The following is a 144,179-nucleotide window of genomic DNA, read 5'->3' as shown; positions in this document are numbered from 1 at the left end:
GCTGTTTTGTTTGACTTCAGCCTGGCTTTTCACATTATCGATCATAGTCTACTGCTGGAAAATGTGTTATGGTTTTACATCACCTGCTATATTGTGGATAAAGAGATACCTGTTTAACAGAAGACAGAGGGTGTTCTATAATGGAATCCTCTCCAACATAATCCAGTTAGAATCAGGAATACCCCCGGGCAGCTGTCTTGGCCCTTTACTTTTTCAATATTTACTAAATGTCCGGTCCTCTGGCAGTCTCTATGGGGGTACCACAGGGTTAAATTCTCGGGCCGACTCTTTTCTCTGTATATATCAATGATGTTGCTCTTGCTGGGGGCGATTCCCTGATCCACCTCTACGCAGACGACACCATTCTGTATACTTCTGGCCCTTCCTTGGAAACTGTGCTATCTAACCTCCAAACGAGCGTCAATGCCATACAACACTCCTTCCGTGGCCTCCAACTGCTCTTAAACGCTAGTAAAACCAAATGCATGCTTTTCAACTGTTCTCTGCCTGCACCCGCACGCCCGACTAGCATCACCACCCTGGATGGTTCCGACCTAGAATATGTGGACATCTATAAGTACCTAGGTGTCTGGCTAGACTGCAAACTCTCCTTCCAGACTCATATCAAACATCTCCAATCCAAAATCAAATCTACAGTCGGCTTTCTATTTCGCAATAAAGCCTCCTTCACTCACGCCGCAAAACTTACCCTAGTAAAACTGACTATCCTACCGATCCTCGACTTCGGCGATGTCATCTACAAAATAGCTTCCAATACTCTACTCAGCAAACTGGATGCAGTTTATCACAGTGCCATCCGTTTTGTTACTAAAGCACCTTATACCACCCACCACTGCGACCTGTATGCTCTAGTCGGCTGGCCCTCACTACATGTTCGTCGCCAGACCCACTGGCTCCAGGTCATCTACAAGTCTATGCTAGGTAAAGCTCCGCCTTATCTCAGTTCACTGGTCACGATGGCAACACCCACCCATAGCACGCGCTCCAGCAGGTGTATCTCACTGATCATCCCTAAAGCCAAAACCTCATTTTGCCGCCTTTCCTTCCAGTTCTCTGCTGCCTACGACTGGAACGAATTGCAAAAATCTGAAGTTGGAGACTTTTATCTCCCTCACCAACTTTAAACATCTGCTATCTGAGCAGCTAACCGATCGCTGCAGCTGTACATAGTCCATCGGTATATAGCCCACCAAATTTACCTCTCTCATCCCCATACTGTTTTTATTTTATTTACTTTTCTGCTCTTTTGCACACCAGTATCTCTACCTGCACATGTTCATCTGATCATTTATCACTCCAGTGTTAATCTGCTAAATTGTAATTATTCACTCCTATGGCCTATTTATTGCCTACCTCCTCATGCCTTTTGCACACAATGTATATAGATTCTTTTTTTTCTACTATGTTATTGACTTGTTTATTGTTTACTCCATGTGTAACTCTGTTGTTGTCTGTTCACACTGCTATGCTTTATCTTGGCCAGGTCACAGTTGCAAATGAGAACTTGTTCTCAACTAGCCTACCTGGTTAAATAAAGGTGAAATCAAATAAAAAAAATCAAATAAAACTAATGAGTAAAGCCAGTTATAAAGCATAAAGGTTTCCAAAATATTTAGTACAGCCCCTTAAATCATCCATCTCTTCCCTTAATAAATAATGTTCCACGTTGACAGCGAGCAGAGATCCTCATTTCTGTCTTAATTGGTTATCTGACAAGTCAGCCCAGTCCATTTCTAAATGGCCAAATAGAAGAAATTAACTGCTTGATTGATGCGCAACTCTGGCCCAGGAGTAACTCTGACCTAAACTTTTTAGGAAAAACTCTGGGCCTTAATGATAGTTAATGCCAGTCAGAGAGAGAGAACAAGGTGTGGCCTTCCCCGCTCGCCCTGTTCTACCCTCCTCTCCTTCAGACTCCAATGTCTCCCAGCACTCCACTCGTTGAAATGACAAACACATGAGCCCAGTCATCAATAACAGCTTACCGCTCCCTCAACAGCACTCTAGAAGCACTGTTAGACTGCCTGCAATCCTGCCATGCCACTGCAGGGTTTACACACATACTTTATGACTCCAAAGCAGAGGGATGGAGGGATGTAAGTAATGGATAGAGCGGAACTCAATCTCTCCCTCCAGCTCAATAGCACACACGCACGCACAGACAGCCTCCACCAGCCGTGCCTAAACACCCAACCCCAAAACAAGTAAGTATGCATCCACACGACAGACTGTGAGCACATCTGTGGAGTTGTGGTACATTACAGAAATCTTGGTTACCGTGGGGACTCAAAGCAGGGGCTTTGCAAAAATTATGCTGTAGTTACACTGAACAAAAATATGAACGTAACATGTAAAGTGTTGGTCCCATGTTTCATGAGCTGAAATAGAATATCCCAGAAAATGTCCATACGAACAAAAAAGCCAAGTTTGTGCACAAACTTGTTTACATCTCTGTTAATGAGCATTTCTCCTTCACCAAAATAACCCATCCACCTGACAGGTGTGGCATATCAAGAAGCGGATTAACAGCATGATCATTACCCAGGTGCAGCTTGTGCTGGGATAATAAAAGGCCACTCTAAAATGTGCAGTTGTGTCACACAACACAATTCCACAGATGTCTCAAGTTGAGGGAGTGTGCAATTAGCATGCTTACTGCAGGAATGTCCACCAGAGCTGTTGCCATAGAATTTAATGCTACCATAAGACGCTTCAAACGTTGTTTTAGAGAATTTGGCAGTACGACCAACAGGCCTCACAACCGCAGACCACCCGTAACCACACAAGCCTAGAACCTCCATATTCATCTTTTTCACGTGGGATCGTCTGAGACCAGCCACCCGGACAGCTGACGTAACTGTGGGTTTCCACAACCAAAGACTTTCTGCACAAACTGTCAGAAACCGTCTTGGTAAAGCTCACCTGCATGCTCGTCGTCCTCAACATGGTCTTGACCTGACTAAAGTTTGGCGTTGTAACTGACTTCAGTCAGCAAATGCTCAAATTCGAAGGCCACTGGCACGCTGGCGAAGTGTGACCTTCACAGATGTATCCAGGTTCCAAATGTACCGGGCAGATGGCAGACAGTGTGTATGGCGTCATGTGGGTGAGTGGTTTGCTGGTATCAACTTTGTGAACAGAGTACCCCATGGTGGCGGTGGGGTTATGTTATGGGCAGGCATAAGCTACGGACAATGAACACAATACCATTTTATCAATGGCAATTTATATGTCACCCATTGTTTGGGATGCTCTGGATTGACGTGTACAACAGCGTGTTCCAGGTCCCGCCAATATCCAGCAACTTCACACAGCCATTAAAGAGGAGTAATACCACAGGCAACAATCAACAGCCTGATCAACTCTATGCAAAGGAGATGTGTCACACTGCATGAGGCAGGCAGAATGGTGGTCACACCAGATACCGACTGGTTTTCTGATCCACGACCCTGCTTCTTTTTTTTTAAAGGTATGTGCTCAATAGATGCATATTTAAATTCTCAGTTGTGAAATCCATAGATTAGGACCTAATTAATTTATTTCAATTGAATAAAATAAATTATTTCAGGAACATCTTTGAAATTGCTGCATACATTGCATTCAGAAAGTATTCAGGCCCGTTGACTTTTTCCACATTTTGTTCCCCACCAATCAATCTACACACAATACCCCATAATGACAAAGCAAAAACTGGATTTTAGAAACTGAAATATGACATTTACATAATTATTCAGACATTTTACTCAGTACTTGGTTGAAGCACCTTTGGTAGTGATTACAGCCTTGAGTCTTCTTGGGTGTGACGCTGCAAGCTCAGCACACCTGTATTTGGGGAGTTTCTCACATTCTTCTCTGCAGATCCTCTCAAGCTCTTTCAGGTTGGAACGGGGAATGTCACTGCACAGCTATTTTCAGGTCTCTCCAGAGATGTTTGATGGAGTTCAAGTCCGGGCTTTGGCTGGGCCACTCAAGGACCTTCAGAGACTTGTCCCGAAGCCACTCCTGCATTTGTCTTGGCTGTGTGCTTAGGGTCGTTGCCCTGTTGGAAGGTGAACCTGAATGCCAGTCTGAGGTCCTGAGCCCTCTGGAAAAGGTTTTCAGCAAGGATCTCTATACTTTGCTCCGTTCATCTTTCCCTCGATCCTGACTAGTCTCCCAGTCCCTGCCACTAAAAAACATCACCACCATGCTTCACCGTAGGGATGGTGCCAGGTTTCCTCCAGACGTGACGCTTGGCATTCAGGCCAAAGAGTTCAATCTTGGTTTCATCAGACCAGAGAATATCGTTTCTCATGATCTGAGAGTATTTTAGTTGCCTTTTGGCAAACTCCAAGTGGGCTGTCATGTGCCTTTTACTGAGGAGTGGCTTCCCTCTGGACACTACCACAAAGGCCTGATTGGTGGAGTGCTGCAGAGATGGTTGTTCTTCTGGAAGGTTCTACCACAGAGGAACTGTGGAGCTCCGTCAGAGTGACCATGGGGTTCTTGGTCACCTCCCTGACATCAAATCAAATGTATTTATATAGCCCTTCGTACATCAGCTGATATCTCAAAGTGCTGTACAGAAACCCAGCCTAAAACCCCAAACAGCAAGCAATGCAGGTGTAGAAGCACGGCATTGGCCCTTCTCCCCCGATTGCTCAGTTTGGCCTGGGGGCCAGCTCTAGGAAGGCTCTTGATGGTTCCAAACTTCTTCTATTTAAGAATTATGGAGGCAACTGTGTTCCTGGGGACTTTCAATGCTGCAGAAATATTTTGGTACCCTTCCCCAGATCTGTGCCTCGACAAAATCCTGTCTCGGAGCTCTAAGGACAATTCCTTCGACCTAATGGCTTGGTTCTTGCTCTGACATGCAACTGTGGGACCTTATAGGTGTGTGCCTTTCCAAATCATGTCCAATAAATTGAATTTACCCCAGGTGGACTCCAATCAAGTTGTAGAAACATCTCAAGAATGATCAATAGAAACAGGATGCAACTGAGCTCAATTTCGAGTCTCATAGCAAAGGGTCTGAATACTTATGTATTCATTAGGTATCTGTTTAAATTTTTTTTTTTGCAAACACTTCAAAAAAACTGTTTTTGCTTTGTCATTATGGGGTAGTGTGTAGGTTGCTGATTTTTTTTAATCGATTTTTTTCGTTTTAGATGACTGTAATGTAATAAAATGTGGAAAAAGTCAAGGGGTCTGAATACTTTCCAAATGCACTGTATAATGTTTCAATTTTTGTTCAGTGTAGTTTAATTGGTAAAGAGCTTTGATGTTAATTAAAAAGTGTAAAAACATCTAATAATTAACATGATCCAATCTCGTCCATGCACCTCTACCAAGATCTATGACATCCTGGCTTTTATCGCTACCATGAAACTTAGTTTATAAACACTCCTGAAAAGCCTTGGAATCTCTCTGTGTGTCACGCCCTGGTCTAAGTATTTTGTGTTTTTCTTCATGTATTGGGTCAGGCCAGGGTGTGACATGGAGTTTTTGTATTGTGGTGTGTTTTGTCTTGGGGTTTTGGTGTGTATGTATTTGGGATTGTAGCTAGTGGGGTTATCTAGCAAAGTCTATGGCTGTCTGGAGTGGTTCTCAATCAGAGGCAGGTGCTTATCGCTGTCTCTGATTGGGAACCATATTTAGGCAGCCATATTCTTTGAGTTTGTTGTGGGTGATTGTCCTTAGTGTCCTTCCTATCTTTGTTAGTTTTCACAAGTATAGGCTGTTTCGGTTTTCGTTTCGTTATTTACATTCTTTGTTTTGTAGTGTTTGTGTTACTTCGTGTTTACGTTATTCATTAAACATGGATCGCAATCTACACGCTGCATTTTGGTCCGACTCTCCTTCACCACACTTAGAAAACCGTTACACTGTGCTTGTGCAGTGATGAAAACCACAAGGGGCCACAGCGGCAGACACATTCCAATGACAGAGACATAGAGGGAGTGTGAACCAAAAGTCTATGGTGTGAGCCATGGGGTTTGTGGGCCAGACAGTTCTCAGAGACATGCTCTTCTTGAGTGACAGATTCTAGGCTTTTTTCAGATGTCTAAGAAGTCTGTTCTTTCCTTTCCTTTCCTCAGCTCCTCTCGTTTCCTTCATTTTACTAATCTGGAAGGACTGACCAACCACTAATGGGAAACATCTGCTATATTGCCTTCACCTGTCAAGTCTTTTTCAATCAGTACAGATGAAGGGGAGACAAGGAGAGTATGGATTTTAAAGTAATACAGATAGAGCCTGGCCTAGATTGTTCAAAGGACCAGAGACAAAACACAGGCGAGAACAGCCATCTGTTACCTCAGCCTGCTTACCTCGCCTTACCTGTCATGGGAAAACAACAAATTGGACGTGGTGACCCTGCTGAGGACACATAATGGAGGGCACTTAGGGGAGGATAAATTGTTGGTGCTTTGTGAACGTTCATGCATTAGAAATGAGTGTCAGAACATTTAGTGAAAGCCTGAACTGAACAATCTCATACTTCAAAAGGACAGTTGTGGGTCTTTATTAAGTTGTATCTATCAGGGCACAAGGTGTGACCCAGATGCAGACATAGGAGGCAGATGGTTGGAGTCCTAGATGTTTATTAATCCAAAAAGGGGTAGGCAAGAGAATGGTCATGGACAGGCAAAAGGTCAAAACCAGTTCAGAGTCCAAAGAGGTAGAGTGGCAGGCAGGCTCGAGGTCAAAACCGGGAGGATTAGCAAAAAGAATGGAAAAGGCAGGAGCACAGGAAAAACATGCTGGTTGACTTGGACATACAAGATGAACTGGCACAGAGAGTCAGGAAACAGGGATAAATACACTAGAGAAAACAAGCGACACCTGGAGTGGGTAGAGACAATCACAAGGACAGGTGAAACTGATCAGGGTGTGACAGTATCCTTCAGGGAATTGTCTTGTGCTCATTGGCGTCTGCCTATCACTTAACCTGTTCTGGGCAGCACTTCAGAAGTGTGTTTGTAGTTCTCCCTAGTCCCAATCATTAGCAGGCAGCCAACGCTCGTCTCCTCCTAACATTGGGAAAACACTACCGGACCAATAAAAGGAGCAGACAAGTGCTTATTATGTCAGGGTCTGTTTGACAAATGCCCTGCAAACATTGACACAAATTAAGTTATGAGTGTTGGGGTTTTAAAGTGCTATCTTTATCAGTTTAAGTGGTTCCAAGGGCAGATAATGTTTCAGAGAAATAAAAGGGCATGGCACTCATAGAGAACAACCAGTCAAACAAAGAGAGAAATAGTAGTGTGCTCCAAAGTTGAACTTCCTTCCCTTTAAATTGGTCTTGCAACAACCACACTCTGTTTCCCCTATACTAATTTAGCAGTGCCGGGCCGCTGCTGCTAAATCGTTGCTGCCAAACCCAAAAATATTATCAAAATATGTATTTATTTTGTGTTTGTGTGTGGGGGGGGGGGGGGTAATTTTCATGGTGGTAAAACTTTCCAGTGTAAACTTAAATGACTAAAACCAGATATAATGTATTTTAAAAATATATATATAATGGAGCTATATATTTGAGAACTAACAACCACCAAAATAAAATAAAACTAGACAGTCAGGGAGATTTTTTTTTTTTTAAATGGCATGGCATGGGGTCCCCATTGATTTTGTTATAATGTTTGAGTCACTCAGATAGCATAAGAACACAGCATAAGGCACGGCAAAATGAGTAGATTTGCTTCAAAACTGATTTTTTTCTCTGAGCCCCATGACAAAATGTGTAGAACTGCAGGAAATTGACTTTAAAAGAGCAACAACTTAAAAAAAGGAGGGTCTCTAACATGTTCCGTTGTAGACCACGCCATTGGCCTGACTGCCTACCCGCCTGTGATGGTGGTGGAGGTGTAAACTAATAAATACTCGATTTACCTGAACAGACCTGGAAGCAGGTTACACATGTGCACATCACACACACACACACACACACACGCATAATCTATGGGTACAGAGAGCGAGAGCTGGAGCCAGAGACGGTGCACAACGGGAAGAGGCTCTGTGGGAAACAGATTGGAACACAGGCTGATCAGATCAGGGCTTTTAAAGAGGCTCACAGAACACCACACACAGGGCTTAAACAGAAAGACTAACCATACAGATAACACATACACAGGAATACAATTACATTAAATATACAGACACACACACACACACACACAGGAGAGAGGGAGTGAGTGACCAAACTTTGATCAGGGTCTATAGGGTACTATGTAGGGAATAGGGTGCCATTTGTGACACATCCTAGGAGACCATCAGGGGGTAGAGCTTATTGAGTAAATTCATTAGTTTGCCCTCTGACACTCTTGCTGTACCGGGCTGGCATCGCCCTGGCCTGTTTGTTACAGTGCCTTAATTACACATTTATACACATGCAGGCAGCCAGACACACAAACATGCATGCATGCACACACAAATTGGACATAATCAAACAAGTATACTATTATTTGTGTGTAAATGTACCGTAACTGAATTCACATCAAATACATTTTCCAAAAGCCTGAGTAGTTTATACAGTATACTGTGATGAAGTTGACTTTGTGGGTAGGTCGTTCACCTTATACGACAGATAGACAGGCAGAAACACAAAAAATATCACTCCAAGCAGTTGCTCTGTTGTTGCTACATAAACACACCTTTACTTCCAGGAATCCTGGCTGTGTCTGTTATTGAAACATGGCCGCTTTTTTCTATGAACATCAAGCAACAACATGAAAGACTGAGTACATAGTGCTAAAAATCCAATATGGATTTTAAAAGGCTATTTGTGTATTGCAACGCTGCACTGGGCCTTTCAATCAAACATAAAGGGTAGGTCACCCTAGGAAAGTCTGGGTAAGTCCCAAATGGCACCCTTTTCCCTTTTATAGTGCACTACTTTGACCAAATGTAGAGCAATATATAAGGAATAAGGTGCCACTTGGGAAGCAGAGACAGTTTAGCTGGACAGTTTGGCTGGATAGATGTCATTTATAATGGAAAACAATCTGTTCGATTTAATTGTGATTTGTTGTTGCAAACATATTGCTCACAGTATTCCTGCTGCAGAGAGACGACAGAGAGTATGTGTAAATGATTTTTGATCAGTCATGGAAATAAAAGTGCTGAAAACACTTGGCTACCTATTTAAAAAGAAGATGGAGAACAAGCTATAGGATGAAATGTTTTGGTGCAGATACAGCAGACTAGCACTAGCTAACACTTCCTGTAGCAAATATTATTTAGAGTCAACAATATAACATTATCCAAAATAATATTGCAATATGTAACTGTATAGATTTCCCCCCCATCACTACAGTTCATATGCCTACAGCTCTGCACCAAACGTAGGCCAAAGGATGGCAGATGGCGATATTGGGTAGTTTCATCTTACCGTCCAAAGGGAATGCATGCAGCCGGCTATACACACGTATCCCCCGTGGACCAGTTTGTACATAAAACCTTTTCCATTCAGGCTGCAAAGGTATTGATTTCCTCCTTAACTCAGTTTAATGCAGAGAAGCCGAAAAGAAAGGGGGAAAATAAGTGTACTTTCTTTATGAAACACCATTTTCCACCACCATGCTAAAGTAACTAATGCCTAGCAATGCTAGTCCCGGATATTTTCCCTGTTTTTTTCTGCCTAAATCGAGTTATGGAGGAAATCGACAACTTTGCAGCCTGAATGGAGATTGTTTCATATACAAACCGGTCCACGGGGATACAAGTGTATAGTCGGCTGTATGCATTCCCTTTGGACCGTTAAAATAAAACAACTCAATTTTGCCTTCTCCCGGCCTTTGGGCTACACCAAATAGTGCCCTTCGATATGACTAAATTCATGATGATATCAGTACATCTAACTCTATATGCTTTATTCAATCCTAATTGTGTGAAATAGATCCTTATTTTAATCCAACTTGACAACCATAATTTGCAGCAACAAGGCACACAAAACAAAACCCAAAAGTACAAGAGCACTTGAACAATTGAAAAAAAGGGGATAACGTTCAGTATTGTCAAGCTATCAGTTCTGACACGGGTAAGGAAACAGATAGGAGAAGCAACAGTCTCAAACTAACTCATCATCATGGCTGAAACCAATGATGTGAGGTTGCTACTGAGGAAAAGAGGGCGTAGGGAGTGGAAAACCCTTCTGTCAATGTTACAAGCACTGAGGGAAATACCTCCACCACCTACAGTAGCCGTCATGGTCATGCAGTTTGTTGCTAGCCTGAGCTCAGCCTGTTGGCCCCTCCCTGGCTGCAAATCCCCTGGTCAATACTGTCATGTTAAACATATCTGTCCACTAAACAGCAGGGATATCACCATACATCTGACAGACAGTACATGCCTTTAACTACCAGTCAAACGTTTGGACACATCTACTTAAAAAAACAACTGGGAATAGATGTTTTGGAAGCAAGACTGACACACACACACCCCCTTCCCTCTGTTTTCCACAAAGGCCCAAAGAGCTGTTGATACTGTATGGTTTCCCCTCAGCAGCTTGCTCTTTGCATATGTGATCATCCAGTGTTAAAGTAGTTCTACAGCAGCCTGGGGGCTCCCAAGTGGTGCAGCGGTCTAAGGCACTGCATATCAGTGCTAGAGTCATCACTACAAACCCTGGTTCGATTCCAGGCTGTATCACAACCAGCCGTGATTGGGAGTCCCATAGGGTGGAGCACAACTGGCCCAGCGTCGTTAGGGTTTGTCCGGGGTAGGCAGTCATTGTAAATAAAAATGAGTTCTTAACTGACTTGCCTAGTTAAATAAAGGTTAAATAAAACAAATATTTAACAAATCCTGCCTATTGTATCTACACACTCAGCACTACAGGAAGTAAATATAAACGTAGAGAAACAAGTGATGCTTGTGTTGCAAACACACAGGCACTAAAGCAAACATGTTGCAGCTTCCTGAAATACACACCAATGAACACAAACCATTCATTTGGAAATGAGGATCTCAGTGGCCAATGCTACCAATACAGAACAGAGGCCTACAGATGCCAGAACTAAATTTGATCATCCTGTTATTGCTGCACAGCAGGAAATGCAAACTTGTAGTGTATTTGAGGTTTAAAAGCTTATAAAGTTTGTCATTTCCACTTTAAAATGTCAGACTTTATTTGCCCTAACAAAAAATGTATCAACCCCTATAAAAAAATGGCCATTCTTTACAATCCACATTCTCTGTTGCTGCAGGATAATTTTCCTGCTGTAGCAAACTGCCTCAAATTAAGATCCTACATACTGAGAGAGCGAGAGAAAGAGTGAGAGTTCAATAACAGACTTATACATTCAAAATGTCATGCAAATTACAGGGTGCATTTGAGATTTGAATAAGGCAAGCTAACAAACTGACTCTGCTGTGTGTGTACCGTTGTTGTTAAACCCCCCACAGAACCTGTAGTGCTACTGCTGCCTACACCTCACATCTCCCACTCAGCCAACACAAACCAAATCAGACACAAACACACACACACACACTGTGATGACAGTGAATGTAATGAGCTGTATCAGACACTCCTCTCCCGGCAGATCAATCATAGGCTATATTGGTAATAAGGCCTAATGAGCAGCAGCACAGTAGTTACGATTTGATGTGTTGTTGTGTTGTGGTGGGTAGGACTAGTAAACAATGCCTGTATATTGGTCAATTATGGACTCATTGATTGATAATCTAGTGCACAGCCTTATATAGAATTATATAGCCAGAAATTTATTTTGCTGTTGTATTGTGGGTAGTATACAACGACTGTATCAAAGACTCAAAAACGTAATAAATTACTGTTTTGCTGATGAATACCCTGCTAAGTGCCCAGCCACTCGTGTAATGTGGAAATATGGCCTTGTGGGAACCCTAAACCTATAAAGTTGTGTAGTAATTATTTGAGTATTATTATTATTTCTTGCTGATATGAAATATACTTTTCTTATGTTTCCAAAACCGTGTCGCAAGCCATGCATTTTAATGTTTAGAGCAGGGGTGTCAAACTAATTTTGCCCTGAGGTCCACATTCTGGAGGTCTGGATGGACGCACTGAAAATTGGTTATACTTCCTTACTGTCAAAATTTGCTACAAAATTATTTCTTTTCGATTCTACCTGACTGTCTAGCTTTCATGTCGGTGATTATTAGCAAGCTGGACACAGTCAATAAACTATATGAATGTAGGTCCTACACCCCTAGTTTAGAGCAAGCATCAGAGCGCTTAACAAAATCCCCAGCCAGAAGATATGATCATCAATAAGCGCTACGGTAGTTAGCGTATATGAATGGGCTAGGACATTGACAGAAAATGCATAGGAAGGACACATGATTCCTTTTTTGGGGTGGGGCTTGCCTGTTTGGCATGTTATTTTGGCATTAATACATGTCACGTATCAGTTTGCAAACAATGTATATAAAAAATATATATATATATCACCAAGTTAATAAAGCCACATGTAAGCATGGTTTCCTTTTTGTTTTCTTGAGTAACGCAGCTCCAACATGCAGGTGTTTCAGCCTAGCTCAGAGCTTTCTGTGGTGGTGGGGCAAGCCAGCAGAAAAAAGTTGTGCCGTGATTGGCCCAGTGTTCTGTCACTCATGGGGACACTATGTCACTGCCAAGTCTAAGGGCAGAGCAAATACATTCTAGCCCCTTGGGTGCTGCCATAGAGTTACATTAGAAGTTCCCATCTAAGAAGGCATTTTGAACGGTCATCCAACTCGGAATTGTAAATCCAGCCTGTTTTCTAGCTATGACCTAAAGATCAATGACGTCATCATGATTCGATCATGTTTTTTCCCGAGTTTCCAGTTGTTTTGAAAGCACAATAAATCCAGAGAATATCAGACTTTGATGACAAAATTTGCCCACAAAGGACGCCACCTTCCTGTCAAGTGAGCACAGCACAACAAGGTGACTCCAAAAATGTAGTGTATGATGCTGCATAAATTATGTAATATGCCAGGGAGTTATGTATACTGTAGCTAAGAAAGTAATACTGTATGTTATGTAGTAAGATGTTAGTAGCCCATGTACCTCACCCTAATAATTTGGTCTATTTAACCCTCTTAATTTCACCTACTGTTCTGACATGGTGGTGCGCATGTAGCCTATAATCCGTTTTAGAGAAATGTAATCATTGAATATTGTAAGAGTTCTCATTGTTTGCTTATATGCCCCTTGTATTTATCCTACAGTTCTGACTTGGTGTACAGGGAGAACACTGTAAGAACGGACCATGTTCGGAATTCTGTCGCTGTACATTTGAAAAGTGCTAAACACATATTATATTGCCTCTTATCCGCTTGTCGTCCCCTTATGCCATAGCTTGTACATCTCAATTGTCATTAGAAACCACATTTGTTTAAGCAAGTCAGCCACATCAGCTATGTTTTCTTTAAAGGCTATGATACTAAATTAATTGTTTTGCTGCCATACAATGCTCTGCTGATAGTCAGGTGTAGCAGTGGTAAGATGTCAGGACTGCTGTTGGGACAGCTTTACGTAGGCCGTTTGTGGGCACCATTTGTCACCGTTATAGTGCAATTCATGTATTGTTTAGTGTTGTGTAGTGGCTTTGATGGCATGCTTCCCACTTGTTTTTTTGTGGTTGTTGCCCCACCAAGATTTACATGCTAAAATCGCCACCGGGAAGGACAGTATGCTGCTTTAGCATTCAGAACATTCTATATTACCTTGATATGCCAAAATTGTGAGTGCACAAATGGCTTTATCTATTGCAATAATCGTAGCTCGTAACATACAAATCAATTGAATGTCAAGACGCTACTACATTGTAACAAATTGTCATTGTAACATGACGTTCGTCCGCATGTAAACTTGTCTTGACATTTCAGACAGAGAGAGAATAAAAGTGTGAAGAACAGACTACAGTATAGGCAACATGTACAGTGCATGCGAACATAGGTATACAGTAGGTAGCCTAATGCATGAATCCAGGTTCTTTTGTTCCAAATGCTGCAATAGCCTACACAATTGACCATACTCTAAGCCCGTACAAGAGTAGGAAAGCTATGACAGGCTTATGACATTGTGGGGTAAACAAATGTGTCCAATGGTATTTCAAAAAGTTTCACTCACCGAAACAATCACCGGAATAAGCAGTACGCCTGGACCTATATGTTTTGGAGAGCCCTCGAGCACAAGATTGATGTCCCAGCTGGAACCGTCGGTATTGTGACAGTGACACAGCGTTCAATCACTAACATAAAAGCCAAATAATATTGGCTACAACTGAAAATTACTTTATGTCGGACAACCGCTTTTATAAATCCAACATGAAACACGCCCGTATCATTCCACACACACGCGTTGTCCCCTATATTGTGCGCTGAAATTTGTCCCATCGTTCACACCCAATGATCTATATATACACCAGTTGAATCTCAGGGGGCGCGGTTTTGAACCCACCGCGCCCACATCTTGGCACTCCCACACCTTGCAAAGAAATGCATTTATTCAAGTATATATTTTTTTGCCACGATTATTCTATTGTAGATACCATAATTCATACGTTTGAATTACATTAAGTGAGATAACCATAAAACAATGTATGCAAACATTGTCCTTAAAGTATACTTTTTAGAAAGTTATAATGTTACTGTCCACACTACAACAACAAAATACTTAAATACATGTAATTTTGTCCTTGAAAAATGTTTTATTGAAATACTGTAGAATTCCATTAATTCCAATAGAGGACTGCTTCTGCTGGGGAGTTTCAATATGGCCGATTGGTGCATCTCACTGTCCAATGCATAGCATTAGAGATCCAGGGTTTATGTACATTGTTGCTCACACACTCTCTTCCGCAATTAACCTAACACAACAAGCGTAAAATAAACGCCTGAAACTACACTGAACAAGAATATAAAAGCAACATGTAAAGTGCTGGTCCCATGTTTCATGAGCTGAAATACAATATTTTTCATATGCACATAAAATGGTTATTTCTCTCAAATATTGTGCACAAATTTGTTCCTTTGTCAAGATAATCCATCCACCTGAAAGGTGTGGCATATTAAGAAACAGGTGCACCTTGTGCTGGGGACAAATAAAGGTAACTCTAAAATGTGCAGTTGTGTTACACAACACAATGCCACAGATGTCTCAATTTTTGATGGAACATGCAATTGGCATGCTGACTGCAGGAATGTCCACCAGAGCTGTTGCCAGAGAATTGAATGTTAATTTCTCTGTCATAAACTGTCATAAACCTCCAACGTCGTTTTAGAGAATTTGGCAGTGCATCCAACCAGCCTCACAACTGCAGCCCAGGACCTCCACATCAGGGAGGAGTGATTGGCTGGGCTGGCTCCCAAGTCCGTGGACCTACATGTATGATCTCCCAAGCTGCAACCCAGTCATGTGAACTCCATATATTCAATTGACCGATTTCCTAATATGAACTGTAATTCAGCTAAATCTTTCAAATTGTTGCATGATGCGTTCATGTTTTTGTTCAGCATATATCCCCTACATACTGGTTTTACTGAGTAGAAAGAAAACGGTTATCTTCGGCACTGTTCAACCAATCCCTTAAATGTGGATTGGATGACCGGTTAACATGGGACACTCTTTTCACGCCACTTCGATACGAAGTGATTTTCCTAGCAGATTAGGAGAGCATTTTCGCTAACTATTTTCCTTAACCCCCGTTTCCAAACCTGCTACGTTAATTATCCTAACCTGCTGCATAAATGATCCTAGCCAGTCAGAGCTGCCAACTCTCACGTATTGGCCGTGAGACACACGCATTTGAAGCTTTTCTCACGTTCGGCACGTCTCATATATAACGCATTGGAAAGTACTGCTTTTATCTTTCGAATAGTTCCATTGTAGTCAGTGCGTGAACCTTTCAACTGTGCTCCAAATCGTTTTGAAATCGGAGCATCTGAGCGTGCAATTTAACATCACGAGCGGAACCTCTAGCATTGTCCTGTCTTGCCAGAACAATGTGAACCGTACATTTAAGCATATGATTAGTCTAGTTATGTAAGGGATCAAGGGAATTGGGTGCATGTTTTAAAGAAACGCACCTCAAGATTAGATTGGAGCTGAATTGAGAGATAGAACGTTCTCCGCTAAATTGATTAAACTGTAAAAAGAGCCGCACGATAGCGTTGTTTTATGTATAACGTTTCTCCCGTCCCTGTTATTGCAGAATGCAGCCTTTTGACAGCATGCACTAAAGTCGATTTAATCCACACTTGCCGTAGTCCTCTCGTTTGGTGATTAGCATTTAGGCTGTAACAACCGTATGTTTTAGCGGGAAAATTGGTAGGGTGACCTTATTTGTAACTGTCAATTATTTGTCAAACAGATTGTGAACAGAAAAGTGTCATTTTGATTCTAGAGAGGGGGACAATTAATAAAATAATAATTTGGTTAGGGTGTAGGGGCAGATTTTGTCATCTTATTTTATATATTTACTTTATTTAGTCTAATCAGTGGAACAATTATCATTCTTAAAAATTGGCTAAAATATAGGGTAATTACTATGCTTTATTGTTATTCCCCACACGTATTTTATTATTCCACTTCTTCCCAATATTTCCAGTGTAATCACATATTTGAAATAGGTATGCCTACTTGTGTCTTTGAAAATGTATTATATGCATTATTGCAGCCATTCATGGACAGTAAAGTCATACAAATAAGCATTGGATACTCCAGGAATCAAATATATTTTTGGACATTTAAGGATTGTGCACATACTAGGCAGAGATGATAGGGGGACTCACAACTCATACACACATGATATTTTGTCTATGGAGAATAAGATTATGGTAAGTATCTTCAACTAGTAGGCATAAAGCACCTGGATATTGATATTCATTAGATTTTTCTTGAAGGTTGGGTGATTGAGAAATTATTGGAAACATAGATCTAGTGCGGCCAACCCTCCTGGAGAGCAAGCAGGATTTCCTTCCATCCCTATTTTAAGGAGAGAATTCTCCCAAATTACAAAATACAAGATGTTTGTATCCTTACCTTGAAAGCAGTCTATGGACAAGGATATTGCAATCTAGAATTTGGTTACCCACTACCATCAACCATTAATATAAAATGTTCCTGTGCAGCACCTTGGTGTAGTGGTAACACTCCCTGGCACGTGTTGCTTACAACTTTCCACCTGAGAACAGGGATCAATCCCTGCTTCCAACCTTGCCACTGTTTCTAGCATTTGCCTGTCTCCCTATCTCATGTCATTACTGTCTGAATAAAGTATCAAACCACAATTTAAAATATATATATATACTAGCATAGTTTCAATTTCATCGTCACAAAGTTGTTGAATTTTGAGTGTTAATTTAATGTTCAAAGCATCCTGAATACACCTGACCTGTGGTTTTAATTTTTGTAAATGTTACCCTGGTCATAGGCCTAAGCCATGTCAAAATGCTAGAATTACAGGAAAGGAGCTTAAAAACAGTCCAATTTTCCTGTCCCCTTGGGAGTTTCACTTGTTAACACCGTGGGTGCATTCGAGCTGATCACTTTTGTCAAGTTGGTGACCATCATTGGCCTTTAATACTGTGTAGCATTATGGTTTTAAAAATGGTCAGAGTTGAGCCTACCTTTGGCCGCTTTTCCTTCCCGTTTTCTGCTGCCAATGACTGGAACAAATTGCAAAAATCACTGAAGCTGGAGACTTATATCTCCCTCTCTAACTTTAAGCATCAGCTGTCAGAGCAGCATGCCGATCACTGTATCTATAAACAGCCAATACCTCTTCCCCCATATTGTTATTTATCTTCTTGCTCTTTTGCACCCCAGTATCTCTACTTGCACATCATCCTCTCCACATCTATCACTCCAGTGTCAATGTTAAATTGTAATTATTTTGCCTCTATGGCCTACTTATTACCTTACCTCCCTTATCTTCTACATTTGCACACACTGTACATAGATGTTTCTATTGTGTTATTGACTGTACGTTTATTTATGTATAACTCTGTGTTGTTAATTTTGTGTACTGCTTTGCTTTATCTTGGCCAGGTCGTAGTTGTAAATGAGAACTTGTTCCCAACTGGCCTACCTGGTTAAATAAGGTGAAATAAAAATAAAATGGCAGCATCATGCTGTGGGGATGTTTTTCAGTGGCAGGGACTGGTAGACTAGTCAGAATCGAGGGAAAGATGATCGGAGCAAAGTACAGAGAGATCCTTGATGAAAACCTGCTCCAGAGTGCTCAGGACCTCAGACTGGGGCGAAGGTTCACCTTCCAACAGGGCAACGACCCTAAGAACACAGTCAAGACAATGCATGGGTGGCTTCAGGACAAGTCTCTGAATGTCCTTGAGTGGCCCTGCCAGAGCCCAAACTTGAACCCCATCGAACATCTCTGGAAAGACCTGAAAGTAGTTGTGCAGCAACGCTCCCCATCCAACCAGACAGATCTTGAGAGGATCTGCAGAGAAGAATGGGAGAAACTCCCCAAATACAGGTGTGCCAACCTTGTAGCGTGAACATTTATAAAAACCTGTTTTTTCTTTGTCATTATGGGGTATTGTGTGTATATTGATGAGGGGGAAAAAACAATTGAATCATTTTTAGAATAAGGCTGTAACATAAAGTGTAAAAAGTCAAGGGGTCTGAATACTTTCAGAATGCCCTGTATAAAACAATAATCAACCAGAGGAAAGGAACATACAGTGTAAGTACAAACATGTTTTCTAAACCACAATCCAACATTTGAACATTTACTGTAAGTTGCCACGTGTGATAGCAGCATCCTGGAATGAAACTCAAGCAGCTGGTGTGAGGAAGTAGTCCTGTAGTCCTGTACAGCAACCCTGTCTGCCTACATGTTTCTTGGGTCTAGGAAGTTGGTGTCCACTTGTACCACCTGTCTCCATTCTCCTGGACAGAGGTCCCCAGTGGGTGTGGCGTGGGTGTACCGTGTTGATGACTCTGTGTTGTTAGTCTCTGTAGTGCAAAGATAGTTGTGGAGGACCACACAGCCCTTAACAATGCTCTCAGCTTTTCTGGGGCAAATTCAAAAGGCACGTCCCAGGATCCTCCATCTTACAGCAAGGATCCCAAAGCAGTTCTTGGAAATTATTCTGGCTCTTGAGTAGCCATAGTTCTTGGCAACATCAAGACTATAAGAACATTTTAATAAAAATAAGCATATCTATTAGTATTGAACAGGAACATGAAGGCTATCAAATGTGTTTTGCAACAACTGTGTAGCCTATGCTTTATACATGTCCCCCATCCAGAACGCCAGATCACTTTTATGTGAGGCCTAAAATCACATTGTCTGTATTGGTATAATTTTCACAGTAAGGGCTTCATTTTAACAAACCTAATACAGTGTCAAGAAAAAGTATGTGAACCCTTTGGAAATACCTGGATTTCTGCATAAATTGGTCATAAAATCAGTCACAACAATAGACAAACACAGTCTGCTTAAACTAATAACACACAAACAATTATATGTTTTCATGTCTTTATTGAACACACCATGTTAACATTCACAGTGCAGGGTGGAAAATGTCTGAACCCTTGGATTTAATAACTGGTTGACCCTTGTTTAGCAGCAATAACCTCAACCAAATGTTTTCTGTAGTTGTGGATCAGACATTCACAATGGTCAGGAGGAGTTCTGGACATTCCTCTTTACAAAACTGTTTCAGTTCAGCAATGCTCTTGGGATATCTGGTGTGAACTGCTCTCGAGGTCATGCCACAGCATCTCAATTGGGTTGAGGCCAGAACGTTGACTGTGCCACTCCAGAAGGCATATTTTCTTCTGTTGAATCCATTCTGTTTTGGATTTACTTCAGTGTTTTGGGTTGTTGTCCTGTTGCGTCACCCAACTTCTGTTGAACTTCAATTGACGGACAGATAACCTAATATTCTCCTGCAAAAAGGCTTGATAAACTTAAGAATTCATTTTTCCGCCGATGATAGTAAGCTGTCCAGGCCCTGAGGCAGCAAAGCAGCCCCAAACCATGATGCTCCCGCCACCATACTTTACAGTTGGGATGAGGTTTTAATTTTGGTGTGCTTTGCCTTTTTTTTCTCCACACATAGTGTTGTGTGCTCCTTCCAAACAACTCAACTTTAGTTTCATCTGTCCACAGAATATTTTGCCAGTAGCGCTGTGGAACATTGTAGACTCGACAATAGAGATGTTAGCATGTTCCAGAGATTTCTGTAAGTCTTTAGCTGACACTAGGATTCTTCTTAACCTCAATGAGCATTCTGCACTGTGCTCTTGCAGTCATCTTTGCAGGACAGCCACTCCTAGGGAGAGTAGCAACAGTGCTGAACTTTCTCCATTTATAGACAATTTATCTTACCGTGGACTGATGATCAAGGCTTTTAGAGATACTTTTTAAACACTTTTGTAACCCTTTTGTAAATCAACCATTCTTAATCTTAATTCTTAATCTTCTGCAATCTCTTTTGTTTGAGGCATGGTTCAAATCAGGCAATGCTTCTTGTGAATAGCAAACTCAAATTCTATGAGTGTTTTTTATAGGGCAAGGCAGCTCTAACCAACATCTCCAATCTCGTCTCATTGATTGGACTCATTGATTGGACTAGCTTTTGGAGAAGTCATTAGCCTAGTGGTTCACATACTTTTTCCAACCTACACTGTGAATGTTTAAATGATGTATTCAATATAGACAAAATAAATACAATAATTTGTGTGTTATTAGTTTAAGCACACTATGTTTGTCTATTGTTGTGATTTAGATGAAGATCAGATCAAATTGCTTGACCAATTTATGCAGAAATCCAGGTAATTCCAAAGGGTTCACATACTTTTTCCCCCTACTGTACAATGGTAAATCTAAGCACAGGTGGTAGCATTATTATATGCAGGCCTGTGTCAGAAATATTTTAGCTATTTTCACTATCACAATTACTTGCTGTCATTGGCGCAAAAGGGCTGCGTTTGAATTAATAAACTTGTTGTGGGTGTGTCAAGGCTTGGCCCCTCACTGGCTAATCAGAACGTGCTCCATGGCGAAATATGTGGTTGCTTCAAGTTGTGTACTTACGGTCCTTTATGCGTTGCCTTGGAATCAACTCCAATTCCAATGTTAGCCCGTTATGGTTTGCTAAATGGCTTAAAGAAATGAAATAACAAATGTAGACATACTGTATCTTTGCTGAACCCATTTTCCATCCACATTGTTCTAAGTAATAGCATGGCTTCAATAGCATTCACACTGATATACTGTAGGGGCTAGGCCTACTTTACATTGCATTATGGCTGAGCATGGACTTGCCAAACATTGTCAATGAGCAAGATTAAATTCGTTATTGATACGGCCTATAAAGAGAAAGGGAGAATGTCCACTCACCGTTATACGGCTCCCAAATCAGCCTATATTTTATGAATATAATCGAAACCATCTTACAGATCAGGTCGCATTCACTTATCTCCAGAAGTACCATTGCAAGCGTCTGTCCGCTGTGGCGGCTCTGGCGCGGGAAATGGACCCCACTTCACCATAGTTGTTTTGCGCCTCTTAGCCCGCCTCCGTGGCCTCTTTAGAGCAGCGATCCTCGCCACCGACCTTGGACTGGGTACCCACGCCACGGGTCCCAAATGGACGGGAGATTCCGGCAGCGCCGGACAGGTGGGAGACTCCGGCAGCGCCGGACAGGCGGGAGCACCTGTAGGGAGAAGACGGAGAGACAGCCTGGTGCGGGGGGCTTCCACCGGAGGGTTGGTACATGGAGGTGGCACCGGACAGAACGGACCGTGAAGGTGCACTGATGCTCTTGAGCACCGAGCCTGCCCAACCTTACCTGGTTGAATGCTCCCAGTAGCCAGACCAGTGCGGCGAGGTGGAATAGTCCGCACTGGGCTGTGCTGGCGAACCGGGGACACCATGCGTAAGGCTGGTGCCATGTACAACGGCCCGAGGAGACGCACTGGAGACCAGATGCGGCACCGCACCGGGCTATGTACACGCACCGGAGACACCGTGCGCTCCACCACATAACCGTGCGCTCCACCACATAACACGGTGCCTGCCCGGTCCCTCTCTCTCTCCGGTAAGCACGGAAAGTTGGTGCAGGTTTCCTACCTGACTTCGCCACACTCCCCGTGTGCCCCCCCCAATACATTTTTGGGGCTTCCTTCCGCGCCGCCGTGCTGACTCCATTCGCCGGTATCCCTCCTCACACTGCTCCAGAGAATCCCAGACGGGCCCCGGCACTCTCCCTGGGTCGACCGACCACCTGTCTATCTCCTCCCAAGTAGTGACAGTCCAGATCTCGCTCCCATGTCCAGGAGTCCTGCGAGTGCTGCTGCTGCCCGTTACCACGCTGCTTGGTCCTTTTGTGGTGGGTGTTTCTGTAACGGATGTCGTCTGGAGAAAGAGAGGAGGACCAAGGTGCAGCGTGGTAAGTGTTCATGTCTTTTTAATAAACAAACTGAACACTGGAACAAAACAATAAACGACGTGAACAAAACGAAACAGTACCGTGTGGGCCAAAAAACAACAGGACTGACAGACTTTGTACTTTATCTCCATTCACCCAGCGGGTCAGACACCGGGCACCAACCACACCAGGAATTATCTTCAGGGATTCAACCTGAACATCAATCATCACCACTGAGATGACACCTTTGTCAGCGCGCTCTGAAGTTCAAAACACAAAACTTCTGTTGTCCGGATTCTTTTAAGGCTCCCTGCAATCTTACTCTGTTCTTCAAAAATACAATTAATCAAAATAAGACCACTCCTTGTCACAGTCACGCCCTGACCATAGAGAGCCTTTTATTCTCTATGTTGGTTAGGTCGGGGTGTGACTAGGGTGTGTTATCTAGGTTATTATATGTCTATGTTGGCCTGGTATGGTTCCTAATCAGAGGCAGCTGTTTATCGTTGTCTCTGATTGGGGATCATATTTAGACAGCCTTTTCCCACTGGGTTTTTGTGGGATCTTGTTTGTTTGTGTGTAGTTGCCAGTGAGCACTGCATTGGACTTCACATTTCGTTTTGGTTCTGTATTGTTTTGGTGAGTTTCTTTGATTAAACATGTGGAACTCTATGCACGCTGTCCATTAATTCCACAAACGACCGTGACAGTCGCTCTTGACAGACTCCACTTTTCCCAGCGCATACTTCACCATTCAACACCTAAAACGAGTCTCCCATATATGCATCCTTCCTCAACACATCCCAACAAGATTTAATTCATTATCATGCATACACATATCCTCCACTCCAATGTCAGACAATTTCCTTTTTGTTCCAGTTTTCGAAACTACTGTTGTCCTTTCAGAACAGTCCCCTTCACCAACTTTGCTCGATGTGCTGCTTGATTCGAACTCATCATCCACTTACACCATCTTTCTCAGGCTTTCTCCAAAAACCCAGATCCATAAATGGCAATGGTGAATTTGCATATAGGCCTACTGCAGCTCTGATTGGTTATGGCACACAGGTCTGTGTAAAGTATGGGCTGACTCGTGCACAATAGAATCCTACTCCAATGCCTTCTGCCTACAACAAAATCTCTTGCATAGTTCGTTTTGTTGTGGTATGTTGCATTGAAAGTGGCTAATATTGCCACAGTAAAGGGAAACGTTTATAGTGCTTCTCTCCATGGGCTGAAATTCTTATGCAATCTGCACACTGCCTTGTGGCAGTCTCAGGGCTATTAAGCGCCCACTCACATGCGCAGTTTAGAGGGAACAGTGCTTACCACTCAAACCCGCCCAGAGTTTCTAAACCCAGAAGCACAACATCAGCGAGACTTCTGGGAATGCTTGTGAAACAGACCAAGCAGACCAGGCTTGGGTTTGGGATTTGGAGAAGTAAAAAATGTCTTCCTTAGTTGTTAATATTCTAAAAATCTAAAGGCACTACCAATATTTGAGCCAATGTCTTAAGTAGTTGAATATGTTATTACTCCAAGCTTGTGAAAGTGACAAACTGACACATTTTAATTTTAGTCAAAAACAACTTAATATCGAAGAAGTGCCTTTGATTTGACGGCCTGCACATGCGCAGTTCCACGTGAAATGACCGTTAGACCCGATGAACTGTTTCTGCACATGAGCTTAGCTAGACAATGTCGCCATGACATCATTTACAAGAGTGATCGGGGATTTCTATTAGAGAAGCAGTTTCTGCTTATCTTCATACTTCACTGTCTTTCACACTGTACCATGTTTTGTCTTTGATGCTGTCTTGGTTTTTAACGTCCAAAAGCGGAAGTTGCCTCATAGGCTCTCTGTCCATTTCCCTTGAAAACTGGAACATGTGGTTGTTTGCGACTTGGCATAGGCTTTTCGCAAAAGTAGACTACACATGGGCTAAAGTGTTTCCACTCGCTTTCACTTTTAAGTCCCACTGACTGTACAAATAGCCTACAGGATCCTGCAGTAGAATGGATAGACAATGTGAAGCGCAGTTTTTAGAACAAAGGAAAATTCATACGCGGTTCGCATGTTGACAGTAGCCTAGACATAGGCATAATACACCAAGCTTTCAAAGTTCGTCAAACATAGGCTATTGTCACGTTGGGTACTAAGATCCATTCCATAACTGGGGTTTGGGATTACAAAAATGGTAACTGTAATTTGTTACATTACCAGCAAAATATTGTAATCAGATTACAGAAACTTTTGAAAAGCTAGATGATTACTTCGAGGATTACTTTTACATTCAGAAAGAATTTTGTAAATGACATTCAAATCTGCATTGAAAAGGGAGCAAGTTTAAATTTGTTTCACCTGAGTGTGTCTGACCACAAGTCAGAGACCACTATGATGACACACCAAATGTGTTTGATGGATCGGGCAAAAGAGCAGGAATTTGTAGGCTACAGTCCAAGCGTTGTCTTCCAATGGTGCGACTGCTGTCGGCATCCAAAGATTATCCAACTTGAATAAAGGTCAGAATGTCAGCAATGGTGTAGTTTTCGGTGATACGGGTATAACTTGGTATTGATAGCTACATAGCGCATTGATGTGAATCACAGTGCTGCTCTCTCATTTAGCTATTTGCGCCTTACGGATTGTGGTTGTTGTGGATGGCTGTTTACAAATCAGCCATGTATTTGAACCCAGCAATTATTGCCTATCAATCATTGTTTTTGAAATCAATGGACAGCCAGTGAAAAATGTGCTCTTGCAACAGCTGCACAGTGCGGATCCCAGCCTATGGAATAAAAGTGAGGCTTTATCTAATTCATGCTGATAAAAATAAAATCTATTGGCCTAATGGACACATGCTCAAAGTCTGCCCCTTTAAGTGTTCAAACTGTTCAAACTGTGTTCAACTGTTCTGCCTGCGGCTATGGAATCCTGACCTGTTCACCGGACGTGCTACCAGTCCAGGACCTATTATTTGACCATGCTGTTCATTTATGAACATTTGAACATCTTGGCCATGTTCTGTTATAATCTCCACCCGGCACAGCCGGAAGAGGACTGGCCACCCCCCATAGCCTGGTTCCTCTCTAGGTTTCTTCCTAGGCCTTTCTAGGGAGTTTTTCCTAGCCAACGTGCTTCAACACCTGCATTGCTTGCTGTTTGGGGTTTTAGGATGGGTTTCTGTACAGCACTTTAAGATATCAACTGATGTACGAAGGGCTATATAAATACATTTGATTTGATTTAAGTCTATCAAAATTGTCAATCTGTAGATGCTACATACATTTTTGGACATAAATTATATATATATATATATATATATATATATACACATACACACACATTACCAGTCAAAAGTTTTAGAACGCCTACTCATTCAAGGGTTTTTCTTAATCTGACTATTTTCTACATCGCAGAGTAATAGTAAAGACATCAACACTATGAAATAACACATGGAATTATGTAGTAACCCATTTTTTAAAAAACAAATCCAAATATATTTTATATTTGAGATTCTTGAAATAGCCACCCTTTGCCTTGATGACAGCTTTGCACATTCTTGGCATTCTCTCAACCAGCTTCATGAGGTAGTCACCTGGAATGCATTTCATGTAACAGGTGTGCCTTGTTAAAAGTACATTTGTGGAATTTCTTTCCTTCTTAATGCATTTGAGCCAATCAGTTATGTTATGACAAGGTAGGGGTGGTATACAGAAGATAGCCCTATTTGGTAAAATAACAAGTCTAAATGATTGCAAGAAGAGCTCAAATAAGCAAAGAGAAACGACAGTCTATCATTAATTTAAGACATAAAGATCAGTCAACACGGAACATTTCAAGAACTTTTAAAGTTTCTTCAAGTGCAATTGCAAAAACCATCAAGCGCTAATAGAAATTGGCACTCGTGAGGACCGCCACAGGAATGGAAGACCCAGAGTTACCTCTGCTGCAGAGGATAAGTTCATTAGAGTTACCAGCCTCAGAAAAGGCAGCCCAAATAAATGTTTCACAGAGTTCCAGTAACACACATCTCAGCATCAACTGTTCAGAGGAGACTGTGTGAAATCAGGCCTTCATGGTCAAATTGCTGAAAAGAAACCACTACTAAAGGAGACCAATAAGAAGAAGAGACTTGTTTGGGTCAAGAAATATGAGCAAGGGACATTAGACTGGTGGAGACCGCCGTGTCTTTGTGAGACGCGGTGTTGGTGAACGGATGATCTCTGCATGTGTATTTCCCACAATAAAGCATGGAGGAGGAGGTGTTATGGTGTGGGGGTGCTTTACTGGTGACACTGTCTATGATTTATTTAGAATTCAAGGCACACTTACCAAAAAATTTTTGGTTACTTAATGATTCCACATGTATTATTTCATAATTTTGATGTCTTCACTATTATTCTACAATGTAGAAAACAATAAAAAATTAAGAAAAAACTTTTGACCAGTAATGTATATCCATTGATTCTTGAAGAATATAACTTATAAATGCCTCATGAGCCTAGTTCAACTGTCACACTCAATGAGAACCCAACATACAAGCTTGTGTTTCTGCAATATTTGTAAACATTGTAAATGTAAAAAAACACTGCATAGCCTCATAACATGGTTAAAACAATAATTTTGATATCATAGATGGTCATTCCTTGCCTCCATAGCTCTGTCTATTAATCTGAGAGTGGTTACATTTCTCATCCCACAGCTTTTTACCGAAACAGAGGCGGGTTAACTGTTTTGTTATTGTCTCATCTGTGGATATGCCCTTTAAACAGAGACGTCATTGTGTATTTATTCCTTGTACCATTATTTTTCTATTTCTCAATATTTCTCACTGCATTCATTTCACTCTTAGTCTTCACCTGTTGTTTACGAAGCATGTGACAAATACATTTTAATTTAATTGATTTGAAGAAGAAGAAAAACATTACGTCTGAGTGGAGTCCCCAAATCTGCTTTTCAGGGGAAACGAAAGTTGTTGAAAATACTGTTTTCCTGAAAACAGGAAACATTAGCTTTTTGCCGTCTCCACGGAGAGTACTGTGGACTTGTAAACTGGCCTCCACATACAGGCCCAAGCCCTGCACAGTGGGCCTAGAAATGGCTTGTTAATTCATATCAGTCATCATATGAATCATTTACTTCAAAGCTTCCACTCTGCTGCCCAAAGAAGTAAGGGCCTCTGCAAGAGACTGGCATAATCAACTGTAGCCAACTCTACACCTTACTTTTTAAATTTTTTAAGAGTCAGGTTGAGGGAGGAGAGACCGATTTTGAAAGCAGTGGGAAAATGCCTGAGGGTACATAGTGATATGACCAGGGAAAATACCTCAATCTTGGCAGCCCCGCATGAGGCTGCTATCAACCTGGCACTAGACTAGTGCTGCACCATCCTAAACATCTGCAATGCAGATAGGGGCAGAACACAGGACAGAATACCTTTTGATCCAAATGAGTGGGTAAGTCCTTTGCATCTAAAAAAAACAGGATAGCATCTAAAAAAAAACAGGACAGCAAGGAAAAAGAGGAGGGAGAGAGAGAGAAAATGAAGGAGAGAGTCTAGAGGGAGAGAGACAGAAAAACAGAGATTGTGAGAAACAGAGAAAGAGAGAAAGAAAAGGCAATTATTTACGAGTGACTCATAAGTTTTATGCTGCTATCCAGGGCTTCTGTTCTGTGTGAGCCCCAGACCCAGGAGGACAAACAGGCTGCTGTCTCTCTCATGCAGGCCTGGGGCAGTCTGGAGTCCACTGGAGCCCTGGAGTGGAACAAACTACCTCACACTGATCCTAACAAGGATGGTACCCACATCTTCCCTCATCGAACTCCCCAGGACCAGTGATGCCGCCTGGGCTCTGGGATGGAATAGTAATACCCTTGGGTGTTGGTGTGTGCCGCATGCAGGCAAGCACACACAAACAGTAATTTTCCACCAAATATGATAGCACAGAGCAGGGACGTTGCTAGGCCTTTAGGGGGGCTAATGAATATTATTATATTATAAATCAATTTATCAGTCAACATATTTTCTCTGATTTCTTTTTTTTCTTCCGTCAACTTTTCCATCGCATCTTAAACTTCTTACTGGGCAGGCACTAGGACCTGGGGGAGGCTGCTGCTGCAGCGGTTGCTGCACATGCTAGTGACTGTTAGGCCTACCTGTAGCTAACATTTTGGTTAACGTTAGCTACTTCTGTGGCTTGAGACTGCTAGCTAACAGTAAACGGACAGGAAAAGGCTCTGACAGGACAGATTCATGCAGATAGGCTACGATGTGAATTTGTGGTAAGTTAGAACAGAGAGAGAGAGAGAGAATTCACTACTATAGACTTTGATCATAATCAAAGCTTTGTTAACCAACATGTTTTTATGTGAGGCTGCCTCTTTTAAATTCGACATAAGTTATGTGGTGATGATATCTAATTAACTTGCATTTAATGTAGTTTTGCCAGGCTATAAATGAGACGGATGATGCAACACCATGCACATATATTTTCAATTGTTTTAATTGTTTTCTTTACTAAAGTAGAGGTTTATTATTATTATTGCTAAAGGTACTGCTAGGTGTAAACATACATTTTTTGCAAGAGAGCACTTGTATAGCCTAAGAAAGTAGCAGAAATTTGCAAAAAGTAGTTTTGAATGCATTTTATTGAAGGGAAACAATAACAGTCTAACTTTTTTGGCAACATAGTGATATATTCTTATATACTGTACAATGAGGAATTCAACTACAAAATACTAGTCTTCTCCCATTTTTTAACCATTGCCCCACCCACAAGGTGTATAAACAACAACAATAAATATGAATGAAATAAGATCGATACAAAACAAAAAATATGTGATGAACATAAATCAAACAACTCTAATTACCACATGTAAGGCAGTATGCAAGTGTGTGTGCATGGACTTTGCAGATGTATTTCTCACATGTGCAGCACATAGCATTTGTTTTACAGTCCTTCTTTTGGGGGCAGAATTGGCATCTCCTCCTCTTGCCTGCTCCAGCTGCAGCTTCAGGTGGATCAGGACAAGATTCAGCCCCCTGAACAGCTTTCACAAGCGCTGCAGCGGCTACTGTGTGGGGTAGGCTCTCCCTTCTTGAATATGTGGGGTTACCAGTTCCTTTCCCAGCTGCTCCAGGAACACTCCCCTCTTGTTCTGGTTATCAGGCATCCAGGTAGGGCTGATCTTGTTCCATATCACAAAGGCATTGTATGAGGACACATCAATGATGTTATGGAAGATGACCAGGGGCCAGCGGGCAGTCATCCTCCTGCAGCTCTGTTCCAATTACCTTGTCCAGGTTGTCCACAGCTCCTTTGTCATGGTTGTAGTCCAGGATGAGGGCTGGCTTCCTGTCCTCACAATCAATGATCTCAGCCATCTTGTGCAGTGTGCTCAGGAGGACCACATTCTTGTTCTTCTTTGGGAGGTAAAGAAACTAGAGTGGTGGTGGGGGTGAAGGCAAACTTTTATGAGAAGGCCCAGGCTTGTTCTTTCTAACTTTGCCAACCATGGTGATCTTCCCCTTCAGGAGCTGCTGGCTGAGTTCAGTCAGTAGCTCACAATCTCAATTTCTCATTGTGTGTGTGTGTGTGTGTGTGTGTGTGTGTGTGTGTGTGTGTGTCTGTCTGTCTGTCTTTGTGGTGTGTAAATTATTTTATAAGTGCCAGGTCAAAGCTCACCCTAAGGCAATCTTTTTCCCTGGTTGTGTACAGCTTTCATGGAAATATGAACAAAGTCAATGTTTCACTTTTCTAATGTTGGGGCCACTCTAGGAAAAGTCATCAAATTTTATGTTGAAAAAATATAATTTAGGGGGTTTTCTCTGCTGTTAAACATAGTGGTGGGTTTTACCTTTAAGACAACACAAGGATTAACTGAGTTTGCCAAGCACTACGGTATTGATGTTAAGACAGAAGTGATGTTGGTGGCCAGAAACTTTCTTGCCCAGAAAAGAGAGTCCAGATGTCCTCCCAAAAATACTTGCTGTACATAACCTCCTGGATAATGATATGTTAACTTCTCTGAAGGAAATCATTCAGGTTGCCCTCACAATTCCTGTGAGCAACTGCTCCTGTGAAAATCATTTAGTGCACTACGCTGGCTGCACTCCTGGTTGCGTAAGACAATGGGTCCTAATGAATTGTAAGTCTTGCAGCTATGTCTATTGAGGGTGATGTGCTTGGGCCAATAAGCCACAATAATGTCATTGACCACTTTGCCACCTTTAAAAATAGAAGGTACACTTTGATGCGTCCACCCTCAAAATAAGCATCAAAAGAGAAAAGCAGGGGGATCAATTATGTAATTTTGGTTGTAATATTTGTTTGGGATCTTACTTTATCAGATTTTATTCCTAATTATTTTCCAGTGTTTTAAATGTTATTTAACTCATTAGTTGAATATAGTTTTGCCCCATTGTTGATTATACTGTTTAAGATGTTCCATGTGTCTGAATTATTGGGTTAATTTTGAGCAACAATTATCAAAAGGGTGAAACTTAAATCAAATAAAAATTCTAATGGAATAACCTGTTTGTCTTCTTATTTCTCTCTCTCTCATACTCCTGGGGGAGTATGCCCAAAAACCCCACCCTCCCCAAAAAAGAGGCTTAGCCCCTGTATCCATGAATCTCTAGTGACGTCCCTAGCACAGAGTAAACATAAAAGACAATTGAAACCATAAGCATAAATGTACAGCATCAAATCCCTCATTTTAATTAAGCAGCATTTAAAGTCTTGGGAACTGCAGCAGGCATGGTGTAGATGGAAAAACAAATATATATATATATATATATATATATATATATATATATATACATACACACACACACAAATATCCATCAGTCCTTCAACTTGGGAGTGTTTGTAACACTGAGGGGAAGACACGTTGCCATGGGGAGGGAGTCTCAAACATATTACATGCGAATAATTGGATCAAGAGAGTAGAGTTCACAAACAGTGATGAGAGAGGATTCACAACAATAAAAAACCTGGCCACCAATAACCTAGAGAGAAACAGCTCCATCTTCTTCTATACAATATCAAGCCTCAGATGCATTTTCAGTTGAAGTGTGTGTGACTGAAAAAAGGGCTAGAGCAAAAAACTAAATGTGCACCCAGGGGGTGCCCCAGGACTGAGTTTGGAAAACCCAGATCTAAGGGTTGGTCCAACTCAAGGTGTCACATGGAAAAATGCACCCCCCCCCCCTCCCCTTGTATTGTAAAATGAATTGCACACCCTCCCCCTAATAGAATTAAATTAAAATAATGTTTCTGACCACAAATAACAATTATCTGTATCGACCCTGTTTTCATAAACATGGATATAGACTTTGCCACTTCAGCATGCTTTTCTGGCACATTCGATGCCACGCAGGGTTACATCCCTCACTTACCTTGTATGCTTACCTAGTATCGAAGGTTTGGTTTGACAATCTCCAAGTGTCATTCAACTTTTTGGTGTTTTGTAACACATTTCTCTTTCCATTCATCAAATGGCCGCAGCACAGTTTGGATTGATTGATTTTTATTTGTCAGTAAAAAAAATATACATATATATGTATATTTTTTTGAGCTCCGGGTGAGGGGGGAGTTTAAGTAATTCTTACAAGCTTGTTTTGGCTGGTCTGTAGCTTATTCTTTAGACGTTTGGGGCCATGATGTGTAGGCATAATCAAAGTGACACTGGACTAGCACACTTGTCTTTAGGGTGTCTGTAGCTAGGTTTTAATCCAATTTGCTTCATATTTTCATATTGGCTTCATATTTTCATGCAAATATTAAAAAATATGCATAAAAACAATATGCAAATTTTCCCATCAGAGTTGTTTCCATCAAATTGACAACCCTCCCGTATTTTGGACCACCCCAAATACCTGCAGTCATGGAATGATCGTTTTTCACAGCATTACATACCCAACAGTGTTGTGATTGGCTGTAATATTTGCTTATTGAGTTGTCCTGCTGAATGCGAAAGATGTTTTGACTTTGTGGCTGTGTTATTTAGTAGAAATCGGGTCAAGCAGCAAATGTACAGTAGAGGTCTCTCTGTCAAAACTGAATAATGTAGGGAACCATTGTACAAATCTAAAATGCTGTCAAATATATTTTCAATAACAGAAAATATTGTTTTTACAGGCTCAAGCTTGATTCTCCGCCACGTTACTCAGAAATGGCACGTGGGGGAGGGGGATTTGATTTTGAATGCAGCCCAGTGCTGTTGCAATTCACATTAATTTCACAAATGGGAGAAATTATGAGAAATTATAGGTGTAGCACCTATAAAACAATCCACAGGTAAAATAATTGTTAAAGAAGCTAATGATCCTCTGTGGCCAAATCATGCTTCTGGTGTAGTAGCCTATTTTGAATGATTTAATTTATTTCTGTTATTTCAGTAGGCTAATTAAGCTATATAATTTTAGAAATTGTATTCAATTTACTTTAGGGGAAGCTTAGTTTATGGGCTCTGTAGTGCACTTGTGATGGAGTTCAAAACAAATGGCCACTGGATTGATGCAAATAATCATGATTCTTCCAGGTAGGTATAGGCTACTTTGTAGTTACCTTCCAATTACATTTTCATCTACTCAAAGACGGCTATCATTAGCATTGCTGACAGCTGCACAAAGTGGTAGACATATAGACGCTCGACGCACTGCACCCACACAGACAGGGGCATTCCTGTGCGGTTGTTTTCTCTTCAGAAAGTTGGTTGATTTTTGGCCACTCACACATTACTGTTTGAATAAATTAAGATAATATATGTATTTTTAAAGCATAGTCAAGTCAAACGGTCGCAGCATCAGTTTTGGTCACAGTATCAAACTCTGCTCGCTTTAACAAACTGCACTAGGATTCTCTCTCACTGAGTTCAACTTGCAGTTTGAGTGCAGAGGACGTTGCTATGGCAACATTGGCCCTTTCCCAGGTTTCCCACAGACACACAGGGCGCATTGTGAGTTGGTACCTGAAGGAGATACTGAGTTGAATCATTTAGTACACTGTTTAGATTGAGCAAATTTTTAGCAAAATATATACACTGCTCAAAAAAATGAAGGGAACACTCTAACAACACAATGTAACTCCAAGTCAATCACACTTCTGTGAAATCAAACTGTCCACTTAGGAAGCAACACTGATTGACAATACATTTCACATGCTGTTGTTCATATGGAATAGACAACAGTTGGAAGTTATAGGCAATTAAGCAAGACACCCCCAATAAAGGAGTGGTTCTGCAGGTGGTGACCACAGACCACTTCTCAGTTCCTATGCTTCCTGGCTGATGTTGTGGTCACTTTTGAATGATGGTGGTGCTTTCACTCTAGTGGTAGCATGAGACGGAGTCTACAACCCACACAAGTGGCTCAGGTAGTGCGGCTCATCCAGGATGGCACATCAATGTGAGCTGTGGCAAGAAGGTTTGCTGTGTCTGTCAGCGTAGTGTCCAGAGCATGGAGGTGCTACCAGGAGACAGGCCAGTACATCAGGAGACGTGGAGGAGGCCGTAGGAGGGCAACAACCCAGCAGCAGGACCGCTACCTCCGCCTTTGTGCAAGGAGGAGCAGGAGGACCATTGCCAGAGCCCTGCAAAATGACCTCCAGCAGGCCACAAATGTGCATGTGTCTGCTCAAACGGTCAGAAACAGACTCCATGAGGGTGGTATGAGGGCCCGACGTCCACAGGTGGGGGTTGTGCTTACAGCCCAACACCGTGCAGGACATTTGGCATTTGCCAGAGAACACCAAGATTGGCAAATTTGCCACTGGCGCCCTGTGCTCGTCTGAAAGCAGGTTCACACTGAGCACGTGACAGACGTGACAGAGTCTGGAGACGCCGTGGAGAACGTTCTGCTGCCTGCAACATCCTCCAGCATGACCGGTTTGGCAGTGGGTCAGTCATGGTGTGGGGTGGTATTTCTTTGGGGAGCCGCACAGCCCTCCATGTGCTCGCCAGAGGTAGCCTGACTGCCATTAGGTACCGAGATGAGATCCTCAGACCCCTTGTGAGACCATATGCTGGTGCGGTTGTTCCTGGGTTCCTCCTTATGCAAGACAATGCTAGACCTCATGTGGCTGGAGTGTGTCAGCAGTTCCTGCAAGAGGAAGGCATTGATGCTATGGACTGGCCCGCCCGTTCCCCAGACCTGAATCCAATTGAGCACATCTGGGACATCATGTCTCGCTCCATCCACCAAAGCCACGTTGCACCACAGACTGTCCAGGAGTTGGCGGATGCTTTAGTCCAGGTCTGGGAGGAGATCTCTCAGGAGGCCATCCGCCACCTCATCAGGAGCATGCCCAGGCGTTCTAGGGAAGTCATACAGGCACGTGGAGGCCACACACACTACTGAGCCTCATTTTGACTTGTTTTAAGGACATTACATCATATTTGGATCAGCCTGTAGTGTGGTTTTCCACTTTAATTTTGAGTGTGACTCCAAATCCAGACCTCCATGGGTTGATAAATTTGATTTCCATTGATAATTTTTGTGTGATTTTGTTTAACTATGTAAAGAAAAAAGTATTTAATAAGAATATTTCATTCATTCAGATCTAGGATGTGTTATTTTAGTGTTCCCTTTATTTTTTTGAGCAGTGTACTTTGTTTTGACGCTATAAACTGATGGATATTTCATCTATTGACTGATCTGGCAGTCTGGAGTGTAGGTAATTGTTTTAAAAGCATTATGAAATGTGATAGTGTGTTATCCCCGATCTCCAGTGACGTGAACCATGTAGTTATAATGCGTTCCATAGCCGTTTTCTCATTGTCTTTCGTATCGGCGGATTCTGACCTGCTATAGTTGTGATGTTGAGGTACTCGGAAGAGGAGTTTGTGCGTCTCTCGAGATACCCGTCACCATCCACCTCAGCCCACATGGCTACATGAAGCCGTCATGCACCTGAGGAAGATGAGCTGCAAGTTCTTACGCACCTCTCTCATCTAAGGTACGACTACAAATCCTGCTCCAGGGCTCCTCATCAGCTGGGAGTTTCTGAGCAACAACGAGGAGCTGCTCTATGAGTGGGAGTCCAGAAGGATGTACTCTAGAACCCTCCCAGCCTGAGTCACCGTTGCGGCAGCACCTGTACCACCGCTACTCTCCTAAGCTCCATTGCAATTACTCCCCGAGTCAGCCAGTTTACTCCCCCCGAGTGACACTACTCCAAACCCCTCCGGCCTGAGCTTTCACCACCGCCACGGGACGGTTGGGACCTCTACTACACGTCAAGGCAGCCCTGCTGATCGTCGCCTTCAACCATGAAGTTTCCAGCGGTGGAGCCACAGCCTGCAGCCTCTGCGAATGTCCAGTGCAGCCAGAATGTTGGGGCCTCTCCAGCCCCACCTGTTACCATGGTAGAATCAGAGTTCCCTTCCTTCCTGGTAGGGTCAGAGTTCCCTTCCTTCCTGGTAGGGTCAGAGTTCCCTTCCTTCCTGAGGGTCAGAATTCCCTTCCTTCCTGTTATGGTAAGAGTTCCAATCCTTCCCGGTAGGGTCAGAGTTTCCATGTCCTGCCCACCTGTAAAGGTGTAGTGTCCAGGCTTTGAGTGTCCTGCCCCTCAAGTAGGTCTAGTGTATCCTGCCCCTGGTAAGTCCTGTCTATCCTGCCCCCCCAACCCTCTCCCACCAGGAGGCTCTCAGTTTCCGTCAATACCCGGCCTTCAGTCTCTGGCACGTTGCAGGTTGACTTAGGTTCCTTTCCTAGAATCCTGACTTAGTAGTAGGCCCCCAGTCCTCTGCCATTCTACGTCCACTGTTCTCTGCACTAGTAGTCCCTAGGTTTGATGCTCTGCCAGGCCCCAAGTATCCTACCCAGCTAGGATCCACATTTGCTTTACTGGCAGGTCTGCAGTCTCCTGCCCTGCTTGGATCGCAGTCCCTTGGCTTCTTGGGTATGCAGCTCCCCATCCTGCCAGGCTTAGAACCCCATGCAATACTAAGCCCTAAGTTAGCTTCCCTTCTTCCAGGTCTGCAGTTTCCTGCCGTGCACAGATCCAAGGCAGAGGGCTGAGTTGGTAGGCACTAAGCTCACTGTCCAGACAATCAGCCCACAGCTCCCTAGCCCACCAGGCCTTCAGCCTCCTACGCCAAAAGTTACCTGTGTCTCAGTCCTCAGTCTCTAGCACCAGGTCCTGGGTCTGCTGTCTCTATCCCTAGTCTGCCCTCTGTACCTAGCCTAGATAGATCTCCAGTTGTCTAGCAGAGAGAATGTTGTCGGTCCCAATCAAACTCTCTATCCTTGAGGAGGATCTAACCTTCCCCATCTGCCATGACATCTTCAGGGACTCTGTTGTGCTCTACTGCAGATCCTGCCTGGAGGAGACCTGGAGGCCAGGAGGGTCCTGGGGTTACCCCATCTGCAGACAGAGGTCCTCCTGGGCCCAGCCTCCTGCCAACCTGGCTCTAAGGAATGCAGCTGAGACCATGCTGAGGGAGAGTGCAGCATGAGTGCAGCTGTTGTACCCCTGGAAGGGGAGTTATCACATTCAGATAACTGAATACACATGATACACATGATGCTGTACTATTGTATTGCTTCATGATACTAAGGCACATTTAATTGTATCACACAGGGAGACCCACGGGCCAGTAGAGGGCACCAGAGAACAGCAGACTACAGAGGGGCCGGGCTCTTGATGCACTGATGCTGGTTCCATGGCTCCAAGGCCACATGGTCAGGGTGTGTAGCCTCCACTCTCAGAGTATGGGGAACTTCTGCCTGGAGGCCCAGACTATACCTTCTGCTCTCTGGCAAAAGTTGCAGGTTAGAGGAGAAAGGAGCTCATAAGAACCTCACTAGAGGAGCTACGAAATCAGATGGTGTCCTTCAGAGGCAAAATGAGCTGTGAATGTGAACCAACACTGACTTACCAGGGCACCGGCCCAGACAACAGGGGGACAGGTCAGAGGTGTTTGTGGAGCTGTACCGTTTCCTCCGAGAGGAGGCCAGGCTGGTTGCGCTGTTGTAGAAGATGACGAGAATGGAGGAGAGCGTGATGGAGATGAGTGAAGTGGTTATGTCAGACCAGATCAGAGAGATGGAGGAGAAGCTATCAGTGGTGATGATTTGGCATTTGTACAGGACTGCGAAGGAGAACCCCGAACTTACCTCCCTTACTGGATTCAGAGCTGACCTTGGGACCAGGAGCACTGATCGATGTGGCCAAACACATGAGCAACAGTTCAATGTTTTGGGAGACGGCGCTAAAATGACCTCCTGTGATTCTGGACCCAAACACCATTACTACCACTTCATCGGTCTCAGGACCTGGCGTGTCAAGTTGATCAACAGCAGAACCTCCCCTACAACCTACAGGTTTGGTAAATACCATGCTGTCCTGGGTACACTGGGCTTCTACTCAGGGAATCACTACTGGGAGGTGGAGGTGGGAAAAGTGAGGACTGGAGGGTAAGGGTGGCCAAAGAATCTTTGCCCAGAAAATGAGAGAAATTAGAAACTGTGGTTTGATGGTCCACAGACAGTCAAGCGAAAATTCAAGCAAGTGGACCATAGAAAGTCGAGCCAAAACCCAAGCGAGTGGACCACAGACAGTCAAGCCAAAACCCAAGCGAGTGGACCACATACAGTCGAGTCAAAATCCAAGCGAGTGGACCACAGACAGTCGAGCCAAAACCCAAGCGAGTTAGGGTGCTGTCCTTCTTCAATCATACTCCAGGCGCTTTCCACCATATCCGCACCTTTTGATCACATCATGTTTACAGAGAAGTTGTATCCATTTTTCTCTTGGTCCAAGCCTCAACCACTGCAGATCCTACCAAGACTGTTTTTTGTTCAAGTGGTGTGATCAATGGGTTAATTCATAAAGTTACAGTTGATGCCGACTTTAGCACAGGCTATTCAACAAGTGCGACAGTCTGAGGATGTTGCTATGCAGATTAGCTTGCAGACAGGGGAACTGCAGCACGAACTAATACAGTATGTAGCTAGCCGCAGCTCCTCTGAGACCAGTGACCTACTGGGAGAAAAAGGGTGAGAGTCAAGGTAATGGTGGCGCTAAAACAAGCCACATTGCAAGGACAAGTGTAAGTTCGAACAATGCCAGCTTCGCTTCCTGGGGCACATCATTGCCGTAAACGGTGTCAGGCCAGACCCGGAAAAATTAACCGGGATAAGCAACTCCCCCAGCTCCAGAATGTCAGCGAGCTAAAGTGTTTTCTCAGGATGGTACAGTATCTGGGGAAATACATTCCGGAGCTCTCCACTGTCGTGCAGGCGCTCTACAAGCTCCTCAAAACAAAAGGTAGAGTGGGTCTAGGGACACACACAGGATGCAGCATTTCAGAGACTTAAACATTCAATAACCACTGCTATGTTCCTATTAGGTGTCAAAGACTGTTGAGATTGGTGCATTACAGTGGAATTGCAGAGTACACACCAGGAAAGACATTCGCCATAGCTGAGCTCTGTCCAGGGATCCACTGAGAAACCACGAGGGTGCAACGGACCCCCACAGCGACGTGACCTCGTATGTCGCATCAGTTGTAAGTAATCTACCTGCTTCCCCACATTGAATGGAGGACATCAGGAATCCGACCCACAGCTGTAGCCGGTTCTGTGGTTCATCAGAAATGGAAAGGGGAACTATCAGTGACACATGGACTACTGATCAGGGGAAACCTCATAGTCATTCCCACATGCATGAGGAAAGAAATCTTACATAGGATTCATGATGGACACCAAGGTCAGATTAAGTGCAGGGAGAGCGCTGACCAGTCAGTGTGGTGGCTTACATCTCCCAGGAGATAATCACAGAGGTGCAAATGTGTACATTTTGCTGTGAAACTAGGAGCACACAGAGAAAAGAGCCATTCATGTCTAGTGAGCTTCCCTCCAGACAATGGCAGAAAATAGCAATAGATCTGTGTGAGTACAAAAAGCAAAACTATCTAGTAGTGTCAGAGATTCCTAGAAATCCTCCACCTTCCAAACACAATCAGTAGCCAGGTCATAGCCAAGCACAAATCAACCTTTACTAGGTTTGGAATCCCTGAGATCCTAGTTAGCGATAATGGCCCCCAGTTGGTAAGTACAGAGCTAAAAGAACTCAGTAAGAGTATGACTTCATACATGTGTCAAGCAGCAAAGTGGATACTCAAGCAGACAGACCCTCTGCTAACTCTGATGACGTACAGAACCACTTCCTCAACATCCGCAGGTTTCAGCCCGGCTGAGCTACTGATGGGGAGAAGGTTCAGGACAACCCTTCCTTCCTTATAAGAGAATCTGAAACCAAACTGGACCGACCAGGAGAAGGTCAGACAGGCAGATGCTGCTACAACACTGAAGCAGGCGTTTTACTACAACCACAGTGTCATGTCTTGGAGAGTCATGACAACAGGAATGGAGTCAAAAACTTGATGGACAAAAACACTGGACGACACCAGCTGTTGTTCAAAACACCAGTTCCACCCCACGGTCATACCAGGTCGAAACTGTCCAAGGGGGGCAGTTCAAAAGGAACAGGCATCATCTACATCTAGTGCCAAGCACAATAACATCAGACCAGGGGCCTCATTTATAAACGTTGCAGAGGCACAAAAGAAAATGCCACTTTCTAAGAAAACTTTGGGATTTTTTATTTATTTAAAACTTGACGTGAGAATGTGCGGTCCTCCATGGACACTTTGACCCATATGTACGCACATAAACTGAAAAATGAGAAACTGCGACTCTGATGGCAGAAGGTTGAAAGTGATACCATTTGTATTTGTATTGGTTTTTATTATGGATCCCAATTAGCTGCTGCCAAAGCAGCATCTACTCTTCCTGGGGTCCAGCAAAAATTAAGGTAGTTTATACAATTTTAAAACATTACAATACATTCTCAGATTTCACAACACACTGTGTGCCCTCAGGCCCACACTCCACCACTACCACATATCTACAGTACTAAATCCATGTGTCTGTGTCAATGTTTGTGTTGCTTCACAGTCCCCGCTGTTCCATAAGGTGTTTTTTTAATCTGTTTTTTAAAATCTAAATTGTACTGCTTGTGTCAGTTACTTGATGTGGAATAGAGTTCCATGTAGTCATGGCTCTATGTAGTACTGTGTGCCTCCCATAGTCTGTTCTGAACTTGGGGACTGTGAAGAGATCTCTTGTGGCATGTCTTGTGGGGTATGCATGGGTGTCCGAACTGTGTGCCAGTCGTTTAGACAGCTCGGTGCATTCAACATGTTAATACCTCTGATAAATAAAAGTAGTGATGAAGTCAATCTCTCCTGGCTGAAAGTGGACATCCATATTATTAATATTAGCTCTCTGCGTACATCCAAGGGCCAGCCGTGCTCAATTCAATTGAAGTGTTCAATTGCAATTTTCCTCAGACCTTTTTTGTGGCACTTGACCACACGACTGAACAGTAGTCAAGGTGTGACAAAACTAGGGCCTGTAGGACCTGCCTTGTTGATAGTGTCGTTAAGAAGGCGTAGCATCGCTTTATTATAGACAGATTTCTCCCCATCTTAGCTACTACTGCATCAATATGTTTTGACAATCTAGGGTTACTCCAAGAAGTTTAATCATCTCAACTTGCTCAATTTCCACATTATTTATTACAATGTTTAGTTGAGGTTTAAGTTAGCCATAAACATTTCCTTGCCACCCACTCTGAAACTAACTGCAGCTCTTTGTTGAGTGTTGCAGTCATTTCAGTCGCTGTAGTAGCTGACGTGTATAGTGTTGAGTCATCCGCATACATAGACACTCTGGCTTTACTCAATCAGTGGCATGTCGTTAGTAAAAATGGAAAAAAGCAAGGGTTCTAAACAGCTACCCTGGGGAATTCCTGATTCTAACTGGATTATATTTGAAAAGCTTCCATTAATGAACACTCTGTGTTCTGTTAGAAAAGTAACTCTTTATCCACATTATAGCAGGGGGTGTAAAGCCATAACACAAAAGTTTTACCATCAGCAGACATTAATAATGTCAAAAGCTGCACTGTAGTCTAACAAGACAGCCCCCACAATAATTTGATCATCAATTTCTCTCAGCCAATCAGTCTTTTGTATAAGCGCTGTGCTTGTTGAGTGTCCTTCCCTATAAGCATGCTGAAATTCTGTTGTCAATTTGTTTACTGTGAAATAGCATCATATCTGGTCAAACAATTTTTTCCAGAAGTTTACTAAGAGTTGGTAACAGGCTGATTGGTCGGCTATTTGAGCCAGTAACGGGGGCTTTACTATTCTTGGTTAGGGGAATGACTTTAGCTTCCCTCCAGGCCTGAGGGCACACGCTCTCTAGTAGGCTTAAATTGAAGATGTGGCAAATAGGAGTGGAAATATCATCTGCTATTATCCTCAGTAAATTTCCAACCAGATTGTCAGACCCCGGTGGCTTGTCATTATTAACTAAAAAGAGAGGATGGCTTTCAATTCAGCAGTAATAAATTCATGAACTTCTTTGAGGAAAAGATCATGATCATTAAAAAGCAAATTACGGACTCTTTAAATCTGCCCATTCCTCCAGAGCTCAGTTGTCCCGAATCTGCACAACTCTGCCAGGACCTAGGATCAAGAGAGAGACTCAAGTTTTTTTAATACTGTATCTCTTGATGAACATTGATTAAAATAATCATGGCCTCTAAACCTTCAAGCTGCATACTGGACCCTATTCCAACTAAACTTCTGAAAGAGCTGGTTCCTGTGCTTGGCCCTCCTATGTTTAACATAATAAACAGCACTCTTTCCACCGGATGTTTACCAAACTCACTAAAAGTGGCAGTAATAAAGCCTTTCTTGAAAAAGCCAAACCTTGAACAAGAAAATATATTTTTTTTAACGAATCGGCCTATATCGAGTCACCCATTCCTCTCAAAAATGTTAGAAAAAGCTGTTGCGCAGCATCTCACTGCCTTCCTGAAGACAGACAATGTATACGAAACGCTTCAGTCTGGTTTTAGACCCAATCATAGCACTGAGACTGCACTTGTGAAGGTGGTAAATTACCTTTTAATGGCGTCAGACCGAGGCTCTGCATCTGTCCTCGTGCTCCTAGACTTTAGTGCTGATTTTGATACCATCGATCATCACATTCTTTTGGAGAGATTGGAAACCAAATTGGTCCACACGGACAAGTTCTGGCCTGGTTTCGATCTTATCTGTCGGAAAGATATCAGTTTGTGTCTGTTGATGGTTTGTCCTCTGACAAATCAACTGTACATTTTGGTGCTCCGTTTTAGGACCACTATATATTTTACCTCTTGGTGATGTCATTTGGAAACATAATGTTAACTTTCACTGCTATGCGGATGACACACAGCTGTACATTTCGAGGAAACATGGTGAAGCCCCAAAATTAAGGAAGTGGATGGAAGACAAAACAGAGATGCTAGTTCTAGGTCCCAAGAAACAAAAATATTTTCTGTTGAATCTGACAATTAATCTTGATGGTTGTACAGTCGTCTCATATAAAACTAAAGGATCTCGTTACTCTGGACCCTGATCTCTCTTTTGACGAATATATCAAGACTGTTTCAAGGACAGCTTTTTTACGTAACAAAAATCAGAAACTTTGTCCAAACATTATGCAGAAAAATGTATCCATGCTTGTCACTTCTAGGTTAGACTACTGCAATGCTCTACTTTCCGGGTACCCGGATAAAGTACTAAATAAACTTCAGTTCGTGCTAAACACGGCTTCTAGAATCTTGACTAGAACCAAAAAATGTGGTCATATTACTCCAGTGCTAGCCTCTCTACACTGGCTTACTGTTAAGGCAAGGGCTGATTTCAAGGTTTTACTGTTAACCTACAAAGCATCACATGGGCTTGCTCCTACCTATCTTTCCGGTATGGTCCTGCCGTACATACCTACACATACGCTACGGTCATCAGACGCAGGCCTCCTTACTGTCCCTAGAATTTCTAAGCAAACAGCTGGAGGCAGGGCTTTCTCCTATAGAGCTCCAATTTTATGGAATGGTCTGCCTATCTATGTGAGAGACGCAGACTCGGTCTCAACATTTAAGTCTTTACTGAAGACTAATCTCTTCAGTAGATCCTATGATTGAGTGTAGTCTGGCCCAGGAGTGTGAAGGTGAACGGAAAGGCACTGGAGCAACGAACCACCCTTGCTGTCTCTGCCTGGCCGGATCGCCTCTCTCCACTGGGATCCTCTGCGTCAAACCCTATTACATGGGCGGAGTCACTGGTTATTGGTGCTATTCCATGCGATCAATGGGAGGGGTGCGTCACTGACGTGATCTTCCTGTCCGGGTTGGCACCCCCCCCTTAGGTTCGTGCCGTGGGGGAGATCTTCGTGGGCTATACTCGGCCTCGTCTCAGGATGGTAAGTTGGTGGTTGAAGATATCCCTCTAGGGTTGTGGGGGCTGTGCTTCGGAAAAGTGGGTGGGGTTGTATCCTGCCTGTTTGGCCCTGTGCGGGGGTATCGCTGGATGGGGCCACATCCGACCCCTCCTGTCTCAGCCTCCAGTATTTATGCTGCAATAGTTTGTGTCCAGGGGCTAGGTTCAGTCTGTTATATCTGGAGTATTTCTCCTGTCTTATCCGGTGTCCTGTGTGAATTTAGGTATGCTCTCTCTAATTATCTCTCTCTGAGGACCTGAGCCCTATGACCATGCCTCAGGACTACCTGACCTGATGACTCCTTGCTGTCCCCAGTCCACCTGATCATGCTGCTGCTCCAGTTCTGCCTGTGGCTATGGAACCCTGACCTATTCACTGGACGTACTACCTTGTCCCAGACCTGCTGTTTTCAACTCTCTAGCAACAGCAAGAGCGGTAGAGATACTCTGAATGATCGGCTATGAAAAGTCAACTGACATTTACTCCTGAGGTGCTGACCTGTTACACCCTCTACAACCACTGTGATGATTATTGTTATTATTTGACCCTGCTGGTCATCTCTGAACATTTGAACATCGTGGCCATGTTCTGTTATTATCTCCACCCGGCACAGCCAGAAGAGGACTGGCCACCCCTCAGAGCCAGGTTCCTCTAGGTTTCTTCCTAGGTTTTGACATTTCTAGGGAGTTTTTCCTAGCCACCGTGTTTCTACACCTGCTTTGCTTGGTTTTGGGGTCTTAGGCTGGGTTTCTGTACAGCACTTCGTAACATCAGCTGATGTAAGAAGGGCTTTATAAATACATTTGATTGATTGTTGATAGACAACAATCATTTTTCACCTCTTCCACACTGACTTTACAGAATTCATAAGTACAATTCTTGTCTTTCCTAATTTGGTCTGATCTACTTGGATCTTGGATCTGACTGCACCAGATTTGCCCGTTTTTGCTGTGATATGTTACCACACTCTTACACCAAGGCAACTGCAAGTTCCTGGGAATTTCTGGGGGGGATTGGCCCTAGACCTCACCCTCGATCCAACAGGTCCCAGACGTGCTCAATGGGACTGAGATCCGGGATCTTCACTGGCCATTGTTCACATACAGAACAAGCAGTATGGCTGGTGGCATTGTCATGCTGGAGGGTCATGTCAGGATGAGCCTGCAGGAAGGGTACCACATGAGGGAGGAGGATGTCTTCACTGTAACGCACAGTGTTGAGATTACCTGCAATGACAACAAGCTCAGTCCGATGGTGCTGTGACACACCGACCCTGACCATGACGGACACTCCACCTCTAAATCGATCCCGCTCCAGAGTACAGGCCTCGGTGTAACGCTCATTTCTTCGACGATAAATGCGAATCCGACCATCACCCATGGTGAGACAAAACCGCGACTCGTCAGTGAAGAGCACTTTTTGCCAGTCCTGTCTGGTCCAGCGATGGTGGGTTTGTGCCCATAGGCGACGTTGTTGCCAATGACGTCTGGTGAGGACGTACCTTACAACCGGCCTACAAGCCCTCAGTCCAGCCTCTCTCAGCCTATTTCGGGCTGTCTGAGCACTGATGGAGGGATTGTGAGTCCTGGTGTAACTCGGGCAGTTGTTGACATCTTGTACCTGTCCCGCAGGTGTGATGTTCGGACGTACCGATCCTGTGCAGGTGTTACACGTGGTCTGCCACTGCGAGGACGATCAGCTGTACATCCTGTCTCCCTGTAGAGCTGTCTTAGGTGTCTCACAGTACGTACATTGCAATTTAATGCCCTGGCCACATCTGCAGTCCTCATGCCTCCTTGCAGCATGCCTAAGGCATGTTCACACAGATGAGCAGGGACCCTGGGCATCTTTCTTTTGGTGTTTTTCAGAGTCAGTAGAAAGGTCTCTTTAGTGTGCTAAGTTTTCATAACTGTAACCTTAATTGCCTACCGTCTGTAAGCTGTTAGTGTTCCACATGTGCATATTCATTAATGGTTTATGGTTCATTGAACAAGCATGGGCAACAGTGTTTAAACCCTTTACAATTAAGCTCTGAAGTTATTTGGATTTTTACAAATTATCTTTGAAAAACAGGATCCTGAAAAGGGGGTGTTTCTTTTTTGCTGAGTTTATATAAAGAGTTCCCTGGAGTGCACAAAAAAAACATGATTTAGGATAATAAATACAATTTTTCAAAAGAATCCCTCAAATATGTTGTACAGTTTAATCGGGAATCATATTTAATTGGATCTGTAATTATTAAACAATACTTGCACAATATGAAATGTATTCTCATAAATAATAAGATAAACAGTAGGACAAATTGTTTAAACTGATGCCGTTTTCGATGCCTCAGCCGGGCAGATACGAGTTTCATATATTGTTATCACGTTCGTTGCGCAGCACTGTTAATGTGATAATGTCCCTGTCACTTTCATTCAAGGCAGAGGTGTGGACTCGAGTCACATGACTTGGACTCGAGTCAGAATCAAGTCACAAATATGATGACTTGCAACTCGTCTTTAACACCAATGACTTGTGACTTAACTTGGACTTGAGCCCTTTGACTCGAACTGACTTGATACCCTCCCTACGCCCAAATATGAAACATTATGCTATTAAAAAAAGTGTGCAGCGCATCAACTCTTCATTTCACAGATTATTGTTTGAATCGGACAGCAGCCAATCAAATTGTGCCAGCTGAGTAAAAAGTCGCACGTGGCTATGCAGAGCAATGTCGGTGGGTGAATTCAGTCGTAGCCCACGGAAAGATGAGACCCAAAATTATTATTTTCGGATATGAAGACTACGCTGTAGTCAACAAAAAACGGATTGCAACTTGCGGGATGAAAATTACACGGAGGCGCAACAACTTCCAACTTGGTTCGACATTTGAAGCTGCACAAAGAACTGCATGTCGTGGCTAATATAGCCGACAGCTATATATAACTTTGCTTGTGTAACCGGTGCTGTACTGCACCGCTGTAACTCTGTGTTGTGTGTGGTTGATTGAGACTATAGACGTGGACTTTGGCGATCAGGTTGTTTTAATTAAGAAGAATTCACTCTGCATCTGCATCCAAAAGAAAATAGAACATATGTGCTCTATAAATGTTCTGCGAATCATCACCTCTTTCTACAACAGATGCACAATACAAGGGACTGGGATCATTCAAGGAGCTAGCCATCGTTCACACAAACAATAGCCTGCTAATACCTTAGCTAGCTATTAACCACATTGTCACGACCTGACCTTAGAGATCCTTTATTCTCTATTTTGGTTAGGTCGGGGTGTGACTAGGGTGGGCATTCTAGTTTCTTTATTTCTAGGTTGGCCTGGTATGGTTCCCAATCAGAGGCAGCTGTATGCAGCTGTCTATCGTAGTCTCTGATCGGGGATCATACTTAGGCAGCCTTTCCCCACCTGTTTGTTGTGGGATCTTGTTTGTGTAAGTTGCCTTGAGCATGGCATAGCTTCACGTTCATTTGGTTCTTTATTGTTTTTTGCCGGTTCACGTAATAAAGATAACGAACCCAAACCACGCTGCATTTTGGTCCAATTCTTACGACAACGTTCGTGACACACATGTTGAATTCAGAATGTTAATACCCATGTATTTCCATGGAAATATGTTTATTTGGAAAGTAATAAATATATTTTTTAAAGCATTCATGATTTGCGTAAATGTAGTATACAAACTATTACGCTTGTTAAAAATATGAAATGGTATTACACTTGGTGAAGAGCACAATATGACTTGTTAGGGACTCGAAACGCAAAGTTTAGGACTTGACTTACCTGCCTTGACTTGGGACTTGAGTGCTAAGACTTGAGACTTACAAAACAATGACTTGGTCCCACCTCTGAATCAGGGTAATTACAGCACCTGAAGGTGTTACCCAATTGGGTAGCTTTGACAATCAAATGGGTGGGTATATAAAGGCATGCAATTACAATGCGTAATGACGCACAATGGCTGCTTTGGCACTGTTGGAAGATTTGGAAAATGGAAGAATTTTGAGAGAGCAAGATTTACTGGCCATTGATGATGAGTGGCTTATGAGCCGGTTCCGATTACCAAGAGCTGTTCTCTTGGATCTCTGTGCTATAGTGGTTCCAACTTTACAGAGAAGCACACGCAGCAGATGTTATTGCGGGTGTAGCGAAATGCTTGTTCCTAGCTCCAACAGTGCAGTAGTATCTAACAATTCACATCTAAAAGTAAAATGGATTTAGGAAATATGAATATTAGGACGAGCAATGTCTGAGTGGCATTGACTAAAATACAGTAGAATACTGAGTACAGCACATAACAGTATGTAAACATTTTAAAAGTGACCCGCTTTCCGTTTAAAGTAACCAGTGGTGCAGGGTTGAGTAACCGGGTGGTAGCCGGCTAGTGATGGCTATTTAACAGTCTGATGACCTTGAGATAAACGGCTTCTTTCAGTCTCTCGGTCCCAGCTTTGATGCACCTGTACTGACCTCACCTTCTGGATGATAGCGGTGTGACCGGGCCGTGGCGGTTGTTGTCCTTGATAATCTTTTTGGCCTTCCTGCGACATTGGGTGCTGTAGGTGTCCTGGAGGGCAGGCAGTGTGCCCCCGGTGATGCGTTGGGCAGACTGCACCACCGTCTGGAGAGCCCTGCGGTTGCAGGCGGTGCATTTGCCGTACCAGGCGGTGATACAGTCCAACAGGATGCTTTCAGTTGCACATCTGTAAAAGTTTGTGAGGGTCTTAGGGGCCAGGCCAAATTTCTTCAGCCTCCTGAGGTTGAAGAGGCGCTGTTGCACCTTCTTCACCACACTGTGTGGGTGGACCATTTCAGATTGTCAGTGATGTGTACGCCGAGAAACTTGAAGCTTTTCACCTTCTTCACTGCGGTCCCGTCGATGTGAATAGGGGCATGCTCTCTCTGTTTCCTGAAGTCCATGATTAGCTCCTTTGTTTTGTTGACATTAAGGGAGAGGTTATTTTCCTGGCACCACTCCGCCAGGACCCTCACCTCCTCCCTGTAGCGGTGCCATCATTGTTAGTAATCAGGCCTACTACTGTTGTGTCGTCTGCAAATTCGATGATTTGCGTGGCCACGGAGTCATGGGTGAACAGGGAGTACAGGAGGGGGCTGAGCACACACCCTTGTGGGGCCTCTGTGTTGAGGAGCAGCGTAGTTGAGGTGTTGTTTCCTACCTTCGCCACCAGTGGGCGGCCAATCAGGAAGTCCAGGATGCAGTTGCAAAGGCCGGGGTTCAGACCCAGCTCCCTGAGCTTAATGATGAGCTTCGAGGGTACTATGGTGGAGGCTTAACTATAGTCAATGAACAGCATTCTTACATAGGTATTCCTCTTGTCCAGATGGGATAGGGCAGTGTGCAGTGCGATGGCAATTGCATCATCTGTGGATCTATTGGGGTGGTATGCAAATTGAAGTTCCCATTATATGGCATGTTTGAGTCCATCTGTATCCCTGAGTCATACACAGGCTTAATTTCACACACTTCAGTCGTGCTCACTGTAGGATAGGTGTGTTGCTACCATCTAATCTGGACCTCAGGAAGGGCTCAGGTAGTGACTCATCAACTTTATCCTCCATGTAACCCATTGGTGAAGGTCAGAGGGGAGGGACCTCTGGCTTTCTCACCCAATGGCTTTTGAGGAGAGGACACAAGGCGTATTCAATTTAGATTTTCCCTCATTCTCAGAGTCAGCATTCTAACCACCTGATATGATCTGACAGTGTCCGGTCTTCACTACCCATTATAATGGTTATTTTGTTTTTGTGTAGCCTACTGATGTTTTGGCCTGGCCAAATTGATAATGGTAGTCAATCTTCAGATGGGAAGAAAAAAAAATCATACAATATTGCCCTCTGCTGGTAGGCTTCAATTTAGGCACATGCAAACATAATAGCCTAAACTTCTACCCTCCAAGATATTGTATTAATAAATAATGATATACTATTAAGTAGATACTTTTGTCCAAAGCGACTTAGACATGTGTGCAAACAGTTATGTCAAAAGGTGGCCCCAGCAGTAATTGACCCCATATTGCTTGGCATTGCAAGCACGATGCTCTACTGATTTGAGAAAGTGTACAGATCTTGTTTGTCCTTCCATCAAATTTAACAAGCAAACCCAACTCATCTGATCCAACATAATTTTAAAAAATGAAAGAAAGCAAACCTCTGAATAAATAACAAGATAAATAATATTTATTTCCATGTCTTTGTCATATATAAAATTGTGTCCACAATTAATATTAACAATGCAATAACGAGAATCCTTTATTTCTGTGTTGCGAGATTCAGGCTCCAGCAACCTGTGAATGTTTACTATTGGTTGACAGGGAGAAAGGTCCAACAGGAGCAGAGCCACCTCTAGATTGGTGACTACCTCACTGATAATACACACATGGGTGCTTATGTTTCTACAGCACACGATGCCAAACATTAGCCTGACAGAAACAGATCTGGGACTGCGGTTTGCCAACTCCTATGGCAGTGGTCAATTGGCAAGACGGCACAAACAGATCTGGGACCAGGCTATCCAAGCGTACCATGGTTAGGACCACCTTCCTAATGGTCTGACCCAAATGGCTAACATGCGGTCTCTGGAGCCTGCAGTCACACCAAGCCCTTCAATGTACACACAACTTCATTACCCAGGATTTATCACTGTTCATCGCATTGTCTAAACCAAACAATTAATTTTGAAATTCTCAACAATAATTCTCAAAACCATATTACCATTAGTGAAATAAATTATTTCATCATTATCATAATTATTTTTCTCATCATAACCATGATTCTTGTTTATTTTACACATTGTAATTTCTTTCCCTAAAGTATGACAAAACCCCAGCAACCGTGAAAACAAACAGTAACGATGAATAAACAACCTTTTTCTAGTCTACAAAAAAATGTAGATTAGATGCCAAGATGTGCTCAAAGAAAATATGTAATGGTTTCTCGCAGTTGGTTCTCTTGCTGTTAAGTAGGTTTCATTGATGCCATGTAAGTTATCAAAAGGTCTAATATACTGTATAGAATATTAATTACAGTAACAAGGTATCCATGCAATCTTTTTTCTTTTTTCCTTTACAGAGTTCAAGGATTCAGTAGTAAATAACAAGGTACTGTACAAACCCACATCACTGCTGGACAGCCTGAGTGCCAGCATGCTATAGGTCGCCATCATGATCTGAGGCTGAGGACCAGCTAGGAAGCACACCGGGGGTCGTGAAGCCTTCTGCCACTGTTAGGCTATAGAACAGGTAGAGAGCTACTGTATTGGCCTGGTAGTAGTCTCTGAATCAAAAGTTGTGCTGGTTAGCTAACAAGAGTACCATGGTAGATATTCATCAGCAATAGAAAGACCAAGATCTCTCCTTTATGTCAGTGTTTCGAGATAGCTGGTCGTCCAACGTTTACCTTAAGTGCCAGTCACAACTGTTTGCATATCACAACTACAGTATATGCAGTTCCTTGATGAAAATCAAAGTGGACTTTGGTCATACTGCTTTGGTGCTCTCACCCAAGCAGACTTAGAAAGTGGCAGAAGGCTTAACAAGCACATAACACTACTAGACCCAATCCCAAAGTCGACCCCTATGCCCTACACATTTGTGGAGATCTGACTGAATGACAGGTGTCAGCAATATGGTAATAGCTCCACCTTGCCCTCTGATAGGCTAGGTGGAAGTTTCCCCACATTGCTTATATCAATCAAATCCCTCAGATCTGTGCCTAGGGGTCAATTTGTGATTGAGCCCTAGTGTTTCTGCTTCCCTCCAGCTAATCCACTGGCCCCAGCCCGCAGAGCACAATGGCTCCACAGCAAACCCCAAAACAAGAGCTAAAGCAACAATCCAAAATTCATTCATTCAGTCAAATACATTATTATTACTTGTTTTAAAAACAATAGCCAATAGTTAACCTGTAATGCAAAGAGCACTGGCGGTAGCGTGGAGAGCCCAGGGAGCAGCACAACAATAAGGGGAAAGAGCTTGTATTAAGCTTGTCTAACTGGACATGCACTATTGATAGTGATGGTGGGTTATTATTATTATTATTCAATAAGATCAAAACTAAGTAACAAGGGATGAAATGATCTTACTGCACAGAACTAAAATGGCTAGAGAGGGTTCACGTGGTAAACCAGGGTTCGTGGGAGTGGCCTGGGAGTAGAGTGGGAAGGTATGGGAAATAGGCTGGCACAAAAATACATTCATTATTTGACCCTACTAGGTCCAAGTCGACATACAGCATGTTGGGAGTGTTAACATCTTGGTTTGATTGATATGTGCGCATGTTCTTATGTGTGGGAGAGACAAAGGTCTCCGACTGATGAAGTCTGGCCAATTTAGCTGCCTTGCTTGCTAATTCTCCTCCTCACCCTCCTAAGCATCCTTTCCAAAGTATAAGTATATTTTGTGCATCTACTCTGTGGTAGTAGTACTCCGCAACTACAGTTGTGATTTAGGAACAGAGTTCTTGTGGAATGGAGATGGGTGGAGGGGAGGGATGCCCAACACTGAAGGTTGATTGTGAGGCTGGATGGGTTTATCAGAATAGTCTGGGCAAAGTGGGTGTAGTCATCATTTCACATTTAATCTTGGTTGCCATGTCTCTGGACTGACTCCGGCTCCCCAGTAAGAACTAAAGAAAGCGGCCAAGCAGCAAAAAGCTATTCACACATTCAGGACAGAGAGGCACACGCCTCCGCACACCACACTGCACCGCCCAAGCCCGGATGAGTCAGAACCCAGGGCCAACGCTGCCTACCTGCTTCCTAAACAGAGAATGAAAGAGCGAGAGAGAAAGAAGAGAAAGGTCGATGGGAGAGAGGAGAGCTAAAGAGCAGAAATCAGCTCAATATACAGCAAACAGAGGTCCATGTGGACAGAAAGTGAAGGAGAGGAACGTGGTGGTATACTGTAGACAGAGGCGCATGTAGTTGTGATGGTTTGATGGCCACTACCATGAGCCTGACAGTGGTCCAGACAACTTCCCCAAGATTGTGGATCTGGATGACAGAAGCCTTGGCAAGACAGAGGTGTTCCTAAGGGGTGGGATGGACACATGGGTACTGGGCAGCACCTCAGGCCAAGCAATGTGGTTCCTCTAGCTGCCCGTTGCTAGTATCTTCACCTCCAGTTAGCATGCCAGGCTCTTTGTCTGTTGTTGGTACCATCAAGACTATGTAGTCTCTGCCAGGGTATGCCCCTCTCTCTCTATGCTGCAACAGCTCCCTCTCCCCGCAGACACACAACAATCCCCTAGCTGATTGACCCCTCTCCTCCTAAACCTCTCCCCCCCACGGTCCACCTATTGCATGTTACTGTACAGAGTCAAAAGCGATGAGCTGAAAGTTTTAAAAAGCAACAGGAGTCCTGGGTGTGTTTTGCAGTTTGTCGTCACGCTTTCCTGGGCCTACGTGAACATGGGCATGCATTCGTTCGTTGGTTCATTTACAAACACACCAACTCGTTCATTCACTCTCACACATGTACACCATCGCACGCTCGCATACAAACACATGCGCACACACTCGCACAGATGTACTCTCGGTCTCATGCATGCCCTGCTCGTTTTCTAGTGGAGGTTGAGCATGCAGGACTGGGGGGGAATGAGGGAATGGAGGAGAGGGGCATTTCTTTAAAAAGGAAAGGTGTGTGTGTGCGGGGTGGGGTCTTAATATTTCAGCTGCCTCTTCCTGTACTTCTTGTCCTCGTTGTCTATTGGGGAGAAAAACAAAATGTTTTAACATTAACGTCTACATGCATAGAGCTTAACCATGAGGCATAAAAAGTCATTCATGAGAAGGGTAAACTGAAAAGTCAAAATCTAGCATGTTTTAGCTACAATATGCAGGTTTCAAAGAGGTGCAAGGAGGAGGCAGAGGAGAGATGGGAGAAAAGGAAAGAAACAATGAGAAAAACCCAAATTATAAAGTACCTTTTACAGAAGGCGAGAGGAGACAAAGTTTAGGCTGAATAAGGAATGCAGAAAAAGAGAGGAACGTCACTTTGGGGGTTTCCAAAGCAAGCTCCAGAAGAAATGCTATCCCTAACCCATTTTCTTACCAAAGTCAATCAGAAATCTCTAGGGAAAACCAAACAGAGTCACATGTAGCGCATTCAGAAAGAATTCAGACCCCCTAACTTTTTCCACATTTTGTTACGTTACAGGCCTATTCTAAAATGTATTAAAATCGTTTTTTTCCCTCATCAATTTACACACAATACCCCATCGTGCCAGGTTTCCTCCAGACGCGACACTTGGCATTCAGGCCAAAGAGTTCAATCTTGGTTTCATCAGACCAGAGAATCTTGTTTCTCATGGTCTGAGAGTCTTTAAGTGCCTTTTGGCAAACTCCAAGCGTACTGTCAGGTGCCTTTTACTGAGGAGTGGCTTCCATCTGGCCACAATACCATAAAAGGCCTGATTGGTGGAGTGCAGCAGAGATGATTGTCCTTCCGGAAGGTTCTCCCATCTCCACAGAAGAACTGTCAGTGACCATCGGGTTCTTGGTCACCTCCCTGACCAAGGCTCTTCTCCCTCAATTGCTCAGCTTGGCCGTGCGGCCAGCTCTAGGAAATGTCTTGGTGGTGCCAAACTTCTTCCATTTAAGAGTGATTGAGGCCACTGTGTTCTTGGACCTTCAACACTGCAAATAAATGTTGGTACCTTTCCCCAGATCTGTGCCTCGACACAATCCCATCTCAGGCTTCTATGGACAATTCTTTCGACCTCATGGCTTGATTTTTGCTCTGACATGCACTGTCAACTGTGGAAGCTTATATAGACAGGTGTGTGCCTTTCTAAATCATGTCCAATCAATTGAATTTACCACAGGTGGACTCCAATCAAGTTGTAGAAACATCAAAGATTATAAATGGAAACAGGATGCATCTGAGCTCAATTTCAAGTCTCATAGCAAAGGGTCTGAATATTTTTGTAAATAATGTTTTTTATTTTTTATTTGCTCAAATTGATAAATACCTGTTTTCGCTTTATCATTATAGGGTAATGTGTGTAGATTGAGGAATTTATTTGATCCATTTAAAAATACGGCTGTAACGTAACACAATGTGGAAAAAGTCAAGGGATCGGAAAACTTTCCGAATGCACTGTATTTCCTGTTTTTGAACAGGAAGCTACTTTTAGAAACTGAGTCATACCGTCTAAGTGATTGCGGGAGATGTACTTGAGGGCCTCATCCAATAGGATGACGGGGATGGAGATCTTTAGGACCACAATCCACTGGCACCAGGACAGAGGGGTCACTTGGAAGATCAGCTGGAGAACAGAGAAAAGAGGTAGACCAGGTCAGAGAGAGGGATACACTAGAAAGCAAACTATTGCTGACGGACAGACAGAACCTATGTATATGCTGTACTCACAGGCAGGGGCTCGACGTAGAGGATGAGGAAGTGGAGGGACAGGGAGAGGACTATGGCCCCCAGCAGCCAGAAGTTCACCCAGGGAGGCATCCTGATCAGGGACTGGTTCTCAGACAGACTAGAGGCAGGAGGAGAAGCCACATTAGAAAAAAAAAAAATCTGTAATAACTGTATTCATAGACAAGACAACTACTGGACCCAAAACATGGTCTACAGGACAATTATTACAATGCAGATGTATGAGGTCTGGGCCCGTATCCACAAAGCGTCTCAGAGTAGGTGTGCTGATTTAGGATATATTATCGTATTCATTATGATCTGAAAGGTGAAACTGATCTTAGATCAACACTCTAACTCAGAGTCTTTGTGGGTAAAGTCCCTGATTTTACAGTAGTCGATACTCAAATGACTGGCCTAATAAAACTAATACAACTCTCAGAATCAGGGTGACATAGCAGAAGGCCAAAACATGAATGGAAAGTATTCAGACCATTGGACTTATTCCACATTTTGTTACGTTACAGCCTTAGTCTAAGTTGTATTTTTTTCCTCAAATCTACACACAATACCCAATAATGACAAAGCGAAAACAGGTTTTTAGAATGTTTTGCACATTTATTAAAAATAACCTGACTTACATAAGTACTCAGACCCTTTGCTATGAGACTCGAAATTGAGCTCAGGTGCATTATGTTTCCATTGACTATCCTTGAGATGGTTCTACAACGTGATAGGAGTCCACCTGTGGTAAATTCAAATGATTGGACATGATTTGGAAAGGCACACACACACACCTGTCACAACACAAGGTCCCACAGTTGACAGTGCATGTCAGAGATAAAAATCAAGCCATGAGGTCGAAGGAATTGTCCGTAGCGCTACGAGACAGGATTGTGTCCAAGGCACAGATCTGGGGAAGGGTACCAAAATATTTCTGCAGCATTGAAGGTCCAAAAACACAGTGGCCTCCATCACTCTTTGGAACCACCAAGACATTTCCTAGAGCTGGCCGCCCAGCCAAACTGAGCAATCAAGGAAGAAGGGCCTTGGTCAGGGAGGTGACCAAGAAGCCGATGTTCACTCTGACAGAGCTCCGGAGTTCCTTTGTGGAGATGGGAGAAACTTCCAGAAGGACAATCATCTCTGCAGCACTCCACCAATCAGGCCTTTATGGTAGAGTGGCCAGGCGGTAGTCACTCCTCAGTAAAAGGCACATGACAGCGTGCTTGGAGTTTGCCAAAAGGCACCTAAAGGACTCTCAGACCATGAGAAACAAGATTCTCTGGTCTGACTGCCAAGCGTCACGTCTGGAGGAAACCTGCCACCATCCCTACGGTGAAGCATGGTGGTGGCAGCATCCTGTTGTGGGGATGTTTTTCAGCGGCAGGGACTGGGAGACTAATCAAGATCGAGCGACAGATGAACGGACTAAAGTACAGAGAGATCCTTGATGAAAACCTGCTCCAGAGCGCTCAGGACCTCAGAATGGCGTGAAGGTTCACCTTCCAACAGGATGACGACCCTAAGCACACAGCCAAAACAGCGCAGGAATGGCTTCAGGACAAGTCTCTGAACATCCTTGTGTGGCCCAGGCAGAGCTCGAACATCTCTGCAGAGACCTGAAAATAGCTGTGCAGCGACACTCCCCATCCAATCTGACACAGATGAGAGGATCTACAGAGAAGAATGGGAGAAGCTCCCCAAATAGAGGTGTGGCAAGCTTGTAGCGTCATACCGAAGAAGTCTCGAGGCTGTAATCGCTGCCAAAGGTACTAAAACAAAATACTGAGTAAAAGGTCTGAATACTTTCTGAAAATCCCCAAAATGTGTTTTTGCTTTGTCATTATGTCATCATGGGGTATGGTGTATAGATTGATGAGGGGGAAAACATGTAATCCATTTTAGAATAAGGCTGTAACAAAATGTGACATTTTCTGGATTGACTGACATTCATGTCTTAAAGTAATGATGGACTGTCAATTCTCTCATTTCGCTTATTTGAGCTGTTCTTGCCATAATATGGATTTGCTCTTTTACCAAATAGGGCTATCTTCTGTATACCACCCTTACCCTAACACAACTGATTGGCTCCAATTCATTAAGGAAAGCAATTCCACAAATTAAATTTTAACAAGGCACACCTGTTAATTGAAATGCATTCCAGGTGACTACCTCATGAAGCTGGTTGAAAGAATGCCAAGAGTGTGCAAAGCTGTCATCAAGGTGAGTACTTTGAAGAATCTCAAATATAAACAAATCAAAATATATTTTGATTTGTTTAAGACTTTTTTGGTTTACTACACGATTCCATATGTGTCATTTCATAGTTTTGATGTCTTCACGATTACTCTACAATGTAGAAAATAGTAAAAATAATGAAAAACCCTTGAATTCGCAAGTGTCCAAACTTTTGACTAGTACTGTATATGTAAGAGGACGATATGCTTCTTTTGAGCATAAAATGAAGAAAATCTGCCCAACATTTAAGGCGTAGACCCTCCTGCAGCTTAGAATACTTATATAATATACAGTAGATACATAAATAAATAAATATATATATACACAATAAATATATATATATATATATATATATATATATATATATATATATTTGTGTGTATGTGTATATACATACACACACATCATTTAGCAGATGTTTTTATCCAAAGAGACTTACCGTCATGCGTACATACATTTAACGTACGTGTAGTCCCGGGAATTGAACCAACTATCCTGGCGATGATTCATGTATAATCATATAGTTCTGTTGCCCTCCCAAGTACAACATGCTGCTGACTGACCTGTTGAGGGAGTTGAACATCTCTATGGTGACCAGCACAGAGAGGGCCATGGTGGTAGGGTAGCGGGACTCAAACACCTCACAGTTGATGCCCTGGAACATGGGGTTGTCCTCCGAGCACTGCATAAAGTGTCTCTGTGAAGAGAGGACAGAAGTTAGGTAAGCAGGCTTCACAGCATATAACCAACATGGGGTTGACCTGCATACACTGATTGGGTCTCTGTGGAGAAGTAGAGGAGAGTGGTGAGGTAGGCTTTACAACAGACAAAATAGCACCATGGAATGGGCTTTGTGTTGCACTATTCAACTTAATTCTCTTCCATTCCATCTAGATACAGTCATTGCACATTGGAGTATTATTCCAAAGTTTCTTACACGGCATTAGATGAACAAGACTGACTTCGAGCAAGTCAACGACCACAACACTCGAAGCACTGTGCAAACTTGTGCACAGGAAGTGACCTAACCTTGCGACCTGCTGTGTTGGGTCCCAGATTTGATCTGATACTGCAGCAGCTGCAGGAAACCCTCGACTCAGCTCCTCCTCTGTTCCCCCTTTCCTTCTCTGACATTTTCCCTTCTGGGGACCCTTGGACTCAGTTCACTCTTCCCTCCCTCCTCTGTTCCCTCTCTTTCTCTAACATTCCTATTTCCCCTCAGACCACATGTGTCTTATTCTCCACCAGTGAACTCTATTTTCTCTGAATTCTATTTCTGTCTCTTTGTATGAGCCCAGAGATTGTCGTCATGGCAAATAGCTGATGGGGTAACGGGGGTTAACCATGAGAACAACCAGATATAGCCCAGAACTGTACTAAGTGATTAAGCACCATCCTCTGGGGATGGATGCTATTGAAAACACATATAAACAAGAGGTGTTTGAAAAGTTACTGGTTTTCCTGAGAAGAATATCCATTTCTAGAGGCAGCAGAGAAAAGGGGTTGACCTAGGTCCTATTTATTAGGACACATTGTAGCAAAAATGGTTTTTAACTAGCTGGACATGTTCAAGCAGTACCCTCCTTGTTTCAGTCCCTCCTTGTTTCAGTCGGTTTTCTTCCACCCGGTGGCTAATGAATAGGACCCTAATGAAGTCATTGTAATGGTGTGTTTGTTTCCACTCACCAGCTGGTAGAAGGTCACATTAGGGCCTTCCTCATCAAACAGGTACCACCAGGTGGCAGCACCCACCGTGCCTAGACCAACATACCCTGCAGGAACACACAGAAACACTCAGGCAAGAAGTCAGAATCCAAGCAACCGTGAGAGCCAGGTCGATCACGTTTTAATGAAAGTCACATTAGGGTAGTCTCCAACTAGCTAGCGTGACACTTTGATTATGACTTGCGAGACTACATGAGAGATAAAAATTATGAATGAGCAACTCTTGTTGTATTATAACCAGTGTCCAGTAGACCAGACAGTGTCTCACCTCCAATGGCCAGATATCTGAAGAACAGCCATCCAGAGATGAGGGGCTCCTTGGGGTTGCGGGGTGGTTTGTCCATGATGTCCAGGTCTGGGGGGTTGAAACCAAGGGCAGTCGCAGGGAGACCATCTGTCACCAAGTTGACCCACAGCAACTGTACCGGGATCAGAGCCTCAGGCAGACCCAAGATGGCCGTCAGGAAGATGCTTCAGACCGAGAGAGTAAACACACATCAGAAATACAAAGACAACAACGACAGTCAGCATTCTTGACATAGGAAAATGTGTGATTTTGTGTGCAGTGCATGCATCCCTGCTTACCAGACGACCTCGCCGACGTTTGAGGAGATGAGGTATCGTATGAACTGTTTCATGTTGTTGTAGATGGCCCTGCCCTCCTCCACAGCCGCCACAATGGTAGAGAAGTTATCATCAGACAGAACCATCTCAGAGGCTGACTTAGCCACAGCCGTGCCCGAGCCCATGGCAATGCCAATCTCTGCCTTCTTCAGGGCTGGCGCATCGTTCACCCCATCACCAGTCTGTGGAGGAAAGCAAAAGTATTTAATTATTTAATAGGGTGTTATGGAGTTACATGCGATGGGAAAACTTTTTATTTTTTGAATTTTACCCCCTTTTCTCCCCAATTTCGTGGTATCCAATTGTTGTAGTAGCTACTATCTTGTCTCATCGCTACAACTCCCGTACTCCCGAACGAAGGTTGAAAGTCATGCGTCCTCCGATACACAACCCAACCAGCCGTACTGCTTCTTAACACAGCGCGCATCCAACCCGGAAGCCAGCCGGCCCGCCACAGGAGTCGCTGGTGCGCGATGAGACAAGGACATCCCTACCGACCAAGCCCTCACTAACCCGGACGACGCTAGGCCAATTGTGCGTCGCCCCACGGACCTCCCGGTCGCGGCCGGTTACGGCAGAGCCTGGGCGCGAACCCAGGGACTCTGATGGCACAGCTGGCGCTGCAGTACAGCACCCTTAACCACTGCGCCACCCGGGAGGCCCTGCGATTGGAAAACTTGATCGTTCGCAGAACTCTTCATTGTCAAGCCAAGTCAGAATAGATTGGCCCATAAGTGAGTTATTCAAAAAAATGTATCTAACATTTGATCTATGTATTCATTGATTTATTTGCACACAAATTAAGTAAAGTCAACATCCATCAAGATCTAGTCAAAATTATACTGAAATGAGGCACTGAGCTCCCAGGCAGTTGAATGAGACAAATGGGTAGAGCTGTGCATTAACCCTCTCCTCACCATGGCAGTGATCTCATCAAACGACTGCAGGAAGCCCACGATCTTAGACTTGTGGGCTGGCTCCACACGGGCAAAGCACCGTGCCCGCTTTACAGCGTCTCTCTGGGACTCTATGGGTAGGTCGTCAAACTCCCTGCCGGTGTAGGCCTTGCCCACCACATCCTCATCCTCGCCGAAGATACCGATGCGTCGGCAGATGGCCACAGCCGTGCCCTTGTTGTCCCCGGTGATCATGATGACACGGATGCCCGCCTCGGCGCAGAGCTGGATGGCGCCAATCACCTCCTTCCTGGGCGGGTCCAGCATGCCCACGCAGCCAACGAACGTTAGGCCCGTCTGGAGAGAGCGAGGAGAGGATGCAGAGAAAAGAGGAGGAGAAGAGGGGTAGGAGGCAGGTAGAGGAAGAGGATGAGGGAATGTCGAAGACAGAATGTGAGCACCAGATAGATGAGCAGCACCCATCAGAATACAACCTGGATGTAGCTCAAGCTAAAGGATAAAGGGTGTCAGAGTGGGGGAGCGCACCACATAAATACAATGATAATGATCATAATTTGTAAGGTGGATGATCTCTCCTTACATAGGACATGTCTATAAAAACAAAACAAATAACTCTCCCTGCACAGTTCTGTCCATGCCCAGTCTCTGACCTAGCACACAGAAACCTACAAACACTAAGGTTTTCCATCTCTCTCTTGTACCTCATACTCAGCGAACTTAGTGGCATTCTCCAGATCCATGTCTTCCCGTTTTGGTGGTAAATCCCGTGTGGCCATGCCCAGGCATCTCAGTGTGTCCCTGCCGGTGCCCCAGTCCCTGATCAGGGAGGTCAGCTGCTCTCTCAGGGGCATGGTCAGCGCCACCTTCCCTGTGCCAACACGCAGGTACTGGCAACGCTCCATCACACTCTCTGGGGCACCCTGTGAGATTGGAGTGGAGAGGTTGTGTGTGTGTGTAGGGAGAGGGGGGTACAGGGGTCAAAAGGACACACAAGGTTTAAAAAAAAAAAATGACAGCAAAGCAACTTGGACATCCAAGCTCCTAATCACTCTGGCTTACAGAGAAAATGTATTATTAAAGCATGTGAGAGATCTGTTGACTGAGGGGTTTCTGTGTGTGTACCTTGATGAACATCTTGCTCCCAGAGCCTGGTTTGCTAGTGGGGGTACAGTACACAGACATGGACTTGCGGTCACGAGAGAACTCCAGAGTAAACTCTTTCTTCATCAGCTGCCTGATGACCTGTTGAGAGAGAGAGACACACCAAGAGAGAGAGAGAGAAGAAAAGAGAGCAAAAGAGAGAAAGAGAACGAGAGAGAGACCAGGTGTTTATTCCAGACAGGCGTGTTTGTGGGCAGCGGTCATCCTCTCAGTACCAGGTGGGGGACCAGGAGGCTTGACTCTGCCTTGGCTGTGTTGTTTTGATGGAGGGGGCTCTAATGGGCCAGGTGTGGGACTGAGACTGGGAGGCTTCTCTTTGGCTGTGATGCTAACATGATGGATGAGACACTCCAGCATCCTATCTACTCTGGACTGGGAGGCTGTGTTGTGTTTGTGATGGAAGGGGCTTTATCAGACTATGGCCCGTATCCACACAGCCTTTCAGAGTAGACCCGCTGATCTATGATCAGTTTAGCCTTTTAGATCATAATGAATAAGATTATATGGACAGATCCTAGATTTTTGTATTTAACCTTTATTTAGATCAGCACTCCTGATTTGTGGATCTGGGCCCAGATGGGTGACAGAGGTTTGGCTGTGTTTTTGACACTGGATAGATGGTACTCTAACATCCTGTTTGGGCTCAGAGTCAGCCAAAGGCACCAGACACAACTGAGCAAGTCTGTATATGAAGGGCCAGGATCAATCTGGGCCAGACAGGACCCTCTGTCTATGTGAGTTCCAGTGCCAAACAGGTGGTCCATGTTGATTTTACAAGGGACACAGACCATTTAGTGGGTGCAACTCAACTTGGCCTTAAGGCATACATTTGTAATGAAGTGCAAGGTTAACATAGAACATATACAGCCCTGTGTTCACATCCTTAAAAATCAGCAAAATGTCTGACTAACATGCATCATACTGATCAAGCTGTAAATAATCAGAAATGGTTGGTTAGGTTTGCATTGTCATTCATTTGTGGATACTGAGAGACCCATTTCCCTCGCTTTCCATTTCCTAGTGTCTAGTTACGAAGTACCACTAGGAGTCACCCTCGTTCCAGTTCCCATGAGCTCTCCCCCTCCCAGCTCAGACATATCTGACGTGGAGACATGATGCCAGGGGCCTCCATAGACACTTCACAGATGTCCTCACAGACAGAGAGCCGCTGAGCCAAAAGACCCCTCTTCCCATCATTAAGCCACTGAGACACTGAGCCCATATTAAGCCAAAATCCCTCTCTTCCTCCCGTCGTAAAACAAAAGACGAGGAACGTGAGCCGAGTCGGTCTAGTGACGGCAGAGGAGGAAGCTAAACATCGTCTTACACACTTCACCGACAACTAGTGCATTAGTAGGAAACGACATCCTATTTATTTTCTGTTCAAAGCCCTAACAGAGGGCTGGAAAGTTTAGCTAACCTCTTCATAAACTCCCTGGCTTGTCTAAATATTATCATCTCTAGCCTCTGAGGACGACTTGTGTCAGTGACAGGGTTTTTTTCTTGTCGTGGGACTCTTGGGAATTTTAAAATTGAACTTTATCTGGGGTTCAGTGGAAAAACTTGGAACCGCTGGTCATTGACAAGAGCACAGGGAGTTACTCTCTCTCACGCCTACCTGTCACTGGTCATTCACAAAGACAGAGAGAAGAGTCAGACGAGGAAAGGCGTCATTCGCACAGATGGAAGCTCAGAGCCCATCATTGGGAATTCACAACAGGGCAGTTAGCTTAGTTGGTAGCACTTTACAATAACTCCACATAATAAAGAATTTATAGTGGATTAGTTCATTTATTAATAATTCATAAGACGTTTAATACAATTTACTAATCATTAGTTAAGACTGCATTGTCTCAAGTGTGGGCTATTTATACTTTATAAATGTTTTAAGTGACCACTATTTTCTGTGTGCGTGCGCATCTTTGTTATCATTCATGCATTCGGGACATAATGTAAAACCTAGTTTGTATACCTAGCTAAGTCTAAGAAGAAATTTGCATGCCTGTCTTAATCACACAGCTAAATTTAAATCACGCAACCTTTAAGTTATGGGTTAACCAAGATTATAAACTGGGTGGTTTGAGCCCTGAATGCTGATTGGCTGAATGCCGTGGTATATGACGAAACATTTATTTTACTGTTCGAATTACATTTGTAACCAGTTTATAATAGCAATAAGGCACCTCAGCGGTTTGTGGTATATGGCCAATATACCACAGTAAGTGCTGTGTCCAGGCACTCAGTTGTGGTGTGTATAAGAACAGCCCATACCACACTCCCTCGTGCCTTATTGCTTAATTAGACTGTCCTAAAGAGTGACTGCAATCCACACTGGTTTTTGTAGGAAATTCCTTGCCAAGAAATGCTTGTGTTCACAATATTTTCATAAACATCCTCTGTAGTGTGTGCTTATTCTTTAACCATTGATATGTTCTAGGGGGCATTTTGAGACCTTAAGGAGCATCAGGTACTGCTGGAATGTCTACTAATGGCATGTCCATCTTTTTGTGAGAAATCACACTGTTCACTCAAAACATTTATAAAGTTTAAATAAAGTATAAATATCCCACACTTTAGAGACCACGCAAAAATACTCAACTAATGATTAGTAAATTGGTTTAAATAACCTATATTAAACATCTTATGAATGATTTAATGAAATCATAATTCAATACGTTAAAAGTGATTGATAAATGTGTGAACTAGGTTACTAAATGTACAAATGTGGGAGTAATTATTCATTTATGAATATGCTATTCACTTTTTTTTTTAACTTGGTGTTATTATAAAGTGCTACCCGAGAATCTGTATTCTCACACTTTCTCTCTCAGGGATTACGAACACCCTTAGTGCGGGCCAGCCAGTTACCGATGCAATTCGGACTACTGATGGAGCAATCACTGGTTTCATTAAATAATCAATTTTATGCGAGAAACCCATTTAAGTGCTAAACTAGGAGCTGAGGTGATCTTAGTGGAGATCATTGTCCCATGCGTTGAAAGCCAATAGGTACCTGCTCCCATTACCATACTTTGTTTAAACTTGTTGTCCAAGTTCAGTTGTTTAATCACTGTGTTCATGACAATATGTTAGATACATAATTAAATATGTATATGAATATGCAAGCAGTATGAAGATTGCCTAATACACACAACATGCATGGATAGATGTGTTGTACACATTCCATCCACAATCCCTCCCCACTTCCCCCATTGTTTTCCCTAGCTGCTTACTGCGTTGCACGCTCCGGCGCGCTCCACCTTGCTGAGGCCTGACATGTCAGTCTTGAACACATTCATCTTCTCCACCAGGGTAGTGAGGGCAGTCTCTGTCGCCTCACCCACCTTCTCATACACTCCTTTGGCCTAGGAGGGGAGAGGGGAGAGGATTGGTTAGTCAAAAGCACGGAGAAACTCTGTCCGTGTTCGAATACCCTCATTTGCGTTCTAAATTGTAGGCATTTCGGGTATGCAAAAATAGAGAATTGAGTATGCTTTAAATGCCAGGATAAACTCATTTGGGCTTTTCATCTAGTAGAATTGGCTGCATTAAGGAGGAGAATCTTTGAGACCCACATGTGTCTGACAACAGCTGATAAAATCACAAGGTGATGTGCCATACAAAAATGTATGAATGGCTGGAATCAACGCAATTGTGCATTAAATGACACATTCTCAGTATGGATGAGTCTAGTATGTTGATATTGGTTGCTTATTGCATTAGGTGTGACTACTGTGCGTTCTAAATAGTATACTGTATGTGGTACAATTAGTACAAAGTATGTAAGACATCTAGGCAAGACAGATTTCGGACACAGCCACTTGTCACATGTGCTGAATACAACGTGCAGACCTTACAGTGAAATGCTTCAAGAAAGAGTTAATAAAATATTTAGTAAATAAACAAAAGTTAAAAAATCTAATCAAATCACAAAGTAACAAGAACTGTACATAACAATAACGGTGGTATAACAGGGGTACCGGTACCGAGTCAATGTATGGGAGTACAGGTTAATTGAGGTAATTTGTAAAGTGACTACGCATAGACAATAAACAGCGAGTAGCAGCAGTGTAAAAACAAAAAGGGGGGGGTTCGTAAATAGTCCGGGTCGTCATTTGATTAGTTTAGTTGTTCAGCAGTCTTATTATGGCTTGAGGGTAGAAGCTGTTAAGGAGCTTTATGGTCCTATACTTTGTGCTCCGGTACCACTTGCCATGCGGCAGCAGAGAGAACAATCTATGACTAGGGTGACTGGAGTCGGACAATTTTTGGGGCCTTCCTCTGACACTCCTGGATGTCAGGAAGCTAGGCCCCAGTGAAGTACTGGGCCATACGCACTACCCTCTGTAGCGCCTTCCGGTCAGATGCTGAGCAGTTGCCATACCAGGCGGTAATGCAACCAGTCAGGATGCTCTCGATGGTGCAGCTGTAGAACGTTTTGAGGATCTGGGGACCCATATCAAATCTTTTCAGCATCCTGAGGGGGAAAAGGTGTTGTCTTGATGTGTTTGGACCATGATAGTTCGTTGGTGATGTGGACACGAAGGAACTTTAAGCTCTCGACCCGCTCCACTTCAGTCCCGTCGATGTTAATGGGGGCCTGTTCGTCCCTCCTTTTCCTATAGTCCACAATCATCTCCTTTGTCTTGTTCACATTGTTGTCCTGGCACCACACTGCCAGGTCTCTGACCTCCTCCCTATAGGCGGTCTTATCGTTGTTGGTGATCACTGTTGTGTCATCAGCAAACCCTCCAAGCCCAAATGTAAAAAAATACTATAAAAAATGTTTTTAAAGTGTGCAGCGCATCTACTCTTCATTTAACGGATGACCGTTTGAGTCGGACAGCAATCAAATTGTGCCAGCTGAGAAAAAGTTGTGCGTGGCAGTGCAGAGGAACGTTGACGAGTGAATTCAGATGGAGCCCTTGGAAAGATGATACCCACAATTATTATTTTCAGATATTAAGATGACGCTGTATCAACAAAAAATGGATTGCAACTTGCAAAACATGCAGGAAGAAAATTAGACGTAGGCGCAACAATTTCCAACTTTATTCGACATTTGAAGCTGCACAAAGAACGGTAAGTCGTGGCTAATATAGCTGACAGCTATACATTTTATTACTTTACTAGTGTATCATGTAGGCTGACATAACATTAAATCAATGAGCCTCCACATAGCCAGTCAGTGCTGGAACGTGATCATTGCAAGCAAGATTGAGCTACAACTGGGTAGCCTAAATCCTGCCTGACGTTACCGCTGTTCCTAAAACAAGGTTGGGTGATTGTGTACAAGCATACATCGCCCGATTGCACCCCATAGCCGGGGGGGGGGGGGGGGGGGGGGGGGGGAATATAACGTTTATTTTGAAAGTAATAAAAATAGATATTTTTAAAAGCATTCATGATTTGCGTAAATGTAATATACCAACTATTACTCTTGTTCAAAATATGAAATGGTATTACATTTGGTGAAGAGCACAATATGACTTGTTTAAGACTCTGGCGCTTGCAATGCCAAGATAGTCGGTTTGATTCCCGGGACCAACCATACGTAAAATGTATGCAATAGCTTTCATTATTATACTGTATATTATTATGACGTGAGTAGGTGGAGCCCACCGTGTTTTAATAGGACACAGCCCTGCCCACACTACCTGTCTGCCCCACTGAACACCACATGGTCAATAAACCCCCACTGCCCTCCACCGCCATCAGGGTCCACTAATCTCACACCACTCTGTCCACACAGCTGCTCTACCTTTATCGTCCCTTCCCTCCATCCATTATCTCTAGTTGGGAAAGACGCACTTCTACAAAATAGCATGCTAAATCAGTTCTACAACGAGTCTTTTTGGGAAACAATCACAATTTCCTCTGTGTTTGAATAGCTTGTAATTAAACTGCTGTGTCCTTGGCTTCATTTACACACAGCATGGTTACCATGACACCGTGGTGATGACAGAGGTGAGAAAAGCAATCAGAGAACTAGAGAAACAGAATCACACATCAGAGTAAAATTAGATCAGCTACTGTAGGAGGCTTGGATATGTGTGTGTGTGTGTGTGTGTGTGTGTGTGTGTGTGTGTGTGTGTGTCTTTGTTATCATTCATGCATTTGGCATAATGTAATACCTAATCTGTATACTTAGCTAAGTCTATGAAAAAATTTGCAAGCCTGTCTTACTTTCACAAAACCTCTCTCTTAGAGTAGAGTCTGCTTTTTGCATGGCAAACACACTCATTTGTGTATCAGAGGTTAGTCCAACTCAACATTAATGATGACATCAGTCAAACCTAGGAGAAGGCAACAACAGATGTGCAGCCATGTCTACGGCTCAGTGTGTGTGCCACAGCTGCTCAGAGCGAAGGCTTCTTACCACTGAGGAAAACAGGGTGAAAGGACAGGAACAGAGAGGGTCAGGCTGCAGAAGAGTGCCTTAATGACTCACAAAAACAGTGTGTGTGTGTGTGTGTGTGTGTGTGTGTGTGTGTGTATGTGTCAGCACTGACCTCATTGTAGTCCAGTGAGGAGTCATTGCACATGGAACACACAGTGGCCAGCTCCAGTAGTCCATCATAGTCTCCGCACTGGACCACCTTGTCCCCTTTCAACCTGGAAGAGAACGCACACTTTTTTTTTCTATCCTTGTGGGACCAGACAATTTATTCCCCTTTCAAAATTATATTTACCTTAACCTCTAACCATTAAACTCTAAACCCTAAAATAGCCTTTTTCCTTGTGGGAACTGGCAAAAAAAGTCTAAATCATTATGTTTTTTTAACTATCCTTCTGGGGGACTTCTAGTCCCGACAAGGATAGTAACCCCCCCCCCCCCCCGACATTTGTTAGATACTAGCACACCTTAACTCACTCTCATAACTAATAATTGAGTAAATGTACAATGTGATTTCTGTACACACAAGCTGTATCTAAACCCATTCAGTTGTGTAACTGCCAGTGTCTTAAGATCAAATTTCAAATACACTGAGTGTACAAAACATTAGGAACACCTGCCCAATATTGAGTTGCACCTCTCAGAACAGGCTCAATTTGTCAGGGCATAGGACTGTACAAAGTGTTGAAAACGTTCCACTGGAATGCTGGCCCATGTTGACTCCAATGCTTCCCATAGGTGTGTCAAGTTGGCGCGATGTCCCTTGGGTGGTGGAGCACTCTTGATACACATGGGGAAACTGTTGAGCGTGAAAAACCCAGGAGAATTGCAGTTCTTGACACACTCAAACCGGTGTGCCTGGCACCCACTACCATACCCTGTTCATAAAGGTGCATACATTTGTCTTGCCCATTCATTCTATGAATGTCACACATACTGTCCACGTCTATCTCCCCTTCATCTACACTGATTGAAGTGGATAGGCAATTACAGATTTAAAAACACCCAAATGTGGGGCATGATGATTTTGCAGGACATTAACGGGGCAGTGTAGCCTACATTACTTATTTTTTGTTGTTTTTGTGGGGGGTGGCTGGGCTATTGAATCTCATTATAGAATATGCATTAAATGCATCCTCCAATTGCAACATCTGCCTATGCCCACACATATTGTCTCAACAATATTTTCTGTTTAATACCCTCAAATACCAAGGTAGGCATTCCTAATTTCAAAATAGGCCACAATCACTGTCAATCGTGAATTATATCACGTTTTACCAGTTGAAACGTCCAAACTGCATCTACATGCCAGCCATTTGATCTCAATCAGTTTCATAGGAATATGCATTTAGAGCTTGAATTACTTTTCCATGAACAAATTAGAACAGGTGGTGTTAACTATAGCCTAGCCTTGCTGTATTTTGTTTCAATCCAAGCACATTCTGCCTAGTGGCACGCAAGGTTGAGTTTGGGCACAGGAAAAAAAGTGTGACTTCAGTTAACCATCCTAAAATCTAATGAGAAATTGAGGTGGTGTTTTTGATGCAACAGTGACATTACTATATTTGTTACTGTTGTGTAGAATACTAATTCATCATTATGTGGTCTTCTAAGAAATTGATTCAGCTGCTTTGATCTAACTTCACTAAACAAGCACCATTGTGAGAAGTGGTTGAGCGACACTCCGGTGTACGCCAGCAGCACTAAGACCCTGCTCCCACTGCACCAAACGAGCTAATTGAAGCACAACTAGCCTACTCTTTTTCCAAATGCAAAATTTGGTGATGCAGAAACGAGACCACGTGTGTCTGTTTTATGAAAATCTGGGAATAATTGACCAAGGAAACATTTTTGGCTGGTCTAAAAGTTACGAAGGGAGAGTTAAAACAGGATCGAGTGAAGTAGGAGCAAATATGTTGAATGAGCAACTAATGAGCATGGAGAGCCTCAAGTTTGACGAAATTACCGTAGTTATTTCAGTCTAATACGGCTATTTATTTTGGCCTACTTCTGTAGCGCATCAGAAGCATGCTTTTTGTAAATAGTTAGTCCTAACTGTCCTCTCCAATTTTTTGCTGTAATTTAACCAGAAAGGATTTGAGAAATCTGATTGGTTGACGATAAGGCTTATGAAATTGGCCTACCCTCGCGTCTTGCATTGAGCAGAATATCACCAGTGCCACATAGTTATGATATACATCTTGTCATAAGTGCAACATGACCCCAAGAGATAGGTTGGAATGTCTGACTCTTTCTAAATTAGTGGTATTTGAATTTGTTGATCAAATACAGTACATGATTGTTTGATTGCGGAACAAATGGCCAAAATGAGGGAATGTCCACAATCTGAGACAGGTAGTCATCCTATTAACAGGTGACATCAATAAGGGATCATTGCATTCACCTGGTCAGTCTGTCAAGGAAAGAGCAGGTGTTCTTAATGTTTTGTATACTCAGGGTACGTCGGCAACGACAGTAATATAAATGACACCCATAACATGGAGCTCCTAGTCAGTTTTAGAATGGGTGACTAGCAATAGGCTGGTGCTAACGCTTTATCATGGACGAAGTGTGCAAAGTGTTGAAGGTACCAAACTGTCTGTTCAAGCAGTTGGCACACAATTCGGACACTCATCGGCATAGCACAAGACATGCAACCAGAGGTCTCTTCACAGTTCCCTGGTCAAGAACAGAGGCTGCGAAGCACATAGTATTAAATAGAACCATGACTAAATGTAACTGCCACCCCAGGTAACTCAAGCTAGCAATAAAACCAGAAACAAAAACAAGATTAATAAAATAAAAATAATAATGGAAACACCTTACGACAAAACGGGGACTGTGGAGAGACATTTTTATATATTTTGCACTGTATCATTTCTTGTACTTCATAGGTGGGTGGCCTTGTACGGGCAGGAGCTCTCTCGTTTATGAAGAGTGAGGCAGAAGCAGGAAATGATGTAGTAGTGTAGTGTTTTGTATATTATGTTATTTTATTTATGTTTTTTTTGTTTCCTGTTCGGACCCCAGGAAGAGTGCAACAGCTAATTGAGATCATAATAAATAGTGTGAAATACTACAACACACTTAATTTGCATCATGAGCCAAATCTATTGGTTTTCTACACAAAGTTTCAAAGGAAATGTTGATCTATTCAATAAACAAAATAGACTAGAAAAAATTGATAAGAGTGTGGCAGTATAGCAGGAACAGTGGCATTTAGTGGGCAAAACCTAGAGAATATTGCTATTCTCTGAAAAGTGGGAGGGAAAAAACATCCAGGTTCACAGGGAATACAATACATAGTATGGAGAAGCAATACTCCAAGCCACAGCTTCATTCTACTTGTCAAACATTGAAAACTGATACTGTATACTGGTTGTTGGGGTGGAATTGGCATTGGGTGTGGAGGGTACGTGGGTGGCTTTTGACAATTTCTCATGTCTTACTCATTGGTAGGAAGAAGTTTGGTGTTGGGTACTATATTTATTGAATATTATCCTATAAATAAAATTAACAAAATAACATTTTAGGAATGCCAATCCTGTTTCAGATCAATCTGTAATGACATGGAACAACTCGTGTTAATGTGAGTGTGTTTGTGTGTGCGTTGGGAGCAGCAGCAGTTGCTGGTTGGTTGCATGAACACATGGCCCACAGCCCACTAGAGGCAGCAACAGTTGCTAGTAGAGCAACAGCCCACACAACAACCCACGCTGTATGGCACTGCACCGCAAGGCATGCCAGCCTGAGATTTCATAACATCTCAGTAGAGAACAAGTTTCACACCCACAAACCAACCAGAACAGTGATTAGGACTTCATACACCTTTCTAAAACAGTGTCATCATGTTGCATTATATTGGATATAATCATGAGGTTTTAATCAACTTCAGTAGAGAAATTGTGAACAGTCTGAAGGGGAACATTTGGCATGGTAAGACATCATGAGAGCATAGTACTTAACCCTTCCCAAAATGTAAATGTTTGAACCAGAAGAACTACAAAAAGCATATGCATAACCATGGTAGCAATTGAAAGAGAACACTTTGGAGATTATGGGGAAATTATCAGACCAAAGGTGAGGAAACCAGTTCCCCTAACAAGACTGAATCCAAACATTACACGGTTGATTTTCTATTTACTGTACTTCTCAGAGCATTTGTCAATAATGAAATCTGAAAACACTGGATACTGTACATTCAGTAACATAAGACTATTCACTGAAATGTGCACAATACGAAAAAACTATTACAAGGGTTTGAGTGAGAGGTCTAACTGGTGTCTCAGTGGCCACACACACCTCTCCAAACTGTGCGCAGTTCCCAAGTAATTTCAATACACTTTTATGACTCAAGGAAAGAGCTGTCAACTATAAGGTGCTTTTATACTCTCTCCTAGCTTTGCCATTGAGGAACATAAGCAAGCACACTAGATTTTTGTTTGGAGCACAGCCCCGAGTCCCCAGCATCACACAATAACTGTTGTTGTTTACGCAATCCAAAAACGTTCCATTATAAAATCGCAATCGTTGCCAGGTGGGCATCATTTGAAAGCTTATTCTATTGCCAACATGGCTGACTAAGACACTTCAGACAAACAATTGGAATTTTAGTGAATGGAGTCATGGGTGCATTCAATTGCGTATTCCGCAGCTAATTTCCTTCACAATACAACTAACATAAGCTCATTTTGTTCAGGGTCGACCCAGGATATAACGCACATCTTCTTTGTAACTGTGGATCAAACATGGCGATCATAAACGTTGATACTGTAAATTACATGAGTTGTCAAATATGGAAATGTGAGGTACACATTTGGACTTCCGGGTATGTGGTTTGCTTGTATGACATCAAAACTATTTATTATAACTCAGTCTCATCTTCACTCACACAAACCCTTCCCGATGTACAGCATTTCCCTCACACAAACCCTTCCCGATGTACAGCATTTCCCTCACACAAACCCTTCCCGATGTACAGCATTTCCCTCACACAAACCCTTCCCGATGTACAGCATTTCCCTCACACAAACCCTTCCCGATGTACAGCATTTCCCTCACACAAACCCTTCCCGATGTACAGCATTTCCCTCACACAAACCCTTCCCGGTGTACAGCATTTCCCTCACACAAACCCTTCCCGATGTGCAGCATTTCCCTCACACAAACCCTTCCCGATGTACAGCATTGCCCTCACAGAGACTTCAACAAATGTGCTAAAGAATCCCAATTAGTGGGAGGGATGGGGGCATCTTGTCGCGTGAGCTGCGAAGTGGAGAACCTGAGCTCTGACATGTATAGCATGTTACCGTACCACCACTGTGTTCCAATTTAGGTGCTTACCAATGACAAAACTGCCATTTTCAAATCGTATACAGGGTGACAGGGGCTGTGAGTGGAAAGTGTTACCAATAAATACCTCAGCATTTCAAAATCATAGAGGTTGATATTGAAGTCGTTATTGTAAAAGAGAAAGTGCTCTCAACTTATGACTTTCTGTATTTAATTTTCTAATGAAAAGCAGAAGGGATGAATACTGAAGATCTAGTTCTGGGCCTTTGCAGGTAGTCATTTGGGGAATTAGACTAGAGTGGGCACTAGAGTGGGCCAGATAGCGAGAGAGGAGGTCATCAATCAGGCTATACTGACATTATACAGGAAGGGAAGGACTGAGATCAAGTCTGGAACACTGACTTTGGCCCAGCTACACCCCTCATCTCTCGCCGTGTTCTTCTCTCCCAATCTCTCGCTCTAGTCAGAGCTATTTTTCATCTATTCCTCTAGGATTTCTCTACAGTGAGACTATTTTAGTAGTTGTCACAGGTCGGTGTCCTTTCCTCTCTGCGTTATCTGTTCCATCATGGAAAAAGTTCACATGCTTCAGGAAAACTTAATTTGCATTCTCCCTAAACTTCCCCAGAGCTGTTAACCATTTGCGACAGCGGAAAACAGAGGAAACCTATGGGGGGCTGGGTGTGGGAATTGGAGTTGGTATGGGGAAGGAAGGAGACTTCAAAAGAAACCCCTTTACATCAAATGGAAAAAAGGAGGTTAGGGGGCTTTTAACAGCAGGCCGGCCAGATGAAAGTGGTCGTGGTGGGACCAAGGCTTTTCCACTACCGCCTGTAAAAATAGGTGTTTGTCTGTCCAAGGACAGGGAAGGTTAACAATGGCCAGCCTTAACTTTCCTCTGGGGCTCAGTGCTTTCAGACTCTGGACCACACTCAACACACAATTTACTGGGAAGTGTAGGAGATAAACCTCAGTGTGTGTGTGTGTGTGTGTGTTTGTTAGTTTGTGTACGTGGTGACTGATGCCACAGTCACCACGAGTTGTAACCTGAAATCACACTTACAGTCATTTGCACTCTGTACACTAATACAAAGAAAGGTAGGAGGGGACACTCACACTTGCCCTTCAGGGGCATAGGTGGAGCCAGTTATAGAGAACTCATGGACAGCACAGCTGGAATCCTCCACCTTGTCCACCACAAACATCTGGAGAGAGAAGAGAGTTGGGATAGATAAAGCAGGTTAATGTAGGCTAGGATATCGTCAAAGAGTATACAGAAACTCTGTGCCAGGGATTCCCAGAGTTCTGTACAGGGCCATGGGAGAGGTGAAGGACATTCCCGCCCCGGGCCGCTGACGCGGAGGGAAACACACTCACGCACGCTCCCACACTCCCATTCAGTTGTAGCACCACTCAACTAAGGGCTTTCCCACCACATGTCACACAGCAGTTTTTGTTCTTTCCTTCTCTATTTTTCCAGCAGGAATTGGTTCCTGTGTTTACTGACCTTGGGACCAAACTATACCCTGAGCTACCCGTCTGTAATCCTGGCATACATAGCATAGATCACTAACCACACTGTTAGTGGAAGGCTAAGACTTGGGGGGGGGGGGGGGGGGGCGGGACGACAGCGAGCAAGAATGAGAGAGCAAGTTGTTTCCCAGGTCAAATTTTGTTTTGATGTCTTGTCCGTCCTTCCCTGTGATCAGACTACTGTGTTGCCCAGAGTTCTGCTTTGTCTGCACTCATGTATTGATTTCCTGTGTAGAGAGCCCAGCCCAGAACAATTAGGGTTTGGCTATGCTGACAGGTATTTTAGGCTGGCAACCCAGTGGTGAGGGTGGGTTCTACTGTAGCCTTGGATCTGCCCCTTCTCTCCTGTGCGCGTGTGTGTGTGTGTGTGTTAACATGCATGCATTCGATCTGGCCCTCTCCTTTCTCTCTTGTTCTGGCTGCAGCAGTGATAACAGGTGGAATGGATCTGATGAGGTTCATTTATGGGAGTGCATCGATTGGCTTGTTGTTCCATTCACACTGGCTGGGACCACCGAGGAAGTTACAGACAGACACACAGCCTTTGACTTTCCTCACATCAATATTCTCTCTCTGTAATCACAGACTTGCCATCTGGACCAGACACAACCATAGTAACCATGGAGAGAAGGGAGGAGATTGGCTAGGGCGGTCAGGTTGTGCACACACACTAAGGAAAATACTCCCTCCTGTCTGGGCTTTACTCAACTTTAAAGTCAATTAAATCTGGACGATTAAAGAATTAATGAAGAAAAAAAAACGTATTTTCCCTTCAGTACATCCGCTGCTACTGCTTCTAGAGGGTGTGTATGTTCTGTTTATACCGAGAGTAGTTTACAAAACACGTGTGTGAAATCTACTCCAGCTGAGAAGGTCTTTAACATTACACAGATCAGAGTCATCATGTCTGGAACTGCTCATTTAGACAATGGGAAGTCGTACTCAGGTCATTTCAAATGAACAGTGACTATCTAATAACACTGGCTATCTATCAATTTAAAGACACTGCAAACAATGTGACCATTAGTCAGTCTAGGGTCTAACCTGATTATGATGGCTAATTCTATGTGATGCTGGATGCTCAGGTGACATACAGGTTCTCTAGGATAGATCGAGCATCAAGAACAACAACCCTCCTCTGCCACAGAAGCTTTATCTACTGACAATCTACCTACCCGTGGGCCTCCTCAGTCCTCATCAAACAGTAACTGAGTAACAAACTGAATAATGTGAATGAGAAAAATGATTAGACTGACAAATAACCGCTGTGATTGGTGCCCCAGTGTGTCTGTGGCCCAGATCATACACCGTTCTTTAGGAGATGAGATAGGAGCTGGATTCTGTGTCTTAAATCTTTTTTTCACTGATCCTGGATATGTGACCTTGGAGCCCAGGAGACGACTGCAGTAATTATTGGAAAGGGAATACCTAGCCAGTTGCACAACTAAATGCATACCCACCCAAAATGTGTCTTCCACATTTAACCCAACCCCCTCTGAATCTTAGAGGTGCATGGGGCTGTCTTAATCGACATCCACGTCATTGGTGCCCAGGGAGCAGTTTTTTTACATTTTATTTTATTTTTACCTTTATTTTACTAGGCAAGTCAGTTAAGAACAAATTCTTATTTTCAATGACAGCCTAGGAACAGTGGGTTAACTGCCTGTTCGGGGGCAGAACGACAGATTTTGTACCTTGTCAGCTCAGGGATTTGAACTTGCAACCTTTCGGTTACTAGTCCAATGCTCTAACCACTAGGCTACACTGGTGTAACTTCCTTGCTCAAGGCCATAACGGCAGATTTTTTCCACTTTGCCGGCTCAGGGATTCGATCCAGCAACCTTTCGTTTACTGGCCCAACGCTCTTCACCGCTAGGCTACCTGCTGTCCCCTTATTGTGCATAGTCCCTGATAAGTAAGCTAACAACATAAAATACATGTCAAATCAAACTGTCATATGAAGACAACAAGTGTAGACCTTACCATGAAATGCTTACTTGCAAGCCCTTAACCAACAGTGCAGTTCAAGAAGAGTTAAGAAAATAGTCAATGTGCTGGGGTACAGGTTACTGAGATAATGTTTTACCACATGGCCTATCAGGACTGCTATTACCATATTTGTAATAACTGCTATTTCAGTGTTTTGGTCATGTTTGTCACTGCATATTTCTCTCACTATCAGAGATGTGGTTTCCATGGAAACAAGGCACAAGATTCATATGAACCAATGGTGCCTGTCTGTAGAAGTTGAAACTCTCCTCAATACAATTTGACTTGCCCTATATTGTGTGTATTGTGCTGTGTTGGCAGCAGTACCAAAGTTAGAGTGTCCCTGCTCTGTGTACGGGAAATTAAATGGTATGTCATCATAGAGGGTATTCACTCCTGTGTGTGACCGTGCCCTGGGATATCCCCTCGGCTGGGAAAGCAGGATATGACAGGGCTACGGGACACAGACGTTCTTATCAGAACCATTTGGCACAGCTAGACACAGCTTAAGGTCAAGGACACGCTTGCACACACACGGACAGGCAGGCAAGCACGCAGACACACATGCAGGCAGACACATGCACGCATGTAGGCAGACGCACGCAGGCAGACGCATGCAGGCAGACACACGCAGGCAGGCAGACGCACGCAGGCAGACACACGCAGGCAGACACACGCATGCAGGCAGACACATGCACGCGCAGGCAGACACATGCACGCGCAGGCAGACACAGACACACACACACAGGCAGAGGCAAGCCCGCAGACACACGGACGCACACAGGCAGGCACGCACACAGACACACGCACGCACGCAGGATAAAAGCACGCAAGCAGACGCACGCAGGCAGGCAGACGCCCACGCAGGCAGGCAGACGCCCACGCAGGCAGAGGCACGCTCGCAGACGCAAGCAGGCAGGAAGACGCACGCTCGCAGACACACGCAGGCAGACGCACGCTCAAAAGGACACGCAGGCAGACGCACGCTGGCAGATAGACGCACGCTCTCTCGCAGGCAGGGAGACGCACACAGGCAGACACGCACGCAGGCGGACGCAAGATCTATCGCAGGCAGATGCTGGCATGCAGGCAGACGCAGGTTCACTCGCGCACGCAGGCAGGCACACAGAGGCGGGCACGCTCGCACGCAGGCACACTCTCAGGCAGGCACACTCTCAGGCAGGCACACTCTCAGGCAGGCACACTCTCAGGCAGGCACACTCTCAGGCAGGCGCAGGAAGACTCGCGTAGGCAGGCAGGCGCAGGTGCACGCGCACACACACACACGCACAAGCGAGGAAAATGTAGTAGGATACTTTTTAAAAAAAAATTAAGTGAAATATATTGCAAATTAAAGCTCTACAAATCCTTGCTCCTGGACTGGCATCCTGGAAACCCTGAAATGCCCTTAAGGTTCCATCATCACTCCAAAACAAAATGGAAAAAACACCACTGACCCAATGTTAGGACTGAGGAGAGAGTTGCTTTCATTTATTTTTGTGAACCTTGATTTATAGGAGGTTAGTCTCAGAGACAAAATCTATAATACAAGAGAGACCTGGGTTCAAAATGACAGCAGTAAGTCAGGGACCATTTCCCCTGGCGTTTCCTATCAGGTAAATTCTATCACTCAAAACTATGATGGAAAAACAACGCTGCACCACGGTGAAGACTGAGGAGGGAGAGCAGGTCTGTGTTTCCCTTAATCTCTCAGCTGCATTAAGCTAATATACCCTGGGCCCGGCGGGTAAATATTTACCAGAGAGAGCAGAGCAGTTGAGTCCCAAATGGCACCCTTTTCCCTTTATAGAGCACTACTTTTGACCAGAGACCATAGGTTTGGGAGTCAACCCAGGTCCCTTTCCAGCAGCCAGGTTCCTAGGTAGGCAAAGAGTGACCAGGGATAGCGGTTAGCTCAGCTCAGGGAGATTACCCAGTTCTGTTACACTTCCACAGGACAGTAGGGAACTCCCGCTCTCCCTCTCTCTCGAATGCTGCTGATGGTTGGAACAATGTATACACATTTACTGACTGGGGCAAGCGGTCAGTTTCTACTAGCCAGGTCATCACAGAGAGAGCAAGGGAGAGAGAGCAAGGGAGAGAGAGCAAGGGAGAGAGAGCAAGGGAGAGAGAGCAAGAGATACAGAGCAAGAGAGAGAGAGCAAGAGATACAGAGAGAAAGAGCGAAAGAGGGGCAAGAGAGAGCAGCATCCTCTCAGCAGGAAACAGTTGTGCAACCCTCTAGAGCTTCTTATACACACACCGATGCACTGCATGCTGAAACAAAACATACAGGAAAGGCAGCAGAGCAGCATGGAAGAGATAGCTCAAACCTCCTGAGAATATCATACAAACAGTGAAACAGCAGGGACAAACAAATATAAATGCAATCACAAACACAGAAAAGTTTGGGGTCACTTAGAAATGTCCTTGTTTTTTTGGAAAGAAAAGCACATTTTGTTCCATTTTAAAATAGCATAAAAAATTGATCAGAAATACAGTGTAGACATTGTTAATGTTGTAAATGACTATTGTAGCTTGAAAACAGACATTTTGAGCCTGTAATCGAACCCACAAATGCTGACGCTCCAGATACTCAACTAGTCTAACGAAGGGCAGTTTTATTGCTTCTTTAAATCAGAACAGTTTTAAGCTGTGCTAGCATAATTGCAAAAGGGTTTTCTAATGATCAATTAGCCTTTTAAAATGATAAACTTGGATTAGCTAACACAACATGCCATAGGAACACAGGAGTGATGGTTGCTGATAATGGGCCTCTGTGCGCCTATGTAGATACTCAATTATCAGCCGTTTCCAGCTACAATAGTGATTTATAAACATTAACAATGTCTACACTGTATTTTGGACAAAAAAAAAAGAGCTTTTCTTTAAAAAAAACAAGGACATTTCTATGTGACCCCAAACCTTTGAACGGTAGTCTGTGTGTGAAGGGATCAGGCTACATCTCAGTCATCAAATGTTATATATACCTACACACACAATGCCCTTTGCACCCTCAGGTCTACACATAAAAGACCAACTGGTGACCTGGGTTGAGCTCTTAGTTTTCACATCAATAAGCAAATACAAATACATGGACTCCATGACAGACAGACAACACACACAGAGAGAGCGAGGGTAGAGAGAGCGCCCAGGAAGCAACACGTCAAGTCCAGATACAACTACTCTGCAGTTAAAACAAAACCTTTTTTATAGACCATGTTCTGGATGGCCTGTATGTAAAAGCACTGCCTGGCACACTGGCTGTACAGTACTGTAACTGAACAAACAGTGTGGCAAACACCCTTTAAGGCAGGCACAGGTGGATGCTAGTTCTCCACTATCGTTTAGTCTTAATGTGCTCAGCTGGTAATTCACTTGTGTCCTCCGGCAACCTCTTCCAACATAAATCATCCATTCAGGTTGCAAAGGCATCGGTTCCTCCTTAACTAGCTTTAATGGCGTGCCCCCCCCCCCGCCAAAAAAAACGGAATATATGCTATGCATGCAGTCTTAAAATACCACCATTTTGGAATTTTATGACAACTTCAGGATGTTGCACACCGCGTTTAGCCAATCAGGTTGCAACAGTGTTGTTTACCCCTGGCTGAACGCGGGGCACAACATCAGGAAGTAGCATCTAGCATGGCGGTGGGAAATTGTTTTATTATGACAGTATGCATCTTTTCCCTGTGTTTTCTGCAGCGGCTAGTTAACCCTATCAGTCCCAAGACCCCAGCAAAAATCAGCTTTCCATGTGTCGGACTTTCCTTTATCTGCACGTCCAGCCCTTATATTTAGCCTCACAATTTTACCATTTCCTTTTCAGGACAACCAGGGCTACAAGTACAACAAAACAAATTGACAAATAGTTGCATTCATGAATTATTGACAAATGGCAATAAAAAAGAAAAATGGTCCTCCAAAGCAAAAACCTGATAAAAATGATTTTATATGAATGATAACCGTTGTTTGCTCAGTGGGAAATGAATATCCAACTAGTCCGTGACAACTGTGTGGAGTGTGTGTAAGCAACTGTGTGAGCTTATTACAGTATTAGACACTATGTCCTGGGATATCCTATGATCTTCTAACGACTCTTGTAGCTTGTGAGCGTCAGAGCAAAACAGGTGCATGTTCGTTATCCATGAAAAGTCTCCGCTTTTAAATCGTTTGTAGTTAAAAACATTCGGACTCTGAGTTTTTTGTAAAAAGACGTGGCCCCGGGCCCCTTCGGGATCCGCCCTTGTCTCACAAACACCGCTCGAGCTCAGCCCCCGTTAATCATGTTTTATGTATGAACCAATCACTGCGGGACACGAGTGTATTACCAGCTGAGCATATTAAGCCTTGAAGATCATGGAGCTCTAGCACCCACTAGCAGCTGCCTAGGCTACCTTAATGGGAACAGGCTTCATCTCAGTCATCAAATTTGATTAAAATATTGACTTAAAGGCAACTTTCATATTCCAAACTGGCAAATAACATGACCACTGGCCAGCATGTACAATTTAGGAGGTACAACAAATTTGAAATGCAGTTTGATCTTTCTCATAGGTGAGAGGTCAGGTGAGGGTAAGAGGAGTTAACTGTGGTTAGGCGGTGTGTGTGTGTGTGTGTGCACGCTGGGTGGGGTGTGAGCCAGATCCTGCTCCAGAGGCTAAATGGAAGCCAAGACAAACAGTGGCCCTGGCATTTCCTCTGTGGTAGAGCAGAGCAGGCACACACCCACCCGACCAAGGTGTGGAAAGGAATGGGATGGGCTGTGGGATTCCACAAGAGTGACAATATGGGTGTGTGTCTCTGACTCCTGTGATTGCACTGTGCATGTAGCCTATTTTTCTGTACATGAAGGTCTCTAATGGTTATTTAGCAGCTGCAGGTTTGACATTTGAAAACATATCTGTGCTCTGAGCTTCCTGCCTGCTGGCTGTCTGTGCCAGCCTCTCTCAGGGTCAGTGAGAGGGCCATGTAGTACTGTGGCCTACAGTACAGTGTGCCGTTTGGTCCTGCCAGCCTGCCCTGTCTAGGCTAGCTACACCAGCTCTCAAATGGCTGGCTGACGGTAAACATTACAACATCGCAGGGATTTTCCATCACTACTAACCTCACCTGTCCCCCATCCAAAACCTGTGTGTGTGTGTGTGTGTGTGTGTGTGTGTGTGTGTGTGTGTGTGTGTGTGTGTGTGTGTGCACGCCTGCGTGTCCAAATCCAACACTAACAGTATTTCACTGGAAAGAACACAGATGTGCTTTGAGATTAGGTTGTTTATGAGTTTGGCTAATTTTAACACAGAATATAATCTGACTGACTGAAGGCTTCTCAGCATGAAGGAAGTGTCAATCATTTATAAAGATGAAAGTAGATTACAATGCTTTGGTTTTTCTCTGAACTCGATGAAACTAAATATCCTGGGCCGGTACAATGACAAAACATCCCCTACAACTGCAGGTAGCCTAGTGGTTAAATAAGTGGGCCTGCAACCAAAAGGTTGTCGGGTAGTATCCCAAGACCAAAAAAAGCACAACACTTTAAAAACGTGTTTTTCTTCACGTCAAAGCGGTATCACAGCGCATGTGAACAGCTGTCAATCGCACTAATATTACAGTCGCACATCAAACCATTCACACTAATATCACTTGAAAGTGTTCCCAGACTCACCCTGCAGACAGACATCTGGTTAGTGGTGAGGGTGCCAGTCTTGTCAGAGCAGATGACAGAGGTGCAGCCCAGGGTCTCCACAGAGGGCAGGCTGCGGACGATGGCGTTCTTTTTGGCCATGCGTCGGGTCCCCAGCGCCAGGCAGGTGGTGATAACAGCAGGTAGACCTGAGGGGTTAAGAGAGGCAGGATTGGATAGAGTGGAATGGACCGATACAGTACAGTAACATGGACAGTAGTGGTGCACGGGTCAGCCGTTTGTTCACCAGCAGTCGCCCGCAATTGCTAATTATCCATCCACAAACTCCCAACTATGTGACATAGTACAAATCTGAGACCCGCACCCGACTAACCTGCAAATATAGAAATTGCACTATAGGCTAGTCAGAGATGGCGTAACGTTCGGGCTTTTTTGGTGCCTAATTTAGATATGTTTCTGCTTATAATTTCTGACATTTTGGTAGGATATTAGTTATTCAACTTAATAATTAGATAGGGGAAGCTTCTCTGCCATTTTATGTTGCCCTAGAAGACTAAATAAACCCTTTGCTCACCAGAATAATAGCATAAATGATCGAATGAATGCTTCAATCTAGTTGACATCATCTCTGCTTCTGTTTAGGTACCTGGGAGAAAAATTCTATAAAATGTCCAAAACTACATCAATTTGACCGGTAGTAAAGGAAATAGAAAGCTGTGAAAACGACCCATCGTGTTTCTGATAATATTTCATTTTTAACCTGGATGCATATTTTATGTGCTTGAAAATATAGGGACCGTCTGTAGAGGTCCTAACTGTGCATTCGCATTCTCCCAAGACACTGAAAGAAATCATTGTTTCTCCACTCCTGTTCCTGAATCAAAATGTACATTCGGTGTATAATTTTACTGCAAGAAATGCTTAATTCTACAGGAGTTATTATTAAGGCAATGTGAGAGGTTATACACCTGCAGTCAGTGTCCAGATTGCAGTTTCCATTTAACCCTAACAGTAGGCTACAGTTCCCTTGACAATGCCATACGCCTATTTGAAGTCCCCGTCTTGTGACTGTTGAATTTGTATAGCACCTCACAATCCCACATAACATAGACAATGCAATCATCCTCTGAGCACTTCAAAATCTTTCCCAAACATGACTCTTTTGGCCCTCCCTTCTATTTTTTTTTCTTTCTCCCCAACTCTCCATTTCGCAGTTTTTCTTTTACTGAATTAAACTTCAACATTGTCCTTTTTGCCTCCGTCGATCTACACTACATTACCAAAAGTATGGGGACATCCGCTTGAACATCTTATTCCAAAATCATGGGCATAAATATGGAGTTGGCCCCCCCTTTGCTGATATAATAGCCTCCACTCTACTGGGAAGGTGTTCCACTAGATGTGGAAACATTGCTGCGGCAACTTGTTCCATTCAGCCACAAGAGCATTAGTGAGGCCTGGCATTCCAATTCATCCTAAAGGTGTTCGATGGGGTTGAGGTCAGGGCTCTGTGCAGGCCAGTCAAGTTCTTTCACACCGATCTTGACAAACCATTTGTGTGGACCTCGCTTTGTGCACGGGGGCATTGTAATGCTGAAACAAGGGCTTTCCCCAAACTGTTGCCACAAAGTTGGAAGCACAGAATCATCTAGTATGAACATTTTCACTGTAGCGTTAACATTTCCCTTCACTGAGCTTGTGTGGCCTACCACTTCGAGGCTGAGCTCTAGCAGGGCAGACATTTGACAAACTCTTGCTGGAAAGGTGGCATCCTATGACGGTGTCACATTGAAAGTTACTGAGCTCTTCAGTAAGGCCATTCTACAGACAATGTTTGTCTCTGGAGGTTGCATGGCTGTGTGCTCAATTTATACACCTATCAGCAAGGGGTGGGGGTGTCCACATACTTTTGCATATAGTGTTTTTGGAAAGTATTCAGGCCTTTACTTTTTCCACATTGTTAGGTTAGAGCATTATTCTAAAATGGATTAGTTTTTTTCCCCCTCATCAATCTACACACACACACACACACACACACACACACACACACACTACCCCATAATGACAAAGCAAAAAGAGTTGCCATTTTTGAATATGTATTTAAAATATTAATACATTTACATAAGTATTCAGGACCTTTACTCAGTACTTTGTTGAAGCACCTTTGGCAGTGATTACAGCCTCCGGACTTCTTGGGTATGACGCTACCAGCTTGTATTTGGAGAGTTCCTCCCATTCTTGTCTGCAGATCCTCTCAAGCTCTGTCGGGTTGGATGTGGAGAGTCGCTGCACAGCTATTTTCAGGCCTCTCCAGAGATGTCTGAGCGGGTGGTCGTGGCTAGGTGCTTAGGGTCATTGTCCTGTTGGAAGGTGAACCCTCGCCCCAGTCCGAGGTCCTGAGGAGGTTTTCATCAAGGAGCTCTGTACTTTGCGCCGGTCATCTTTGCCTCGATCCCAACTAGTCTCCCAGTCCCTGCCGCTGAAAAACATCCCCACAGCATGATGCTGCCACCAGCATGCGTCACCGTAGGGATGGTGCCAGGTGTCCTCCAGACGTGACACTTGGCATTCAGGCCAAATTTATCCTTCACCAGAAACAAATGTTTCTCATGGTCTGAGAGTCTTTAGGTGACTTTTGGCAAACCGAAAGCGGGCTGTCATGTGCCTTTAACGGAGGAGTGGCTTCCATCTGGCCACTCTACCATAAAGGACTGATTGGTGGAGTGCTGCAGAGGTGGTTGTCCATAGGAACTCTCGAGCTCTGTCAGAATGACCATCGGGTTCTTGGTCACCTCCCTGACCAACGCCCTTCTCACCGATTGCTCAGTTTTGCCGGGCGGTCAGCTCTAGAATGAGTCTTGGTGGTTCCAAACTTCTTCCATTTAAGAATGATGAAGGTCACTGTGTTCTTGGGGACCTTTAATGCTGCAGATATGTTTTGGTACCGTTCCCCAGATCTGTGCCTCAACACAATCCTGTCTCTGAGCTCTACGGACAATTCCTGGCTCATGGCTTGGTTTTTGCTCTGACATGCATGGTCAACGGTGGGACCTTATAGACAGGACCCCCCATGAATCGGGTGTGTGCCTTTCCAAATCCTGTCCAATAAATTGAATGTACCACATGTGGACTCCAATAAAGTTGTGGAAACATCAAGGATGATCAATGGAAACAGGATGCACCGGAGCTCAATTTCAAGTCTCATAGCAAAGGGTCAAAAATTTTGGACACAACTACTCATTCAAGGGTTTTTATTTTTACAATTTTCTACATTGTAGAATAATAGCGAAGACATTCAAACTAAAAAATAACACATATGGAATCACGTAGTAACCAAAAACTGTTAAATAAATATATTTGAGATTCTTCAAAGTAGCCACCCATTGACTTGATGACAGCTTTGCACACACTTGCCATTCTCTCAACCAGCTTCACCTGGAATTCTTTTCCAACAGTCTTGAAGGAGTTCCCACATATGCTGAGCACTTGTTTGCTGCTTTTCCTTCACTCTGCAGTTCAACTCATCCCAAAGCATCTCAATTGGGTTGAGGTCGGGTGATTGTGGAGGCTAGGCCATCTGATGCAGCACTCCACCACTCTCCTTGAACAAATAGCCCTTAGACAGTCTGGAGTTGTGTTGGGTCATTGTCCTGTTGAAAATCAAAATTAGAGTCCCACTAAGCCCAAACCAGATGGGATGACGTATCGCTGCAGAATGCTGTGGTAGCAGTGCTGGTTAAGTGTGCCTTGAATTCTAAATCACTATGTCACCAGCAAAGCACCCCCACACCTTCTCCATGCTACACGGTGGGAACCACACATGCGGAGATCATCCGTTCACCTACTCTGCGTCTCACAAAGACACAGCGGGTGGAACCAATAATCTCAAATTTGGACCAAAAGGACAGATTTCCACCGGTCTAATGTCCATTGCTCGTGTTTCTCGGCCCAAGCAAGTCTTTTCTTATTATTGGTGCCCTTTAGTAGTGGTTTCTGTCCAACAATTCAATCGAAGGCCTGATTCACGCAGTCTCCTTTGAACAGTTGATGTTGAGATGTGTCTGTTACATGACCTCTGAAGCATTTATTTGGGGCTGCAATTTCTGAGCCTGGTAACTAATGAGCTTATCCTCTGCAGCAGAGGTAACTCTGGGTCTTCCTTTCCTGTGGCGGTCCTCATGAGCGCCAGTTTCATCATAGAGCTTGATGGTTTTTGCGACTGCACTTGAAGAAACTGCCAAAGTTCTTGAAATTTTCCGCATTGACTGACCTTCACGTCTTAAAGTAACGGACTGTCGTTTCTCTTTGCTTATTTGAGCTGAGCTCTTCAGTAAGGCCTGAGTAAAAAAACATTTTTAAATTTGTTATTTTGGGGTATTGTGTGTAGATTGCTGAGGAATTGTTTTTATTTCATCCATTTTCAAATAAGGCTGTAATGTAACAAAATGTGGGAAAAGGGGTTGGAATACTTTGATGGCACTGTATGCATAACTTTTTCTGCTCGTTACCAAAAAGCATTTGGTGATTGGTGTGTTGGAAATTTGGAGCATGTAAAGTTGGGCAATAAAGCTTACGCATTATTGACATAACCTAAAAATAAAGAATAATCTTAATGAAGCCTATAAATATAAATTGTACAAGAATTATACATTGATAGATTTTTTGAATGTATTGTTCTCCTTATTCAACTCACACATCACTAATGGACAGCATAGGATAATTCATTTTTTACATGGTATTTGGAAAGTGAGAGGGGAAAAAAGTGAAAAAGAGGGGGGGGGGGAATCGAGAGAGGCAGAAGGAAGGAAATAAGCTGTTCTCACATACCCTCAGGGATGGCGGCCACAGCCAGGGCCACAGCGATCTTAAAGTAGTAGATTGCCCCCCGCATCCAGGAACCCCCATGAACCGGGTCCCCAAAATGCCCGATGTTAATGACCCAGACGGCCACGCAGATCAGGGAGATGACCTTCAAGTTCAAAATATTGTCTGTATTTTGGTGAAAATTGACATTTGTCTTGGGATTTCAAGTCACATGGCTCATACACATCACAGCAAAACACAGACCGAAAAAGTCTAGATATGATAATATCTATATAATAAATAAACTAATACAACAACCATAGTAAAACCCACCTTGGAGAGCTGCTCTCCAAACTCATCCAGTTTCTGCTGCAGAGGAGTCTTCTCCTGCTCCGTGGCAGCCATCTGGTTCCGGATTTTCCCGATCTCCGTGGACACGCCGGTGGAGACCACGATGCCGATGGCTCGCCCCGCAGCAATGTTAGTGCCCTGAGCAGGAAGAGGAGGTTAGCACAGAGTTAATATGGTGATAGAGTACACACTGATATCAAACCATGCATACTGCATCCATATGGGACCACTACTTGCAACTAACTCCTTAAGGTACGCAGATTATCTGCTGAACACATCTAAAGAAATGATGCATAGAGAACCGAGCTGCAACACCACACACACACAGCTGATTCAAAAGGGAGAATTCCTGATATGGCTGATGAATGCAGCAGTGAGAGATAGTGTGCCTGTGTGTGTGTGCGTGTGTGCGTGTGAGAGAGACATTGATAGTGTGTGTGAAAAAAGAGGGAGTAGAGTTGGCTCCAAACAGGAAGTGTAGCTCTTACGGAAAACAGCATATTCTTCTTGTCTTGATTGACAGCTCTGGGGTCAGGGACGGGGTCGGTGTGTTTGATAACAGACACAGACTCGCCTGCAGAGACAGATTAATACACACTGTTACACAAGATCCTACAAGCCATTACCAGTAAGATGTTACACAGATTTTAGAACATTGTATTTAATCGTAAGAGGAATACCTAGGCCAGAGGTTTAATCTTATTCTGTATTTGTTTGACAATGTTCGACTGTTTTAAAAAAGTCTATTCTACTCAGCCCATCACATTTGTAGCATGCTTTGGAATCTCACAAGATTCAGCAAGTCAGTCAGTCGTCCTGCCAGTCAGCCAGCCACCCAGTCAGTCATTCAGTTTGTTTGGTTAATATGGATCCCCATTAGCTTTTTCCAAAGCAGCAGCTATTATTCCTGGGGTCTACACAAAAACAGGACAAGTAACAAAATGCTGACAGTCAGTCAGCCAGCCAGAATGTAGCCTACCTGTGAGAATAGACTGGTCCACTCTAAGGGTGGTAGACTTGATGGAGGTGATCCTGATGTCAGCAGGGACCTTGTCACCAACTAGACAACACAACAATACAGGCTGGGTTTAGAAGAGAAGACAGATTGTTTATGACTAAGTCATTGAATGAAAGCATTAGGTTAACATTCTACAGAGGGAGAAAGCAGAAGCGAGGGGGAGGAAGAGACACAAAAGTTGAGTGAAGAGGGGGAGGAGGAAAGAGAAAGAAAGCAAAAAGGTGTGTTTGATTTTAAATGACTATATCTCTGCAGTGACCTGGGAAAGTGTGAGTCTGGCGGGCCAGGAGATGTAATGACAAAGGAAACGAGAAGAGTGGCCTAGCTGTCCCCAGGTGACCACTCATTTTCAACCTATCGAATCGCAGCATTGACACAAAGCCATACGCAAAAAAACGAGAGCCACGGCTTAGCCTCACAAGTCAACCAACAGCAGGCACCAACACAGATCGAGTCACAACGCAATCCCAACAAATTGATTCCACACTCGCGCTCGGCATCAGAAATCTTTTATTTCCCATAGCACAACCCAGATACAAGCAGCTTGGATTAATGCATGTAATGTCTTTAATCTGTTTTCTCCTCTTTGGCTGTTGTATATGAAAGTCATATTTCAGGACAGGGTGTTTAGGTGTCATGGGCCTGTGGCACCTAACGTCTTCTGAGCCATGCACATTGCTTCCACTGCACACTTTTGTCACAGCTTCACAAACAATGTTGGGGCTTTTTCTGGGTTACACCAGGACAGTTTATGCTGGAACTGCTTTAACTAAGCTCCAGAAATGGAGTAAAATAATAATAATAATAATAATAATAATAATACAGAGATATTGGGGGCATACTTGCGAACAAAAGCAACCATTTAATTGTAAAAGTTAAGCTCAGAGTATCAGCCAATTAAAATGGTCAATTTACTTGCACGACGACAGAACATTAAAATTGTAGCTGGGCCCATCAGATAAAATGGCACACGTTAGCCCTATGCTAACCTCACCAGGTGGCAGTGATTATATCGTTCAACAAGTTCTGCATCAGCCAATTAAAATAGTCAACGTAGTTCCAACACTTGTTCAATGGAAGCATCCATGACATACTTCAGCCAAACAGCACATTCTGATCATCAAAGCAGCCATCACGTATATTTGACTGACCCCCCCATAATTTTGATTTACTAGTACTGTGTTAGTGTGTTGAAAAGAGAAGCCCACAACAAACCGCTAATATGGAGCTACATCTTTCAGCCTTGCACAAACACACTGCTATTGCCTAATAATTATATTGAGTAGGCTATATTACATGGACGTGTACACCTAAAATATAGGTTTACAACCATTTTTATAATAGGTTTCGTCGAGGAGGATGAGAATTACAAATTAGGTGTACTCTCACCATCATCCTACAGACTGCAGTATTGCAGTTATTTTATGGAATTGTTGAATATTCGTTTCTGATTGGCTGGAAGGGCATTCGCCATTTCCCTATAACGCACGTAATAGTTCATTATTACATGTTCGAGCTGCAGTTGAAAGCAAAGGTCGAATTGAAAACGTTATTCGCTTTGAGTTTGATTTTTATAATAGCAAGCTAGGACAGATGGCTTGGTTAGCTAAATTAGCAAGTCTGGTTGGATACCAAGGCAACTACTGTAGCTAGCTAGATTTCAAGTCAACCACTTTAGCAGTGTTCCACCTAGAAGTGATGGTGATAATGTTACATGACTGCTATTTGATGAATCCACAAGGCTCTTCGTTGTTGTAAGGACTTCATTTCTCTCTTTTTTTAAGCGCATGGATGTGTGTGAAACAGATAAGACAACATTATCACATTTTTGTTTAGTAGTAGCCTAGGCAAGGACACATCAATGCAATATTGGCACACAACATTCTGTTAGAGACCAACGAAACAAAAGATAACATTGAAGGTTTAAAATATCCCACTATTGGCCAGTTGACCTATTTTAAGAAAGATGCCATTGGTTGGTGGATATAAAGTCAAAGATCTTTGATAGGCTGATGAAGAATTTGTTCCAGGATATAAATGACGTAGTGAAGTTAGTCTGGGGCTAATTAATGTTTGCCATGTTATCCGATGGGACCAGCTACAATTTAGTGTTGTCACTTAAATCAACGATTTCAATTGGCTGATACACATGGAGTTTGATAAACTGTTTACATTGAAATGATTACTTATCTTCATAATTATGGCCCAATCTTCTTCTATAATACAAATATATCTTCAAAGTAAGAGGTTTACAACAAGTCAGAAGGAGCCCGAAATCTTCATAACTAGCGCTGTTGCAACTGATGTTGAGCACACAATCAGTATGCCATTCTGTAATGGCCTTTTGTACAAGATGTTCTCCAGAAAGGGCCAATCCTGTCCTCAGACAGCCTAATTAATTGCTGTTCAGTAAAACACTAAAACAAGGCCAATAACAGAATGCACCAAGTACGCTTTTCAATGTGATTCCTTTGGAAAAGGCTCCATCTTGTCTTTTCCCCTTGTCTGGTAGTGCAGGATGATCATTATTTGGCAAGGAAACCTGACTGTGATTAGTGATGTTCCATGACCTACAGGGTGTGGGAACGATATTTGGCCTCCCATCTACCTCCATCAGGAAGTGAAGCACTGACCAAACCGAAGGTATTGATTAAGAACATTTCAGTACTTTATAATCACATACATGTGTGCATAATGAGTAGGACTATGGCAAACCTCTAGTTTGATGATTTCAGAAAAAATTGTTTTTATAATTAATCAGATTCCCCTATAATCATGCCATTTCCATGTGTTTTGTGCTTGGGAGTTCTCATCATCATACATTATGACAAGTTCCCAATCTCTTACATTGTATCAACACTCCATTTCACTCTTCCTCAACAACCAGAAAGAGAGATGGAAAGATAAAGAAAAAGATTGAGGGAGGTGTGTGTGTGTGGGAGCTGGGGGCAGTAGCTCCACAGGAGGCAGGCAAGGCAGAGGGCAGCAGCAAGAGGCTTTTGAAACTCCCACTCCCAGCATCCTCCTCACTTACTGTATGTAGTCCTATCACCTCCAACTCACCCCTCGCTCTTCTCCATTCGCCTCCCACAGACGCTCTCCCTCCCTCTCTATCGTTCCCACTCATCTCTATCCATCTTTCTCCCTCTCTCTATTAAGATTTGCCCAGACGCAATCTAAATGCTAATACTAGGAGCATTAGAACATATTCTATTTCAGACGAAGAATACGTACTATACCATAATGCAGCCTACACCATTACTGTATGAGGCCCAATACCAGGCATCAACATCAAATGGGTCTGGATGGAACCTTGCGATTCATCTAGTAAAGTGGGCTAAAAGGGATAGTTCACCCAAATTATAAAACAATATATTGGTTTTCTTACCCTGTAAGCAGTCTATGGAGAAGGTATGACAGCAATCCATGCTTTGGTTTTGTTTATCTGGCGAACCAAAATGTAATTGTGTTATTTGGGTGAACTACCCCTTTAAAGTCAGAATACGCAGTTGAAACAATGAAGCAGAGACCCCCACCTCCATTTTGCTAAAAAGCAGAGGGATGGGCCTGGAGAAATGTAAGCACTCTCAATGCATAGAAAGAGCTATGGATGCAATGACTGACCATCCATGAAATCAAAATGACTTTTAACCATGTTGAGGCTATACAGTGTTTGCTTACATTTACATCGTTTACAAACATTGGAGAAAAACAAACATATTTTGGGCTCTCGTGGAGTGTGACAGTTGAACTACGCTCATAAGGCATTTATAAGTTATATTCTTCAAGAATCAATGGGTATATCATTCAATTTATAAGTCCAAAAATGGATGTAGCAACTAAGGGTTCTAGCTTTAACTTCACTTTTACTCCTGTAACTAAGTATCGATCAGACCAAACCCTGGTTGATCTGATTGTCTTATTTGATTTAAGTATCTTGAAAGTTCCTACGTCCCTGCCTGTCGAGTATACAAACTATTTTCATCTGTAATAAAAAAAGTTGGGAAAGTTCCACAATCATAACCGTGACACTTCAGATAATGTGAAACCAGCCAGGCAAGCAGGATGGAAACTAGTGTAAATATATTGATTTTTTTCCCCTCTCTCCTCAAATGCACTGTGGTTGAGAATGTCCTTTTTCTGATCCCTCCAGATCGCTTGTTCTACCCTTCGCCTTGAGTTCCCATGGAGCCACCACTGTAACAGACACTTGCTAATCCAACATCCAAGAAAGGAAAGACAAATGAACAACATGCACATCAAGACAAGAAATTTAACTGCAAGTCATTTTCTCTCTCAAATTCTGAACATGTTTTTAGCCAGGATCATAGTCGCTTCAAGATACTGACACTTTTTGAGAGAGAAAATACATAACCCTGAGTGTTTACTCATGTCTAATAGCACTTAATAACCAGAGAAAAGGGATGGGTATATATCCCTCTGATCTTCATCTGCTCAGGCAATACATGCAGAACACTATACGAAGCTGAAAGCCTCTCTATCCTGTATGGTAGGAAATTAGCTTTAACTTATGTCTTCTCACAGCCCACTAACATATTTCATGTAAGTGCATGCGTGCGTTCGCATGAACAATATGAGGGCCCTGCCCTCTACTCAGCAGCCAGTCAGCAGGGACTGGGTGGGCAAGTCTAACTGAACATCATCATTCATCTACTGTATATAGAGCTGCTGAGAGAGAGGAGTGATACTCTGACTAGCCATCCACAGAGGAGACCCTGGTGCCAGGGACAGACTGGGTTCACACTCCATTTCAACAGAAAATATTAAAGACCCCAGATTGTTCCTGTTTATTATCTCCATGGCAGAGTAGCTAGATCTCAGAGCCTGGAAATATCCCAATTATGTTCCGTGTGTGTGTGTACTCTGCCGGTGGTGGAACAACAAACTGAACCTTCATATCCATTCATGACTGACCAAATTATGAAAACAAGCATTGTAATTTAGTATTCTATAGCGTGACTGTGGAAGAGACTGATTGGTTGTCTATCAATAATGGCAAACCACCTGGTACTGACAACTTGGATGGACAATTACAAAGGATGGTTACGGACCATCGACCCCAACATACATTCTGAGCTATAAACATTTTTTAAAAGAGATTCAAAGCTTCAAAACAATGTACAACTTGTGTATCAATTCTCCAAATTGTTCAAGCTAATTTCCTAGAGCTAGTTATAACAGAGGTATCCCTGATCAGCTGTTCAGAGAAAATCACCCCTGAAATGTCTGTTTTCAGGGCAGGGATGTTCGCATTCTGCACATCCCAACTCAGTGCTACTGTAACATACATCATTTCTGTTATTTGGCATAACTCGAAGCTTGCTAGCTAGCTGCTTAATAGGTCTAAAAACACGTTTGTGGTGGTCCAAGCAAGCTAAACAGCTAGTTAGCTAGCTTGTCAGTTGACTTTTAGCTAGCCACGGACTCATTCTGAAAGTTGGATTTTCATATTACCTGAGGCTTTAAGAGAGCTTACACTTTGATTTCGACATTCAAACTAATTTGGCTGGTTAGAAAACATGTTCTAGTGAAGTGGTCGCCAACCGGTCGATCTTCAAGGCATGTGTAGTCGACCACTGAACATTTTTGTGCCGTTGGTGGTAGGTGCACTTGATTCAGAAGCCCTGCACACCAGGTAAGCAAAGTGTTCACATTTTGAACCATTTAATTTGTCTGAAAAGACTAAATGCCACCTACTTGGTGGACCAGGAGACCAGTGGCTAAAATGGAGCGCGCCTGCTGCGCTGGCCAATTGGATAGCTCAAATCATCACGCCTACAGAGATTCCATGACCCCGGCCATAGCCAAGTTTGATACTAGCCTAAGTAAGATTTCATAACTTTTAAAATCATGACAAGTGAGAGACTGTCAAATAACACAGCAAAGAGCAGCTGTTTGTTTATTCAACACTATTACAAAACATAAAATGCACTTCTCCCTACTTCTGCTTGCGCTGCAGCTGCAAGGAATGAGTAGCCAATTGTGCGCCGCCCTATGGGACTCCCAATCATGGCCGGTGGTGATACAGCCTGGAATCGAAACCGGCTCTGTAGTGATGCCTCTAGCACTGAGATGCTACGCCACTCGTGAGTCCAGTATCGATAGCCCTGTGTTTTTATTATTATTAGCAGCACGTTGTCTATTTTAATATCAAGGAATATTTCACTTTCTCTGGTCATAGGAACAACATGTATTTGTGCATGAGGCAGATGCGGTGCGACTGGAGTTTCGCAATCAGTTGGAAGACTGTCACCTTTCCCTCTCACCAGGGGGAAAGGAAGGAAAGAGCAGGGACCATGATTTGACCTTGTGTTTTTTCTGCGTTCCCAGTTCTTGAAAGCACCATGACCATCAGATGTAGGTAACATTAGTCCAGTAAAATAAAAGCTAAGTATTTACAAAATATTTCAATTTGTGCTTAGCTGTGCCTCAAATGCTACACAGACTGATCTATTTTGTAATCAAAGCTCGAGTTTGAAATATAATATGGTCTGAGAAGAACAATATTGTCAGGACAGGCATATAGCCAATATGGTGTGATAATGTATTAGGCCTACTGCACAAACCTAATTTCTTACAGAACTGTTTTTATTAGGTTAAATGTTACATGATTATTTTTTAAATATACTTGCTTTTTGACTGCAAAAAAAAGACTACTTCGAAAATGTTGGTAACCACTGTTCTAATTCCAACAACAGACCATACCAATATTTGACTATAAAAAAAGCTGATCAGCTAGCGCAACCTATTTTTATAGCTCATGCCACATAACCACTCCTATTTGCCATCTCTTCAATCTAAGCCTACAGGAACTTGTGCGCCCCCAGGCCTGGAGGAAAGCAAAAGTCATTCCGTTATACAAGAATAGCAATACACCCTTTACTGGTTCAAACAGCCCACCAATAAGGCTGCTACCAACTCTAAATAAACATTTGGGGGGGAAAAAATTGTGTTTGACCAGATACAATGCTATTTTACAGTAAACAAATAAACTGACTTTCAGTAGGCTTATAAGGAAGAGCACTCAAAATGTACGGCACTAACCCAAATGACTGATGATTGGCTTAAATAAATTGATAAGCTTGTGGGAGCTGTTTCATTAGACTTCAGTGCAGCATTTGACATTACCGATCATTGTCTGCTGGTGAAAAAAACATGTTATGGCTTTACATCCTCTGCAATATATCGTGGATCGTGAGTTGCCCAGAACAAAGAGGGTATTCTTTAATAGAAGCCTCTAACGTAAACCAGGTAGTTTGGCATACCTCAAGGTAGCAGTTTTGGCACCTTGCTTTTAAAATGTTTCACTATTGGCCTACCATTTGTATTGAGTAAAGCCTGTGGGTATGTTGATGATTCAACATTATACACGTCAGCTTGCATAGCAAGTGAAATCACTGCAGCACTTAGAGCTGCAGTCCATTCTAAAATAGGTGGAAAGTAATAAGCTAGTCCTAAATATATAAAAAACTAAAAGCATTGTATTTGGGACAAATCATTTGCTAAAACCTAAACCTCATCTAAATATTGTAATAAATCATGTAAATAATGTGGCAATTGAGCAAGTTGAGGAGACTAAACTGCTTAGTATAACCTTTGATCGTAAACTGCCATTGTCAAAACATATTGATGCAACGGTAGCTAAGATGAGGAGAGGTCTGTGAAATCAGAGCAGCGCGTTATCAACAAAAGAGTTCTACAAGGACAGGTTTATCACACCTGGACTACTGCTCAGTTATATGGTCAAGTGCCACAAAGAAGAACATAGGCAAATTACAGTTGACCAACAGAGCAGCACAGCTGGCATTTATAAATGTACACGGAGGGCCAATAACATGCATGTCAATCTCTCCTGGCTCAAAGTAGAGGAGAGAATGACTGCATCACTACTCGTCTTTGTGAGAGGCATTGATGTGTTGAACGCACTAAACTGGCAATTCAAAACAGCGAAACACACAGCTCGGACACCCATAATTACCCTACAAGACATGTCACCAGAGGTCTCCTCGCAGTCCAGAACAGACTATGTGAAACATGCAGTACTACATAGAGCCATGACTACATGGAACTCTTCCACATAAAGTAACTCAAGCGAGCAGTGAAATCACACACGCACTCTACACACAAATGTGGTATTGTGGATTTTATATTGTACATTTAGGATCTCAGGAAGTGTAATGGGGATCCTAATAATTACTAAATGTGGGCCTGTCACAGCCTGGTTGACAGTCAACACGCATACACAAGCTCAGACAAACACCTGAACAAAGAGTGTTTCCTATGGCACTGGGGCATGTCATTTACACCACCTCTCCTCCTTTCTCTCTCCTCCTCTACCAGAAACATACACAAGATGGCAAAAAGGAAAAAGAAACAGCCTCGCATCTGAAATCCTCAGTCGGTCAATGGTTGAATTCATTTCATTCTCAAATCCATGCTACCTGACAATAACACGGTGGCTTCATTCAAGCTAGCACGTTACCCATTCAGAGCACGCAATCCCTTTCCCGTTGTGAGGTGCGCAGTGCAGTGATTATGAATGAAAACTGATTCCAGTCTCAATCCCTCCATCCTACCCCTTTTTATCCCACCTCCCGAAGACATCACTGTTGCTGCTTCTGAGAGAGATCATTAAAGGCAAAGTCAAGGGTTACACAAATAAACACAAATCACTTTGATCATGAGACTATGTGTGTGTGTGTGTGTGTGTAAGAGAGATACACAGATGTTCTGGAACCAGACAACAAGACTACTTTTAGACAGAGGGCATAGTGTGAGTGAGTGAGTGAGTGAGTGTATAGCTGACAAACAGCCAGCAGCAGTGACCAGGTGGTAAAACTGAGACCATGGAAAAGCCAAGGGAAATTCAAATAGGGCCCTAAATACAGGGACGGCCGCAGCCACTTTGCAGTTTAGCGTGTGTGCACACACAGCTGTGGTCCTGGCTGGCACCTGTGGGCCCAGAGGAAAGGCTGTTATGTAACTTAGTTTGAGCAATGTTTCCAGCACTGGCTGTGGGGCCTTACACACGAGAGAGAGAGTGTGTGTGTGTGTGTGTGTGTGTGTGTGTGTGTGTGTGTGTGTGTGTGTGTGTGTGTGTGTGTGCATTGGGTAAGGGCAAGTATGCATATGGTGAGGGGGAACATAGAGAAAGACTGCTACTGAAAAGACCTTTCCCCCCAACTTGTGACACCAGGGACAGCCTCTACTCACCAGCAATTTCTACAACATCCCCAGGCACTATTTCCCGGGCCTTGACCCTCTGGACTGCCTTCCGGTTCATGCGGTACACCTTGGCTATCTCTGGCTCGTACTCCTTGAGAGCCTCGATGGCGTTCTCTGCATTCCTCTCCTGGATCACAAAGAGAGCGCATGAGAAGGACAAAGCGAGTGGCAGGTTCAATACCAACACAGAGGCCAAAAGGTTGATGCATTTTGTACCATGGTGCAGCGTTTGTATATTCCTGTCAACTTGAAATTAAATCCCAAAATGAACACCTACTAGAAAGGCGATGTCTACAAACTAAATATCCAGACTGATCTTACCCAGTGTGCTCTCGCTCACTCGCTCCATCCCTCTCAAATTGTTCCTTAAAAACCTCTTAACACACATCTTATTCTACCTACCCATCCCTCAAGGGTCAAAGTGCTCTATTCAGGGACCTATTCTGATTAGGCTTCGTTTCAAAGTTCTTCAATTAACACTGAACTTTCTGTCTGCAGAACTACAGACTGAAATGAACAAAGACAAGTTTAGATTTTAGTCATTTAGCAGACACTTATCCAGAGCGACTTAGTTAGTGCATTCATCTTAAGATGCTAGGTGGGACAACCACATACTGTACAGTGCATTCTGAAAGTATTCAGACCCATTCACTTTTTCCTAATTTTGTTTAATTACAGCCTTATTCTAAAATTGACTAAATGTTATTTTACATCAATCTACACACAATACCACAATACATGAAAAAGCAAAACCAGGTTTAAAAAAAACCCTGAAATATCACAATTACAAAAGTATTCAGACCCTTTACTCAGTACTTTGTTGAAGCACCTTTGGCAGTGATTACAGCATTGTAATCTTCTTCTTGGATATGACACTACAAGCCTGGCACACCGGTACGGGGAGTTCCTCCCATTTTTCTTTGCAGATCTTCTCAAGCGCTGTCAGGTTGGACGTGGAGCGTCGCTGCACAACTATGTTCAGGTCTTCCCTAGATCCGGCTGCCACCACGCATCACTGTAGGGATGGTGCCTGGCGTCTTCCAGACGTGACGTTTGGCATTCAGACCAAAGAGTTCAATCTTGATTTCATCAGACCAGCGAATCTAGTTTCTCATGGTCTTTTAGGTGCCTTTTGGCAAACTCAAAGCGGACTGTCATGTGCCTTTTACTGAAGAGTGACCATCGGGTTCTTGGTCACCTCCCTGACCAAGGCCCTTCTCTCCCGATTGCGCAGTTTGGCTGGGCATCCAGCTCTAGGAAGAGTCTTGGTGGTTCCAAACTTCTTCCATTTAAGAATGATGGAGGCCATTGTGTTCTTGGGGACCTTACATGCTGCAGAAGTTCTTTGGCACCCTTCCCCAGATCTGTGACTCGACATAATCCTGTCTTGGAGCTCTACAGAGTAGAGTGGAAGTGTTGGTTGAGGAATTATTAGTATTATTCAATTGAGATGAGGGTGATTATTTAAGATACTCTTTGAAGAGGTAGGGTTTCAGGTGCTTTCAGAAGATGACAGGGACTCTGCTGTCCTAGATTCAGGGGGAAGCTGGTTCTACCATTGGGGTACTAGGACAGAAAAGAGCTTGGACAGCTGAGCAGAAGCTGCCCTCTCGTAGGGGTGGGAGGGACAAAAGACCAGAGGTTGCAGACAACATGTCATCATTCACATTCACAGACCTACAGAAATGGCATTCACGTCATAAATGGCTTGTTTTACTGGCACCTCTAGAAGCAGATATGTACATTGTCATACGTATACCAGTATCTTTCCATGGCTAAAATTTTAACACAAAGCAGACCAAACTCTTTAGTCCTTTAATTACCTGCTGTATGTCAAATATTGTGTGCTATAACTTGGAAAATAAATAAATGTGACTCTGGATGACATAATGATGTTTGTTTCCAACATTAGGGCTGTTGTCCTAAAGATGTTAAATCTGCCTTGTGTTTTGCTTCATTGCCACGATACTAACAGGTATCACGATACTGTTATCGTCTCGGCACTAATGCATGGCCAACGGGGCTATTTAAAAGCTTTCCAAGAGCTTGGCATTGGCTGTTGTCTTAAACTTGGGTTCCATGGTTTCGATTGATAAGTCTCTCCTGATCTACAATAAAGTACATCAATAAAGCCCTGCTGACACGCATGATGATCGAAAGCCAAACAGAGGTTATGGTTTCCGTATAGGATAAAGAACACTTTATATAATGACCTCCTCACCCTAAGTGACACACCATAATACCTTGTATTTTAGCACCATCTCATCTGTTATCTGCTCCAGGCAAATACCAGCTGGGTAGGAGCAATACTGTACACACACAGGTGAGCAGAGGATACACAAATATAAATGGTCTGAAAATGCACACACGGTGACATCATACCTCACACATTTTGAGAACAAATACACACTCAATATGAGTCTCTTCAGGTGAACATGCATCCACACACAAACACACTAAGAGAGGGTCTCACCTGCCAGACTCCAATCACAGCGTTAGCAATGAGGATGAGCAGGATGACGATGGGTTCTACGAAGGCTGTGATGGTCTCCTCTCCCTCCTCAAACAGAGCCAGCACCTGGAACACAGACAGAGAGAGAAATATGAGTCTCCTCTCCAGATAAAACAGACTCAATAGGAGTATCCTGGACACACACAGAGAGACAGAGAGAGACAGAGAGAGAATAGCCTCAATATGAGTCTCCTGGACAGAGAGAACCATCAGTGTACAGCAATTCCGTCGCCTTTGACCCTAGTTCTTACCTAATATATTGGTCTGTATTTGTGAACATCACACATTTATGCAGCTTTAAAATACATTTAACTCTCATAGCTCTATAAAAACAGTTTGAAAAATCTAATTATCAACAGCAAGAAATTTGTAAAGGGTGTAGTCTCCTTGTGGCTTGGTCCTGTCTCCACCTCTAGTGAGTGGTAGTACGTATAGTATATAGGAACTAATGCCCCTTACGACCCAAAATGGCAGCAGGGAAATGGATGACGTGTAAAGGCAGGAAGGGTAGCATTTCTGCATAAAGGTCAGCAGTGGCCAAAAAACTGAGGGCAACATCCTCCACTATGTTCGGGGTGCATCCCACATTTGTCATGTCATTTTTTTTTTAAACTAGGCAAGTCAGTTAAGAACCAATTCTTATTTACAATGACTGCCTACCGGGGAACAGTGGGTTTATCTGCCTTGTTCAGGAGCAGAACGCCAGATTTCTACCTTGTCAGCCCGGGGATTCGAGCCGGCAACCTTTCAGTTACTGGCTCAACGCTCTAACCACTAGGCTACCTGCCGCCCCAAATGGCACCCTATTCCTGCATAACGCACTACTTTTAACCAAGGCCCATAGGGCTTTCACAGCCATTTGGGACACAGATTTCAACACCTGTATAACAGTTAGCTATTCCCGGTTGTTCTTTTATTTCTGTACGTTAAATTGTGGACTTTAACAACATTAAAAGCTAGGTCCTTATGTATATGTGGGAGAGAAGGTGCACAAGGTCACCACCGGAATGCTGTGGATTCGAAGAGGAGGAGACAACGAGATGCACCGTTGGTGATAATACAGAGCTTAACCAACTACCCAGTAAATGTTATCCCCTCCAAAGTGAGTAGTGAGGAGGAGCGAGCAGAACGAGGTACGGCAGATCAGTGGCTCAAGCCCCGGTCGATAACTCATCATTCACAGTCATTTGGGGCCCGCAAATATCCCCTTCCCTCCGCTCTGCTGCTCCGTGTAGAGAACATTGATGGAGGGCAACTCCTGCTGATCCGTCCTTTCAGCCTACCTAGCCAGCTGAAACGCACACACACACGTTTCCGTTGGAATTCTAACACTTAGCGAATATTTTTTGTTTCAGCAGACAAGAGTTAGAGAGAGAAGCATGATGAGAAGGCTGAGGTTTACGGTATTAGTACAGGAGTCACAGGGGTTTCTCCACAAACCTAAACGTATACATTAAGCGATAGACCAACTCCTACACACATTTAAAATCTGCACCTAAGTTTTGACTGAATGTCCAGATTTCCAACATTAAGTGCCAACCAAACACAGAGTCAACAAACGGAAGAGAAAAAAAACCAATGCCAAAGACAGTTTACCAAGATGTGTAAGGAGAACAAGAGAAGAATGAGCCAAATTTAACCCAATTCAAAAGGCCACTGACTTTTTCCCTCCTTTCCTGTACAACCCAAAACCTTAACCTACACTCCCTTTCTCGCATAATGCCATGGAAAAATAAATAAAAGGCAAGCTAACCTTTCCTTAGAATCAAATGGAGGAAGTGTACAAATGTTCACGTCGGTTTAATGGGTGAGCCTTTGTGACCTTCAACAAATACAATGAGTGGATAAAACATAAACAACATGCTCTTTCCATGACAGACTGGCCAGGTGAAAGCTATGATCCCTTATTGAGGTCACTTATTAAAAATCAGTGTAGATGAAGGGGGGGAGACAGGTTAAAGAAGGATTTTTAAGCCTTGAGACATGGAATGGGGTCCCGTGTGGCTCAGTTGGTAGAACATGGCGCTTGCAACGCCAGGGTTGTGGGTTCGATTTCCACAGGAAATCCTGTCGCCGTATGAAAATGTATGCACTTGGAACTGTAAGTAACTCATCTGCTAAACGACAAAAAAGTAAATTATGTACGTGTGACATTGCAGGTGAATAGGCAAGACAAAATATTTATGTGCCTTTGAATGAGATATGGTAGCAGGTACCAGGCATACCGGTCGAGTGTCAAGAACTACGACGCTGTTTTTCAAGCGCAAAAGTTTCCCCATGTGTATCAAGAATGTCCCACTCACCAAAAGGACATCCAGCCAACATGACACCTGTGGGAAGCATTGGCATCAACATGGGCCAGCATCCCTGTGGAACGCTTTCAACACCTTGTTGAGCCCATGCACAGATTCATTGAGGCTGATCTGACGGCAAAAGGGGGTGCAACTCAATATTAGGAAGTTGTTCCTAAAAAAAAAAATGTACGCTCAGTGTATATTTTTGGGTGTTTTAACACTTAATTCAGACAGTAATGAAATGAGGTGGGGAAACAAGCAAGCGGGAGAAGGGTGGACGCATCGATTGAACCCTGGTCTCCGGTGGGGAGTTTAAGTGAAATGTTCCGGGGAGTGTTAACACTACAACGCAGCTCTGCACAGCTTCTGTTACCTTTGAACCTGTAGTGATTGACTTGGTATGGCCCGGTCTATACTCTCTATCCTTATACATGGATAATAGTGATCAAATTGGCTCAACAACAATATCAGTAAAACAATTAGAATAAAAAGGTAGCCTTATCAGTATTTAATGCTACAAAACTATCATAAGCATTGTTGTCCAGTCCAATATAACAGCTATTGAGCCGACAATGGTAGACTTGCATTCTCCCTCTTATGCTACTTCTCTCCATAGTAATGTACAGTATATGATTATATCATATTGGAGACAGCTTCAAAACAACACAGCAACACTTTCTCCTCTGTTCTGCTCCTGTCGCCTGGATACAAGGCTCTTTATTCTCATGTCATGCAAAGATTCAGGGCAGGTCAATATCTCTATTAACATATTCAAATAGGCACACAAATGAGTTCCACATTGAGTTTTGGCCCTTATATAGGTTAGCCTCTCCTTCAGATACTACCGCAGGTCACTTTCTCCACCAGCACTAGCAGGCACTGCACTGGGAGCTCACGTTGAGTTTCTCTTGAGGCCTGGCAAAGTTACTGCTACTGTCCTTTCCAACAACAGTTTTAAATGACTGACTGATATGATTGATCCATAAAGAATCCATCAGCATCAAGTCTCAAAGGATGTACGGGAGATTCAAACAGGGTGCTCTCAAATTCATGAGGGAAAATATGGTATTCTCAGGAAACTGAGTAGTGAACCCGGCTCAGCGCTGCTTGGTATATAGTAAAGCTGTGGGAGCTGTAGTGGAACCAACCTACGCAGCTCTGCTTGGTATATAGTAAAGCTGTGGGAGCTGTAGAGAAACCAGCCTAGGTAGCTCAGTGACTGCTTGGTGTAGTACAGTATATAATAAAGCTGTAGAGAACCCAGCCTAGGCAGCTCAGAGTGCTTGGTGTAGTATATAGTAAGGAGGTGTAGTGAAACCAGCCTACGCAGCTCTGCTTGGTATATAGTAAAGTTGTGGGAGAAGAGAAACTAGCCGAGGCAGCTCAGAGTCTGCTTGAAGAAAACCTAATCTCCAAAACATAAACTTCAGGAAATTTAAAAAAAATGACCATATTTTACCATTAATGAACATAGTTTCGAAACCTTAGAAGCTATTTCGAATACATTTGTGGTCCTAGTCATGAAATGTTAAGGACATTGAGGAAAGCTACTGCTTCAACACATGTAGGACAATGAAAATATGCAAAAATGGAGCTACAAGGTTCAGACAACAACGATAGTAAAGCTGTGGGAGCTGTAGTGAAACCAGCCTCGGTGGCTCAAAGTCTGCTTGGTATATAAACTCAGCAAAAAAAGAAACGTCCCTTTTTCAGGATCCTGTTTTTCAAAGTTATTTCGTAACAATCCAAATAACTTCAGAGCTTAATTGTAAAGGGTTTAAACACTGTTGCCCATGCTTGTTCAATGAACCATAAACCATTAATGAATATGCACATGTGGAACACTAACAGCTTACAGATGGTAGGCAATTAATGTCACAGTTATGAAAACTTAGCACACTAAAGAGACCTTTCTACTGACTTAGGGCCCAGGGTCCCTGCATGAACATGCCTTAGGCATGCTGCAAAGAGGCATGAGGACTGCAGATGTGGCCAGGGCAACAAATTGCAATGTCCGTACTGTGAGACACCTAAGACGGCTCTACAGGGAGACAGGGCAGACAGCTGATCATCCTCGCAGTGGCAGACTGTGTAACACCTGCACAGGATCAGTACATCTGAACATCACACCTGCGGGACAGGTACAGGATGGCAACAACAACTGCCCTAGTTACACCAGGAACGCACAATCCCTCCATCAGTGCTCAGACTCTCTGAAATAGGCTGAGAGAGGCTGGAGTGAGGGCTTGTAGGTCTGTTGTAAGGCAGGTCCTCACCGGCAACAATGTTGCCTATGGGCACAAACCCACCGTCGCTGGACCAGACAGGACTGGCAAAGAGTGCTCTTCACTCACGAGTCGCGGTTGTCTCAACATGGGTGATGGTCGGATTCACGTTTATAGTCGAAGGAATGAGCATTACACCGAGGCCTGTACTCTGGAGCGAGATCAATTTGGAGGTGGAGGGTCCATCATGCGGTGTGTCACAGCATCATCGGACTGAGCTTGTTGTCATTGCAGGCAATCTCAATGCTGTGCGTTACAGTGAAGACATCCTCCTCCTTCATGTGGTACCCTTCCTGCAGGCTCATCCTGACATTACCCTCCAGTATGACAATGCCACCAGCCATACTGCTCGTTCTGTGTGTGACTTCCTACAAGACAAGAATGTCAGTGTTCTGCCACAGTTAGCGAAGAGCCCGGATCTCAATTCTATTGAGCACGTCTGGGACCTGTTGGATTGGAGGGTGAGGGCTAGGGCCATTCCCCCCAGAAATGTCTGAACTTGCAGGTGCTTTGGTAGAAGAGTGGGGTAACATGTCACAGCAAGAACTGGCAAATCTGGTGCAGTCCAGGAGGAGGAGATGCACTGCAGTACTTAATGCAGCTGGTGGCCACACCAGATACTGACTGTTACTTTTGATTTTGACCCCCCCTTTGCTCAGGGACACATTATTCCATTTCTGTTAGTCACATGTCTGTGGAACTTGCTCTGTTTATATATCCGTTGTTGAATCTTATGTTCCTACAAATATTTACACATGTTAAGTTTGCTGAAAATAAACACAGATGACAGTGAGAGGACATTTCTTTTTTTGCTGAGTTTAGTAAAGCTTTGGGAGCTGTAAATCAGTTGAATGGAACTGGGGCTCTGTTCCACTAAACACATTTACATTTAAAAGTAGGAAAAACTAACTCTGCAGACACACAGGCAGCCCAATCCACCCCAGGTTTGTCTGGACTCACAGCCTCCCACTTAAAAACACCAGGCATCAGGATCAACACACAGGCAATTAGTGCAGATACTGTATCATATATTTTTTTCCTACTTCCCAGAATTGCCCAGTAATTCCATCCTGTGGCACTGGGGCCAGTAACAGTAATAGATGGAAATAAAATAATTATACAGGCAGGTTTCCCTTGGTCGTGACACTCACTCACATCCCTCTCTACCTTACCATCTGGCCCAAAACAGGGTCACTATTTAAAAGTGGAACTGACAGCATTTTAGCAACATGAAATTTTATTAAAATCTGTTCATATACACCCCCAGGAAGAATGACACTTTCCTAAACATGTTCTGATCAGCAAGCACTTAGATATGGTTATTTTCACAGTTTCATAAATTCTTAGAATGTTTGGGAATTCAACATAGTAAGGCATTTATGGAAAAAAATTCTAAAAATATAGAACATTTAGACAATTAATAGACACTGCAGCAAATAAAATATACAAAAAAACATCTGTCTCGTCCAAGACCAGAGTCTACACAGACCGTTGTGCTGTAGCCAATCAGAGCTACAGCAGGCATTATACAAACAAGCCATTTTCCCACACTGGCCAGCCATCATTCACCTTAAACTGGACTGTGTTTACAGGCAGTTGCAACAGCACAACTTTACATCATTAGCTAGAAAGCATTCAACAAAGGCCACAAAATACGCCTGAATGGATTTGCACAAATATGTTAACAATACGAGAGTCCTCTTACATTTGGGAACTTTACAGTCCTATTGATCAAACAACCATGAAAAAGGTAGGCTCGCTCCCTCAGTTATGCACATCAACAACTAATGCTAGCCACAGCAAGATGAACTAAAATCTAACGAAGGAACAGTAGATAAACCCTCAGTTTTTCAGCTAGTTGACTGTAAAAATTGCACTCATAAACGATGGGGAATTGTAGCCTCCTCATCCTTCTGCCAATGCATGCTTGTCCCAACCAAGCACCTAAGCTATCTGGCTAGCTAGCTACTTCCAGACACATGAGGGAACGCCTCTCTGACCATTTTACTCGCCGTAGCAGAGCTGGCTAGGCTGTTTATGTTATTACTTTTTTTGCCTACGTTTACTGACACCGGTCATATTGAGAGTTCGTAAATTCATCAGGTCTGAGTGTGCCAGAGCTCAGAAAAGAGTGCTCTGAAATCGGAGATAGCCAGACAATTTGCAAACACAAGATATGCTAACTGTAGAACAGTCGTTCAAGTTCTTGCTAGCTAACAAAATAACACCTGCATCTCTAGCTGTGTATAGCCACCAAAAAAACAACATGAGGGGAAAGTCAGTCACTCACCCACTTCCAATGGCATGAAATGACATTCTCCTAGCAGCTAGCTAGCTATATAGCTAACATTAGGCTGTGTGTTTTTAGCTTGGTACATAAATAGATACGCTAGCCTATTAGCCACGTTATGATCATTGCCCTTGCTAGTTTCATTGTATTGACATTCCCAGTCTTAGTTACGTTTGTCCGTTTCTATCCAAAACTGAAAACTGAATTGAAACTGAAACAGTGCATCCCAAATGGAGGCAGCAAACAATGTACCAGGCCAGCTGTGATTTACAACCTGTTAGCAATATTTTTTGGACTACCAAGAAACGTATTGGTGAATTATATGACTCGTGCATTGAACGGCATCAATCTATTTTGCCAACGCCTTACTGTACATCATGGAAAGTTGAGTTAAATATAACCTATTTTTAAAACCTCTTATAAAGTTGGTTTTGTAGCATAAACTGGGAATTTGATATTTTGATCGTCTGTGTTTCATATCTGCAAAGTAATAAAAATGCTGTCAGTTCCACTTCAAGGAATTGTATGTGTCAGAGTGCAGGTTATCTGGTATTATTCTAAATACTAAAGTGATATTATGCAGTATTTAGTTATTTTATTTCACCTTTATTTAAATAGGCCATGGTGGCGAAGTAATTACAATATAGCAATTAAACACTGGAATGGTAGATGTGCAGAAGATAAATGTGTAAGTAGAGATACTGGGGTGCAAAGGAGCAAGATAAATAAATACAGTATGGGGATGAGGTATGAGCTATGTACAGATGCAGTGATGTGAGCTGCTCTGAAAGCTGGTGCTTAAAGCTAGTGAGGGATGTATGAGTCTCCAGCTTCAGAGATTGAGGAAAATCTAGGAATTTCAAATGTCTGAACTTTCCAATGGCATTTCAATATTATTGGAAATACAGAGGTGGTATGCTAAGCACTGCCTGCAGGCATAGAATTATGGCTACATGATGCTCACAGTCAGGCCAGAGCATTATGGCTACATGATGCCCACAGTCAGGCCAGAGAATTATGGCTACATGATGCCCACTGTCAGGCCAGAGAATTATGGCTACATGATGCCCACTGTCAGGCCAGAGAATTATGGCTACATGATGCCCACTGTCAGGCCAGAGCATTATGGCTACATGATGCCCACAGTCAGGCCAGAGCATTATGGCTACATGATGCCCACAGTCAGGCCAGAGCATTATGGCTACATGATGCCCACTGTCAGGCCAGAGAATTATGGCTACATGATGCCTACTGTCAGGCCAGAGCAGACTAGTTGTCACTATCGGCCAAGCCAGACGTTCAGTGACGCATCCACTGTGCAAAAGCCCAAAACATTCAACTCTATGTAATATGAATGAGTGGAGCAAACAGAGAGAGACGGTGATGAGCAGCAGTCAGCGATACATCCTGTTGATGGGTATTCTGGTCTACAGTGGTTACTTACAAAGGAGACACAGGCAGCTAGCAATAGAATCCTGACCAGGAGGTCCTCAAACTGCTCCACCACCAGCTCCCATAGGGACTTGCCTGCAATACACACACAGAGAGATAGAGTCAGTCGCATGGCTGTCCGGCTATACAGCATCGTGTCACACATGCCTAACAACTTAGTCAAGGCCTAAAAGTACTGTACATTTGATAATCTGAACTACAGTAAATGTAGCTCCCCATCTGTTGATGATATGGGACTTCTATAGGCATACTTGTGTTCTTCCAGTTATGGTGCCTTGTTCTACTGACAGTGAGTCTATGTATCTATATGGGTAGTGCTACAACAGTCCGTGTGTACTCTGAGGGTTTTCCCTAACTGTATCTCTCTAGTACAACACAGACGATCCCTAGGCTATAGGGCTAATTGTCAGCTTATGAAAGAGGCTCCAGAATCACACTGGAAAGGTCAATATTTACCTTCTTCAGCCGGGAGCTCTGTCAGTGTCACATCACCATATCCATGGAGGAATGGAGAGAGAGAGGAGAAAGAGAGTTGGAAAGATAGGGAAAGAGTAAAACAGAGAGAGGGAGGGGGAACAGAACAAACAAAGACAAGTTAATACCATTTGATTAACTTAGAATAGGCTTTGAAATGCGTTTGACATGTGTATTATGGTACCCAAAGGTGGTGGAGTGGCAATCTTTACCAAGGAACACCTTCAGTGCTCAGTTGTCGCCACCAAGTCTGTCCCCAAACAATTTGATGTGTTGGTTTTAAGCATTAAGCTTTCTACTAGCTCTTTGTTGACTGTTTCTGGGTGTTATCATCGTCCATCAGCACCAGCCTGTACCCTACCTGCCCGAAGTCTGAATTTGTCCTGCTAGGTGACCTAAACGTGGACATACTTAAACCACCTGACCAAGTCTTATAAAAATAGGACTCCCTAAATCTCTCTCAGATCATTACAAATCCCACAAGGTAGGACTCCAAACACCCAGAAAAGGCTACTCTCCTCAATGTTATCCTCACAAATAATCGTGATAGTTATCAGTCTGGTTTTTCTGTAATGACCTTAGTGATCACTGTATTACAGCCGGTGTTCGTAATGACTGCTCAGTGAAACATCCTGTCCTAATTTGTCAGACGCTCGGTAAAAAAACTTGACCTGGTCTCTGTAAATTAGTATAGAATCAGCTTGATCCCCTCTGTCGAAGAAGCTTGGACCTTCTTTTTAAAAATGTTATATCTTCAGTGATATTGTTAACAAACACACCCCCATAAAGAAAATAATTAAAAACATGTTCAGCCCCTAATTCGACCGTGATCTTGCAGAGTTACTCAACCTCTAAAACACCATCAGGCAAAAGGCTTGGCACACAATGTAGAAAATAGTAAAAAATAAAGAAAAACACTGGAATGAGGTGGTGTCCAAACTTTTGACTGGTACTGTAATTGATGAGGCTGGTACTGTGAAATTTGATAGACAAACTGACGACGATTAGAATTCTGAATACTGAAATTACTGTACTTATGTAGTTGTACAATTTGAGTGATGTGTAACAAATGGGTGTGTGTGTTGTGTAACACAAGGAGTATGTGCCATGTAACACATGGAGTGTGTATATGTGCTGTGTAACACATGGAGTGTGGGTGTTTACTGTTGTTTAGTCACTTCCCAGGCCTGAGCGTGCGGGTGTGTGTGTGTGTGGCAATGGACGCAAAGCAGGAAGCGTGTGGGAGGGAGACAGGCAGCAGAACACACTGCAGCTGGCCTACAATGAATGGAGATCACAACTATAGCTATGGTACAACACCCACCACAACCACCCCTCTTTACAGCACCAAGCATCCATCAATACTGTGGTCAGCACACCAACACTAACTCACATTGAGTGCTAAACATCTTACTCTAAATTAATACTGGAAATCCCTGCAGTTTAAAAGCACGATGAAAATCCTGTGTTTTGAAACAGTGTTTTGATTCTGCTACAGTAGGACTGCATCGGAGGTTTCACATGGGGATCAAACGTCACACACATGCCACGGAAATAAAAAATAATAATACAATTTCAGGACCATTGGAATTAGAGTTAAATCAGGATCTTTTAAATTCTTCTTACCAACTTTGATTGACCAGAAGGAAAGGAAAAAGTAGAAGTATTTGAATCATTTCATGTTAAAATGCCCTTTAATTAAATTGCTTTGTATTGACTGAGTCCGTACAGTACATTGAGAATGTAATGGCTTGTAGCAATACAAAGGTGGGTATTGTGCTTTGAAGAACAGTCTGTCTTTCTATGTTTCCACTTATGTTATCCGAGTAGGCAGAGTGGAGGGGTAAGATGAAGCAGAAGAGAAAACTGCACCATAAATATCAACTAAAAAAAATACGCAATTTCAGTCATAGCCTTACAGCTTGGCATTTCTTCTTAGTTCCTAACCAATTATCTGTCAAATATTTTATTGCGTCTTTTCATCATCATTTCTGCCTCATTTTCACAGAGTAATCTGTATAGCTACGATGACTCAATGTAAATGAATACGTATTTCGTCATATAGACTCAAGGTGAGTTCTCTGAGCTGAACATGGTAAACCCTTATGGAGAACCTCTCAGTGACAGAGGCTCCTGCAAACTAGAGGAAACTGTCCCGCTGTTTTCCTTGTACCGCCAGTCTTAATATGCCCATGTCCCTCTTACTGTGCCTCCCCACTTGTTTAAGGCTGGCTGCAGTTCCTAGAACTGCTGGCCTGGAAAGAGACAAAGGGAGGCTTGCTAGCCAGGAGCAAGGGAGGGAGGGCTGGATGGGTTGAATGGGGTTCCCCAGCATGCACAGTGCCAAGGATTCCCTCCTTACTGTTGTCATCTGGGTTGTGTCAGCCTCAGCCTGCCCAGGCACATTCCAACAGACTACACCACGCCTCTTTCTTTTTTTTCCCCCTCAGTCTCTTGCTGGCTCTCCTTTTCTGCCCCCCCCCCCCCCAACAAACTCTCATGCCCCCCCGCCCCCATGTGCAGAGTGCAGACAGACTGAAAACAAGAGCCAGCCTGTTTTGACACTACCAGTCCAACCAGAGGGGAACCACTTCCTGGTTACAGTAGCCAACAACAAAACAGAGGGATCCATGTCCAAGACCATGGTTCAACTAGTATTTGAAATCATTTAAAATACTTCAGCGGTGCTTGATCAAGCTTTCCTGTTACAATGGGCCAAATGGAATCTTTGCAAAAGTGCAAACCCTGCCCACCTGGTACTCCAGACAGGTTAAAGCAAATGTTTAAAGTAATTAAAAGATTTCAAATAGTTTTTGAACCCAGATCTGATTATCAGAGATAGTAACAGAGAGCCAGGAGAAGCAACAGGAAATGTACCATCATGACTAGGACATGGGATGCGCTGATACAGAAGCTTTCACTATAGCTTCCTAGTACACTCAGATGCACTTACACTTCCTTAATTTCTCCTTTAAAAGCATTATAGCTGTAATCACTAGGCAGACTAATAAACTACACATCATAATAATATGGAAAGCACAGCAACAGGGCTAGATTATAGAGGCCCTCAGCCTCAACTGTAAATAAGTGAACGTTTGCCATGGCTAATTTGCTTGTGGACACTACTGGAAAACAGTGTTTCATTGGATAAGTCACCAACGTCTGACCAACAAAAAAAACACCCAAAATAACTTATGGAGTGGAACTTGATAGGAACTTGATAAATCTCCACACGGTCCCAAATGGCACCCTATTCTCAATATAATGCACTGCTTTTGACCAGAGCACTATTTATTTAGGGAATAGGACAAAAGTTGTGCACTATATAGGGAACAAGGTGTAATTTGGGACACACCGTGGCTCTCTGGGTATCTAACAGCGAGCTCACCATCGTAACCCCGTAGACTAGAGCTACAGCTCACCTCATCTCTGAAACAGAGTGAACTTTACTGCTGATGCTGGCCTTTATAAAACCCTCTTAGGCCTCACTCAACCGTATCTGAGAACTACTGCAGCCCTCATCCTCCACCCGTTCTGTCAGTCACATTCTGTTAATGTTCCCCAAAGCACACATCCCTGGATCGCTCCTCTTTTCAGTACACGGTAGCTAGCGACTAGAACGAGCTACAGGAAGAAGAATTTTATTTTTATTAAAACTGTCTAGTTTCTCTCTTCATTCAAAGACTCAATCATAGACATTCTTACTGACACTTGTGGCTGGTTCACGTGATGTATTGTGTTCTCTACCTTCTTTCCATTTGTGCTACTGTCCGTTTGTACCATGTTGTGCTGCTGCCATGTTGTGTTGCTACCATGCTGTGTTGCTGTCTTAGGTCTCTCGTCATGTGTTTTGTCCTACATTTTCAATCCCAGCCCCACAGGAGCCCTGTTGCCAGGCCGTCAGTGTAAATAAGAATGTTCTTTTTTAAATATTTTTTTTAATTTTACCCCTTTTTCTCCCCAATTTCATAGTATCCAATTGTTTAGTAGCTACTATCTTGTCTCATCGCTACAACTCCCGTACAGCCTCGGGAGAGACGAAGGTTGAAAGTAATTTGTCCTCCGATATACAACCCAACCAAGCAGCACTGCTTCTTAACACAGCGCACATCCAACCCGGAAGCCAGCCGCACCAATGTGTCAGAGGAAACACCGTGCACCTGGCAACCTTGGTTAGCGCGCACTGCGCCCGGCCCGCCACAGGAGTCCCTACCGGCCAAGCCCTCCCTAACCCGGACGACCCTAGGGGTGGGCGCGAACCCAGAGTCTCTGGTGGCACAGCTGGCGCTGCAGTACAGCGCCCTTAACCACTGCACCACCCGGGCAGTAGTTTAAGAATGTTCTTAAACTGACTTGCCTAGTTAAATACGGGGCGGCAGGTAGCCTAGCGGTTAGAGCGTTGGGCCAGTAACCGAAAGGTTGGTGGATCGAATCCCCGAGCTGACAAGGTAAAAATCTGTCGTTCTGCCCCTGAGCAAGGCAGTTATTCCACTGTTCCTAGGCAGTCATTGTAAATCATAATTTGTTCTTAACTGACTTGCCTAGTTAAACAAAAAAAGGTTAAATAAAATACATTTACGGTGGGATAATAAAACAGGTGGCCAGGAGATGCCCTCGGTCAGCCCGTAGAGTTGGTCTAGTGCTGCACTCAGAAAGAATAGCCCGTGTTATTCAAATAAATAGCAGAAGGTCAGAGAGCAGAGCAGTCAACTATAGCACTCTGTCTGAGAGAGACCCAGCCAGTCTGACACAGTGGCTATGCTGTGGGAATACAAAAATCAGGTCTAGAAATGGTAGAATGGTGAACTCTTGCACCTTCCTGTGTCTGTCTCAAAGGTCTGCATGCATTAACCATATCATGTATTAGAGGTGAATCATAAGGGCCAGACTTTAACACACTATGACAGTGTGACTACGCCATGAATGTCACTCATTCATATTAATAGAAATGGAGGTTGGAGGAGGGTGCACCTTCATTCCCAGGAGAGGCAGGGTTGTGTAAGCACGAGTGTGTAAGTGTCTGTGTGACTGCATGATGGGATAGCCCCTATCAGGTTAGTGTGATGGCAGGGGATGAAGTTCAGTCAGTAGGTCAGTCATTACTATGCTACAATATGGAGGTACAGATGGGGAGTACTCACAGTATCTGTATGGGAGAATCATAATCAGGGCGACTAAACTAATGTAGCAGGCGTAGAAAGACACCTGCGCGGAGGACCCACTTCCGTTTTTCAGGAGAAACAGAAGTTAGGTTGAAAATACTGTTTCCCTGAAAACCAGAAACAAACACTTTGTCAACACCGCTAAGGGTGGGGTTGCTGAGGAAGATGAATCAGGGCAACTGCTGTGACAGGGCAGATGTTTTTCTCTTACTTAATCAAAAGCCCAGAACCGGTTTCACACCAGGCTTATCTACCCAATCGACACGCACCTCCCAGATGAACTCATGGATACCCTTTTCATGGCTCTGCATGCAATCTGAAGGAAGTTGTTAACTAGCATTTCGAGCAATTGATTAATAGCGTTAGCACAATGACTAGAAGTCTATGTAACTGCTAACATACTAGTAGAAACCATACACTTCCAGTCATGACGCTAATGCTAGTTACCATTGGCTTGCGAAACTACCTCTACCTTCCTTCATACTAGTGGCAGAGACATAAAAAGGGAATGCATGAGTTCATCGGACTGAAGTAGATAAAGGGCTTCATTGCCAAAATCCTGAAGCATCCCTTTAAGTAAATAAATAAAACAAAGCCATATTTTTGGTGATTGTCTCTCAGGAGCAATGGATGGATCACTTCGTCAATAAAATTAAGTACATTTAAAATGTTGATGTACTGACCCTTTAAATGGCAGTAGTTTTTACCCACAGAGATGGATAGAGATACAGTATTATCATTATAAAAATCGGTCCCATTATACGGCTGTGAACACACAGGTAGCGCCATTGAGGCAATCTCCATTTTGAAGTAGTCAATTTTCTTATTTTGTGTTTGATAAATGCATACATCTTATTTTGGTGATTTACCGCCACCTGCAGTGTTGGAGTCCTGAACCATTCATTTATTGTGGCCACTAGATGGCACTGTTAAAACCATAGCACCCAATTTGAAGATGAAGACAATGCTGTGATCATTCACTGATTGTGCCCAACTCATAGGAATCCCCACCCTTTAAAATGGTGGAAGCCCTCAATGGCAATGGGCATGCTAAAATGGCTTACATTGAGGTTGGGTCCTATAGCCAACTCTTATTTACCACAAATGACAAACGTTGTTAAAAAACAAAATGATCAAAATTGTACATCAGCTTTTTATTACTAATGTGTATTGTGTACTTTGAAAAAAATCTGCACATTATTTAAGGGAACATTTATATTCTTGTTTTACAGAATATGCAAATGTGCTGTAATTATGCTGTTTAGGTTATATATTTTTACAGATAACAATATTTACATGTCTAATGATGTTTTCATGATAATTAAGTTGATAATTTGGTATGATTGTTGTTTTTTCCCCCAATAGTTCCATGGAAATCCATGTCTGTAAAATATGTTGGTAGTATGAGGGTTAATCAGTTTGACTGAATGGCTGATCAAACACATGTGGGTGCGTGTGCAGCTCAGCTCTGAGCCGCTTCTGCTTAGCTCAGTGACTCAACATATATCTCAAGAAGGTTGCAGGGAGTCTGACTGACTGCAGAGGTGGGAGGAGAGAATCAAAAAAGAGGGACAAGTTAGCACAGGATCCCTGATACTCTACAGAGTAATGCATAACAGAACAGAGCCAGACAACACCTCAAGGACTAAAGACATTCTGTTAAACTCGCCTCTCTGTTCGGATCTCCAATAGACAAGTCCAAAATGTTATATAAATCTGGTCTATTTAAAGAGGAAGGAATAATATCATTATTTGCAGTTGCATTGCAATATAATTAAAATAATAAACAGTGATAAGAAGAGTGCAAGTGTGTAAGGGGCAGGGTTAGTTTGACAGGAAGTAGTATGGCAAGAAATGGTAGATAACTGGCAACTCTCCAGCCTGGTCTCAGAGCAAAACGTATTATATGTTACTAGAATCCCTGTAACTCTGTTTAGTATGATATATGTTACATTATTTGATCCGTTTAGTATGACATTATGTTGGATAAGACAGTAGGTTATTTCAGGTGAAAACGAAAGTAGGGTGGTCGGTTGGGCATAAAATGCAAATGTCTAGCAACCCAAAGGTTGCATGTTCTAATCTCATCACGGGAAACTTTAGCCAACTACTTACGTAGCATGTTAGCTAACCCTTCCACTAACACCTAGCCTAGCTAAAGTTGGCAACCTATCCACCTAGCTAACGTTAGCCACAACAAATTGGAATTCTAACAAAGGTATTTCAAATTCATAACATATTGTATGAATTGCAATTTGTACTATACATCCTAGAATTTGTATTATATTGTACGACCCCTATTACATTGGTAGGCTAATGTAATGAAAAATATCATACTAAATGGTATGGAACAGATTTCAGTAACATATAATATGTTTTGCTCTGAGACTAGGTTGAACTCTCCCATACGGTATACATTCTACAGTGGAAGTCAGGGTTGGACATAAACCAAAGAGCTGCGTCACAGGATATGCATCAACACTATGCTCCTTTTCCAACAAGGTAATAGTAATAAATGTGAGTAAGAGTTGTGGTTACACAGTAATATTGAGTAATGTATTGCCCAATGATATATTATCTCTACAGAATTCAAATTAAACAGGATGTTTTAACAGAAGCCAAACCCTAACACCATTTGAGGAACAAACATCAAAACATGAAGAATTTTGTTACCGTACCAGTCAAAAGTTTGGAAACACCTACTCATTCCAGGGTTTTTCTTTATTTTCTACATTGTATAATAATAGTGAAGACATCAGAACTATGAAGTAACACATATGGAATAATGTAGTAACCAAAAGGTGTTAAACAAATCTAAATATATTTGAGATTTTTCGAAGTAGCCACATTTTGCCTTGACAGCTTCGCACATAATAATGGCTGGAATGGAGTGAATGGAATGGCATCAAACACAAGGAAACCATGTGTTTGATGTATTTGACACCATTCTGCTCCAGCCATAACCACGAGCCAATCCTCCCCAATTGTGACTCGTTTCAGGAAACTAGGCTTATGTCACTACTTCACAGCATTTGTGTTTTTGGGCAGAAATGCCTTCTGGAACATGTGCACTTTCCTGTGCCTTAATAACAAACGTGTATGCCATCTGTAAATACAATTGTTAAATCGGGAGCCTAGTTGGTTTAGCCACAAAAAAAAAGCCAGGAACCTTCCTGCTAGCCATGTTTGGCTGAACATGCCAATGGAGGAGTTTGGATTGGTCTGCCATGTAGCACGTTTCTGTCTATAACATGAGCTGGTCAGTATGTGTAGGTAATCCTTTCTAACACAGCTTTTTTTAAAGATATATAGTAGAACTGCAAAAGTGTTGCTCTCCACTTTCTGGAGGACTGAGTTTTGAGCTAAGGAAATTGAGAAAATTCTGGTGTTTGATTGCAAATATGCAGAGGGAGTCAAAAAGAGAACTCCCAGAAGGCTGTTGTATAACACACCTGTCTCCAGATTACATATTCAAACTAAGGGCAACCATGGAATCTGTGACAGAGATGGAGAAGTGTCCATCCATGTATAAGGGTAAAATAGTTTAGCTAGCTACATTTTCAGATAACTACTTTGACTAAATTAGAAATGTGTAATCACATGTTAAAGCGTACTGTTAGCTAGCTAATATTAGCTGGCTCGCTAACGTTACATATACTATTACTACACAGATCATACATGTATCTCAGAGCCATTTGCATTGCTAGTTATAGCCTAATGTTAGCTAACCAACCAGGTTCAATGTTAGCTAGCTATCTGCAGATTCATGCAGGGTAGTAACATTATGAACTTGGATGATGGCTCATTGTTTAGCTAGCTAGCTACATGTCTAAACAAAAGACTCCACTATGCAAGGAACCATTTCAATTGAAATGTTCATGATGTCACTGTGACAACTGTTGATAGACGTAGCTGGTAAATTCGCTCTGGCTATCTATTCCGATTTCAGAGCATTCTCGTAAGTGTGACAGAGCACAGAATAACTGGAATTTATGAATGCTCAATACCCGTTGAATATGGTCGGTGTCAGTAAACGTTGGCAAAAAAAAAAAAAACGCATTTCAATTGTTGCCAAGCCGGTCGGTCACAATAAAGGTGCCATCAAACTCCTGCGGTTTAGGGTTTATGTTTTACACACACACGGCAGGGTTAGGGTCCGTTTTACACACACACGGCAGGGTTAGGGTCCGTTTTACACACACACGGCAGGGTTAGGGTCCGTTTTACACACACACGGCAGGGTTAGGGTCCGTTTTACACACACACACGGCAGGGTTAGGGTCCGTTTTACACACACACACGGCAGGGTTAGGGTCCGTTTTACACACACACACGGCAGGGTTAGGGTCCGTTTTACACACACACACGGCAGGGTTAGGGTCCGTTTTACACACACACACGGCAGGGTTAGGGTCCGTTTTACACACACACACGGCAGGGTTAGGGTCCGTTTTACACACACACACGGCAGGGTTAGGGTCCGTTTTACACACACACGGCAGGGTTAGGGTCCGTTTTACACACACGGCAGGGTTAGGGTCCGTTTTACACACACGGCAGGGTTAGGGTCCGTTTTACACACACGGTAGGGTTAGGGTCCGTTTTACACACACGGTAGGGTTAGGTTTTACAAACATAAGTCAGCAGCATCAGTTTGCTGGCCCATTTCCCTTACAAACACAGGGGTACAAATGATCATTTTTAACCACCCTCTATGGGGGGTGGGCGTGCATGCTGCACACGCAAGTCACCACTCACGCTGCTGTAAGTTCTCATAGCAACAACATCCTTTCTAGCACATTCACAGGGGCGGACTTAGTGATTAATATGGGTTTTATAGTAAAGACATGTAATTTAACTGTAAAAACATATTACCTTTTAATCTGCCATGAACACAACCAGTCATGTTGCCATCTGATTGTCAAACAAATCACTTTAAAAAGGTAGATCACCTTCGCACATTCTTCCAAAATATTTCCAGCATCCAAACAGTACACTGTGAACCTGCCAACTTTCTTTCAATTCGCAATTGGCTGAAACTCTCACTGGAGAAAGTGTGAGAGCGTGCGAAACAGCGCCTCCATCTTACAATATGTAGCCTGTGTATCTGATGTTGTCTGGCCAAAAAGAATATGACAAGCCATACTCTTTTTGGTCAGACCAATACATGGGCTACACCATACATGTCCTCTGCCTCGACAAGATTGCAGTATTATCAGCATCTCCTGTCTTTTTACTTAAGAAATGCATTAACAATTTTTGGGGTTAAAATTAAATCTGTTTTTCCTGCCCCATCCTGAAAGCAGATTCATTTCAATGAAAGTCACGTTCGCAATCATATCGTGTGAAACAATGCACGGGAACGCGAGTGGAGCATTGGGGGGGAAGGGGGGCCCTAAAGCAGAGAAAATATTTTGTAAAAATGATTACTAGTATTAACATTTAAAAAATTATGCCCAGCTCACAAGGCCCCTTGATGTGAGGCCGGAGGCAATTGCCTCTTCTGCCTAATGTTAAGTCCACCACTGCACATTCAGAGTGGCTTCTTTTACTATGCACACACCGAGTTGCAGTCTTCACAAGTCACACCAGCAGACAAAAAGTGAGTGTCTGGCTGTGCACATGAATGCTTACGAGAGCGGCTGTGCGCGCAAGTGTGTACGGCTAGATGTGTTGCAACCTCCCACCACCTCCTCCCCCCATGGCTTTGTAGAGAAGGTCACGGAGGCGCTGAGACCCGGCCAACTTTCCAACATCTGGGAGTGGGACCAACACAGCTACAGCTAACTACAGTACTGTACCTAAAACATGATGCATCTGGAGCTAGGAGTTGATCTCAGCGCACCAGTAGTACACAAAAACAACAAGAACAGTTTGGAGCTGCTGTCAATGTACCAAGTCAACACACAAAAAACAAGTACAGTTTGATCAATCAAATCATTTTATTTTCAGGAAAATTAATTGCTGTGAATATTTTTTGGAGAAATCACATGCGCATGACATTTGGGAGATCGAGATCAAGGTTGCTTGAAATGCCCTTTTCAAGATAGAAGTGAAGAGACCACATCAGCTAGTGTAGAACATCCTGTTTCACAGTAGACAGTTAGTGCAAATTCATTTCACTAGTTTGGCTGTTCCTCTTAACAGGAAGGAAAGAAAAAATATATATACTCTGCTTGTTAGTGTTTGTCACTGTGTGTATATAACAAATAATGAAATCCAACTCATTAACTGACAACCAAGTTTTGACCATATTCAAGTCATCAACCTACCAAAACGTCCCAGTTTTGAGTATGAGATAAAACACATTGTTGAAACTTTTGGTCTAGTCTGACCTCAGACCAGAAAGCCATAACAAAAAGGCTTTTCCACCCCTAACGGTTTCAAAATAAAAGAGGATATGGCCTCCACAATGATAGCACAGGTTTGACTAGGGATGAGGGCCTAAAAAAAACAGGCCTAAAACACAAGTCTGTGTGCTAAGCTCCGATAACAAAAGCCACCAACCACCACTGCCAGGGCATTGGTTACATCTTTAACCTCGGACAGTAATACCAACCATGACGATCTGGATTAAAATGGGGTCTCCCCTCCATTGCCCATGGTCGTGATAATTAGGGAATACACGTGGCAAAACATTTTACAACACATAAAGAGCAAGACCAGATAGACCAGTCCTTTTTAGTTTCCATTAGGTGGCTAATGAACATGACCCCGGTGGTAAGACACTCCATCCAGGGGAGTTCCAGGGCCAGACATAGCGTGAAATAGGCCTCCCGTAGGAATGTTATGCCTGTGTCTACAAAACTGGCATGCCATATATCTCCCACTGGAACGCTGCTAGTACCTACTACAGTGGAGCAGGAAACAAAGTGATCAGAGGGGGTTTCCCTAGTTCATAACCCTTTTTGGTTAACGTACCCCCCAATCTATTATTCAATAGATGTTTCTCTGCCATAAATATGCCCTTATCAGCCTTCCCCTAAGGACAAGCCAATCTGTCCAGGTACCCCCAGAGGTTAGATTACAGGACTTGTTTGTGGCCATGTCTTTGTGTAATGATTATGGCTATATAATAAGTCTACTGCACAGCTCCTGTATGGAAACAACCTGTCCTCATGTCAGAGAGAGAGAAGTAATCATGGAGGATTTGTAACAGAAATGCATGCCACCCACACAGAACAGTGGCTCCCTCCCTGCAACAAAAAACAAACTCACATCAAGTCATTGCAGTCAACAACAAAAGGTAGATTGTGGTCGGTTTGTCAGTAGAGGGAATGAGCCATTCAGTATTCTACACACATACTCATCTGAGACATGTAGCTACTAAAACAGCTAATAACAACACAGCTGTTTAATGTGTTGTTGACTGTGTTGAGAAAGACATAGGCCACGTTCAGTAGGCAAACAGTGTGGAATGTTGCAGATAGAAATGTCATGAATAGAACTGACAAGACTGTTTATTCTCCATGTCAGATAGGCATGTTTGTTCTACTCAATATATTTATATCTGAATGTTCCACAATGTTGTGCCTTGGTGAACATGACCCTGGTTTACAGCCAAGAAAGGAAAGGGTATTCCCTTAAGCCTTTCTCTGCACATGCAAGAACCCCCCCCCCCCCCCCTCCACACACACACACACACACACACACACACACACACACACACACACACACACACACACACACACACACACACACACACACACACACACACACACACACACACACACACACACACACACACACACACACACACACACACACACACACACACACACACACACACACACACGACAGACAGACAGACAGAGAGGAAGTCAGTTCACACAGCTAAAAGTTTAAGATGCTATCTGCAACAAGACATTTTTCCATGAAGTCATCAAAGCCACAGAGTAGGTCTGTGCAACAAAGGACTGCTGTTTCACTCCTACAACACAGTGGCTCTCCTCTATGGCTTAACGACACAAGCCACCATGCAAATGAATGGCAGGGCCATAGACTCAGGAGGAAAGTAGTAACGGTGTTGACAGGTGCCAAATTCAATCCAACACAAATTAAAGAGCACCAGTTCTACATTCTAGATTAGGGCTTTAACTGGGGGATTAAATCCAATAAACTCATGGAACAAAATAAGTTAAGCATTTGGCTGCTGCAGCATCAACACCTTGTAGCCTACAAAAAAAACCTTGTGCACATTGAGCGATGGGCCCTGGAATTGTGTATGCAGATCTCACACACAGGTATAGTTCTCTCAGGAGTAAGAGTTTCCTTTGATCAAATGTTCTCATTATGGCACTAACTATGTGGGTGTGCTGTGTTAAGCATGTCGTTTTGGCCTCCCCTGTCCCTCCAATGGGGGTGTCATAGTGGAATACAGAATTATCACCTGAAATATCACTTAATGCCACGCTCTTGATACAGTAGCCTAACATAGCATAAAACCCCAATTGAAACTGTTACAGTATTACACAATACTACTCTTAATGTGTTGACGTTAATGAACGTGACATAATTACTATACCCCAAAGCCTCCCCATAAATGCATTGCAAAACAGATGTGATATACTTCCTGCCTCAATACAGGCGTTAGATTAATAGCATATCCTATTGATAATCTGGGTCTCGTTTTTTTACACATAGTCCGTAACCGTGATGAAAAGCGTTCGGGTTCAGTGACTCGATCGTGCGTCCTTCCCACACACACAACTTTGTGCAGAGCGAGAAACGCAATGTAGCTCGGTAAAGTACGACAAAGGACTTCAATAAAGCGTTGAGTAGCCTCACGCATAAGATCTGTCTAAATATGTAGCCTGGAAGGAACAATTGCAGGCTGTAAAAGACTGATATTCGTGTTTTCAACCTGTTTGTTTTACAATAAGGCGCGGGGAAATAGTTTCACCAATTTCCCTAAACTGGGCAATGATATCCATGCCCGTGATCGAATTGCATTCAACTGAATAACAGTGAAAATACAACATCATAAATGTTTGTTACTCACCGTTAGGTCCATATTTTTCTAAATTGGATTTCACTTGTTCAAGGGTGAGTCCAGTGTTTTCATTCACACTAAAGTTTTCAAAAACTTCAGAAGAGGATTTAGTGTGCGCGTTATCCATCTCGGAGGGAGAACTGACTAGCTAAACAATGAAATAAAAAGTCATGTAGTTAAATATATAACATATATTGCGACAATAAAGGACTAATAAACAACAGTCGTTTTCTAACGATGTGCCTTGCGTTCAGACTGCCAAGCGGAGGTGGATCTGCCTGCGTAGACGGTCACCTGCCTCCTCTTCTGCGAGCCGACGATTTGATTCCGGATTCCTGTTCGCGACGCTGCTATTTCCCAATAAATACAATTGCAGTCCGCGCTTCATCAAAATCAGAAGGTGTGCTGTGTTGGTACTGCCTCTTCCACAAGTGAGCGTGTTTGAGCACTCCCTTGCGTTCCTATTGGTTGTCATTACCTGAGTGGAGAGCGTTGCTCAACTCCCACATCCTCGACAATACATCATTTTGGTAAGCCAAATAAGGAAGCCCTTGTCTTCTTGGTTTATATATCTTATGCACTGCATATGAAAAGTCACAGGAGGTAATACTATATCATTCTCAAGTTTCATATGTTTCATACATGTCATTAGTTAATGTTTAAACCAAGGTTATGGATCTCTTCCCCTTTGGCACAAGAGTAGGCCTACATGCATCATCTTCATGCTGGTACTTAAATAATCGCAAACACACTAACATTAAATTAATCTTTACTTTTCTTGTACATCTTGGAATAGCGGTGGCCTACATCTCTCTAAATAGTTTGCCAATTGAGTGTAATCAAATGTTGCCTGATCTAATACTACCAGTACCACGCAACTCCTACACAGCACTTAACATCACACTATGATGTAGAAGTAGGTGAGTTCAGTGTTATTGAAAGGCCTTGCACCTGAGTCATCCTTCAATCATTCTGACCCTTTCTCAGTTCTGACCTCACCACTTACTGATGTAGTGAAACTGTTCATTTCAGACGTTGCGGTAGGAGTAACCTATACAAGGAAGGGGAAGGTGTAGGTCCAAGTTGTATCCACTTATGTAAGACTCATCAATGTGATGTTACTGCAGTTCGATCTCCTTATCCCTGGCTATGCAGAAGATGAGAAGGCCCCGTACTGTACTGTAGTATAGGTTTCAAGCGATAGGCAGTGGGCTGGGAGGACTACTTTTGGAGTGAGAGGTATAAAGGGAACAAGGTGCTCTAGTTATGTCCTGTCTCACAGCTGGGCTCCTCTATCTCTCACAGCTCTCAACTTATTTATAACTTAAAGCGCTTACATAACTTTCCGAACTATACGGTATAGATCAACTCTGAGAAACAGGCCTCCCACTAGAGGTGGGGAGCTATGGTGGACAGCCTATACTTCCAATGGGGCCAAGATGACTAAATGAAAAGCAAGTCATACATCCCTCACACTGAATCAGGTCAAAGCCAGGTTTGGGCCCCAGGTCTGACTCCCTCTCTGGGTGATGATGTGCCAATTAGACTTCACCTCACTGCAGCCATGCCTTGTCCTACCCATAGTCAGACACCCATGCAGTGGATACGACTGATAGATACAGTGACCACAGTTCAAGGCACCTCTCACTCACAGACAGACTCAAACTCTCCTGCAAAAGTTTTCATCTGATTCTGAAGTCAGTAATAGATGCACATCCTCTTGACATACCAGCACATAAACAACCAACATTGTTTGAATTGTATTTGTGATTGTGTCTGTGGTTGTCTTAATGTGCAATATGGAAGCCATGTGTGAAACAAAAGAGAGCACTTCTGGCTCCACACATTTCTAAGGAACCCCTTGGATTCCAAAGTTCTTACGCAAGGGAAATCCTCCCCTTCTCCGTCCTCCTCTCTCTCTCTGTCTCTCTCTCTCTCTCTCTCTCTTCCTCTCTCCACACAATGGCTGCCTATCCTAGCCACCACTCCAGTCACACAACATTTTCCATACAGCTCTGTCCGTCTGTAAGCGCCCTCCAGCAGCATTTGCCTTCTTTTTTAGTCACAGCCTGCATTTGCATTATGGAAATAAGCAGTGGCCATCCATGCGTGAAGAGATATTTACCTCCCTCTTGCATCCCTGTGTGGTATGCCACACAACTACCTTGTTCAGAGTGAGTCTCTCTGGAATGGATGTCTGTAAAAGGTCTAGTGCAGGCTGTCTTTGTACTTATATGGGCATCTCTTCTTACAACTTATTTGGATGCCTTCCGTTTTTATATCCACAGTTCATTTTCTTCTCTGGTGCATTTGAATTTGGAATAGATGTTTGTGTGCTTGAATAGTCACTTCATGGTAACGTCAAATACAGTAGATGTCCCTTACAGTTTCTTAGAACCTCAGTCCCTCAGTTGTTTTAATCCTGACAGTGTGTTCCCTGACAGATCCACAGTGCTCTGTGTAAGGACTGACGGCTGCTGCTGCCATTGACTTTCAATCAAGGAGACTTGAAGTGAGACTCAACCACAGTCTGCACTCTGCAGCAGCTGCACCTGACAAGCACACTGAGCAGCAAGTTAGCACCCCCGTCCCCACCCGCCTCCCTCTCCGTAATAGGTCTCCCCCTCTTCTCTCAAAGCTTTCCCCCCCTCCTTCCCTTCCTGCACGGAGCTCTCAGGGACTGTTTGTGACGCAGTCTTCAATTCAGAGGGTACCACAGAGGAATTCCACTCTGCCTCACAGCCCTATGAATAGGAATGTTTAATCTAGAAGCAGGGGGGCTCATTTCTACTGCATCTTAATACCAGGTTATGTATCATTTACAACTAAACCCCGTATCCCCCCTTTAACCTGCCAATAATGGTTTGGTCCAATAGCATCTCATTGATAGCAGTGTGTGCTCCGATTGGGCAAAAATGACATCATTTTTATTCATAAACAAAGATAAGAAAACTGAGGGGAACACAGAGAGATGTAAAGATGGAGAGAGAAAAGAGGGAGGGAGAGAGATGAGCTATAAATCTAGCTGGGGGAATAACCGATTGCACAAAAACTTTCATTTTCTCTACTCCATTGGTTTTGATTTATCTTGATATACTGTATCTCTGTGTGATGGGATCAAATATTGGGCCTTTTGACCGGGCAATTTTTCTGCACTGCCTTCCTATACTCAATTTCACTTTCAGTTCCCTCTACGTCAACACTTCAAATCAAAACTGACCCCGAACGCACACAAACCGTCCTCCTGTCTGCCCAGTCCAAGCACGACTCTATTTATCACCTAATCATTTTTTGGTGAGGATGAGTCATCACTGCGACGCCTGGCCAATCTCAAACTGTCACTCAGTCATTAATGGAATCAAACATTGTAAAGGAGGCAATTACACCATCCAGATGATGTCTGTTAAATGGCACTGTGTGTGTGTGTGTGTGTGTGTGTGTGTGTGTGTGTGTGTGTGTGTGTGTGAGAGGGCTGTGTGACTTGATGTCCCAGATAAATTGATAGGAGGACCTTGTAAATACAGAAGACAGATGGAGAAAAACTAGCTGAATCATCTCTGGATGATGAACTATAGAGATAGACAGTTTTATCTCCATGGGATGAACAGCCAGGCTCACATCACTCATCATTCACACAGGCTATTATTTAATAAATGTCCCCACATCTCTAGATCACATTGTCTTTAATCTTTATTTTTCTTCCAAAAGGTATGTCATGTTGTCATCTCTTTTGCAAGCAATCTTGGAAAAAATCCGGTGAGGAATCCCGCTCCTACATTATGTGCCTACTGTTGCCATCTGCATCTATTTATAGTTCTGAATATATTTCAACGTTAACTTTTCTTGTCAAAGTTTGAGACATTATAAAGTAAAGTTAATTGTTTATTGCTCCTATTAAGAAGTTGCCACCACACACATTAATCAAGGTGGACAGAAACCCTATCATTGCACACAAACACAAACTGCAACAAACCCCTGTGTCCCTCAGTGTCTGATGAGAACTCTGTACTATTATCTCCCCACAGGCAAATCAGTGGGCTCCTACACGGCATCCTGCACCATTCTAATGCACCTCACATACACTCATGTTCCCTATTCAATAGAGGTCACATATAAATAACACACACACATGCACGCACACACACAATGAGCCAGAACCACACACACTTTCAATGTCAAGGACCAAGACCATGATGAAGGAAAGCGCTTATTTTCTAACTGGGATCAATGATTTTCAAATGCAGGATCTGTGCTGCTCGACCTGCCCATTGGTCAGATCAGCATGAAGTTTCTCTTTTTTTTTGTCAGCTAGTTATTTTATAATGTGTGTATGCTCTACAGAGAGCTAATCGAGAAAGAAAAGCATACAGCAAGAACAGAGAGGGACAGAGGAGGACAGAGGAGGACTAAAGAAGACAGATGAAAACAGAGAGGTCTAGAAAGAGAGCTAGAGAGAGAGAGAGAGAGAGAGAGAGAGAGAGAGACACTTTAAGGTGATGCCAGTGACAGGCAGACCCAGACTGACGGACACCTGGGTGCTGTGATAAAAACAGGGCTGGAGTAAAGATTGATTCACAGAAACATCCATTCTTGATTTACAATAGACAGTCAGCAGGCTCAGGCAGCATCACTGTGGTTTTTATTCACAGCACAGCCCTCTCTGAGGAGGATAATACCAGACTGGGTTATTACTGAGCCCATGTGTGTTTGTCTCAGGCTTCACTTCAAACACTGCCCTCAATCCTTCTTCACAGACTGCTTTTTGATGTTCCTCTTCTACCAGTTCTACCAGAATGCAGATCGGCCCAATCGTACAAACAAATCAAGACATAGCTTTCATTACAAACTTGGGTCAAAACTAAACTATGATTGATGAAGAGAATCCTGAGACACAGGTTCCTGTGAACCTCTGGTCCTCTCGCCCCCTCACCTCTCCTTTACCCAGTGGCATAGTCCTAGAGCATGGCAGGCTGCAGGTCTTCTCTTCCAGACCAATTACTGTGAGCATGACAAGCTGCCAACATGACGGGCAGCCCAGACCCCAGAATTGACAGATCGACACTGCTGCCTTCTCACAGCATTTACTTGGCTTGCACTGCTGCAGTACCTACCCCCTGCCAAAATAGAGGGGTCTTTTCTGGGATATAACATAACACATAACTTGATGACTGCTGGGTTGGTTTGCAGATTCAAGTATTCAACATTCTCTGTCTCTGTGGAAGATAGTTTTTATAGACATATCAGTCAGAATATCAGTCTATATCAACAGCCTTTTTCAGAGAAAAAAAAAACTTTATTTAATTTGTATTCTAATAGGCCTAGAGATTTCTCCTATGCATATATGAGCTTAATTCAGACGGAAGTCAATGTTTTTCAATGTAAGGTAATCCACCATTTTGGCTGTGGATGGGTAAGGGAAATGTACAGATGATTGCATAGGGGTGAAAGGCATGGAACAAAGTAGTAATTTCCTGTCATATTAAAACAAATAAGGAGTTGATCCTGTAAGGCTGTAGGAGCTTAGCAGTGGACCCTCATAACTAATCCACTCATGTTCCAAGCCTGAGGAGTCACATACACATGCATGCACACACATACACACACTGAGGAGGGGATAGACACACACATACATAACACACAATACAGACACACACACAAACAAACAGAGGAGGTGAACGACAGAGCCATTAAAGATGATCAAATGTTGAGTCTCATTTCCCAGGAGGCTTTGTGCTAATTATCCACTGAAGACGCTGGTTGGCATCAACAACACACACACACACACACAAACATCAACACACACACAGTCATAGGAAAAAAAAAGTTTTCACACACAGTCATAGGAAAGGAAAGGATTCAGAGCTGTGTGTGTGTGTGCAGGTGCGTTAGACAGCAGACCCTTGAGCAGAGGGACAGACTAGCTGTCTGTGACAGAGCAGTAGGCACAAATCTGCCTTCCACATGTGCTGTCACCCTGCTGACTAGACTCGTCTTGTTTTTGTTTTACACATACAGGTAACTGACAAAATAAAGGAAACACTTGAGTAAATGAGGGAAACAAAGTACATTGAAGGTGTGGTTAAAGTTAATTAAGCAATTAACGTCCAATCATGCTTAGGGTCATGCATAAAAATGCCCAGTTACCCATTATTTTGGCTACAATGGCTAGAAGAGATCTCAGTGACTTAAGAGGGGTATCTCAGGAGCATATTTTGTGTGTCACCAGATCTCAACCCAATTGAACACTTATGGGAGATTCTGGAGCGGTGCCTTTCCACCACCCATTAACAAAATACCAAATGATTGAATTTCTCGTGGAAGAATGGTGTCATATTCCTGCCATAGAGTTCCAGACACTTGTAGAATCTATATGCCAAGGCGCACTGAAGCTGTTCAGCTGGCTTGTGGTGGCCCAAGGCCCTCTTAAGACACTTTGTTGGCATTTCCTTTATTTTGGCAGTTACCTGTACACAAACACGGGGCGGCAGATAGCCTAGTGGTTAGAGCGTTGGGCCAGTAACCGAAAGTTTGCTAGATCAAATCCCTGAGCTGACAAGGTAAAAATGTAATTCTGCCCCTGATCAAGGCAGTTAACCCACTGTTCTTAGGCTGTCATTGTAAATAAGAATTTGTTCTTAACTGACTAGTTAAAGAAAAAAAAAGAGGTAAACAAGAACCTGCATTGCTGTCACTGATTGGTAATTGGAGCTGTCATTCAGTGACCTGAGGAGATGGGTCGTTAATGACAATGCGCATCAAACCTTTTTAGCAAATTGCTTTATTAGAAAAACTAAACTGGATCAATAACCTTTTGATTACATCACTGATTATGTGTCCAGGAGCATAATTATGAGGTATTTTTATCCAATGTTGAAATGTTATCGTGACAAGCCCTTATTAGGCAAGGTGATATTTGTTATTGCCACCTCACTGATACCGATTAATTATTGACACGATTTAGAGAACTAAAATACTTCCTAAAATGTTTGGTTTTCCATGGGGATTGAATGGCAATGACCCATCCTATTACAGGGTACCCTGTCTGTTTAACAGGTTAGCTAAGTAGTGAAGAAATCCACTCCATCGACCTAGCACACAGCATCATTTACCTTTGGCCAGTCGAATAGTGTGTGCCATTTTCCCTTCTCACTGAATTAAGTGTCCCTGCTCTCTAATGCTCAGAGAAGAGCAGGCAGAGTTCTCTGCTTTTTGTCCTAGCAGGTGACCTGTCAGACTAAAGCTGCGGTTTCAGAAGGACTAACGTAAACGTAGTGGCATTTCTTTCTTTCTGGTCCTGTTGGGGGAGGTTCTCTTCTGCACTGTTCAACCAATCTGGTAAATGTGGAGGTGGTAAGATGGAGTGTTGCCTTGTTATCATCCAAAAGCCTTAGTCCGGTCACAGATCTCTTTCAATTTCCCCTGAAAACCAGATCTCTCCGTACCTAACAACCCCGCTGAGGGTGCAGAAGGACTTGACAGAGCTTGGCATTTGATTGGCTCCCTGGTGAATAAATAAGGTTGCACCAGATGGAACGGACAGAGGTGATTAACGGGATTGTAGTACTGCCGGAGCGCAGGCCAATGGAACACCCTCACTTTTTTCAATTTGAGAATACACAGGGCTGGTAAAACTAATTCTGGAAGATATATTCTAATAAATTCCAAATAAATATTTAGTTACCACTAAAATTCCATGAAAAAACAAATAAATACTGTGTGTATAGCAGCCTAGAGGTAGGTAAATGGTGGTTTCTTCTCTGTCTTCTCTCTGGCAGTGTAGGCTACTTGTGTGCACTGCGGAGGCCCATCTGAGGCTTGACCACTTTGGCCAATTAAAAACTTGGCAGTGTCACGCCCTGATCTGTTTCACCTGTCCTTGTGATTGTCTCCACCCCCTCCAGGTGTCGCTTATTTCCCCTGGTGTATTTATCCCTGTGTTTCCTGTCTCTCTGTGCTAGTTTGTCTTGTATGTTCAAGTCAACCAGTGGGTTTTTTCCCTGTGCGCCTGCTTTTCTATTCTCTTTTACTAGTCCTCCAGGTTTTGACCTTTGCCTGTTTTTCTGGACTCCATTCCTTGCCTACCTACCTGCCTGTCCTCAAGCCTGCTTGCCATTCTTTACCTCTGGAACTCTGAACTGGTTTTGACCTTTTTCCTATCCATGACCATTCTCTTGCCTACCCCTTTTGGATTGTAAATAAACATCTTGGACTCTAACCATCTGCCTCCTGTGTCTGCATCTGGGTCTCGCCTTGTGCCCTTAGGCAAAATGTGAGAGTGGGTTTAGCCACATTAACCTTAACACACCAATGAGATCAAGGATCCAGAGGCTGGTGTTCATAAAACTCCACGGACCCCCTCATGCACTGCACAGTGGAAGACAGAACGATATATAACCACTTGGTTACAGCGACACCATTCTACCGAGGACACCCAAACCAGAGTAGTCACTGCAAGGCCCAAGGAGCCTCTGATAGATTGGCCATATGGCAATTCGGACAAATGCCAGATGGAATGGACCATTGTTTAGTTGGATGGGCTTTTTCATATAGAAAAATGAAAGGTGACATGGCCGGTGGCCTAGTTAAATTAAATAAGATTTTTGCACAATTTCTCTTATACTAATCTATAATGAGCCTTTGGCTGATAAGTGGGCAACGGCCACTAAGATAGGCCGGCTCGGTTTTCTGATAGGCTGTGGTCACGCAAACTTAGATTCAAAGTCTAACATCCAAGATCATGGATTGTAAAAAACAGAAAGGGTTCCTATAAACTTATAAAGACCACATTCTACATTGTCACCTTATTCAAAATGTCCTATTTTGGACAGCTAAACCCCTTATTTGGCAAACAGTAAAGTGCATTATCATATGATTCCTGTAATGAAAGTGTGCACTATTTCACTGGGCCCTGCTGCTGTAATGACCGAGCCACTCTCATCTCCCCCATGCGCTTGTGACATGCGCAAGTGAGAACATTATTCTGATTGTATAACATTTCAAAATGTAACTGCGGGAAATACAGCTTTGGAAGCTTTGTTTCTATAACGTTTCAAGTAAGACCCAAGTGCTGACTGTTGAAGTATCAATGTTTATTACAGCAACAGGGGCAGGAAAACGACAGGTCAAGGCAGGCAGGGGTCCATAATCCAGAGTGGTGGGGCAACGGTACAGGATGGCAGGCAGTGTCAGGTCAGGCAGAGCGGTCAGGCAGGGGGGCGCCTACCTTGGGCGCCTACCTGGGCGCATACCTGGTTGAGTGGGGTGTCGGCATTGGAATTCAGAGATGAGGCCTGGGTCCAGGATGTCCCTAGCGGAGACCCAGCACCTCTCCTCTGGGGCATAACTCTCTCAGTCAACCAGGTACTGGAATGGAAACCCCTTCCCCGAAGTCGAACCTTCAGGAGACGTCTCACCCTGTACGCTGGTTGGCCGTCGATGAGAGGGGTGGGCCTGGAAACAGGAGACATGGCTGTGAGACATTTACATCTAGACACATGAAAAGTAGGAAGTATACGGAGGGTACGGGGCAACAGAGGATGAACAGCAGAGGGTCTAATGATCTTGGAGGAAGGAAGGTCTCGTTTTCCGGGGGTGTAGCCCCTGGGCTAAGGTGGTGTGCCAGCGCATCCGGCTTAACATCCTTGGGTACCGGTCAGTGTTGTGGAAGCGGAGTGGCCCGGGCCTTACTGAACCCCTCCCGGAGGTCCTGGTGCTCCGCGGGAATAGCAGAGAGGTCCGGGGAAATTCACAAGCCCCCAGGAAGAATAGCAGAGAGGTCCGGGGCAGGCAGAGCTGATTTCAGGCAATGAGTATGGCAGAACGGGCTCCAGCCTACAATGGTACAAGTAGACCAGTCAATTGAGGGATTGTGTTGCTGGAGCCAAGATAATCCCAATACCACAGGAACCTGCAGAGACTCAACTAGCAGGAATTGGATTGTCTCGATGTGGTTCCCTGAAACTTGTAGGCTGATGGGGGTGGTATGGTGGGTGACCTGGCCTATAGAACGCCCGTTGAGTGGGGATGCCCAGCTTGGACGCAAGGGTAATGTCCATAAGTCTCATATCAACCCCTGAGTCTATGAGTATCTGGAGAGACTTGGACTGATCGCCCCACCACAGGGTGGCATGAAGAGGGAGAAGCTAAAGAAGCTAAATTGTCCTTAGGACCCACCAGAGTACTCATTCCTACCAATGAGTTAGGTCTCTTTAAGGGACAGGTAGACACGACAGTACCGCAATACAACTCTGGGTGTTAAGTCTGTGTAAGCGTTTGGCTGGAGACAGCCTAGCCCTGCCGAGCGGCATCGGCTTGGGAAGAGGTAAATCAGCAGTCTTTGAAGGCTCTTGGAGGAACTCTGGTAAGCTCGGATCCTCTCGGGGACATAGACACTGGGGACATCTGGAGTCCATCAGATGCAAGATGGGATCTTTGAGTGAGAGTTTAGAACCGCAATCATACCTCTTCTCCCTCCTACGTTCCCATAGCCGTTCATCGATCCAAATGGTTAAAGAGATGAGTGAGTCGAGATCCGTCTGTAGTTCCCGGGCTGCAAGTTTGTCCTTTACTTCCTCCGATACTCCGTGCAGGAACGTGTCGAACAGCGCTTCCGGGTTCCAGGCACCCTCTGTGACTACAGCATAGTCTGCCACACTGAGGGAGTCCTGCACCGCCATGGCCCAGGCGAGTGCCCTCCCGGACATCAGCGTAATGATGTACGCTATCCTCGAGCGGTCTGAGGGGAACGAAGAAGGCTGCAGCTAGAAAATGAGGGAGCACTGGGAGGGAAAGGCCCGACAGGTTCTGGAATCTCCATTGTAGCGCTCCAGGGGAGGAGGGTGAAACCGGGGTGACGGCGCTGCTACAAGCCGGGTTACTGAGGGGCTGGGGTGTTATCGTCGTGGTAGGCAACCCACGGAATTGCTCCCGCAATGCGTCCAAAGCTAGGTCATGATGTTCGGCCACGGCCTGGAACCCTTCCATCAGACCGCGAAGCAACTCCTCGTGCCTACCAATGGTGGCTCCTTGGGAGGATATGGCGTTGCGGAGCTGGTCTAAGTCTGCTGGGTCAGTCATGGCCAGTTCCTACTATAACATTTCAGGTAAGACCCAAGTGCAGACTGTGTTGAAGTAACAATGTTTATTACAGCAACAAGGTCAAGGCAGGCAGGGATCGATAATCCAGAGTGGTGGGGCAAAGGTACAGGACGGCAGGCAGGCTCAGGGTCCGGCAGAGTGGTCAGGCAGGCGGGCTCAGAGTCCGGACAGGTAAGGGTCAAAACCAAGAGGGCGAGAAAAAGAGAGACTGGGGAAAAGCAGGAGCTGAGAAAAACACTGGTTGACTTGACAAACAAGACAAACTGGCAACAGACAAACAAAGAACACAGGTATAAATGCACAGGGGATAATGGGGAAGATGTGCGACACCTGGAAGGGGGGGTGGAGACAATCACAAGGACAGGTGAAACAGAGCAGGGCGTGACAGTCTAATTGTCCTTGTCAATGAGAGGAGGGCCTCAGCTTTCGGTAGGTATAATGTTTTTCTTCTCAACAATTAATATTCAGCTCATTAGCAACTATTCTTCTCAACTCCCATTTACTGTTTGATGAATACATGGCTACTATCAGCGGGTAGTATATTTAGAGTTAGTGTGTTTTGCGCTTGCACTTTCTCAGCTGTTGAACCCCAAATTAATTAGCCTATGATATTAGTTAGTGCACATAAAGACGTATGCAGTTCATCTCTATTGAACAAAAAAAGGAAATTATGGAGTCCTATTTTGACCATTAGAAAGTAGCAATTATTTATTGAATACCTCAGTAGTGGAGAGTGGGGTAAGTTGAGCCAAAGAGTTAATTGAGCCACCCTTTGTTTCTAGGAAACCATATACAAAATGAATCATGTGACCAAATATTTAGGAAGAGGTCATCACTTCATGAAGTCTGTGAAGGAAGTGGTAAGCAAATTGGGACCAAAAAACAGATTTTCACCAAGTCCAGTTAATTTATTGTGTCATAGGTTTTATGATTCTTGTATCTATATCAAAGTAGACCCTTTTAAGATAGTTTTTTTAAACATCAATTGGGGTCTCTATAAGCTACAATATGAGGCCCGAAACCTAGCATGAAAGTGCATGCTTGTAGCTGTGTTGGATAATATAGTCAAAAAGTTTTTCTTGGGGTAAGTTGAGCTAATGGCCACCATGCCCCCATACAGTTTTAGCGGCGTGTGCAGTGATGTGAGCTGGTGTGGATAAAATGCCAGGGACTAATTCTTGTCCCAGGCTGCCCCTGCCCTCTCTGGAGTTGCTGTAGCCTTGTTTGGGATATTTAGCCGATATTGGCTATTGGTTGAAACGCAGGGACCATTCTATTCTTGGTATGTTAGCGTGGGCAATTGGAAATGTGAATTGGGCCAAGTTGGAGGTAATAAATTCTACGTAGTAATGATTCATGTTCACTACTTGGTCAATTGATTTGATAGCATGTTCAATCTTGCAAATACATTTTGTGAATTGATACTTCACCTGGAAGCTGGTTCCCACATATGCTTAGGAGTTCCCACATATTCTGAGCACTTGTTGGCTGCTTTTCCTTCACTCTGCAGTCCAACTCATCCCAAACCATCTCAATTGGGTTGAGGTTGGGTGATTGTAGAGGCCAGGTCATCTGATGCAGCACTCCATCACTCTTCATCTTGGTCAAATAGCCCTTACACAGTCTTGAGGTGTGTTGGGTCATTGCCCTGTTGAAAAACAAATGATAGTCCCACTAAGCGCAAACCAGATGGGATGGCGTATCGCTTCAGAATGCTGTGGTAGCCATGCTGGTTAGCTGTGTCTTGAATTCTAAATAAATCACTGACTTTGTCTCCAGCAAAGCACCCCCACACTATCAACCCTCCTCCATGCTTTACAGTGGGAACCACACATGCAGAGACCATCCGTTCACCTACTCTGCGTCTCACAAAGACACACCGGTTGAAATAAAAAATGTGGACTCATCAGACCAAAGGACAGATTTCCACCGGTCTAATGTCCATTGCTTGTGTTTCTTGGCCCAAGCAAGTCTATTCTTATTATTGGTGTCCTTTAGTAGTGGTTTCTTTGCAGCAATTTGACCATGAAGGGCTGATTCACGCAGTCTCCTCTGAACAGTTGATGTTGAGATGCATTTATTTGGGCTGCAATTTCTGAGGCTGGTAATTCTAATGAACTTATCCTCTGCAGCAGAGGTAACTCTGGGTCTTCCTTTCCTGTGGCGGTCCTCATGACAGCCAGTTTCATCATAGCGCTTGATGGTTTTTGCGACTGCACCTGAAGAAACCTTCAAAGTTCTTGAGATTTTCCGTATTGACTGACTTTCATGTCTTAAAGTAATGATGGACTGTTGTTTCTCTTTGCCTATTTGAGCTGTTCTTGTCAACTGCATTCCAGTATATCGTAGCTCTAACAGAGAAGGCCGACTGGACGATTTTACTGTGTCGAAAAGGGACAACGCAATCCCCTCTAGTTACTGCCCTTGTTATCCCGGAGGTGCTTTCCTTGAGCATGATATGCCGGCATAGGGGTGGAGGGGCAAGACCATGCAGGATCTTAAAGACAAGGCTTGCATCTACATACTGATTAAAGCTATACAGACTAAATAAATGATGCTTGTAAATTATATGACAATGGTGGTAACTGTTTGGTTTGTTATCAAAAATCTGAAGTGTTTGTTTGTAGAGTGATTCAATTGGTTTCAGAATAGTAGCTCCTTCTTGTGACCAGCATGTGATGCAAAGTCTCAAATGTGATAAGATCATAGCATGCATATATAGTTTGTCGGGCTCCAGGAGAAGGAAAGGTCTTTATAAACCTAAAGTTGGATAATCCAAACTTAACCCTGTTAACCATCTTTTTCACATGTTTCTTAAATGTCAAGTTGGAGTCCAAAATGACACCAAGATACCTGAAGTTAAACACAACTTTCAGATTCTCCCCATTAACAAGAACAGCTCATTGGGAAGAATCAATGGATTTCTTAGAGAAGTACATACAAACAGTCTTGTCGATATTTAAATGCAGGCAAGAATTAGTCATCCATTTAGAAACATGTACCATAGCTTCAGTTAACTTGTTAACAACCAATTGTCTATTTTGTTTGTGTACATACAGAACTGTATCGTCTGCATATGTACATCTGCATGTTAACTTGTGGACAAGCAAGTGGGAGATCCTTTATATAGATGGTAAACAGAAAGGGGGATAATATTGACCCTTGTGGGACCCCAATGTTATAGTAAAGAGATTCCGACCCCAAACGAACCCTTTGACTTCTGTTTGTCAGATAGGAATACATCCAACTAATGACTTCAGTGGACACATTAAGGGAGGATAGCTAGGATAGGAGGACCTCATGATTCCCTGTCACAGTCATGTGTATAGGTGGCAGGGAAGTCAGGCGCAGGAGAATTAAACTTGGTAAAATGGAGTAATTTAATAAAACAACTCCAAAAACCATAAACACAAATTAAACAAAGTGGATACTAGGACCTGTCACGCACCAAATACAAACAACACGAAACTGAACATAAAACAATCTCTGACAAAGACATGATGGGAAACAGAGGGTTAAATACACAACAGGTAATGGATGGGATTGAAACCAGGTGTGTAGGAAGACAAGACAAAACCAATGGAAAATGAAAAATGGATCAATGATGGCTAGAAGACCAGTGACGTCGACCGCCGAGCACCACCCAAACAAGGAGAGGCATCGACTTCGGCAGATGTCGTGACATTCACAGTATCAAAGGCCTTTTTAAGATCCAAAAAGACTGTTCTGACGTCATCACCTATGTCCAGTTTAGATTTAATGCACTCCAAAAAATAGCAATTGGCTGTTTCGGGTAGAATGGTTAGTTCTGAATCCAAATTGCATTTGATGTATGGAGTTGCCCTGAATGAGGTGATCAGTCAGATGATCAGCCAACCATCTTTCAGCTACTTTTGATAGCACTGGAAGAATGCTTATAGGTCAGTAATTTTCCACCAGTGTTTGGTCTTCAGATCTTATAAAACAGGTGCAGCAGACTTCCAAGCATTGGGGAAGAAACCATATTTGATGGACAGATTAACTAGATGTACAATAGGGGCAATCAGAGAATATTTGTGTCTCTTCAGGAATACAGTGTCTAGACCAAGTACATATTTTGATCTAGAGCTCCTGAAGTAGCTAACAATACTGTCCACTGCTAACGCTGAGATTTCAGGAATTCTGAATATTGGTTTATTACTGTGGTCTTGGTTGAAAGTCTTTGAGCCAGTTCCCTGACAGTCAACAAAAACATTGTTAAAGGTGGTGGATATGAAATTGGAGTCTTGAATTAGAATCCCATGAACCTATAATTCATGATGTTTTTTGGGCTTTTCAGCTCCTCTCCCTGTTTAGTTTGTTGAGATTTTCACAAATCATTTTGCTTTGTCATTTCCTTTTGCTTCATTGATCACTTCATTGCTTTTTTAAATATTCCTAACCACCTTATTATACTAAATTAGCTAGCCCTATTCCCTGCCTCTGAGTTAATTTAACATGGTTGTAGCTAACTCCTACTGTTATGGTGGTTCAGTTACTGTAGGTTTTTATAGCCTAATTGTTTCTGAGTTAGCTAGCTAGATAGCTAGTCTCAGTCTGGATGCGCACAGTTACTTGGCTCTCCACTTAAACTGTGTGAACGTCATGTCTTTGTCCCCCAAAGCCCAGATTCTAGAGGCTGCATGGTCATTAGAGTGCTTCTCCACACCATATTGAAATTAAAGTAGTTTATCAAATGTTCATCCATTTCGTCTGTCCTCAACTCAATCCAGAATAACATCCGGCTAACAGCAATGGACTGTATGGCATGTTCTGAACAATGGGAAAGTCCACAATGTGTGTGTGTGTGCATGTGCGCACACACACATTGTGTGAGTGTGATGAGTGTCTTTATTATTGTTCAACATTTTATAATCATATTCTTTAATCCCCAGGCTGGAACCACTTTGGCTGAATATCGACACTAGAGGAACAAAGAACAAGAGACTCGAACCCTTTGTTCTGAGTCTCGGGGACAATCACTTCTTCTCCCTTCACTCCTTCATGAATGGGCAGGCTCTGGAGCAGAAGATATCATGTTTCGTTGTTGTTTTACATATATTCCTATTGAAAATTGATACCTGGTCGGGGTTGAGGGTAAAGTGTTTACTTTTCTTCAGCCCCTTTCCTCAGCTTTAATTGGTAGGGCTGCTTTGATTTTTACATTTTTGTGCTTCTAAAGGAGTTGTTTATTTGTGTGTTCCTTATTTGTTTATCTTTTGTAGCTGAAATTAATATCTGAAATAAAGGTTTTGTATTTCATCGACAATTTGTCAAGATTGGCCATACAGTGTGTTAGTGTTTTAAGAATTTCATTGACTATGTAGTAACATTGATTGTTATTGTTAGAAGTATTTGTACCTTTAGAAAATGTATAGATTCTGTAATAGAGTGCCTTGACTTTTCTTTTTACAAAAAGGTCCATTTTCAAAACACATCAATTAATTTGGGCTACAAGAGTCGAGGTCTAATGATAATCGCCGAATGTCACTTTTTGGTGTTCTGTAACAGATGTCTCTTTCCATTCATCAAATGGCGTGTGCACAGTTTACTGTTTGGATTTTGGAAGCTGGAATTTTGGAATGGACGAACTTGTCCAGGTAGCCTACTTTGGGAAGTTATTTGGGGGGGGGGGGGGGGGGGGGTGCAAGACCGAGTCAGAGGCAAGACCAGAAAAAATGTAATTTAAGACCATGATTAATTTCTGTGTTAATATTTCAGAACAGTGTATGGATTCTTTAGATATTCAGAATAGTTGAAAAAAATGCATGCGGAGGAAAAATAGAGCCACTCTACAAATTATTACTAACCCAAACACACTGGGAAGCAATTACTATCTGCAAAGTAGTTCAAATGGTGTCAGTTCCTGTTTAAACTTTAGGTCACCGGTTACTTGCTAAACGTAAAATGTTTTTTTTGCAATGGGAAGTAATAGTTGTACATTTCGATTGGGAAATGCTTAATGGTTGTGTTTTTGTATTTTGTATTGGGACCTACTGGTTTATTTTGTCAGAGTTTATGGACTATGTATCCTTTAACATCATGCTATGTGTGACTGCTGTCATCCTATCTGTCCTATGCAGCGGTGTAGTGGTGCCTGGAGAAGTGGGTATACTATCATTTGGACAAAAAGTTCCCAAACAGCCCTCCCATCAAAAGCCACCCTGTGTGAAAAATCCTATGTTTTTTTAAATGAGTTTTCTTATAGATTTGTCTGATTTTCACTCTCAAAATCTCACCTTTTTTTTGTTATATAGACCATCACATTTTTGTATTTTTTTCTAAGTCAACAACAATGGTTAAACCACATCAATCTGATTGGGTGGGCCTGTCAGGGCCTGGCTCCCCATTTGGTGGGCCTGTGTCCACCCAGGCCCATCTATGACTGCGCCGCCTGTTTAGCGCAGCTAGAGCCTTTCTCCTCTCCTGCGCTGCCGGAGTCTCCCGCCTGTTCAGCGCAGCCAGAGCTGTCAGTCTGCATGGAGCAGCCAGAGCTTTCAGTCTGCATGGAGCAGCCAGAGCTGTCAGTCTGCATGGAGCAGCCAGAGCTGTCAGTCTGCATGGAGCAGCCAGAGATGTCAGTCTACATGGTGCAGCCAGAGCTGTCAGTCTGCATGGAGCGGCCAGAGCTGTCAGTCTGCATGGAGCAGCCAGAGCTGTCAGTCTGCATGGAGCAGCCAGAGATGTCAGTCTGCATGGAGCAGCCAGTCTGCAAGGAGATGTCAGTCTGCAAAGAGCTGTCAGTCTGCAAGGAGCCGCCAGTCTGCCCAGCGCCGCCAGTGCCGCCAGTCTGCCCAGCGCCGCCAGTGCCCACAGTCTGCCCAGCGTCGCCAGTCTGCCCAGCGTCGCCAGTCTGCCCATCACCGCCAGTCTGCCCAGCACCGCCAGTCTGCCCATCACCGCCAGTCTGCCCAGCGTCGCCAGTCTGCCCAGCGTCGCCAGTCTGCCCAGCGTCGCCAGTCTGCCCAGCATCGCCAGTCTGTCAGGATCAGTTAGATCCACCAGTCAGCCAGGATCCACCAGTCTGCCAGGATCCGCCAGAAGTGCCAGTCAGCCAGGATCCGCCAGAAGTACCAGTCGGCCAGGATCCGCCAGTAGTGCCAGTCGGCCAGGATCTGCCAGTCGGCCAGGATCCGCCAGTCAGCCAGGATCTGCCAGTCAGCCAGGATTCGCCAGTCTGCCAGGATCCACCAGTCAGCCAGGATCCACCAGTCTTCCAGGATCCGCCAGAAGTGCCAGTCAGCCAGGATCCGCCAGAAGTGCCAGTCGGCCAGGATCTGCCAGTAGTACCAGTCGGCCAGGATCTGCCAGTCGGCCAGGATCCGCCAGTCAGCCAGGATCTGCCAGTCAGCCAGGATTCGCCAGTCTGCCAGGATCCACCAGTCAGCCAGGATCCACCAGTCTTCCAGGATCCGCCAGAAGTGCCAGTCAGCCAGGATCCGCCAGAAGTGCCAGTCGGCCAGGATCTGCCAGTAGTACCAGTCGGCCAGGATCTGCCAGTCGGCCAGGATCTGCCAGTCGGCCAGGATCTGCCAGTCGGCCAGGATCTGCCAGTCAGCCAGGATCTGCCAGTCAGCCAGGATCCACCAGTCAGCCAGGATCTGCCAGTCAACCAGATTCTTCCAGATCAGCCTGTCAACCAGTCTCTTCCAGATCTGCCAGTCAACCAGAATCTTCCAGATCTGCTAGTCAACCAGAATCTTCCAGATCTGCTAGTCAACCAGAATCTTCCAGATCTGCTAGTCAACCAGAATCTTCCAGATCTGCTAGTCAACCAGAATCTTCCAGATCTGCTAGTCAACCAGAATCTTCCAGATCTGCTAGTCAACCTGAATCTTCCAGATCCGCCAGCCAGCCAGGATCTACCGGAGCCTACTACCTACCTGAGCTTCATCTCAGTACTGGGCTTCCTCTCAGTACTGGGCTTCCTCTCAGTACTGGGCTTCCTCTCAGTTCCGGGCTGCCCCTCAGTTCCGGGCTGCCCCTCAGTTCCGGGCTGCCCCTCAGTCCCGAGCTGCCCCTCAGTCCCGAGCTGCCCCTCAGTCCCGAGCTGCCCCTCAGTCCCGAGCTGCCCCTCAGTCCCGAACTTCCCCTCAGTCCCGAGCTTCCCCTCAGTCCCGAGCTTCCCCTCAGTCCCGAGCTGCCTCAGTCCCGAGCTGCCCCTCAGTCACGAGCTGCTCCTCAGTTCTGTGGGGTTCTGGGTGAGGACTATTAGGCCATGGTCGGCGGCGAGGGTGGATTATCCCAGGACGCGAAGGGGAGGAACTAGGACATTTATGAAGTGGGGTCCACGTCCCGAGCCGGAGCCGCCACCATGGACAGACGCCCACCCGGACCCTCCCTATGGTTTTGAGGTGCGTCTGGGAGTCCGCACCTTAGGGGGGGGGGGTTCTGTCACGCCTTGGTCTTAGTAGTTTGTGTTTTCTTTAATTATTTGTTCAGGCCAGGGTGTGACATGGGGTTATTGTATTGTCTTATTGGGGTTTTTGTAGGCATTGGGATTGTGGTTGATTAGGGGTGTGTCTAGTATAGGCTTGGCTGCCTGAGGCGGTTCTCAATCAGAGTCAGGTGATTCTCGTTGTCTCGGATTGGGAACCGTATTTAGGTAGCCTGAGTTTCACTTTGTATTTCGTGGGTGATTGTTCCTGTCTCTGTGTAGTTTCACCAGATAGGCTGTAATTAGGTTTCACGTTCCGTTTGTTGTTTTGTATTTTTGTATAGTTGTTTCATGTATCGTCATTTCTTCATTAAAGATCATGAATAACCACCACGCTGCATTTCGGTCCGACTCTCTTTCGACAAACGAAGAACGCCGTTACATCCAGGATCTAGTTGCAGAGGGAGTTGTTTAGTTCCAGGGACCTTAGCTTAGTAATGAGCTGTGAGGGCCCAATGGGGTTGAATGCTGAGCTGTAGTCATTGAATAGCATTCTCACATAGGTGTTCCTTTTGTCCCGGTGGGAAAGGGCAGTGTTGAGTGCAATAGAGATTGCATCATCTGTGGATCTGTTGGGGTGGTATGCAAATTTCTGGGATAATGGTGTTTATGTGAGCCATCATCAGCCTTTCAAAGCACTTCATGGCTACAGACGTGAGTGCTACTCAACGGTAGTCATTTTAGGCAGGTTACCTTAGTGTTCTTGGGCACAGGTACTATGGAGGTCTGCTTGAAACATGTTGGTATTACAGACTCAGTCAGGGACCAGTTGAAAATGTCAGTGAAGACACTTGCAAGTTGGTCAGAGCATGGACAGAGTACACATCTTGGTAGTGCGTCTGGCCCTGCAGCCTTGTGAATGTTGACCTGTTTAAAGGTCTTACTCCCATCAGCTACGGAGAGCGTGACTACACAGTCGTCTGGAACAGCTGATGTTCTCATGCATGTTTTAGTGTTACTTGCCTTGAAGCGAGCATAGAAGTAATACAGCTCGTCTGGTAGGCTCGTGTCACTGGGCAGCTCACGGCTGTACTTCCCGTTGTAGTAGCCCTGCCACATCCGACGAGCGTCAGCGCTGGTGTAGTACAATTCAATCTTGGTCACTGTGGGGGGGACGTCATCGAT

The 144,179-nt window shown here is 43.6% G+C and overlaps 2 protein-coding genes across 4 annotated transcripts in view; both read right to left on the bottom strand.

Annotated features, from left to right (window-relative positions):
* LOC109891854 (calcium/calmodulin-dependent protein kinase kinase 1) overlaps positions 1-14,356 on the bottom strand; it is a 141,083-nt gene extending 126,727 nt beyond the window's left edge. For both annotated transcript variants that reach the window (XM_031826997.1, XM_031826998.1), the window contains exon 1: positions 14,099-14,356. The gene's annotated coding sequence lies outside the window, so the exon portion shown is untranslated. The remainder of the gene's footprint in view (positions 1-14,098) is intronic.
* A 35,536-nt stretch (positions 14,357-49,892) lies between these two features.
* LOC109893025 (sarcoplasmic/endoplasmic reticulum calcium ATPase 1) lies at positions 49,893-123,930 on the bottom strand. Of its 2 annotated transcripts, XM_020486017.2 has the most exons (24): positions 123,512-123,930; positions 109,331-109,348; positions 108,867-108,949; positions 100,515-100,619; positions 98,030-98,168; positions 88,757-88,837; positions 88,266-88,351; positions 87,760-87,915; positions 87,451-87,592; positions 82,645-82,811; positions 74,577-74,665; positions 68,284-68,386; positions 65,005-65,136; positions 61,733-61,852; positions 61,312-61,530; positions 60,611-60,946; positions 59,655-59,875; positions 59,338-59,540; positions 59,031-59,116; positions 57,908-58,041; positions 55,107-55,224; positions 54,885-55,002; positions 53,659-53,692; positions 49,893-53,438 (listed from the first exon to the last, which is right to left on the bottom strand). In XM_020486017.2, exons 1-23 carry the CDS (start codon positions 123,627-123,629, stop codon positions 53,688-53,690), a joined length of 2,979 nt encoding a protein of 992 aa, XP_020341606.1. In that variant the 5' UTR covers positions 123,630-123,930; the 3' UTR covers positions 49,893-53,438; positions 53,659-53,687. The 2 variants fall into 2 exon arrangements, with proteins under 2 accessions (XP_020341606.1, XP_020341605.1); XM_020486016.2 differs by lacking the exon at positions 53,659-53,692.
* Positions 123,931-144,179: the final 20,249 nt, after the last annotated feature.

The sequence above is a fragment of the Oncorhynchus kisutch genome, linkage group LG6, assembly GCF_002021735.2.
Source record: "Oncorhynchus kisutch isolate 150728-3 linkage group LG6, Okis_V2, whole genome shotgun sequence".
NCBI classification, from domain to species: domain Eukaryota; kingdom Metazoa; phylum Chordata; class Actinopteri; order Salmoniformes; family Salmonidae; genus Oncorhynchus; species Oncorhynchus kisutch.
Note: the sequence above shows the minus strand (reverse complement) of the source record. Positions and strands in the feature narration are given on the sequence as shown.

What these genes read in the sequence shown, in the direction of transcription:
- LOC109893025 (XM_020486016.2), bottom strand. Translation starts at nt 123,629, where the DNA reads ATGGATAACGCGCACACTAAATCCTCTTCTGAAGTTTTTGAAAACTTT. An exon ending in GGACCAGTCTATTCTCACAG is followed by an intron (nt 88,352 to 88,756) that starts GTAGGCTACATT and finishes CTGTCTCTGCAG; the next exon opens with GCGAGTCTGTGTCTGTTATC. An exon ending in AGAAGAATATGCTGTTTTCC is followed by an intron (nt 87,916 to 88,265) that starts GTAAGAGCTACA and finishes CTTCCTGCTCAG; the next exon opens with GGCACTAACATTGCTGCGGG.